This window comes from Coregonus clupeaformis, chromosome 17, assembly GCF_020615455.1.
Source record: "Coregonus clupeaformis isolate EN_2021a chromosome 17, ASM2061545v1, whole genome shotgun sequence".
Lineage (NCBI taxonomy): Eukaryota > Metazoa > Chordata > Actinopteri > Salmoniformes > Salmonidae > Coregonus > Coregonus clupeaformis.
The window spans coordinates 33,512,758-33,646,526 of NC_059208.1; the positions used below are offsets into that span (position 1 = coordinate 33,512,758).

At 44.5% G+C, this 133,769-nt stretch overlaps 1 protein-coding gene across 1 annotated transcript; it reads right to left on the reverse strand.

Annotated features, from left to right (window-relative positions):
* Positions 1 to 29,615: 29,615 nt before the first annotated feature.
* On the reverse strand, positions 29,616 to 97,994 carry LOC121585534 (sodium/hydrogen exchanger 3-like). The gene is made up of 18 exons (XM_041901858.2): positions 97,917 to 97,994; positions 97,745 to 97,868; positions 69,505 to 69,807; positions 69,123 to 69,283; positions 60,873 to 60,951; positions 60,118 to 60,295; positions 59,387 to 59,607; positions 46,613 to 46,815; positions 46,378 to 46,467; positions 42,201 to 42,271; positions 41,923 to 42,052; positions 41,494 to 41,642; positions 34,217 to 34,337; positions 33,941 to 34,114; positions 33,772 to 33,826; positions 31,651 to 31,731; positions 31,392 to 31,488; positions 29,616 to 31,216 (listed from the first exon to the last, which is right to left on the reverse strand). The coding sequence occupies exons 1-18, from the start codon at positions 97,992 to 97,994 to the stop codon at positions 31,153 to 31,155; spliced, it is 2,379 nt and encodes a 792-aa protein (XP_041757792.1). The 3' UTR covers positions 29,616 to 31,152.
* Between the last annotated feature and the right edge of the window lie 35,775 nt (positions 97,995 to 133,769).

Here is a 133,769-nt window from a genome sequence, read left to right on the forward strand (position 1 = left end):
TCGGCTGCTAATTTTAGAAAGAAATGGTCCAGATTGTCTAGCCCAGATGATTTGTAGGGGTCCAGATTTTGCAGCTCTTTCAGAACATCAGCTGTCTGAATTTGTGTGAAGGAGAAGCGGGGGGGCATGGGCAAGTTGCAGCGGAGGGTGCAGAGCTGGTGGCCGGGGTAGTGGTAGCCAGGTGGAAAGCATGGCCAGCCGTAGCAAAATGCTTGTTGAAATTCTCGATTATTGTAGATTTATCGGTGGTGATTGTGTTTCCTAGCCTCAGTGCAGTGGGCAGCTGGAAGGAGGTGCTCTTATTTACATTTACGTCATTTAGCAGACGCTCTTATCCAGAGCGACTTACAAATTGGTGCATTCACCTTATGATAGCCAGTGGGACAACCACTTTACAATATCACAAAAAAAATGTTTAATTTTTTGTTGGTGGGGGAGGGTAGAATGATTACTTTTATCCTATCCCAGGTATTCCTTAAAGAGGTGGGGTTTCAAGGGTCTCCGGAAGGTGGTGAGTGACTCCGCTGTCCTGGCGTCGTGAGGGAGCTTGTTCCACCATTGGGGTGCCAGAGCAGCGAACAGTTTTGACTGGGCTGAGCGGGAACTGTGCTTCCGCAGAGGTAGGGGGGCCAGCAGGCCAGAGGTGGATGAACGCAATGCCCTCGTTTGGGTGTAGGGCCTGATCAGAGCCTGAAGGTATGGAGGTGCCATTCCCCTCACAGCTCCGTAGGCAAGCACCATTGGGTTGTAGCAGATGCGGGCTTCAACTGGAAGCCAGTGGAGTGTGCGGAGGAGCGGGGTGACGTGAGAGAACTTGGGAAGGTTGAACACCAGACGGGCTGCAGCGTTCTGGATGAGTTGTAGGGGTTTAATGGCACAGGCAGGGAGCCCAGCCAACAGCGAGTTGCAGTAATCCAGATGGGAGATGACAAGTGCCTGGATTAGGACCTGTGCTGCTTCCTGTGTAAGGTAGGGTCGTACTCTGCGAATGTTGTAGAGCATGAACCTACAGGATCGGGTCACCGCTTTGATGTTAGCGGAGAACGACAGGGTGTTGTCCAGGGTCACGCCAAGGTTCTTTGCACTCTGGGAGGAGGACTCAACAGAGTTGTCAACCGTGATGGCGGGATCATGGAGCGGGCAGTCCTTCCCCGGGAGGAAGAGCAGCTCCGTCTTGCCGAGGTTAAGCTTGAGGTGGTGATCCGTCATCCACACTGATATGTCTGCCAGACATGCAGAGATGCGATTCGCCACCTGGTTATCAGAAGGGGGAAAGGAGAAGATGAATTGTGTGTCGTCTGCGTAGCAATGATAGGAGAGACCATGTGAGGATATGACAGAGCCAAGTGACTTGGTGTATAGAGAGAATAGGAGAGGGCCTAGAACTGAGCCCTGGGGGACACCAGTGGTGAGAGCACGTGGTGCGGAGACAGATTCTCGCCACGCCATCTGGTAGGAGCGACATGTGAGGTAGGACGCAATCCAAGAGTGAGCCGCGCCGGAGATGCCCAACTCTGAGAGGGTGGAGAGGAGGATCTGATGGTTCACAGTATCAAAGGCAGCAGATAGGTCTAGAAGGATGAGAGCAGAGGAGAGAGAGTTAGCTTTAGCAGTGCGGAGAGCCTCCGTGACACAGAGAAGAGCAGTCTCAGTTGAATGACCAGTCTTGAAACCTGACTGGTTTGGATCAAGAAGGTCAATCTGAGAGAGATAACAAGAGAGTTGGCTAAAGACGGCACGCTCAAGAGTTTTGGAGAGAAAAGAAAGAAGGGATACTGGTCTGTAGTTGTTGACATCGGAGGGATCGAGTGTAGGTTTTTTGAGAAGGGGTGCAACTCTCGCTCTCTTGAAGACGGAAGGGACATAGCCAGTGGTCAAGGATGAGCGAGGTGAGGTAATGGAGAAGGTCTCCGGAAATGGTCTGGAGAAGAGAGGAGGGGATAGGGTCAAGCGGGCAGGTTGTTGGGCGGCCGGCTGTCACAAGTCGCACGATTTCATCTGGAGAGAGAGGGGAGAAAGAAGTCAAAGCATAAGGTAGGGCAGTGTGAGCAGGACCAGCGGTGTCATTTGACTTAATAAATGAGGATCGGATGTCGTCAACCTTCTTTTCAAAATGGTTGACGAAGTCATCCACAGAGAGGGAGGAGGGAGGGGGAGGAGGAGGAGGATTCAGCAGGGAGGAGAAGGTGGCAAAGAGCTTCCTAGGGTTAGAGGCAGAGGCTTGAAATTTAGAGTGGTATAAAGTGGCTTTAGCAGCAGAAACAGAGGAAGAAAATGTAGAGAGGAGGGAGTGAAAAGATGACAGGTCGGCAGGGAGTCTAGTTTTCCTCCATTTCCTGCCCGGAGCCCTCTTCTGTGAGCTCGCAATGAGTCGTCAAGCCACGGAGCAGGAGTGGAGGACCGAGCCGGCCGGGAGGATAGGGGACATAGAGAGTCAAAAGATGCAGAAAGGGAGGAGAGGAGGGTTGAGGAGGCAGAATTAGGAGATCGGAGGGAGAAGGATTGAGCAGAGGGAAGAGATGATAGGATGGAAGAGGAGAGAGTAGCGGGAGAGAGAGAGCGAAGGTCGCGACGGCGCATTACCATCTGAGTAGGGGCAGAGTGAGTAGTGTTGGAGGAGAGCGAGAGAGAAAAGGATACAAAGTAGTGGTCGGAGACTTGGAGGGAAGTTGCAGTGAGATTAGTAGAAGAACAGCATCTAGTAAAGATGAGGTCAAGCGTATTGCCTGCCTTGTGAGTAGGGGGAGACGGTGAGAGGGTGAGGTCAAAAGAGGAGGAGTGGAAAGAATGAGGCAGAGAGAAATGAGTCAAAGGCAGACGTAGGGAGGTTAAAGTCACTCAGAACTGTGAGGGGTGAGCCATCCTCAGGAAAGGAACTTATCAAGGCGTCAAGCTCATTGATGAACTCTCCAAGGGAACCTGGAGGGCGATAAATGATAAGGATGTTAAGCTTGAATGGGCTAGTGACTGTGACAGCATGGAATTCAAATGAGGAGATAGACAGATGGGTCAGGGGAGAAAGAGCGAATGTCCACTTGGGAGAGATGAGGATTCCTGTGCCACCGCCCCACTGACCAGATGCTCTCGGGTATGCGAGAACACATGGTCAGACGAGGAGAGAGCAGTAGGAGTAGCAGTGTTTTCTGTGGTAATCCATGTTTCCGTCAGCGCCAAGAAGTCGAGGGACTGGAGGGTAGCATAGGCTGAGATGAACACTGCCTTGTTGGCCGCAGAACGGCAGTTCCAGAGGCTGCCGGAGACCTGGAACTCCACGTGGGTCGTGCGTGCAGGGACCACCAGGTTAGAGAGGCAGCAGCCACGCGGTGTGAGGCGTTTGTAATACGTGTGGGGAGAAGATAGAACAGGGATAGACAGACACATAGTTGACAGGCTACAGAAAAGGCTACACTAATGCAAAGAAGATCGGAATGAAATTAACTAAACATCTGGGGAAACGAGGCCTCCCTCACTAACCTTTCACTGAAACACTCAAATACAAATCAAATCAAATCAAATTTTATTGGTCACATGCGCCGAATACAACAGGTGCAGACATTACAGTGAAATGCTTACTTACAGCCCTTAACCAACAGTGCATTTATTTTAAACAAAAAAAGTAAGAATAAAACAACAACAAAAAAAGTGTTGAGAAAAAAAGAGCAGAAATAAAATAAAGTGACAGTAGGGAGGCTATATATACAGTAAAATAAAGTGACAGTAGGGAGGCTATATATACAGGGGGGTACCGTTGCAGAGTCAATGTGCGGGGGCACCGGCTAGTTGAGGTAGTTGAGGTAATATGTACATGTGGGTAGAGTTAAAGCGACTATGCATAAATACTTAACAGAGTAGCAGCAGCGTAAAAGGATGGGGTGGGGGGCAGTGCAAATAGTCCGGGTAGCCATGATTAGCTGTTCAGGAGTCTTATGGCTTGGGGGTAGAAGCTGTTGAGAAGTCTTTTGGACCTAGACTTGGCACTCCGGTACCGCTTACCGTGCGGTAGCAGAGAGAACAGTCTATGACTAGGGTGGCTGGAGTCTTTGACAATTTTGAGGGCCTTCCTCTGACACCGCCTGGTATAGAGGTCCTGAATGGCAGGGAGCTTTGCCCCAGTGATGTACTGGGCCGTACGCACTACCCTCTGTAGTGCCTTGCGGTCAGAGGCCAAGCAGTTGCCATACCAGGCGGTGATGCAACCAGTCAGGATGCTCTCGATGGTGCAGCTGTATAATTTTTTGAGGATCTGAGGACCCATGCCAAATCTTTTTAGTCTCCTGAGGGGGAATAGGCTTTGTCGTGCCCTCTTCACGACTGTCTTGGTGTGTTTGGACCATGATAGTTCGTTGGTGATGTGGACACCAAGGAACTTGAAGCTCTCAACCTGTTCCACTACAGCCCCGTCGATGAGAATGGGGGCGTGCTCAGTCCTCTTTTTTTTCCTGTAGTCCACAATCATCTCCTTTGTCTTGGTCACGTTGAGGGAGAGGTTGTTGTCCTGGCACCACACGGCCAGATCTCTGACCTCCTCCCTATAGGCTGTCTCATCGTTGTCGGTGATCAGGCCTACCACTGTTGTGTCGTCGGCAAACTTAATGATGGTGTTGGAGTCGTGCCTGGCCATGCAGTCATGGGTGAACAGAGAGTACAGGAGGGGACTGAGCACGCACCCCTGAGGGGCCCCCGTGTTGAGGATCAGTGTGGCAGATGTGTTGTTACCTACCCTTACCACCTGGGGGCGGCCCGTCAGGAAGTCCAGGATCCAGTTGCAGAGGGAGGTGTTTAGTCCCAGGATCCTTAGCTTAGTGATGAGCTTAGAGGGCACTATGGTGTTGAATGCTGAGCTGTAGTCAATGAATAGCATTCTCACGTAGGTGTTCCTCTTGTCCAGGTGGGAAAGGGCAGTGTGGAGTGCGATAGAGATTGCATCATCTGTGGATCTGTTGGGGCGGTATGCAAATTGGAGTGGGTCTAGGGTTTCTGGGATTATGCTGTTGATGTGAGCCATGACCAGTCTTTCAAAGCACTTCATGGCTACAGACGTCAGTGCTACGGGTCGGTAGTCATTTAGGCAGGTTATCTTAGAGTTCTTGGGCACGGGGACTATGGTGGTCTGCTTGAAACATGTTGGTATTACAGACTCAGTCAGGGACATGTTGAAAATGTCAGTGAAGACACTTGCCAGTTGGTCAGCACATGCTCGGAGTACACGTCCTGGTAATCCGTCTGGCCCTGCGGCCTTGTGAATGTTGACCTGCTTAAAAGTCTTACTCACATCGGCTACGGAGAGCGTGATCACATAGTCATCCGGAACAGCTGGTGCTCTCATGCATGCTTCAGTGTTGCTTGCCTCGAAGCGAGCATAGAAGTGGTTTAGCTCGTCTGGTAGGCTTGTGTCACTGGGCAGCTCGCGGCTGTGCTTCCCTTTGTAGTCTGTAATAGTTTTCAAGCCCTGCCACATCCGACGAGCATCAGAGCCAGTGTAGTATGATTCAATCTTAGACCTGTATTGACTCTTTGCCTGTTTGATGGTTCGTCGGAGGTCATAGCGGGATTTCTTATAAGCGTCCGGGTTAGAGTCCCGTTCCTTGAAAGCGGCAGCTCTACCCTTTAGCTCAGTGCGGATGTTTCCTGTAATCCATGGCTTCTGGTTGGGGTATGTACGTACGGTCACTGTGGGGACGACATCATCGATGCACTTATTGATGAAGCCAGTGACTGATGTGGTGTACTCCTCAATGCTGTCTGAAGAATCCCGGAACATGTTCCAGTCTGTGCTAGCAAAACAGTCCTGTAGCTTAGCATCTGCGTCATCTGACCACTTTTTTATTAACCGAATCACTGGTGCTTCCTGCTTCAGTTTTTGCTTATAAGCAGGAATCAGGAGGATAGAGTTATGGTCAGATTTGCCAAATGGAGGGCGAGGGAGAGCTTTGTATGCGTCTCTGTGTGTGGAGTAAAGGTGGTCTAGAGTTTTTTTCCCTCTGGTTGCACATTTAACATGTTGGTAGAAATTAGGTAGAACGGATTTAAGTTTCCCTGCATTAAAGTCCCCGGCCACTAGGAGCGCTGCATCTGGATGAGCGTTTTCCTGTTGATTAATGGCCTTGTACAACTCATTCAGAGCAATCTTAATGCCAGCATTGGTTTGTGGTGGTAAATAGACAGCTATGAAAAAATATAGATGAAAACTCTCTTGGTAAATAGTGTGGTCTACAGCTTATCATAAGATACTCTACCTCAGGCGAGCAAAACCTCGAGACTTCCTTAGTATTTGATTTTGTGCACCAGCTGTTGTTTACAAATATACACAGACCGCCGCCCCTTGTCTTACCAGAGTCAGACGTTCTGTCCTGCCGATGTAGCGTATAGCCTGCTAGCTGAATGTTATCATTGTTGTCGTTCAGCCACGACTCCGTGAAACATAAGATATTACAGTTTTTAATGTCCCGTTGGTAGGATAACGCGTAATCTTAACTCGTCCATTTTATTCTCAAAAGATTGAACGTTGGCTAGTAGGATTGATGGGAGAGGCAGTTTACTCGCTCGCCGTCGGATCCTTACAAGGCACCCGGATCTGCGTCCGCGATATCTCCGTCTCTTCCTCACGCGAATGACGGGGATCTGGGCCTTGTCGGTGTCTGTAGGATATCCTTCGCGACCGCCTCGTTGAAGAAAAAATCTTCGTCCAATGCGAGGTGAGTAATCGCTGTCCTGATATCCAGAAGCTCTTTTTGGTTATAAGAGACGATGGCAGAAACATTATGTACAAAATAAATTACAAATAATGCGGAAAAACACACATAATAGTACAATTGGTTAGAGGGCTGTAAAACGGCAGCCATCTTCCCGGCGCTGTTGTAGACAAATACAACTCTTCCAACTTCCACTTTAGAAATTATAATTGCTGTAATCTACAGTAGTTCAATGTTTCCAGGAATAGACTAACTTAGTTTATTCAGCTAGCTAACTTGGTACAGTATTCTTCTGTGAAAACCGCCCAGGGCACCGTATCCTATGACGCCATAGCTAACTAGCATGGTAGCATCAAATAACACACGGTTTAGCACCAATACTTGGTTATAACAAACTACCAATGGATCATTCATGTCCGTGTCTAGTTCCTTTCATAACGCAGATGTAATTAAACGTTGGCTAGCTAGCACAAAGTCAGACATGCTAGCTACACAAGTGGACTACACATTTCGAATGTTTAGAAAGTGAAGCTTACGTTGCAAAATTCTCATTGACTAAAATGATACAGTACTGCTAGCTGGTAATGTTGGCTAGCTAGCAGTGGCTGCGGTGTTGACTGTTTGAAAATGTAACTGGCTAGCTAACCTCGATAGTTTCTCTATACTACACCTTTGTCTTTGATACCAAGACAACTATGTAGCTAGCTAACTTCACACTAATCAAATCGTTCCGTTGAAATGTATTTAGTTGCTACAGTACTGCTAGCTGGTATAGTTTGCCAGCTAGCAGTGGCTGCGGTGTTGCTACCCGCTAGCTAGCTAGCTTTAATGGTCCAGGTAGTGGGTTAGCTAGCTAGCCTCGTGCTTCACCGGGCTCAGTCGAATACACTACAATACTTACCTACAATAACTACCTACAATAACTACCTGGATAAACTACCTACAATACCTAACTACAATACCTACCTACAATCTAAATGCATGGTTTAAGCTTTACTCGACACTTATAAAGAAGAAGCCAAGCTTACCTCCCTCTTAGAGAAACACAACCTCACCCCATCGCTCCTCAGTAACTATCCTGGCCTTATTCTCAACTAGTCTCAAGAAGGCCAGTTTTATTGCTTCTTTAATCAGCACAGTTTTCAGCTGTGCTAACATAATTGCAAAAGGATTTTCTAATGATCAATTAGCCTTTTTTAAATGATAAACATGGATTAGCAAACACAACGTGCCATTGGAACACAGGACTGATGGTTGCTGATAATGGGCCTCTGTATGCCTATGTAGATATTCCATTAAAAATCAGCCGTTTCCAGCTACAATAGCCATTTACAACATTAACAATGTCTACACTGTATTTCGGATCAATTTGATGTTATTTTAATGGACCAAAAAATGGCTTTTCTTTCGAAAACAAGGACATTTCTAAGTGACCCCAATTTTTTGAACGGTAGTGTACTTCTCAAAGCGTTCGCAAGCCCACACCCTCGCTAAACACTATTTTTCTTACCTTGTCTCTGCATCGCTCAGATGCCTTCTGCAGTAGGCGACTGGTTTCCAGTCCTCACCATGCTGTTGAAGTAGGACACCTCCTACTCCGTAGCTGCTGGCATCAGCTGACACTACTGTAGGCTTCCTGGAGTCATAATAAGTTAACACTGAAGCAGTGGTTAGTGAGTGTTGTCTCTGAAATGCTGCCTCCTGTGTGTGTCCCCAGGCCCACTCTACCCTTGTTTTGAGGAGCTCATAGAGCGGCTGCCCCACAGGTGATAGCTCCGGAATGTATTCGCCCAGATACTGTACCATCCCGAGGAAACGCTTCAGCTCGCTTATGTTCTGGTGCTGGGGGAAGTTGCTTATCCCCATTACCTTTTCCGGGTCTGGCCTGACGCCATTTACATCAATGATGTGCCCTAGGAAGCGGAGCTGGCTTTGTTTGAACTTATACTTGTCCTTGTTGAGCTTGAGGCCTGTCACTTCAATGACTTTGAGCATGTTTCTCAGGCGCTTGTCATGTTCCTGCTCAGAGTTTGCATAGATCAGTACATCGTCCATGTATATAGCCACACCCTCGAGCCCTTGCAGCGTTTCCGTCATTTTCCTTTGAAAATAGTCGGGGGCACTGGTTATCCCGAATGGGAGACGTTTGAAGCGGTATCTATATTATGTAAAGGTAGCATAATATATATAATATACTGTATGTAAAGAGTTTACAATGTTGTTTAGTGAATATTGTGAATATTGAGACTAATAAAACTTGAGTTGTAGACATGTTTTTCAAACGTTATAATACAAATATACTAGACAAAAATAAAACGAAGCAATTTCAAAGATTTTACTGAGTTACAATTCATATAAGGAAATCAGTCAATTGAAGTAAATTCATTAGGCCCAAATCTGGATTTCACATGACTGGGCAGGGGTGCAGCCATGGGTGGGCCTGGGAGGGCATAGGCCCATTCACTGGGGAGCCAGGCCCATTCACTGTGGAGCCAGGCCCAGCCAACCAGAATTAGTTTTTCCCCACAAAAGGGCTTTATTATAGACAGAAATACTCCTCAGTTTCATCAGCTGTCTGGGTGGCTGGTCTCAGACGATACAGCAGAGGAAGAAGCCAGATGTGGAGGTCCGGGGCTGGCATGGTTACACGTGGTCTGCGGTTGTGAGGCTGGTTGGACGTACTGCTAAATTCTCTAAAACGACGTTGGAGGCGGCTTATGGTAGAGAAATTAACATTACATTCTCTGGCAACAGCTCTGGTGGACATTCCTGCAGTCATCATGCCAATTGCACGCTCCCTCAAATCTTGAGACTGTGGCTTGTGTTGTGTGACAAAACTGCACATTTTAGAGTGGCCTTTTATTGTCCCCATCACAAGGTGCACCTGTGTAATGATCACGCTGTTTAATCAGATTCTTGATATGCAACACCTGCCAGGTGGATGAATTATCTTGGCAAAGGAGAAATGCTCATTAACAGGGGTGTAAACAAATTAATGGACCAAATTTGAGAGAAATAAGCTTTTTGTGCATATGGAACATTTCTGGGATATTTTATTTCAGCTCATGAAACATGGGACCAACACTTTACATTTCGCGTTTATATTTTGGTTCAGTGTACATAAGTTCATATTTTATGTTATTTTCTCAAACTAATAAACATATACAGTGAGGGGGAAAAAAGTATTTGATCCCCTGCTGATTTTGTATGTTTGTCCACTGACAAAGAAATTCAGTCTATAATTTTAATGGTAGGTTTATATGAACAGTGAGAGACAGAATAACAACAACAAAATCCAGAAAAACTCATGTCAAAAATGTTACAAATTGATTTGCATTTTAATGAGGGAAATAAGTATTTGACCCCCTCTCAATCAGAAAGATTTCTGGCTCCCAGGTGTCTTTTATACAGGTAACGAGCTGAGATTAGGAGCACACTCTTAAAGGGAGTGCTCCTAATCTCAGTTTGTTACCTGTATAAAATACACCTGTCCACACAAGCAATCAATCAATCAGATTCCAAACTCTCCACCATGGCCAAGACCAAAGATGTCAGGGACAAGATTGTAGACCTACACAAGGCTGGAATGGGCTACAAGACCATCGCCAAGCAGCTTGGTGAGAAGGTGACAACAGTTGGTGTGATTACTCGCAAATGGAAGAAACACTAAAGAACTGTCAATCTCCCTCGGCCTGGGGCTCCATGCAAGATCTCACCTCGTGGAGTTCCAATGATCATGAGAATGGTGAGGAATCAGCCCAGAACTACACGGGAGGATCTTGTCAATGATCTCAAGGCAGCTGGGACCATAGTCACCAAGAAAACAATTGGTAACACATTACGCCGAGAAGGACTGAAATCCTGCAGCGCCCGCAAGGTCCCCCTGCTCAAGAAAGCACATATACAGTGGGGAAAAAAAGTATTTAGTCAGCCACCAATTGTGCAAGTTCTCCCACTTAAAAAGATGAGAGAGGCCTGTAATTTTCATCATAGGTACACGTCAACTATGACAGACAAAATGACGGTGGAAAATAAGTATTTGGTCAATAACAAAAGTTTCTCAATACTTTGTTATATACCCTTTGTTGGCAATGACACAGGTCAAACGTTTTCTGTAAGACTTCACAAGGTTTTCACACACTGTTGCTGATATTTTGGCCCATTCCTCCATGCAGATCTCCTCTAGAGCAGTGATGTTTTAGGGCTGTCGCTGGGCAACACAGACTTTCAACTCCCTCCAAAGATTTTCTATGGGGTTGAGATCTGGAGACTGGCTAGGCCACTCCAGGACCTTGAAATGCTTCTTACGAAGCCACTCCTTCGTTGCCCGGGCGGTGTGTTTGGGATCATTGTCATGCTGAAAGACCCAGCCACGTTTCATCTTCAATGCCCTTGCTGATGGAAGGAGGTTTTCACTCAAAATCTCACGATACATGGCCCCATTCATTCTTTCCTTTACACGGATTAGTCGTCCTGGTCCCTTTGCAGAAAAACATCCCCAAAGCATGATGTTTCCAACCCCATGCTTCACAGTAGGTATGGTGTTCTTTGGATGCAACTCAGCATTCTTTGTCCTCCAAACACAACGAGTTGAGTTTTTACCCAAAAAGTTCTATTTTGGTTTCATCTGACATTCTCCCAATCCTCTTCTGGATCATCCAAATGCACTCTAGCAAACTTCAGATGGGCCTGGACATGTACTGGCTTAAGCAGGGGGACACGTCTGGCACTGCAGAATTTGAGTCCCTGGCGGCGTAGTGTGTTACTGATGGAAAGCTTTGTTACTTTGGTCCCAGCTCTCTGCAGGTCATTCACTAGGTCCCCCCGTGTGGTTCTGGGATTTTTGCTCACCGTTCTTGTGATCATTTTGACCCCACGGTGTGAGATCTTGCGTGGAGCCCCAGATCGAGGGAGATTATCAGTGGTCTTGTATGTCTTCCATTTCCTAATAATTGCTCCCACAGTTGATTTCTTCAAACCAAGCTGCTTACCTATTGCAGATTCAGTCTTCCCAGCCTGGTGCAGGTCTACAATTTTGTTTCTGGTGTCCTTTGAGAGCTCTTTGGTCTTGGCCATAGTGGAGTTTGGAGTGTGACTGTTTGAAGTTGTGGACAGGTGTATTTTATACTGATAACAAGTTCAAACAGGTGCCATTAATACAGGTAACGAGTGGAGGACAGAGGAGCCTCTTAATGAAGAAGTTACAGGTCTGTGAGAGCCAGAAAACTTGCTTGTTTGTAGGTGACCAAATACTTATTTTCCACCATAATTTGCAAATAAATTCATAAAAAATCTTACAATGTGATTTTCTGGAATTTATTTTCTCATTTTGTCTGGTCATAGTTGACGTGTACCTATGATGAAAATTACAGGTCTCTCTCATCTTTTTAAGTGGGAGAACTTGCACAATTGGTGGCTGACTAAATACTTTTTTTCCCCACTATACATGCCCGTCTGAAATTTGCCAATGAACATCTGAATGATTCAGAGGAGAACTGGATGAAAGTGTTGTGGTCAGATGAGACCAAAATCGAGCTCTTTGGCATCAACTCAACTCGCCATGTTTGGAGGAGGAGGAATGCTGCCTATGACCCCAAGAACACAATCCCCACCATCAAACATGGAGGTGGAAACATTATGCTTTGGGGGTGTTTTTCTGCTAAGGGGACAGGACAACTTCACCGCATCAAAGGGATGATGGACGGGGCCATGTACTGTCAAATCTTGGGTGAGAACCTCCTTCCCTCAGCCAGGGCATTGAAAATGGGTCGTGGATGGGTATTCCAGCATGACAATGACCCAAAACACATGGCCAAGGCAACAAAGGAGTGGCTCAAGAAGAAGCACATTAAGGTCCTAGAGTGGCCTAGCCAGTCTCCAGACCTTAATCCCATAGAAAATCTGTGGAGGGAGCTGAAGGTTCGAGTTGCCACGTCAGCCTCGAAACCTTAATGACTTGGAGAAGATCTGCAAAGAGGAGTGGGACAAAATCCCTCCTGAGATGTGTGCAAACCTAGTGGCCAACTACAAGAAACGTCTGACCTCTGTGATTGCCAACAAGGGTTTTGCCACCAAGTACTAAGTAATGTTTTGCAGAGGGGTCAAATACTTATTTCCCTCATTAAAATGCAAATCAATTTATAACATTTTTGACATGGGTTTTTCTGGATTTTTTTGTTGTTATTCTGTCTCTCACTGTTCAAATAAACCTACCATTAAAATTATAGACTGATCATTTCTTTGTCAGTGGGCAAACGTACAAAATCAGCAGGGGATCAAATACTTTTTTCCCTCACTGTACATTGAGATTATTGTCGCGATTAGAGTAGCAATTCTACTGGTGTTTTAACAAAGTTACTGGAATTTTCTGGAATTTTGTTTATTTAACAGTTCATCTATCGAAAATACTGCAATTCATAATTGAATAACTTTTTTAAAGAAAGATATCATGTTAAAGATATAAAATGATAAAATATGATGAATTGAATGTTTAAATAGAATGACAACTCAATGAAACATTATCCTAAATAATACAACCATCAACTTACTGAATACCTTTTGTGTTTAATATGAAGGTTTCAGCATGGAAGATCCTGTATTTTCTTTTTACACGCTTTTGTTTATTTTAAAGGTGCTACACAGGATTTGTTTGAATTTTTGCAGTGATAGTGGAATGATAGTGTTTCACAGTATTACTTACCCATAGGGGAGAAATTCTGAGAAATTCTATGTAGCACCTTTAATATGTCTTTGTTGTAAATGTTTTGGCACCAAACTGTTGGCAGTTGTAAAACAAAGTCAATAGTTGGATGAGTTGTAGAGTTAATTGCCGATGTCATTGTTGATTCTATTATTTTTCATTATTTTGGCTTTTTTCTCTTGAGCCATATGGTATATCCACTAGAAACTCATAGATAATATAGACACAGCTATAAAGATTAAGAAAAAAATATATTTTATATGAATACATTTTTTAAAGTTATTCAAGTAAAAATGACTATATTTTCTATAGATGAACTGTACCAAAATTACAGAAAACGTCAGTAACTTTGTTAAAATACTGGTAGCTTTGCAACTGTAATCATGACAATAATCTAAATGTGACTCATTTCAGGAAACTAGGCGTATGTCGCGCGTCACTACTTCACAGGAGTGCCATTTGAACGTGAACTTTAAAAAAAAATCTAAATGTGTTTTTTTGGGCAGAAATGCCTTCTGGAACATGTGAACTTTCTTGTGCCTTAATAACAAACTTGTATGCCATCTGTAAATATGAATACAATTGTTAAATTACGACCCTAGTTGGTTTATCCATGGAAAAAGACAGCAACCTTCCCGCTAGCCATGGTTGGCTGAGATAATGAGTGGGCTGGACATGCCGAGAGATGAGTTTGGATTGGTCTGCCATGTAGCACTCTTCTGTCTATAATATGAGCTGGTCAGTATGTGTAGATAATCCATTCTAATGTGGCTTTTTTGAAAGATATCACGTAGTAGAACTGCATAAGTGTTGCTCTCCACTTTCTGGAGGACAGAGTTTTGAAATCAGTGCAATTAGAGTATGATAGCTAAGGAGATGGAGAAAATTCTGGCGTTTGATTGCAAATATGCAGACGGAGTCAAAAAGAGAACACATAGAAGGCTCCGGATTACATCTTCAAACTAAGGGCGACCATGACATCCGTGATAGAGAGGGATAAGTGTCCATCCATGTATACGGGTAAGAGAGTCTAGCAAGCTACATATTCAGATATTACACTTTTCTAATTTTGTCAGAAAATCATTTTCATTTCACGTTAAAGTGTACCGTTGGCTAGCTAGCTAACGTTGCATGTATGATCTGTGTAGTAATATTATTCGTATCTCAGATCCATTTGCATTGCTAGTTATAGCCTAATGTTAGCTAGCTAACATTGAACCTGGTTGGTTAGCTACCTGCAGATTCATGCAGGGTAGTAACGTTATGAGTTGGGATTATGGTTAATTGTTTAGCTAGCTAGTTACATGTCTAAACAAAAGACTCCACTATGCAAGTAACTATTTCAATAGAATGTTTATGATGTCACTGCGACAACTGTCGATAGACTTAGCTGGTAAATTCGCTCTGGCTATCTGCTCCGATTTCAGAGCACTCTCGTCTAAGTGTGCCAGAGCGCAGAATAACTGACGAATTTACAAACGCTCAACACCCACCCATGGAATATGGCCGGTGTCAGTAAACGTTGGCAAAAAAACGTAATTAAATTGTTTTCCAGCAGCACAGTTGCAGTCACCAACGCTCTGGATAACATAAAAACAGCCTAACCAGTTTTACTAGGGCGAGTAAAATGGTCAGAGTGAGCTGTTCTCTCATTTGTGTCTGGAAGTGGCTAGCCAACGTTAGCCAGTTAGCTTGGGTGCTTGACTGCTGTTGTTAGGTCAGAACGCTTGGATCAACCCTACTTTTCGGCCAGAGCGTCCAGTGTGCGCTCCGAGAGCAAAACGCTCTGAATTTACGAACGGCCAGAGCACACATTGGCACTCCAGATTAAATTTACGAACACACCCATAGTATAAACCAGCCTTTAGTCTTGAAATCTTTGGTTATTTAGTACATAGCCTCACATGTGAATCCTTAAAGAGATGGGTAGGACTAAGGCTTAAAAGGGTGTTAACGATGCTGAATGGGTGTAGACAAAGAAGAGCTCTCCAGTAGGTACCAAAACATTCAAGGCCCATTTTCTCAAAAGTGAGGTTACAAGTTTATCAACTTTCAAAGCAGAATTACTTTCCCATTGTTCTTCAACTGTAGTGTATGATATACCATTTTCTAGTTCTGAGTCTCTACTTTTATCCAATGTAAAAAACACAATTTCAAATGTTGCTACATAAGACCGACTCAAGCAGGTCGGTCAAAAATTTACAGTACCTTCAGAAAGTATTCACACCCCTTGACTTTTTTTTCTCCATATTTTGTTGTGTTACAAAGTGGGAATAAAATGGATTTAATTGACTTTTTTTTGTCAACGATCTACACAAAATACTCGGTCAAAGTGGAAGAAAAATTCAGTATTTTTTATTCATGGTAAATAAAACAATAATATCTTGATTAGATAAGTAGTCAACTCCCGGAGTCAACACATGTTAGAATCACCTTCGGCAGCGATTACAGCTGTGAGTCTTTCTAAGAGCTTTGCACACCTGGATTGCACAATATTTGCCCATTATTCTTTTCAAAATTCTTCAAGCTCTGTCAAGTTGGTTGTTGATATATTTTCAAGCCCATTTAAGTCAAAACTGTAACTAGGCCACTCAGGAACATTCAATGTTGCCTTGGTAAGCAACTCCAGTGTATATTTGGCCTGTTTTAGGTTATTATCCTGCTGAAAGGTGATTTTGTCTCCTAGTGTCTGTTGGAAAGCAGACTGAACCAAGTTTTCCTCCAGGATTTTGCCTGTGCTCTTTTATCCTAAAAAACTCTCTAGTCCTTGCTGATGACAAGCATATCCATAACATGATGCAGCCACCACCTTGCTTGAAAATATGAAGAGTGGTTCTAAGTGATGTGTTGGATTTGCCCCAAACATAACACTTAGGACAGTTGGTGCCTTATTGCAAACAGGATGCATGTTTTGGAATATTTGTATTTTGTACAGGCTTCCTTTTCACTGTCATTTATCTGAGTATTGTGAAGTAACTACAATGTTGTTGATCCATCCTCAGTTATCTCCTATCACAGCCATTAAACTCTGTAACTGTTTTAAAATCACCATTGGCCTCATGGTGAAATCCCTGAGCGGTTTCCTTCCTCTCTGGCAACTGAGTTAGAAAGAGCGCCTGTATATTTTTATATTTTAGTCATTTAGCAGACGCTCTTATCCAGAGCAACTTACAGGAGAAAGTAGGGTTAAGTGCCTTGCTCAAGGGCATATTAACAGATTTTTTACCTAGTCGGTTCGGGGATTAGAACCAGTGACCTTTCAGTTACTGGCACAATGCTCTTAACCACTAAGCTACCTGCCGCCAGGTACCTTTGTAGTGACTGGGTGTATTGATACACCATTCAAAGTGTAATTAAAAACTGCACCATACTCAAAGGCATGTTCAATGTCTGCTTTTTACCCATCTACAGTGGCTTGCGAAAGTATTCACCCCCCCTTGGCATTTTTCCTATTTTGTTGCCTTACAACCTGGAATTAAAATTGATTTTTTGGGAGTTTGTATCATTTGATTTACACAACATGCCTACCACTTTGAAGATGCAAAATATTTTTTATTGTGAAACAAACAAGAAATAAGACAAAAAAACAGAGCGTGCATAACTATTCACCCCCCCAAAGTCAATACTTTGTAGAGCCACCTTTTGCAGCAATTACAGCTGCAAGTCTCTTGCGGTATGTCTCTATAAGCTTGGCACATCTAGGCACTGTGATTTTTGCCCATTCTTCAAGGCAAAACTGCTCCAGCTCCTTCAAGTTGAATGGGTTCTGCTGGTGTACAGCAATCTTTGCTGTGTACATACCACAGATTCTCAATTGGATTGAGGTCTGGGCTTTGATTAGACCATTCCAAGACATTTAAATGTTTCCTCTTAAACCACTCGAGTGTTGCTTTAGCAGTATGCTTAGGGTCATTGTCCTGCTGGAAGGTGAACCTCCATCCCAGTCTGAAATCTTTGGAAGAATGAAACAGGTTTCCCTCAAGAATTTCCCTGTATTTAGCGCCATCCATCATTCCTTCAATTCTGACCAGTTTCCCAGTCCCTGCCGATGAAAAACATCCCCACCGCATGATGCTGCCACCACCATGCTTCACTGTAGGGATGGTGTTCTCGGGGTGATGGGTTTGTGCCAGACATAGTGTTTTCCTTGATGGCCAAAAAGGTCAATTTTAGTCTCATCTGACCAGAGTACCTTCTTCCATATGTTTGGGGAGTCTCCCACATGGCTTTTGGCGAACACCAAACGTGTTTGCTCATGTTTTTCTTTAAGCATTGGCTTTTTTCTGGCCACTCTTCCGTAAAGCCAAGCTCTGTGGAGTGTACGGCTTAAAGTGGTGCTATGGACAGATACTCCGATCTACGCTGTGGAGCTTTGCAGCTCCTTCAGGGTTATCTTTGGTCTCTTTGTTGCCTCTCTGATTAATGCCCTCTTTGCCTGGTCCGTGAGTTTTGGTGGGCGGCCCTCTCTTTGCAGGTTTGTTGTGGTGCCATATTATTTCCATTTTTTAAATAATGGATTTAATGGTGCTCCGTGGGATGTTCAAAGTTTCAGATATTTTTTTATAACCCAACCCTGATCTGTACTTCTCCACAACTTTGTCCCTGATCTGTTTGGAGAGCTCCTTGGTCTTCATGGTGCCGCTTGCTTGGTGGTGTTGCAGACTCTGGGGCCTTTCAGAACAGGTGTACAGTTGAAGTTGGAAGTTTACATACACTTAGGTTGGTGTCATTAAAACTCGTTTTTCAACCACTCCACAAATTTATTGTTAACAAACTATAGTTTTGGCAAGTCGGTTAGGACATCTACTTTGTGCATGACCCAATGTAATTTCTCCAACAATTGCTTACAGACAGATTATTTAACTTATAATTCACTGTATCACAATTCCAGTGGGTCAGAAGTTTACATACACTAAGTTGACTGTGCCTTTAAACAGCTTGGAAAATTCCAGAACATGATGTCATGACTTTAAAAGCTTCTGATAGGCTAATTGACATCATTTGAGTCAATTGGAGGTGTACCTGTGGATGTATTTCAAGGCCTACCTTCAAACTATGTGCCTCTTTGCTTGACATCATGAGAAAATCAAAATAAATCAGCCAAAATTGGAGACCTCCACAAGTCTGGTTCATCCTTGCGAGCAATTTCCAAACGCCTGAAGGTACCACATTCATCTGTACAAACAATAATACGCAAGTATAAACACCATGGGACCACGCAGCCGTCATACCGCTCAGGAAGGAGACGCGTTCTGTCTCCTAGAGATGAACGTACTTTGGTGCGAAAAGTGCAAATCAATCCCAGAACAACAGCAAAGGACCTTGTGAAGATGCTGGAGGAAACAGATACAAAGTATCTATATCCACAGTAAAACGAGTCCTATTGTCACGATCGTTGACAGACGGGTCAGACCAAGGCGCAGCGTGATATGCATACATGTTTATTTAACGAATAAACACAATGACAAAACAATAAACCAACGATACGTGACGTCCTAAGGTACACACAACAAACCTCACACGGAACAAGATCCCACAACACCTAATTGCCAATAGGCTGCCCTAAGTATGCTCCCCAATCAGAGACAACGAGCGACAGCTGCCTCTGATTGGGAAACACCTCGACCAAACATAGAACTACAAAACCTAGATCACAAACATAGAAAATACAACATAGAAAATCACACCCTGACTCAACAAATAAGAGTCCCCAGAGTCAGGGCGTGACAGTACCCCCAAAGGTGCGGACTCCGACCGCACAACCTTTACTTAACAGGGTAGGGGCCGGGTGGGCATTCCGCCTCGGAGGCGGATCCGGCTCCGGGCGTGACAACCACCTATTCTCCGCCTCCCTGTTGTGCCCCTGGTCTGGTCTGGACCTCGGCGCGCTGCTTCCCCTCTCCTTCCTCCCACTATACTCCAAGCCCTGTCTGGACCCTGGTGTGGGAGACCCCGAACCTGGAGAGGGGCTGACGTCTGGGTCTGGACTGGAGCCGCTGACCGGAGCTGGACCGGGCACCGGTGGAGCGGACTGCTCAGGCTCCGGACTGGAGCCGCAGACCGGAGCTGGATCAGGCACCGGTGGAGCGGACTGCTCTGGCTCCGGAGTGGAGCCGCTGACCGGAGCTGGATCAGGCACCGGTGGGGCGGACTGCTCTGGCTCCGGACTGGAGCAGCTGACCGGAGCTGGATCAGGCACCGGTGGAGCGGACTGCTCTGGCTCCGGACTGGAGCTGCTGACTGGTGCCGGACCAGGCACCGGTGGAACGGGCACGGGCCGTGCCGGACTGGACACACTCACCACTGGTCTGGTGCGAGGAGCAGGCACGGGCCGAACCGGACCAGGAACATGCACCACTGGCTTGGTGCGAGGAGCGGGAACAGGCCGGGCCGGACTGGCGACGAGCACCACTGGCTTGGTGCGAGGAGCGGGAACAGGCCGGGCCGGACTGGCGACGCGCACCACTGGCTTGGTGCGAGGCGCAGGAACAGGCCGGGCCGGGCTGGCGACACGCACCACTGGCTTGGTGCGAGGAGCAGGAACAGGCCGGGCCGGGCTGGCGACGCGCACCACTGACTTGGTGCGAGGAGCAGGAACAGGCTGGGCCGGGCTGGCGACGCACACCACTGGTTTGGTGCGAGGAGCAGGAACAGGCCGGGCCGGGCTGGGAACACGCACCACTGGTTTGGTGCGAGGAGCAGGAACAGGCCGTACCGGACTGTGGAGGCGGACTGGAGGTCTGAAGCGGAGAACTGGCACAACCCGTCCTGGCTGGATGCCTACTTCCGCACAGTATGTGTGAGACATTAGCACAGGACGCACAGGGCTGTGCACGCGCACTGGCGATACAGTACGTAGAACCGGCGCAGGATATGCGGGACCGAGGAGGCGTACTGGAGACCAGGAGCGTTGAGCCGGCACACCCCGTCCTGGCTGGATGCCCATCTTCGCACGGCACGTGCTTGGTGCTAGCAAAGGACGTACAGGACTGTGCCGGCACACTGGCGACACAGTACGTAGCTCCGCATAACACGGAGCCTGCCCAGTCACACGCCTCCCCGCATGAGTACGGGGAGTTGGCTCTGCTCTAACACTAGGCTCCGCCAACCACCCATTTAGCCCCCCAATTTTTTTTTCTTGGGGCTGTCTCTCGGGCTTCTTCCTCGACCGGCGTCCTCTGTGTTGCCGTTGCTCCTCTCCTGCCTGGGCATCTACCTTCGCCCATGGCCCTTTCCCCGCAAATATCTCCTCCCATGACCACCAATTGCCCACCTGTGACATGGCTACTCTCTCCGCCTGGGCACGCTGCTTGGTCCTCGTTTGGTGGGATCTTCTGTCACGGTCGTTCATAGACGGGACGGACCAAGGCGCAGCGTGATATGCATACATGTTTATTTAACGAATAAACACAACGACAAAACAATAAACCAACGATACGTGACGTCCTAAGGTACACACAACAAACCTCACACGGAACAAGATCCCACAACACCTAATTGCCAATAGGCTGCCTAAGTATGCTCCCCAATCAGAGACAACGAGCGACAGCTGCCTCTGATTGGGAAACAGACCCGGCCAAACATAGAACTACAAAACCTAGATCACAAACATAGAAAATACAACATAGAGAAAAATCACACCTTGACTCAACAAATAAGAGTCCCCAGAGTCAGGGCGTGACACCTATATCGACATTACCTGAAAGGCCGCTCAGCAAGGAAGAAGCCACTGCTCCAAAACCGCCATAAAAAAGTCAGACTATGGTTTGCAACTGCACATGGGGACAAAGATCATACTTTTTGAAGAAATGTCCTCTGGTCTGATGAAACAAAAATAGAACTGTTTGGCCATAATGACCATCGTTATGTTTGGAGGAAAAAGAGGGTTGATTGCAAGCCAAAGAACACCATCCCAACCGTGAAGCACAGGGGTGGCAGCATCATGTTGTGGGGGTGCTTTGCTGCAGGAGGGACTGGTGCACTATACAAAATAGATGCCATCATGAGGAAGGAAAATTATGTGGATATATTGAAGCAACATCTCAAGACATCAGTCAGGAAGTTGAAGCTTGGTCGCAAATGGGTCTTCCAAATGGACAATATATATATTTTATATATATATATATATATATATATATATATATATATATATACACAGTGGGAAGAACAAGTATTTGATACACTGCAGATTTTGCAGGTTTTCCTACTTACAAAGCATGTAGAGGTCTGTAATTTTTATCATAGGTACACCAACTGTGAGAGACAGAATCTAAAACAAAAATCCAGAAAATCACATTGTATGATTTTTAAGGAATTAATTTGCATTTTATTGCATGACATAAGTATTTGATCACCTACCAACCAGTAAGAATTCCGGCTCTCACAGACCTGTTAGTTTTTCTTTAAGAAGCCCTCCTGTTCTCCACTCATTACCTGTATTAACTGCACCTGTTTGAACTCGTTACCTGCATAAAAGACACCTGTCCACTCACTCAATCAAACAGACTCCAACCTCTCCACAATGGCCAAGACCAGAGAGCTGTGTAAGGACATCAGGGATAAAATTGTAGACCTGCACAAGGCTACAGGACAATAGGCAAGCAGCTTGGTGAGAAGGCAACAACTGTTGGCGCAATTATTCGAAAATGGAAGAAGTTCAAGATGACGGTCAATCACCCTCGGTCTGGGGCTCCATGCAAGATCTCACCTCGTGGGGCATCAATGATCATGAGGAAGGTGAGGGATCAGCCCAGAACTACACGGCAGGACCTGGTCAATGACCTGAAGAGAGCTGAGACCACAGTCTCAAAGAAAACCATTAGTAACACACTACGCCGTCATGGATTAAAATCCTGCAGCGCACACAAGTTCACCCTGCTCAAGCCAGCGCATGTCCAGACCCGTCTGAAGTTTGCCAATGACCATCTGGATGATCCAGAGGAGGAATGGGAGAAGGTCATGTGGTCTGATGAGACAAAAATATAGCTTTTTGGTCTAAACTCCACTCGCCGTGTTTGGAGAAAGAAGAAGGATGAGTACAACCCCAAGAACACCATCCCAACCGTGAAGCATGGAGGTGGAAACATCATTCTTTGGGGATGCTTTTCTGCAAAGGGGACAAGACGACTGCACCATATTGAGGGGAGGATGGATGGGGCCATGTATCGCGAGATCTTGGCCAACAACCTCCTTCCCTCAGTAAGAGCATTGAAGATGGGTCGTGGCTGGGTCTTCCAGCATGACAACGACCCGAAACACACAGCCAGGGCAACTAAGGAGTTGCTCCGTAAGAAGCATCTCAAGGTCCTGGAGTGGCCTAGCCAGTCTCCAGACCTGAACCCAATAGAAAATCTTTGGAGGGAGCTGAAAGTCCGTATTGCCCAGCGACAGCCCCGAAACCTGAAGGATCTGGATAAGGTCTGTATGGAGGAGTGGGCCAAAATCCCTGCTGCAGTGTGTGCAATGCTGGTCAAGACCTACAGGAAACGTATGATCTCTGTAATTGCAAACAAAGGTTTCTGTACCAAATATTAAGTTCTGCTTTTCTGATGTATCAAATACTTATGTCATGCAATAAAATGCAAATTAATTCCTTAAAAATCATGCAATGTGATTTTCTGGATTTTTGTTTTAGATTCCGTCTCTCACAGTTGAAGTGTACCTATGATAAAAAATTACAGACCTCTACATGCTTTGTAAGTAGGAAAACCTGCAAAATCGGCAGTGTATCAAATACTTGTTCTCCCCACTGTATATATATATATATATATATATATATATATATATATATATATTTATTTAACTAGGCAAGTCAGTTAAGAACAAATTCTTATTAACAATGACGGCCTACACCGGCCAAACCCGGATGACGCTGCGCCAATTGTGCGCCGCCCTATGGGATTCCCAATCATGGCCGGTTGTGATACAGCCTTTAATCGAACCAGGGGGTCTGTAGTGACGCCTCAAGCACTGAGATGCAGTGCCTTAGACCACTGCGCCACTCGGGAGCCCAAGCATACTTCCAAAGTTGTGGCAAAATGGCTTAAGGACAACAAAGTCAAGGTATCGGAGTGGCCATCACAAAGCCCTGACCTCAATCCTAAAGAAAATGTTGGGGCAGAACTGAAAAAGTGTGTGCGAGCAAGGAGGCCTACAAACCTGACTCAGTTACACCAGCTCTGTCAGGAGGAATGGGCCAAAATTCACCCAACTTATTGTGGGAAGCTTGTGGAAGTCCACTCGTAAAGTTTGACCCAAGTTAAACAATTTAAAGGCAATGCTACCAAATACTAATTGAGTGCATGTAAACTTCTGACCCACTGGGAATGTGATGAAAGAAATAAAAGCTGAAATAAATCATTCTCTCTACTATTATTCTGACATTTCACATTCTTAAACTATACAGTTGAAGTCGGAAGTTTACATACACCTTAGCCAAATACATTTAAACTCAGTTTTTCACAATTCCTGACATTTAATCCTAGTAAAACATTCCCTGTCTTAGGTCAGTTAGGATCACCACTTTATTTTAAGAATGTGAAATGTCAGAATAATAGTAGAGAGAATGATTTATTTCAGCTTTTATGTCTTTTATCACATTCCCAGTGGGTCAGAAGTTAGCGGTGCGCGCTAGAGGCATTACTTAGATCAGGTGACAGATCATGTGACACTCAGATTGCACACAGTTGGACTTTATTTAACTCATTATGTGACTTCTGAAGGTAATTGGTTGCACCAGATCTTATTTAGGGGCTTCATTGCAAAGGGGGTGAATACATATGCACGCACCACTTTTCTGTTATTTATTTGTAATTTTTTTTTTAAACAAGTTATTTTTTTCATTTCACTTCACCAATTTGGACTATTTTGTGTATTTCCATTACATGAATTCCAAATAAAAATCCATTTAAATTCCAGCTTGTAAGGCAACAAAATAGGAAAAATGCCAAGGGGGGTGAATACTTTCGCAAGCCACTGTACCAATAGGTGCCCATCTTTGCGAACCATTGGAAAACCTCCCTGGTGTTTGTGGTTGAATCTGTGCTTGAAATTCACTGCTCGACTGAGGGACCTTACAGATAATTGTATGTGTGGGGTACAGAGATGGGGTAGTCATTTAAAAATCATGTTAAACACTATTATTGCACACTGAGTAAGTCCATGCAATTTGTGAGTTATTAAGTACATTCTTACTCCTGAATTTATTTAGGCTTGCTATGACAAAAGGGGTGAATACTTATTGACTCAAGACATTTCAGCTTTTCATTTTCTATTAATTTCTAAACATTTCTAAAAACATAATTCCACTTTGACATTACGGGGTATTGCGTGAAGGTCAGTGACACAATCTCAATCCGTATTAAAGTCTGGCTGTAACACACAAAATATGGGAAAAGTCAAGAGGTGTGAATACTTTCTGAAGGTACTGTATGTGTTGTGCAAATTGCTTTCACTCAGTCAGCAGAATGTTTCTTAGATCACAGAACCTTGATAACATGAGTAACCGTAGACATCCACTATTAGCGGTTGGGACATGCATACAGGTTTATATCGCTGCAAGGTCTCAAAGCGAGTGGTCAACAATTGAAATGCCTCTAGCGCACACCGCTAACTAGCTAACCATTTCACACCGGTTAAATTTAGACACATCAAATTATCAATGGAATCCTTAATTTTATAACATACTAAATGGTGTGATTAGCTAATAATTTTCTTTAATATAAACCCCTCCCTCGATAACAGTTTTCCACTGGAGGGAATGCTCAAGGTCCTTGTATATCTTTGGAGTAATTTCCAATGACATAAAACTTACTGACACATGCAGTATTATATTTGTAAAAAAAAATCATGTATTTTAATAGCCTTTGTTTTTATTGATCTATACAATATATTAAATACTTTTGTTTACTTAGCATTCAAAATAATAGATATCTCTAAATCCCCAAAACATGTCACTACAACTGTACTGGGTCACTACTGGGTCCAGCCAATTTGCTTATACTAAGTACTTAAAACATAAACATAACGTTTTGCAGTATAAAGGAGTTGCATTATGTTTTTTCATTGATAAACAGTTCAATATAAACATATTGATGAGTTAAAGAGCCATTAAACATGCCGATTGGCACATGTTTTTCTGTTGCTCATTAGAAAAACGACATTTCAGTCTTGGAGGTGTGTTTCCTGACTGATTCCGTGTGGTTAATTATGTTTGTCCCCCATGAGACACTGTAGACGCGGAAGCTTATTTCACTTCCTCAAAATCTCCAGACTAAATCTAAGACAACTCAAGAAATCTGTAATAAATGTTGACGTTTTTGCCGTGATGTTTAAGTTGCGCAATTTTGTATCTAACTAAAGGTGTTTGGTGCAGTATTTCTCAAGTAAAAAAATATGCGAGGTTATGTAAACAGTCGGAGCTGCTGAGCAGGTATGTCGCACTGTCTATGCTAATGGCTAGAGAGCAATCACGAAACTGACTTTATGACCAAAGTTATCCTATTTACACTTTGTAGTAAATTTCGATACTATAATAACTGTTTCTGATTCGTATCGATGCCACATAGGCCATTTTCGAAAGGATTTGTGTCTTTTTAAGAAGCTGAGTATAAAAAGGGGGTTCTTCTATAGAAATAGGTCAGGCCTCTCGCTTAATAGTAGAAAACAGGTAATTCAATCGATGTTCTTACTAGTCATAGACTATGGCGACATCATCTAAATGAATGCAGCTGCCACTTCATTAAAGCCATTAGATGTAGTTTACCATGGAGCACTTTGTTTTATTATGGGTACAGGTTGTGTACACATCACTGCATTCTCTATCAGAAAGTAGGTGGACCCTCTGTCACGTAGGTCAATTCATTGGTCTCTTTTCATTTATAAAGCTCTTTAACACAAACTCCCGCTGTACCTAACATCATTAATAACTTTAGACGTATGAGTTACCTATATCCGGTCTCAGGGATGGCTATCTCTGTAAATTCCTTTGGTGTGTACAGAGTTGGGTAAATCAGCTTTTTGCACCTTACTTGTGGAATAATCTACAAAATTCTCTGAAATGTTATGTTTTGATCCTTCTAGGGCAATTCAGACTGCTGATTGTGGACCTGTTTAATGAAGAATGTGTTCATTTTTTATGATTCTGTTTTGTATTCGTTTTTTTGCGTTTTGTATTTTTGTTATTACATTTGCAAAAGATACCTTGTTCTCAATAGGACTCCCTGTCAAAATAAAAGGTTAAATGAATTGTTACAACTTTCTTGAAACCTCCTAAAGGAGTTCATGAAACCATTCAGTCATGCTTGTTACAGAAGACTACTCTCATACATTGAATAGCTATGCATCACTGTTACATACTATGGAAGCATTTAGCTGCCAAAACTCAATTGGAAATGGAAATGGTCAAATGATAAATCAATATCATTTTTGCAATTCCTTTTCCTAAATCGGTATGTATTTTTTGTGACAAAATTCAAATTGATTGGGTATACATGCCTGCCATTTTGAAAAAGAAATAGCACAGTGTGTTTAATATTTCATTTCCATGGCACTATCCAGTACAACACTGACACATTTAAAAACTAAATGTGAATGCTTCAATGACAATTTCTCATGTTTGCCATTTCATTTCCTTGTTGTGACAGCATGAATTGTGACAAAAAGGAAAATAATTCTCAATTTATAATAATTTTCCATACTCTGTGTGCTTTAAGACTGTAAAAATGATAACGATCAATCAAATTTGATAAATAGCCTCAACAGCACTCTGTAGGGTAGCACCATGGTGTAGCCGGAGTACAGCTAGTTTCCGTCCTCCTCTGGGTACATTGACTTCCATACAAAACCTAGGAAGCTCATGGTTCTCACTCCCTTCCACAGACTTCCACAGCAATTATGGCGACTTCCGGAGGACGTTCTCCAACCAATGAGCTCTTGCAGCATGAAATGACATGTTGTCCACCCAATCAAAGGATCAGAGAATGAATCTAGTACTGAAAGCATAAGCTACAGCTAGCTAGCTAGCACTGCAGTGTGGTGAGTAGTTGAGAAAGACAATAGTTGAACAGTTTTGAACACATTTATTTATTAAAAAATGAAGGAGAAGCAAGAGAGCGATTTCGTATTTCTTTTTCACTTTCACTTAGCTGGCGAATGCAGCTAGCTAGTTTAGCCTACTCAAACAGAGAGGGATGCTATGTTAGCTAGCTGGCTATGGCTATCCAACACTGGAACTCTTCCAAGTCAAGGTAAGCTTTTGGTTTTATTAATTGGCACTGGGGCCAGCCGGTGTAACTGCTTGCTGACTGTACTGCACGATTGTAGTGGGTTTACTAACGCTAAATTCTAGTAGATATGTTGACTATAACGTTATCTAATATGGTGACAATGAGATGTAGGCTGTGTGTAGCGGTTATCATATGAATGTTTGGCTTGTAAAGGTTTTTTAATCTGGTCACAGACAACTGATGTGTTGTGCACTGAAGTCCACAAGCGAAGGGAAAAGGAGAGCGTGTTGATGCGTGAAGGAATTATACAATGAGCAAAATGATCATTCTGTTTGTATGTGGCTGCTATGAAAGTGAACTGTGTTTGCGCGTGATCAGGGGAATATTCATTCTACCAATTCTGGTGAAAAACTTTTCTTAAACGGAAGCATACGGAACAAAACGGGGATAAACATACCTGAATTTGTCCAACAAGAACTCTTGTTTGTAACTGTTGGACTAATGAATACACCCTAGATCAGCTAGATGCAGGCAAATGTGTGCAAGGCGGTATTGAATGTGTCACTGTCTGTCACCTTGATTACTCAATTTTTTATCTTGACCTGTGCACCTGATTGAAGTACTAGCACTAATTGCTAATTGCCTACAGAGGTGAAGAGCATGCATCCCTGTACTAATTGCTGATTGCCTAGGAAACCACTACCCCTCCAATACAGCCAATGATTACCAAAACAAGTCACAAATTACCCTGCCAGCAGTTCATACACCTAGTAGTAGGCTACTGGGAAGACAGGCAGCACTTAAAGTAGATGGCCCTAACTAGCAAAAAGACAGTACTAGACAACAGATAAATAGAGAAATTATACATATCACTCCTGGAGATATCAGGAGTCCTCCAGCTATAGAATGAAGCACCAAGCTAGTCATTGTGGTAAAACTCCTGGCTATTATGAATGACACCATTGTAAGTGAATGAGTGTTGCAGCCTCTCACCATCAGTGAATATGTCTCCCCTGAAAAATATTATGTTTAGATTATGTGGTGGACGTGTGAAGGCCGGTATATTCCTGCTCGTTGGCTACATCTGCTGGCCAGGAGAGAGGATGGCCCGGAAGAGTAAGAGCCTAATTACACACACCTGAATCTAATTAGCTTGGGCGGTGGCTGTTTTAACCTGGCTTTGGCCAGATTTTTTTGTTGTTGGTCTAGAGCAGCAAGAGCTGACATGCAGGGCCCTCCAACCCTGGGAGGAATATCGAACCCAACTGGACAGGAAACCTACCGGCTGTTACTTGGCCGTAGGCCTGACCCAAGTAAGGACAAACCTGTTGAATTTCTGTTTTCTTTTGTTGGATACGCTGGTAAACAGCTTAGCTGTCTGGTCGCAGAGAGGGACCGGAAGACCCGTGTAGAAAGGCTCAAAGGCAAGCTAGGTTTTGGTTTTATTGTTACCCAGCGCGGTGGCACATTCTGTTTCTTTCCCTGAATAAAAGTCCTGGGTCATATCCCTGGAGAAAGGTACATTTTTGTCTACGCTTGTGTTACTTCATACTGTTGTTGCCCCCCCCCCCCCGACAATTAGTTAATGCAAAGGCGAACAGGCTGATACAAGTGGCCAATAAACTTTGTCTACAATATAACTAGGTCATGTTATCACATTGAGGGGTGAGGTGGTCACAAAAAGATCAGGAGCCATCTTGTGTATCAAGTCATAGCGCACAAACAAGTGATAATGTTAGCTCCGTCACTGCCCATATCTCCACACAGCTGTGCCCTTGGAAGATAGTAAAAGACAGGATGAACTGTAAAACTGTGGTCACTAAGGCTCTTTGTTTTAACCGTGTGACCAGGTTACTCCGAAGCAACGAGAAACAATACAGGTCTATCTGTTCCTGAAGTTTATCTCCATCCCATGTCCTTGACTACACGCCCAGAGCAGCTGCAGGGAGCTAGAGGGAACCATCCTTTCTCAGAAGCACAGCATTTGCACTAAAGAAATGTCTCTACTATTGTTAAGCATATTAATGGTTAACTATTAATATTAAACAAAATCAGGTAAATATGTGTATACCCCATCATTCCCCTCTTTGAGACTACTAGTCTCAACAAAATCTAGGAATTTTAAAACCAACCAGTGAAAACATTATTTCATAGAAATATCAGTTGACTTTGCACTTACATCTTTCACAGTAAGATTCAAAAGTTTCTACTCGAAATAAACAATATAAGTGTATCCTAACACATAAAAAATAATGCAACTTCGTTTTAACCATAATATCTATTTAAGGCAGATATCTTGCGATTGTATAAGCAATAACAGGGCATGCTGAGAATAGTGTCAACATCTTTAGTTATTAACATACTAATAACTTACTCAAATCAATCAGTCAGTTTACAAATCATAATCAAAACCTAATTAATTATCCAAACCTAATTTAGAATGACAATTCTTAGTGATTCATTGGTCCTATCACTCAAAGTTAAAACCCTCAATTTAGCACACATCGACACTGGCGGAATGTACATTTATATTAACATACAGTATACTTATCCATAATTCTAGTATTAACTTCCTCATCAGGAGAGTAACCACAGATCCGTATCTCAATGCATTCGTAGTCTAAATTACTATAAATTTAGCAGTGTGTAGACCTCAATCAACCTGATACCACAAATAATGAATTACGGGCACAGTTGACCAACCCCTTCCTTCCCCGGCACTCAATCTTCTGGCGTCTCTTCATTATGTTCTTCAGATGGCTTCATAGTTCAAAATGGATGGCCCATGACAATGTCCCAATTTCAATGTCTCACCTGATCCGCCACCATCTCTACCCCCCCATTCTGTCTTGTCCATTTGCCAACCAGTATACCAGCAACATGAGAGATGTTTTGGAATGGATCACTCTCCATGCTCACTCCACGTTGACTCCTGTCACACTCCCGAGAGAAAGGCATGAGAGAGAAGCAGTTGATAGCTTCAATTGGATGCTGTACACCAGTTGCTGGCTCTGATTCAGGTCTCCCGGTAGAAGTGGTGCGGACAGGGCCTTATTGAATGCCTTTGTTGCTCCTCTTCAGCCGGTTAGAGGGGGTTTTGAGGATCACACCGTTCTTTACCAAATTATCCCTGCTATGCATTAAGACACCATCTGTAGTAACCTCGAGAGAGGAAAGATCAGAACAGTTGAGTTCATTTCTGATTCAGACAAATTATTTTTACAAATTATTCTTAATACCAATTTCTAATATACTCTTATCACACTGTCGACTTCACCGCAGAGTCACAGGATCAGCAAGTTAGACCTCAATTTCTGTTAGGGGGACTAGTCAAGGGTAGCGAAATCAATGGTGGGGAAGTCAGGTGAGTCTGGAAGATCTTGAAGTTACTGTGGTGCAGATGATACCAGGTCGAGCTACCCTCTATCAGTACAGCCGTTTGGTGTAGCCTGGGTGATGATGTATGGTCCCTTTTGGCTCTGGACCTTCTTCCGTCACTAGGGTCTCGGGCTCAGGCAGAATCTTTCTCAATGTATCAACATCGATCTGTGGAGTGTGTCCTTCCGGCAGAGTACCGTAAGGGAAGCTGAGAGTCACTGCTGCAAAAACACACACAGACACAAAATAAAACAATGCTATGCAGTGGCAGGGCCATCTTCCTCCTCTACACATAAAGTCTCCAGCCACAAATACATTTGCACATAAAACATTCCATCTAACCCATAACACATTAATTACAACTGCTCATATTCTTAATACAATTAGCATATTTACCAAAAGTCCACCTCTGCTTCAGCCAGCAATGGCGGAATCTGCTGCATTGGTGGCATGGGGTCCATCTCTGCCATGAAAGCTGGGTTCATGATCCCAGCTAGACCAGGAAGGAGATTTCAATTAATTGAAATGTATTTATTCAATTGAAAGGTCTCTAAGAGGTGAGGTTGTTGTTTAGTGACTGAAGTGTTTTAGTGTCTGACTTTGACATGTTTAACTTGGTTTACTTCATTAGTTTTGAGTTGATGTGAAGACTTACCACGTCTATAGGCTCTCATGGGGAATGAACCACCAGCAGCCTCGCAACTAGAGGCACTGTCTCCTTCAGAAAACTCCAAATCTGAAGGCAGAAAGAAACAGCCAACCAGAAAACAATAAAATTCTGTTTATGTCAGAAAGCAAATGTAATCAGCCTCATCCTCTTTTTTCCCCCCGGGTAGTTCTTGGATTGTGGTGGCATTTGCATCCCTTGCCTTTGCAAACATGAAAAACCCTTTTAAATTACAAATATATGGTTACATCATACATGTTTTTCAATATATTGAACTGTTTATCAATAATAAAACAATGCAAGTCCTTTATACAGCAAAACATTTTGTTTATGTTAGAAGTACTTAGGGTAAGCAAATTGGCTGGACCCAGTAGTGACCCAGTACAGTTGTAGTGACATGTTTTGGGGATTTAGAGATATCTATTATTTTGAATGCAATGTAAACAAAAGTATTTAATATATTGTATAGATCAATAAAAAAGGCTATTAAAATACATGTTTATTTTTTACAAATATAATACTGCATGTGTCAGTAAGTTTTATGTCATTGGTGTTACCACCTTGGAAATTACTCCAAAGATATACAAGGACCTTGAGCATTCCCTCCAGTGGAAAACTGTTATCGAGGGAGGGGTTTATATTAAAGAAAACTATTAGCTAAGGGGGGGGGGGGGGGTCAATATAAATAGTCCGGGTGGCCATTTGATTAATTGTTCAACAGTCTTATGGCTTGGGGGTAGAAGCTGTTAAGGTGCCTTTTGGACCTAGACTTGGCACTCCGGTACCGCTTGCCGTGCGGTAGCATAGAGAACAGTATGACTTGGGTCTTTGACCATTTTTTGGGCCTTACTCTGACACCGCCTAGTATATAGGTCCTGGATGGCAGGAAGCTTGGCCCCAGTGACGTACTGGGCCATACGCATTACCCTCTATAGCGCCTTACGGTCGGATGCCGAGCAATTGCCATACCAGGCGGTGATGCAACCGGTCAGGATGCTCTCGATGGTGCAGCTGTAGAACGTTTTGAGGATCTGGGGACCCATACCAAAACCTTTCAGTCTCCTGAGGGGGAAAAGGTGTTGTCATGCCCTCTTCACGACTGTCTTCTTGTGTTTGGACCATGATAGTTTGTTGGTGATGTGGACACCAAGGAACTTGAAACTCTCAACCCGCTCCACTACAGCCCCATCGATGTGAATGGGCGTGTTCGGCCCTCCTTTTCCTGTAGTCCACGATCAGCTCCTTTGTCTTGCTCACGCTGAGGAAGAGGTTGTTGTCCTGGCACCACACTGCCAGGTCTCTGACCTCCTCCCTATATGCTGTCTCATCATTGTCGGTGATTAGGCCTACTGTTGTGTCGTCAGCAAACTTAATGATGGTGTTGGAGTTGTGCTTGGCCACGCAGTCGTGGGTTAACAGGGAGTACAGGAGGGGACGAAGCACACACCCCTGAGGGGCCCCAGTGTTGAGGATCAGCGTGGCAGATGTGTTGTTGCCTACCCTTACCACCTGGGGGTGGCCCGTCAGGAAGTTCAAGATCCAGTTGCAGAGGGAGGTGTTTAGTCCCAGGGTCCTTAGCTTAGTGATTAGCTTTTTGGGCACTGTGGTGTTGAACACTGAGCTGTAGTCAATGAACAGCATTCTCACATAGGTGTTCCTTTTGTCCAGGTGGGAAAGGGCAGTGTGGAGTGCGATTGAGATTGCGTCATCTGTGGATCTGTTGGGGCGGTATGCGAATTGGAGTGGGTCTAGGATTTCCGGGATGATTGTGTTGATGTGAGCCATGACCAGCCTTTCAAAGCACTTCATGGCTCCCGACATGAGCGCTATGGGCGGTAGTCATTTAGACAGGTTACCTTCACTTTCTTGGGCACAGGGACTGTGGTGGTCTGCTTGAAACATGAGGTATTACAGACTCGGTCAGGGAGAGGTTGAAAATGTCAGTGAAGACACTTGCCAGTAATACAACAAAATGTGGAATAAGTCAAGGGATATGAATACTTTAAGGGCACTGTAGTTGATTTAGAAAAACGCAACCGTAATTCAAGAACGCCCCTACCCACAAGCCTCTTATATAATGCAAAAGAGAAGTGAAAAGCAAAGAAGTACCTTCATCCCCATAAGCATGGCTTTTACTGTTATCCGTGGATTTTCCGTTTGACATCTAAAAATGACACAAAATGAAATACACAACATACTGTACATATTATCACATTGCCTCCAAGAGGATGGATATGAAGACAAGGGGGAAGGAGAAAAAAGTGTAGTCATCCCTGACCTTTTGTGGCTGGTCTTTCTTTAGATGATTGGTTATATTCTTGGGTGGCGCGACACCCATTTTGGCTGACTTGAAGGACTCTAGACGGCTCCTCATGGTTCTCTTGAAGATCCCTTGCACCTCATTCTCATCCTTGTTGACGTCAAGGTGTTTCCGACTGTACCAGTGTCTGTGCTGTTAGGTCAAGGAATGAGAGGAAGAGGGTAAAAAACTGCTTTCTTTTTAGCGCCCTTGGCATTTTTTGGGGGGATCTAATTGTCTTCAACTAAGCAATACCTGTTTCTTGCCTCTGTACAAGTGCTGCTGCAGTAGATGGTGTGCATTAATGTCCTCTGACTCCCTCATCTTCAGGTCCTGCTCATGCATGTTCAGGCAGACAGAGGTTACACTGTCCCATCTAGAAGGGAAGAAACATTAAATGTTCACTGTTAGTAATTTGCTGGCGACTGGAGGGCAGACTCTGAAAACGTACTAGGGCCCGGTTTCCCAAAAGCATCTTAAGGCTAAGTTTCAACAGGACAATGACCCAATACACCTCCAGGCTGTGTAAGGGCTATTTTACCAAGAAGGAGAGTGATGGAGTGCTGCATCAGATGACCTGGCCACCACAATCCCCCGACCTCAACCCAATTGAGATGGTTTGGGATGAGTCGGATCGCAGAGTGAAGGAAAAGCATCCAACAAGTGCTCAGCATATGTGGGAACTCCTTCAAGACTGTTGGAAAATAATTCCAGGTGACGCTGGTTGAGAGAATGCCAAGAGTGTGCAAAGCTGTCATCAAGGCAAAGGGTGGCTATTTGAAGAATTGGTTTTACTACATGATTCCATATGTGTTATTTCATAGGTTGTCTTCACTATTATTCTACAATGTAAAAAATAATACAAAATAAAGAAAAACCCTTGAATGAGTAGGTGTCAAAACTTTTGACTTGTAGTGTACATTTACAAAAACACTGTGGCTCCATTGCATGATTTAGGATACAAGAGCGGTTTGGAAGCCGGGTTGTTAGTGTAGAGGAGAGTCGAATTAACACATCAACGCCAGACGTCAACCACAATGAGAATACACAAGGACCTCTCTTCAGTGGCCAGAGAACAAAGAAAGAGGGGGGCCACCCACAGCAATCTACCGGCAGGAGTCGTCCTTCCCCTCTTTTGCTCATCTCACACCTCTAGTCTACATCAAAGCTTCTCCTATCAGCAACAAGGACGACAGGTTTTAACCAAAGGGACTTGTACCAGAGAGAGACTCAGCTGGGACCCGATGAAGACTGAGGATGACTGTGGCTAACTACTGGACTTCTGAAATCCTTTGTTTTGGAGAGTTCTCTGAAGACCATTAGTTCCAGACAGTATATACATAAGAGTATCCAGCTCAATCTCACATATATTTTCCCTGATTTGAATGTGAGCGTGTATCTGTTACTTTATTATTACTATCTGTATTTCTCCTATAATTTTACATTTGAGTCATTTAGCAGACGCTCTTATCCAGAGCGACTTACAGTTAGTGCATTCCTCTTAAGATAGCTAGGTGGGACAACCAGATACTGTATCACAGGCATAGTAAGTACATTTTTCCTATAATCCCAATAATTAAATATTAAGAATAACTGTTTGATTTTAGGCCCTCTAATCCCCATTACCTGTTTGTGACTCTGATTCTGTAATGTATTAAATTCAAAACTGATATCACATTTACCTACATATTCAGAACCTTTACTCAGTACTTTGTTGAAGCACCTTTATTTGGGGAGCTTCTCCCATTCTTCTCTGCAGATCCTCTCAAGCTCTGTCAGGTTGGATGGGGAGCGTCGCTGCAGAGCTATTTTCAAGTCTCTCCAGATACAGTCATGGCCAAAATTGTTGGCACCCCTGAAATTTTTCCAGAAAATGAAGTATTTCTCACAGAAAAGTATTGAAATTACACATGTTTTGCTATGCACATGTTTATTTCCTTTGTGTGTATTGGAATAACACAAAAAAAACAGGAAAAAAGCAAATTTGACATAATTTCACACAAAACTCAAAAAATGGGCCGGACAAAATGATTGGCACCCTTAACTTAATATTTAGTTGCACACCCTTTGGAAAAAAATAACTGAAATCAGTCGCTTCCTATAACCATCAATAAGCTTCTTACACCTCTCACCCGGAATTTTGGACCACTCTTCTTTTGCAAACTGCTCCAGGTCTCTCATATTGGATGGGTGCCTTTTCCCAACAGCAATTTTAAGATCTCTCCACAGGTGTTCAATGGGATTAAGATCTGGACTCATTGCTGGCCACTTCAGAACTCTCCAGCGCTTTGTTGCCATCCATTTCTGGGTGCTTTTTGAAGTATGTTTGGGGTCATTGTCCTGCTGGAAGACCCATGATCTCGGGACGCAAACCCAGCTTTCTGACACTGGGCCCTACATTGCGACCCAAAATCCTTTGGTAATCCTCAGATTTCATGATGCCTTGCACACAGTCAAGGCACCCAGTGCCAGAGGCAGCAAAACAACCCCAAAACATCTTTGAACCTCCACCATATTTGACTGTAGGTACTGTGTTCTTTTCTTTGAAGGCTTCATTACATTTTCGGTAAACAGTAGAACGATGTGCTTTACCAAAAGCTCTATCTTGGTCTCATCTGTCCATAAGACGTTCTCCCAGAAGGAATTTGGCTTACTCATGTACATTTTGGCAAACTGTAGTCTTGCTTTTTTATGTCTCTGTGTCAGCAGTGGGGTCCTCCTGGGTCTCCTGCCATAGCGTTTCATTTCATTCAAATTTCGACGTATAGTTCGCGCTGACACTGATGCACCCTGAGCCTGCAGGACAGCTTGAATTTCTTTGGAACTTGTTTGGGGCTGCTTATCCACCATCCGGACTATCCTGCGTTGCAACCTTTCATCAATTTTTCTCTTCCGTCCACGTCCAGGGAGATTAGCTACAGTGCCATGGGTTGCAAACTTCTTGATCATGTTGCGCACTGTGGACAAAGGAACATCTAGATCTCTGGAGATGGACTTGTAACCTTGAGATTGTTGATATTTTTCCACAATTTTGGTTCTCAAGTCCTCAGACAGTTCTCTTTTCCTCTTTCTGTTCTCCATGCTTAGTGTGGCACACACAGAAACACAATGCAAAGACTGAGTCAACTTCTCTCCTTTTTATCTGCTTTCAGGTGTGATTTTTAGATTACCCACACCTGTTACTTGCCCCAGGTGAGTTTAAAGGAGCATCACATGCTTGGAACAAACTTATTTATCCACAATTTTGAAAGGGTGCCAATAACTTTGTCCGGCCCATTTTTTTAGTTTTGTGTGAAATTATGTCAAATTTGCTTTTTTCCTGTTTTTTTTTGTGTTATTCCAATACACACAAAGGAAATAAACATGTGCATAGCAAAACATGTGTAATTTCAATACTTTTCTGTGAGAAATACTTCATTTTCTGGAAAAATTTCAGGGGTGCCAACAATTTTGGCCATGACTGTATGTTAAATCGGGTTCAAGTCCGGGCTCTGGGTGGGCCACTCAAGGACATTCAGAGACTTGTCCCAAAGCCACTCCTGCATTGTCTTGGCTGTGTGCTTAGGGTCGTTGTCCTGTTGGAAGGTGAACCTTCGCCCCAGTCTGAGGTCCTGAGTGCTCTGGAGCAGGTTTTCATCAAGGATCTCTCTGTACTTTGCTCCGTTCATCTTTCCCTCGATCCTGACTAGTCACCCTGCCACTAAAAAACATCCCCACAGCATGATGTTGCCACCACCATGCTTCACTGTAGGGATGGTGCTAGGTTTCCTCCAGACGTGATGATTGGCATTCAGGCCAAAGAGTTCAATCTTGGTTTCATCAGAGGAGAGAATCTTGTTTCTCATGGTCTGAGAGTCCTTTAGGTGCCTTTTGGCAAACTCCAAGCGGGCTGTCATGTGCCTTTTTACTGAGGATTGGCTTCCGTCTGGCCACTGTACCATAAAGGCCTAATTGGTGGAGTGCTGCAGAGACGGTTGTTCTGGAAGGTTCTCCCATCTCCACAGAGGAACTCTGGAGCTCTGTCAGAGTGACCATCGGGTTCTTGGTCACCTCCCTGACCAAGGCCCTTCTCCCCCGATTGCTCCGTTTAGCCGGGCGGCCAGCTCTAGGAAGTCTTGGTGGTTCCAAACTTCTTCCATTTAAGAATGATGGAGGCCACTTTGTTCTTGGGGACCTTCAATGCTGCAGACATTTTTTGCTACCCTTCCCCAGATCTGTGCCTCGACACAATCCTGTCTCGGAGCTCTATAGACAATTCCTTCGACCTCACGGCATGGTTTTTGCTCTGACATGCACTGTCAACTGTGGGACCTTATAGAGACAGGTGTGTGCCTTTCCAAATCAACTCCAATCAAGTTATAGAAACATATCTCAAGGATGATCAATGGAAACAGGATGCACCTGAGCTCAATTTCGAGTCTCATAGCAAATGGTCTGAATACTAATGTAAATGCAATGTTTTTTTTATTTTTAATAAATGTGCAAACATTTCTAAAAACCTGTTTTTGCTTTGTCATTATGGGGTATTGTATGTAGATTGATCAGGGGAAAAAAACATTTAATCAATTTTAGAATAAGGCTGTAACGTAACAATTTCGAAAAAGAGAAGGGGTCTGAATACTTTCAGAATGCACTGTAAATACTACAGTAATGTTTGCAAAAACACTATAGTCCACAAAACACTGCAGTAATTATTATAGTATATGTTACAGTATTTATTTGCATATACCCTTCCCATTTTCCTCCCCCATATCCCAATTTGTGCCACTCAAATGTGAGAAACCTACATGCCAAGTATAGACCATATATTGTGTTCCCTACAGGTTATGAAAAGAGCAGTTCAGTCGAATAGTTTTCCTCAAGGAGAAAGCCCCCACTGCAATGGGAAAGATAATAATAAAAAAAAACACTGTAGTAAATACTACAGTAATGTCTGCAAAAACACTACAGTATAAAACAGTCCGCAAAAACATTAGTCATTACTATAGTCGTTTTCTTTTTACTACAGTATTTATACTATAGTAAACTTTAAATACTGCATTATACTATAGTCATGTCCGCAACACTACAGGAAATACTACAGTAAAGTCAGCAAAAACACCACAGTGAATACTATAGTATTTATGCCATAGTATACTATAGTATTTTTTGATGTGGGTGTGGAGCACATCCTAAAGGGTTCGAGCCAGGATCCACTAGGCTCATATACAATCTCCTCGGGCTGGTCACTAGTTTTACATCAAACTGTCCTGCAACATAATTTCCATCCTATCCTACAATAGAGGGATTTTACTACACTGACGATTCGCAACCGCTAGTGTGTGTTCGCTCTCTTCACCAAGCAGACTGGCTCCCAGACTGTTAGACACAGCAGGCACTTTTCACCTGTTCGGCTAGCTATAACTATAGCCACCATTGGGCGCCATGCGTAGGGTGTTTGTTTCCCACACCAGCGATCCGGCTTGGCCTCCCTGTCCCGCCGTTCGCTACATTGGTGCCAACTATGGGACGGTGACTATGGGACCATTGGAACACACCATGTGTGTGTTTTCCTAAGGTGATGCGGCTGTAACAGATCATCCGCTCAGTTCTTCTGTACTCTTGCACTGTTGCTAGACTAATACAGATGTCTAGCCTCCGTATTGGAACAATACGACAAGGGAAACCACCCTCTAGCAGGTTGCTCTAAGGAGGGATTGAGTTATACAGTGGGGAAAAAAGTATTTAGTCAGCCACCAATTGTGCAAGTTCTCCCACTTAAAAACATGAGAGAGGCCTGTAATTTTCATCATAGGTACACGTCAACTATGACAGACAAATTGAGAAAAAGAAATCCAGAAAATCACATTGTAGGATTTTTAATGAATCTATTTGCAAATTATGGTGGAAAATAAGTATTTGGTCACCTACAAACAAGCAAGATTTCTGGCTCTCACAGACCTGTAACTTCTTCTTTAAGAGGCTCCTCTATCCTCCACTCGTTACCTGTATTAATGGTACCTGTTTGAACTTGTTATCAGTATAAAAGACACCTGTCCACAACCTCAAACAGTCACACTCAAACTCCACTATGGCCAAGACCAAAGAGCTGTCAAAGGACACCAGAAACAAAATTGTAGACCTGCACCAGGCTGGGAAGACTGAATCTGCAATAGGTAAGCAGCTTGGTTTGAAGAAATCAACTGTGGGAGCAATTATTAGGAAATGGAAGACATACAAGACCACTGATAATCTCCCTCGATCTGGGGCTCCACGCAAGATCTCACCCCGTGGGGTCAAAATGATCACAAGAACGGTGAGCAAAAATCCCAGAACCACACGGGGGACCTAGTGAATGACCTGCAGAGAGCTGGGACCAAAGTAACAAAGCCTACCATCAGTAACACACTACGCCGCCAGGGACTCAAATCCTGCAGTGCCAGACGTGTCCCCCTGCTTAAGCCAGTACATGTCCAGGCCCATCTGAAGTTTGCTAGCGTGCATTTGGATGATCCAGAAGAGGATTGGGAGAATGTCATATGGTCAGATGAAACCAAAATAGAACTTTTTGGTAAAAACTCAACTCGTCGTGTTTGGAGGACAAAGAATGCTGAGTTGCATCCAAAGAACACCATACCTACTGTGAAGCATGGGGGTGGAAACATCATGCTTTGGGGCTGTTTTTCTGCAAAGGGACCAGGACGACTGATCCGTGTAAAGGAAAGAATGAATGGGGCCATGTATCGTGAGATTTTGAGTGAAAACCTCCTTCCATCAGAAAGGGCATTGAAGATGAAACATGGCTGGGTCTTTCAGCATGACAATGATCCCAAACACACTGCCCGGGCAACGAAGGAGTGGCTTCGTTAGAAGCATTTCAAGGTCCTGGAGTGGCCTAGCCAGTCTCCAGATCTCAACCCCATAGAAAATCTTTGGAGGGAGTTGAAAGTCTGTGTTGCCCAGCGACAGCCCCAAAACATCACTGCTCTAGAGGAGATCTGCATGGAAGAATGGGCCAAAATACCAGCAACAGTGTGTGAAAACCTTGTGAAGACTTACAGAAAACGTTTGACCTGTGTCATTGCCAACAAAGGGTATATAACAAAGTATTGAGAAACTTTTGTTATTGACCAAATACTTATTTTCCACCATAATTTGCAAATAAATTCATTAAAAATCCTACAATGTGATTTTCTGGATTTTTTTTTCTCATTTTGTCTGTCATAGTTGACGTGTACCTATGATGAAAATTACAGGCCTCTCTCATCTTTTTAAGTGGGAGAACTTGCACAATTGGTGGCTGACTAAATACTTGTTTTCCCCACTGTACCTGCAAAATGGGTAAGTAAACTGCACGCAATGTCAGTTTCACCATTCGTACCTGTACTTTGCCCCAGGGTTGTCCAACCCTATAGTGCATTACTTTTGACTTGAGCCATTGAGATGCGGACTGAGTCAGGCAATGTTGCTTACAAGATGGAGGAGACTGGAACATGATCCATTGGGATGCATGTGCCATTGGGATGCAAATTAAGTCAGGCAATGTTGCTTACAAGATGGAGACTGGAACATGATCCGGTCCCATATTTTCTGTCATGATGGAAGGCATCATCTCTGAGAAGTTGGCACCAAACTTCTTATTGAAATCCACATCAGCCTTGGATTCATGCCGAACGAACGCCAATGAGCCTCTGCTTTCTCCCTATAATGGGATAAAATTATTTCATCAAATCAAAGTTGTACACAGTCTCCATCAGATTAGAAGATGTAGCAGTGAAATGCTTGTGTTACTTGCTCTTAACAGTTCGAGTAACACAAGCATTTTGCTGCACCCGCTGTAACATCTGCTATAAAAAATAAACAAAAAAAGTATATTTGTAATGTTAATGTAAATCAGTGATCCTGGTGGTTAATTTATTGTGTAGCATTGTAACTACAGTATTAAGTTGTCATGGCTTTCCCAAACCTTGAGTCGCTCTTACCTCTTTCACATAGCTCATGGCATCCTTGAGGTTGAGCTTGTGGAAGATGTTGAATATGTGGTCACAAGACTTCCTGGCAGAGGGAGTCATCAAGAGCCAGTACAACCACCTCTCCTCAAATGTATTCCACCTTAGAAGAATACGAGAAGAGAATAAAAACAAAACAATTGTGTTAAATTTAATCTTTGAAAGGTATGGTATGTAATACATTAATTTAAATAATACTTATATGATGACAACTTATTGAAGTTGATAATATGATGTTAGTGTCCACATACTTGTCCCTCATGTAGTTATGTCCTATTTGTCCAGAAATGTCCTCTATGGCGACAAGCATGTGGTCAAAGGTCTGAAAAAATAAAATGGAATGATGATTCATGGATATATTTAATCAAGGTTAGATTTAGGTTGACCATTTTCAACACTGTTAGATTAACTGGTTGATGTTTTATAAAAAGAGGGGTTTAGCAACTGACACTCAGCCCTTGATAAACACCCTTCATCTTCCAGACCCCTCTCCCTCTATACACCTACCCCCTTTGGCACTAACTGCTGTTGAGTTCATGTTTGGGTTGAGGGCCGGTTGACATGTGCACTACTGGACACAGATTCCACAATGACCCTTATCCATCCTGACCTTCTGCCTCCTGGTGCTCAACCCCAAGCCACCGAAGTTCCCTTCATCACAGTAACTGGAGAAAGAGCTCCTATTCTGGGAAGGTGTGAAGTCTTGATACAGGTGGGTGACTACTCTGCACGTCACCCTGTCTGGGTTGCTGAAGTTAAAGTGCACTATTTACTAGGCATGGCTTTCCTGTGTAAGGCGGAGGCAAAGCTGGACTTCCAGACAAATACCATTATTTTCCAAGATGATAAACCCATCCCCCCTTTCAGTGAGGCTGCCTTTCCCATGATGCCCACTGTGGCGCAAACAAACCCTGCCAACCGACAAGCCCTAGCCTTCAGTGGGAAGCCCCCTTTGCAGAGTGCACGTTCCCCCTCTCCAATGATAGCCCCACCACCATGGAGCCACAGGAGTAACTACAGCCCCTGCCTACACCAGTTATACAGACGGCAAGTGTCACCACAGTCGCAGAATCGGCAGCAAAGCCATGTGGGAGTGACAAGTCTGGGACCTACTTTACACATTCTGGCACAGCTTTGCTGTCACTCCTAATGATGTAGGTCGAACCCACTTGGTGCAGCACATCATTGACACAGGCAACGTGCTCCATCCGACAACGCGCCAGATGGATGCCCTATGCCCACCAAGCCGCAGCGGATGAGCTCATAGAACAGATGGCATCTACTGACACCATCAAACAGTTTGATAGGCCTCCCCCGTGGTCATGGTCCTCAAAAAGAGATGGAACCTATAGGTTCTCTGCCGACTATCAGCAACTGAACGACAAGACGGTGAAAGATTCCTATCCACTGCATCGGATAAACGAGTGTCTCGATTATGTCGCTGGCTCAGCTTGGTTCTCTTCCCTGGATCTACGGAGCGGATAGCCAGGTACCTCTAGCACCCGAAGACAAAGCAAAGACTGCCTTCACCATAGGACGAGGCCTGTGGCAGTTTACCACTATGCCCTTTAGCTTGTATAATGCCCCTGCCACCTTCAATAGGCTTATAGAGAAGGTTCTCAAAGGTGTGCCCCCGGAACAATGTGTGGTGTATTTCGATGATCTACTGGTGCATGGGACAAGCTTCGAGATTGCGTAGGAAAACTTGGAGGAAGTTCTAGGCCGAATCCAAAGAGAAAAGTGCAGTTTCATGCAGAAAGATGTTACCTTCCTCGGACACAGAGTCAGCCAGGCAGGAGTCATGACAAAACCGAACAAAGTTGCCGCTGTCAGGGATTGGCTTACACCATACATACACCAGCTTCGGTCTTTCTTAGGGCTAGCCTCCTATTACAGATGCTTTATTGCTGGGTTCGCCACTATGGCAGCCCCCTTTTACTACCTTTTGCGGAAGTTCAAAGTTTTCCAATTTTCACTGATATCCACATGGCAGTCAATACCCTCTTTGAGTGGGGGATGGACCAACATACACCCTTTAACATCCTGAAGCAGGCTTTGTGTCAGGACCCTGTGTGCATCAGATCCCCAGATCCGGGAAATCCGTTCAACCTCGATACGGATGCCAGCAATGAAGGCCTCGGTGCAGTCTTGTCGCAGCTAACCCCGGAAGGAAAATGAGTTGCATATTACAATCGCACCTTTGACAAGCCAGAGAATAATTGTATAACCCGCCGGGAGCTTCTGGCGGTCGTCGACTCAGCTGAGCACTTCAAGCATCTCCTCTGTAGCCTTCCTTTCACCGTGTGCACCGATCATGCTGCCTTGAAGTGGCTCCTGTCCTTCAAAGAGCCGGAAGGAGTAGCTCGGTGGATCAAACAGCTCCAGGCATTCCAATTCACCATTCAGCACAGAGCCGGGGAAAGCCATACTAATGCAGATAGCATGTCTCGGCTGCCATGTGCACCAGAATGCCACATCTGCAACTGAGCAGAAGCACGTGAGGCTGTAAACCTGCATGTCGAAGAGGTGAAGTGCTGGGCACTGCTACCAGCAAATGAACAAAGTTGGCGAGAACTGCAGCTGGATGATCCTGACCTCAGGATGGTCATGGGTTGGCTGGAGGAAGGGTCCCGGCCACCCTGGGAAGAAGTAGTGGCACGGTCTGCCACTGTCAGAGGCCTATGATCTGAATGGCCTGGTGTACAGCTCCTGCCAGCCACCTGTGAACCCTGTTGGCAAGTGGTGGTGCCCAAGGATCTTTGAGAAAAGGTGTTGTAGGCACATCATGGATCCCCCGTCGTTGGCCACTTTGGAGTAACAAAGATCAGTGTAGCGACCCTCTAGCTCTATCATAAAATACCAAAAATCATGTGGGGGGGCTCATGGGGAAATTATGGGGGGAGGAGTTGCACCTAGTTCACATAGCTGATAGGCCACTAGTTTTTGGGGTTGAGGGGGGTCTGAGAGACTGAATGGGACACAATAACATCTCCTCTGAGTTATTTGACAGCCAGATGCTTTTATTGTTTTGGGCAACCCTTCTAACCCTCTGTTAGCCTTTATTTCGAGGGCATTAAAACCTGATTCGCCGGTTCAGCTACAGTCTCCTCGTTCTTCTAGTTAGTTAGCTAGCTAAGGAGTGGGTCCGCTAACGCCACAATATAGCCAATTTTGACTTTGTGGCTGTGTTATCTAGTGGAAAACATACCTGTGGGCTGTGGGTTGTGACAGCAGAGATGGTAGAGAAAGCAAGACAATCCACTCCCATTGCCAATTCCCTCATTTTTTTTGATGGGGAGAAGCGGCTTGGAAGCCGGTTGTGAGTGTATGAGCTGGGAGACCGGTATAGCTCATTCATTTTAAAGGTATTCGCTTTTAACATTGTAATGTGAATCAAGTCTATCTAATAACGCTGTTTATTTAACCTTTTGCTGCAGTGGGCTAAATCATGGTCACACAGAGTGTTTCTTGGTAGTCTTAAACAAATATACTTTGAAAAAAGGTATACACCTCACACATGGTTATGGGCCTAAAAAAAAGAAGACACCTGTACCATGTCAGATATAGAGTTGAAATGCATTCAATTTTGAGTTTGCATCCCAATATTACACTTGATAATATACATCACAAAATACTGAAATATAACAAAACAGTTTGACATAGAAACACCGGATTTTCAGCGTTTTAAAAATAAATGATGTTTATTAATTATGAAAAATATTAATCACATTCCACCCATGAGGCCACTAGGTCATTTGACTGCAGGAAAGGGCTACTAAAAAAATACTGCTATTGTGTAAATGACCCGGGGTTATAATTATGTTTTTTATTTTTCACAGAGCTTTTGGAGCGCTGTTCTTACTGTTGAGTTAGTTTGTGTCCCGATAGGTAGGTAGGTTTTTTCTCTGTAGTCTGCCCTGGTGAGCTGGTATCCAGGCAAAAGATTTGGGGTTGCCTTAGCGGGCGGATTAGTACAATTTTCTTTGTAATATACATGTTTGTTTGTATGTTGCGTCACCACTTCCCTAGAGACCTCCTTAGGAGGGAGCTATTTCATTCGAAAGCAGTGTGCATTCACATGCCAATTACCACCATTGTGTTGTTATACCAATTACCACCAGTGTGTTATTATCCTATAAGAATATTATACCATGAGTGTGCTATCTCACAAAGTTTTTCATCACGAGTGTACTAGCTTACAAAGAGTATTTCATCACGAGTGTGCTTTATTTAAAGTCTGCATGAATCTCGCCCTGCTACTAATTTATTTGTGTGTTCTCTTAATATACCTTGTCATTAACAAAGGTGGTGTAGTACAGTTTACAAAAAGTACAAACTTTACTTTGGGGATTAATTAGAGAGATGTAAGGTGTGTTGTCTGAGTCTTTGGGGTTGATGAACAACAAAGACTTCTGACCAGATAGTTACCCTATTCTGTATTTTTTCAGCTAGTGTGCGTTCTGTCACTGCTGCCCTCTTCACTTTCAGCCAGTTGACCAGTGGTTTCATGGTTATTCCCTGCAACAAATAAGAAAATATAGTAAACCGGTGGCCAATTAAAATATACCAGTCTGTTCAAGTGAACACATTACACTATGAAAGAAAACAACAAATATTTCACTATCTATGGACTGAAGTTTGACATTTAAATGAGCTATTTTACCTGCAGCACGACAGTGAAGTACACCACTAGGAGGGTGGTGCTGATCATCAGATTCTTCTCCTTGAACTTATTCTCATCCAGCGAGACCACAAGGCCATAGGCTACTGCCCCTCGTAGGCCACCGTAGCCCATCACTACCTGATCAATAAACTCCAAGGGAACCAGTCGGTACTGGTTGAGAATCCAGGTGAGTAAAAAGACCCCTGTGATATAGACATACACACAGAGAAAGGCAGTATTTCTGTTACATGTGCCTTGTAGTCTTCACATTTTGCTGCCATAAAATTACATCTAAAAAGGGATAAAATTAGATGTTTTTCCTACAGATACACAACCTACTTCACATTTTAAAAGTGACATACAATTATAGAAAATGTTCCTAATTAATACAATTTAAAAAAACGAAGATGTCTTGATTGTGTATGTTTTCACACCTCAGAGTTTTCACACCGCCGCGTTCACATGCTATCGGAGTTATCGGAAACAGTGGGAAATGAATGACCGTCCAAGTCGGAATTACAAGTGGGAAACTCAGAGAAAAATGTTGTTACCCGAGTTGTGACATTTCACAACTGACCTTTTACCTTTTCATCCAAAAAATGACAAATCAATTTTTGACAATGACAACCTTATCAATATGGATAATGTAGCTACTCTGACAGTCCTGTAGCTCAGCATCCGCTTCATCGGACCACTTCACTATTGAGCGCATCTCAATTGAGCGTATCACTGGTACTTCCGTATGGAGTTTTTGTTTGTAAGCAAGAATCAGAAGGATAGAGTTATGGTCAGATTTGCCGAATGGAGGGCAAGGGAGAGTTTTGTATGCATCTCTGTATGTGGAGTAAAGGTGATCTAGAGTTTTTTTCCCCCCTCTAGCTGCACAGGTGACATGCTGGTAGAAATTAGGTAAAATTGATTTGTTTTCCTGCATTAAAATCACCGGCCACTAGGAGCGCCGCCTCTGGCTGAGCATTTTCTTGTTTGCTTATGGCCCTATACAGCTCATTGAGTGCAGTCTTAGTGCCAGCATCAGTTTGTGGTGGTAAATAGACAGCTACGAAAAATATAGATGAAAACTCTCTTGGTAAATAGTATGGTCATGAGGTATTCTAACTTAGGCGAGCTCCTGCTCCTAGAGACTCCACTATGTTTAAGCTTTTTACCATTGTCCTCTTTCCCTTCTGCGATTGGTTCATGCAGTCGGGCTGGTGCCTGTTCTGCCTCCCGTCATACAGGAGCGAGTGGCTGAGCATTCACTTCTCTTGACACCCTCTCTCCTACACGGAGCAGGATCAAGACATACGGTCCTATTGCACTGGATTAAGAAATCTGGCCCACAGTTTTTTCTTATCGTTTCACTTCACAGCCTGACTTCATACGTCACGCATTTGTCTGCGCTCTCGTGAACGGTAGTCCTGCGGGTTGACATGGTTCACCTCCCTGCTGCCACGCACTATGGACTCTGTCTCGAAAAGGCTCAAATAGGCTCTTTTTTTTTTGTATGTGCCTACCCCAGACGGTTCCAAAAATGCCCCAGCTTCTGGAGTACTTTTGCAGCCACTACAGGATCTCTGCACCCTGCTGGGGTGTGTGCTTGATAAACAGTGACATTCTAGTCAGCCAGTTCTTTACCTGCTTATGTCCAGTCCTGGTGGGGTTGGCTTTTGCATATGACACCCTAGCATACAGAACCCTTTTGACATGTGTTTCTACCCCGGTCGCCAGTAGGCTACATGCCCTGCGCACGACCGGCATGTGGACTGTTTTCTGTCGGCCCGATGCTAACACAGTCTCTTTTCGTTGGGTTACCTTCACGTAGCCTGCCTAATCCCTCTCTGTGACTTAGGTCCAGTAGTTTATTCAAGATTGGACCTTGGGAGTCTTTGACTTCCTGTCCGCCACCTTCCCCAGAAGAGAGTCTCCTTTTGTTCCAGTGTGCGCTCTGCTCCTTTGCTGGAGGGGACAAGAGCCTATGCTGTTATGCTCTCCTTGGTAGCTGCCTTCGACAGAGGGTGGATACCTCTCTTTTCTCCTACACTATCCTGCTTAGGATTCGAACCCTATTCGCTGTTCTCTAGGTCTGTCTTCAACAGACATTTGTGATTGGTTACTTTGAGTTATGGGAGTTACAGAACAAAATCCTATTGTGAAATATTTCACTCATTATGTAAATAACCTTTAGTTTCACAATGTATTGGATTTCACCCAAACCTGTCGTTTTTAATTCAGGCCCCCAAATGTTTTTGCCGTATTGTCTTGCAGTATTAATTAACGGCCTTGTTGCAAACAGAATCAATGATTTAGAGTGGATTTTTTAACACAGGCTTTCTTCTTTTCACTATGTCATACAGGCCAGTAATGTGGAGTGAATGTAATGTTGTTGATCCTCTGTATTTTCAAGTATTGTGGTGGCAGCATCATGTTATGGATATGATTGTCACCGGCAGGGATTGGGGAGTTTGACAGGACCAAAATAAATATGAAAGGAGCAAAGCCCAAGTAAAAAGTTAAAGGAAAACCTGACGTAGTCTTCTGAAAACCTAACCCTGGGATAGAATTGTATTTTTCAGCGAGACAATTACACAAATGTTTATGCCATACACACCAGAATGGCTTTTCAATAGGTGTTTAGTGTTCCTGAATGGTCCCGTCTCAGTCCTGACTTACAGTGTGGAAAAAAAGTATTTAGTCAGCCACCAATTGTGCAAGTTCTCCCACTTAAAAAGATGAGAGAGGCCTGTAATTTTCATCATAGGTACATTCAACTATGACAGACAAAATGACACAAAAAAATCCAGAAAATCACATAGTAGGATTTTTTATGAATTTATTTGCAAATTATGGTGGAAAATAAGTATTTGGTCAATAACAAAAGTTTCTCAATACTTTGTTATATACCCTTTGTTGGCAATGACACAGGTTAAACGTTTTCTGTAAGTCTTCACAAGGTTTTCACACACTGTTGCTGGTATTTTGGCCCATTCCTCCATGCAGATCTCCTCTAGAGCAGTGATGTTTTGGGGCTGTCGCTGGGCAACACAGACTTTCAACTCCCTCCAAAGATTTTCTATGGGGTTGAGATCTGGAGACTGGCTAGGCCACTCCAGGACCTTGAAATGCTTCTTACGAAGCCACTCCTTCGTTGCCCGGGCGGTGTGTTTGGGATCATTGTCATGCTGAAAGACCCAGCCACGTTTCATCTTCAATGCCCTTGCTGATGGAAGGAGGTTTTTACTCAAAATCTCACGATACATGGCCCCATTCATTCTTTCCTTTACACGGATCAGTCGTCCTGGTCCCTTTGCAGAAAAACAGCCCCAAAGCATGATGTTTCCACCCCCATGCTTCACAGTAGGTAAGGTGTTCTTTGGATGCAATTTTGTTTCTGGTGTCCTTTGACAGCTCTTTGGTCTTGGCCATAGTGGAGTTTGGAGTGTGACTGTTTGAGGTTGTGGACAGGTGTCTTTTATACTGATAACAAGTTCAAACAGGTGTCATTAATACAGGTAACGAGTGGAGGACAGAGGAGCCTCTTAAAGAAGAAGTTACAGGTCTGTGAGAGCCAGAAATCTTGCTTGTTTGTAGGTGACCAAATACTTATTTTCCACCATATAATTTGCAAATAAATTCATAAAAAAATCCTACAATGTGATTTTCTGGATTTTTTTTCTCTATTTGTCTGTCATAGTTGACGTGTACCTATGATGAAAATTACAGGCCTCTCTCATCTTTTTAAGTGGGAGAACTTGCACAATTGGTGGCTGACTAAATACTTTCTTTCCCCGCTGTATATTTCTCCCATGGGCAAAGAAATTCAAAAGGGGTGGTCATATTAATTAACAGTCATTTTTATCAGAATGTGCAAATTGTCCAAACAGATCCTCAAGGTAGATGGATGATTTAAATGTTATTGGACCATAAACAGATATGGCTCATTAACCTAAATGGTCCAAATAATGATGATTCACGCTTCTTTGAAAATACAGTGGGGAGAACAAGTATTTGATACACTGCCGATTTTGCAGGTTTTCCTACTTACAAAGCATGTAGAGGTCTGTAATTTTTATCATAGGTACACTTCAACTGCGAGAGACGGAATCTAAAACAAAAATCCAGAAAATCAACACTCAATCAAACAGACTCCAACCTCTCCACAATGGCCAAGACCAGAGCGCTGTGTAAGGACATCAGGGTTAAAATTGTAGACCTGCACAAGGCTGGGATGGGCTACAGGACAATAGGCAAGCAGCTTGGTGAGAAGGCAACAACTGTTGGCGCAATTATTAGAAAATGGAAGAAGTTCAAGATGACGGTCAATCACCCTCGGTCTGGGGCTCCATGCAAGATCTCACCTCGTGGGGCATCAATGATCATGAGGAAGGTGAGGGATCAGCCCAGAACTACACGGCAGGACCTGGTCAATGACCTGAAGAGAGCTGAGACCACAGTCTCAAAGAAAACCATTAGTAACACACTACGCCGTCATGGATTAAAATCCTGCAGCGCACACAAGTTCACCCTGCTCAAGCCAGCGCATGTCCAGACCCGTCTGAAGTTTGCCAATGACCATCTGGATGATCCAGAGGACGAATGGGAGAAGGTCATGTGGTCTGATGAGACAAAAATAGAGCTTTTTGGTCTAAACTCCACTCGCCGTGTTTGGAGGAAGAAGAAGGATGAGTACAACCCCAAGAACACCATCCCAACCGTGAAGCATGGAGGTAGAAAAATCATTCTTTGGGGATGCTTTTCTGCAAAGGGACAGGACGACTGCACCGTATTGAGGGGAGGATGGAAGGGGCCATGTATCGCGAGATCTTGGCCAACAACCTCCTTCCCTCAGTAAGAGCATTGAAGATGGGTCGTGGCTGGGTCTTCCAGCATGACAACGACCCGAAACACACAGCCAGGGCAACTAAGGAGTTGCTCCGTAAGAAGCATCTCAAGGTCCTGGAGTGGCCTAGCCAGTCTCCAGACCTGAACCCAATAGAAAATCTTTGGAGGGAGCTGAAAGTCCGTATTGCCCAGCGACAGCCCCGAAACCTGAAGGATCTGGAGAAGGTCTGTATGGAGGAGTGGGCCAAAATCCCTGCTGCAGTGTGTGCAAACCTGGTCAAGACCTACAGGAAACGTATGATCTCTGTAATTGCAAACAAAGGTTTCTGTACCAAACATTAAGTTCTGTTTTTCTGATGTATCAAATACTTATGTCATGCAATAAAAAGCAAATTAATTACTTAAAAATCATACAATGTGATTTTCTGGATTTTTGTTTTAGATTCCGTCTCTCACAGTTGAAGTGTACCTATGATAAAAATTACAGACCTCTACATGCTTTGTAAGTAGGAAAACCTGCAAAATCGGCAGTGTATCAAATACTTGTTCTCCCCACTGTATATACACTACCAGTCAAAAGTTTGGACACGCCTACTCATTCATGGGTTTTTCTTTATTTTTACTATTTTTTTACTTTGTATAATAATAGTGAAGACATCAAAACTATGAAATAACACATATGGAATCATGTAGTAACCCAAAAAGTGTTAAACAAATCAAAATATATTTTATATTTGAGATTCTTCAAATAGCCAACCTTTGCCTTGATGACAGCTTTGCACACTCTTGGCATTCTCTCAACCAGCATCATGAGGTAGTCACCTGGAATGCATTTCAATTAACAGGTGTGCCTTCTTAAAAGTTAATTTGTGGAATTTCTTTCCTTCTTAATGCGTTTGAGCCAATCAGTTGTGTTTTGACATGGTAGGGGTAGTATACAGAAGATAGCCCTATTTAGTAAAAGACCAAGTCCATATTATGGCAAGAACAGCTCAAATAAGCAAAGAGAAACGACAGGCCATCATTACTTTAAGACATGAAGGTCAGTCAAAACGGAACATTTCATGATGAAACTGGCTCTCATGAGGACCGCAACAGGAATGGAAGACCCAGAGTTACCTCTGCTGCAGAGGATAAGTTCATTAGAGTTACCAGCCTCAGAAATTGCAGCCCAAATAAATGCTTCACAGAGTTCAAGTAACAGACACATTTCAACAACTGTTCAGAGGGGACTGTGTGAATCAGGCCTTCATGGTCGAATTGCTGCAAAGAAACTACTACTAAAGGACACCAATAATAAGAAGAGACTTCCTTGGGCCAAGAAACACGAGCAATGGACATTAGACTGGTGGAAACGTGTCCTTTGGTCTGGAATCCAAATTGGAGATTTTTGGTTCCAACCGCTGTGTCTTTGTGAGACGTGGTGTGGGTGAACGGTTGATCTCTGTTTGTGTGGTTTCCCACCATGAAGCATGGAGGAGGAGGTGTTATGGTGCTTTGCTGGTGACACTGTCTGTGATTTAGTTAGAATTCAAGGCACACTTAACCAGCATGGCTACCACAGAATTCTGCAGCGATACGCCATCCCATCTGGTTTGCGCTTATTGGGACTATCATTTGTTTTTCCACAGGACAATGACCCAAAACACACCTCAGGCTGTGTAATGGCTATTTGACCAAGAAGGAGAGTGATGAGTGCTGCATCAGATGACCTGGCCTCCACAATCACCCGACCTCAACACAATTGAGATGGTTTGGGATGAGTTGGACCACAGAGTGAAGGAAAAGCAGCCAACAAGTGCTCAGAATATGTGGGAACTCCTTCAAGACTGTTGGAAAAGCATTCTAGCTGGTTGAGAGAATACCAAGAGTGTGCAAAGCTGTCATCAAGGCAAAGGGTGGCTACTTTGAAGAATATAAAATATACACATTTTTTGGTTACTACATGATACCATATGTATTATTTCATAGTTTTGATGTCTTTGCTATTCTACAATGTAGACAATAGTCAAAATTAAGAAAAATCCTTGAATGAGTAGGCGTGTCCAAACTTTTGACTGGTACTGTGCGTGTGTGTGTATAGCTTCCATCAATGTAATTGTCTGCATCACTTCCAATCCCCCATATATATTTTTTTGTAAATGAATACATACATTTATTTACCAAGAAATATGGTGGATTGGAAGGGATGCAGACAATAACATTGATGGAAGCTACAATCTATCTGCAATATTAAAGCTGATCTACCCCCTAAAACAAATACAAAATAGAAATGTACTCAGTATGAGCAATTTGGACAAAAACAATGGATATGTTGTTGCCCTAAGAGTTGTGCAAGGTTAGTAGAATATTATTCAAAATAATTCACAGCTGTAATGGCTGCCAAAGGTGCTTCCACTCTGGGGTGTGAAGACAATCAATACCTCTTCATTCTTTATTTAAGTAATTTGGAACATTTCCTATAATTTGTCTTTCACTTAGAAAATATGGAGGAGGTTGTGTAGATCGTTAGGAAAAAATATATAATATACATTTTAAGGTAGCAAAATTTGAAGACTGTGCAAGGGGACCCACATGACAAAATACTACAGTTTACTATCGACTATTATTGTATTTACTATAGAATTCTGTAGTAAACTCTAGTATACTGTACAATACTATACTCCACACTGTAGTATCCTTTGCTCAAGTGTAGTACTTACTATAAATTTTGTAGTATATTGCCGAATACTGTACTACACACTGTAGTATCCCTCGATCATGTGTAGTACTTACTATAGATTTTTGTATGATACCGTAAAATACTATAGTAAATACTACAGTAACGTCTCCAAAAACACTACATTTATTTTTACTATAGTAATACTACAGTATTTAATGTGCATATACCCCACCCATTCCCATCCCACATATCCCAATTTGTGCCACCCATGAGTGAGAAACCTACATGCCAAGTATAGACCATATATTGTGTTCCCTACAGGTTATAGAAAAGAGCAGAAGCTCTGAACTATCCATTCAGACTCCAGTGCTACCTACCTACAGGTTATGGAACATTTGTGCTTTTAGTATTTGTTCAGTAGATTTCCACAAGGAGAAACCACCCATGTGTATGTCAAAGGTAATCAAACAAAAACACTATAGTAAATACTGCAATTGTCCTCAAAAACACTACAGTAATTACTACACTATATTACAGTAAAGTCAGCAAAAATGCTACATTGAATACTATAGTATATAAATATAGTAATACTACAGTATTTGTACCATAGTATACTATAGTATATTTTCATGTGCGGTGTGTAGACTTTCACTAGCGACTGTATTTAATAAGTATTCAATTAATTTTGAATTACTTTGTAACAAGATACTTGAGAGCTTTAATTTGTATTTTCAAAATACAAAATACTTTTCTATACCAGTTTTTATAGCAGTTCACAATTTTGTGGCCCCCTTTACCCTGCATTGGTATCAGAAGTCTGATGGCACTGGTGTGAGTTTCAGCTAAATGACCAAAATGTATATGTAAATGTTAAAATTAACATTTACAAAGCATACTGGGTATTCTTTTAATGAGTGCCGCCCCCAAAACAAGGCCAATAATAATAGCTAATGTGCTTTGCAATTGTTCATTTTTACATTTAGGTCATTTAGCAGACGCTCTTATCCAGAGCAACTTAGGTCTTAATCAAATAAGGTAGTTAAAAAAACACATCACAGTCAGTCATAGCAATATTTTTGTTACCATTACTGAGAATGTTGTTGTAGTTAAGGCGCTTACTTTCAAATGTATTTTATATTTTGAAAATACTAAAATACCTAAAATGCCTGTATTTATCTACACTGAGTGTACAAAACATTAGGAGCTATGATCCCTTACTGATGTCACTTGTTAAATCCTTTGAGTGCCTTTGAACTGGCCTTTGAACGTGCCTTTGAAGTGCCTTTGAGTGCCTTTGAACTGGGGTATGGTAGTTTGTGTCAGGCTTAGGGCTGCAGTGGTCATGAAATTTTGTTAGCCGGTTATTATCATGCAAAAGACTGCCGGTCTCACGGTAATTGTTAATTAACAAAATTTTAGCATTTCCAGGCCTCCACACATACAAGCCGCTGATGCGCGTGTGCCTTTGGAACATCTACATTTAAAAAAAGTCTAATAAATCAATTGAATATACACCATCAAAATAAATCCATTATTTATTTTAGGCAGGTCTAAAGAAACATTATGATATAAAAAAAATGTATTTCAGAAGAACAGAATGTGAGTTGGCCTACTGTATGTTATCTGGCTATGCACCATGCCATAGGCTGTAGGCTTGTTCATTTAGCAGACAAGATATGCTTATAAGTTCCATGCCATTATTTTATATTACATAATTTTATGGTAAGAACAATATAATTGAACTTAGCTGAATAAAATAGAAAGGATATTTTTCCCATTCAGGAGTGAGAGTACGTTCATATGTTGCTATGTTGAGTGTAAAAGTGATAATTTGAAACAGGTCCTAAATGCTAGATTTAGAGTTATTTGGCAACTTTAGTTGATACAAACCTTTGAAATCAAAAGATATATGGGCTGCATGATGAGACTATAGACTATTGATGATTTGAGAAAGTCCCCCCCCCAAAAAAGGTTGCGCTCTGTTCCTTGCCTCAGGCTGCACAGCTCTTCTCTCATCAAGTGATCATATTTTCACCCATCAGACTATTCTTAATTTAATCTTGTCTTTACTAATATGTAAAATTAGTTTAGATTTAGAATGGCCCATTATTAAATGGGCAAGAACAGGGGCAAGACAAAAAAGACATGTCATCTGTATGCACTGGAATAGTGAATAGAGGCCGTTTTTCACTCTAGTCAGGTAGGCTACTCCGGTAATTTCGCTAAGTAACAGGTGATATTCCGCCTAACAATGTATGCCATGGGCTCTCCAACCCTGTTCCTGCAACTACCCAGTGCTTAATTTGGGAAACCAAGTGAAGTATGTTCGGGAACATCCATAGTAACATGTTTTCACAAAAAAACATATTTAATTAAGCTGTTGACAGCCCCTCTCTCTGCACGATGGAGAGAGGGGAGGAGATGGAAACTCATGGTGGTGATATACAGTGAGGGAAAAAAGTATTTGATCCCCTGCTGATTTTGTATGTTTGCCCACTGACAAAGACATGATCAGTCTATAATTTTAATGGTAGGTTTATTTGAACAGTGAGAGACAGAATAACAACAAAAAAATTCAGAAAAACGCATGTCAAAAATGTTATAAATTGATTTGCATTTGCAACTCGAACCTTCAGCTCTCTCCACAGACTTTCTATGGGATTAAGGTCTGGAGACTGGCTAGGCTACTCCAGGACCTTAATGTGCTTCTTCTTGAGCCACTCATTTGTTGCCTTGGCCATGTGTTTTGGGTCATTGTCATGCTGGAATACCCATCCACGACCCATTTTCAATGCCCTGGCTGAGGGAAGGAGGTTCTCACCCAAGATTTGACGGTACATGGCCCCATCCATCGTCCCTTTGATGCGGTGAAGTTGTCCTGTCCCCTTAGCAGAAAAACACCCCCAAAGCATAATGTTTCCACCTCCATGTTTGACGGTGGGGATGGTGTTCTTGGGGTCTAAGGCAGCATTCCTCCTCCTCCAAACACGGCGAGTTGAGTTGATGCCAAAGAGCTTCATTTTGGTCTCATCTGACCACAACACTTTCACCCAGTTCTCTGAATTATTCAGATGTTCATTGGCAAACTTCAGACGGGCATGTATATGTGCTTTCTTGAGCAGGGGGACCTTGCGGACGCTGCAGGATTTCAGTCCTTCACGGCGTAGTGTGTTACCAATTGTTTTCTTGGTGACTATGGTCCCAGCTGCCTTGAGATCATTGACAAGATCCTCCCGTGTAGCTCTGGGCTGATTCCTCACCGTTCTCATGATCATTGCAAATCCACGAGGTGAGATCTTGCATGGAGCCCCAGGCCGAGGGAGATTGACAGTGCTTTTGTGTTTCTTCCATTTGCGAATAATCGCACCAACTGTTGTCACCTTCTCACCAAGCTGCTTGGCGATGGTCTTGTAGCCCATTCCAGCCATGTGTAGGTCTACAATCTTGTCCCTGACATCCTTGGAGAGCTCTTTGGTCTTGGCCATGGTGGAGAGTTTGGAATCTGATTGATTGATTGCTTCTGTGGACAGGTGTCTTTTATACAGGTAACAAACTGAGATTAGGGGCACTCCCTTTAAGAGTGTGCTCCTAATCTCAGCTCGTTACCTGTATAAAAGACAGCTGGGAGCCAGAAATCTTTCTGATTGAGAGGGGGTCAAATCCTTATTTCCCTCATTAAAACCTGGTGGCCAACTACAAGAAACGTCTGACCTCTGTGATTGCCAACAAGGGTTTTGCCACCAAGTACTAAGTCATGTTTTGCAGAGGGGTCAAATACTTATTTCCCTCATTAAAATGCTAATCAATTTATAACATATGTTTTTCTGGATTTATTTTGTTGTTATTCTGTCTCTCACTGTTCAAATAAACCTACCATTGAAATGATAGACTGATCATTTCTTTGTCAGTGGGCAAATGTACAAAATCAGCAGGGGATCAAATACTTTTTTTCCCTCACTGTATTTGGTAGCTAAAGGCAATGTGTCAGCCTATTAATTCTGAAAAAAAAACACTTACTAGGCTATTCAAAATCTAATACGAATTCACTATAATTGTAGGCTAAATGTGTTTAATTTAGGCTAGACCAATTATTTACCAAATATATCTTAAATCAGTATTTAAAAAAAATATGATTCTGCCATGTGCAATATGCAGTAGGCTATGTATTGTATAACTGCACAATTATTATTTTAATTTAGGTTTCTTTTCCCGCTTTGGCTCATATACAGGTCTATGCGTATGCTTAAGCTCTAATATGCATATGGTGTTTTTAATTAATCATCACCTTAGAAAGCGCTGTCCATTTAGTTGTGTTAGGCTTTGAAACAACATCCACAATGACCATGTTTTCCACTCAGTTTCAACAGGTTGTTGAACTTTTTTCTTCAAATTGATCCATCACAGTGATGTGAGTTTTAAAAGCACATACTGTTTTGATGATAAGTGTTTCATGTGATTTTCGATTGCATTTGGTTAGAGGGACAATAGAGCCCTGAGTACCAGGCCATTAGCGACCTGATGATCGTTAGCGAGTTGGGTACTACCAACACATTTCCAGAGTGCATAAGAGGAAATTACCGTGACTCAATGGTCACGTCGAATTTTATTGAGGTCATGACTCATGACTGCCGGTGTGGCAGTAATATGGTCACTGCAACAGCCCTAGCCAGGCGCATTGGTTTGAGTGTGTCAAGAACTGCAACGCTGCTGGGTGTTTCACGCTCAACAGTTTCCCGTGTGTATCAAGAATGGTCCACCACCCAAAGGACATCCAGCCAACTTGACACGACTGTGGGAAGCACTGGAGTCAACATGGGCAAGCATCCCTGTGGAACGCTTTCGACACCTTGTAGAGTCTGTGCCCCAACGAATTGAGGCTGTTCTGATGGAAAAGGGGTTGCAACTCAATATTAGGAAGGTGGTCCTAATGTTTTGTACACTAATTTATATTTATATTACACTCAGTGTAGATAAAATACCTTGCGAAAGTATATTTTACTACATTGGTCAGTCGGGTATTTTGTATTTGAAACAAGATACTTTTAGATGTATCTTTTGCCTATCTCTGCATACACACACATAGTGTCAGTGCTGGTAATGTGAAGCCTTCAATGAGAATCCTATTGAGCTACACACACAGGGATTGTATGTTGGTAATTGTCCCTACATTTCCAAACTACAATATTGTTCATCCTATAGAAATTGAGCGAAATAGAATCTCCATTGATTCCCCCTCTCACAAAATAATACTAAAGATTATGAACCAAACTCACCTATGAACCTGAACACAAAGATGAAGAGGAGTGTGAGGAGGATAAAGGCTGTGTTCCACACCCATATAGACGGATCTATGGCCGAGATGCCGAGGAAGACGAAGATGATGGTCTCTGAGCCATTTGCGAACACCTTCATTACGTATCGTACCGTGCTGACCGACCTCTCATCCATGTTGGCGTTAATATACTTCTGACAGCAGATGCCACAGAATGTACACCTATGGTAAAGCAAGAAAAGGGTCATGTCACTTAGAATATAGACTAAAACGCAGTAGGTACTGTATATAAATGGTATGTAGAGCGCTCTGCCATAGTTGACCAGAGTCAACCTCAAGGGTCATACATGGCTCAAAAGGGTTCTTCGGCTGTCCCCATAGTAGAAACCTTTTTGTTTCCATGTAGAACCCTTTTGGGTTCTATGTAGAACCCTCTGTGGAAAGGGTTCTACATGGAACCCAAAAAGGTTCTACTTGGAACCAAAAAGGGTTCTACCTGGAACCAAAAAGGGTTCGTCAAATGGTTTTCCTATGGGGACAGCTGAAGAACTCTTTTAGGTTCTAGGTAGTACACTCTTAGAAAAAAAGGAGTTATGTAACTGAAATACATACTGTATCTAAAAACTAAGCCAAGGTAAGTGGAAATATCATGTTAGGTTTTCAGTGGAATACCCCTTAATGGAAAGGTTGTAAAAGTCCTAATAAATCAACATAACACTCAGAAGGACTTACGACAGGATAGCGGATAGCGAGAGCATCTCGGCTGTGAGGTAAGAGAGGTAGCCTAGGACGAAGATGAAGCCTGGCTCGATAATCTGGATGTTTTTGGTGCATCTGGTCAGGAGCGAGATCAGCAGACCAAAGATAACACCAACCAGGGAGCCTCCGAGTGCCACCACGAAGAACGAGACTGCACAGGGCAGAGGAGGAAGAGAGAGGAGGGTGATAAGAGAGAGAAAAGGGAAGGAGGGTGAAAGAGAGAGGAAGAAAAAGCGAGACAGAATGACATATGGAGAGGCAAACAGGGAACAAAGATATTCATTATTTCATGAATAAATACAATACATACAACCTGTTCCTGGAGAGCCGCAGGATTTTGTCCCAACTAGGCACCCCACCTGACCAACTGAGCTAATTGATCAGTTCAGTGACTGCCTAAATTCAACATACCTGGTCTTTCAGGTTGGTTAAATCAAAAACAGCTCTCCAGGACCAGGGTTGCCTACCCCTGGGTTAGACAGATTACATACTATATTGCTTGTTGCATTACCCTAGCAGTTTGCTTCAAGAAGCTGTCCCTGTTGACTACGTGACAGGGCACTATTTGTTGGCCTGAGAATCAAACACTGCGTCCCAAATGGCACCCTATTCCCTACATAATGCAGTACTTTTTACGAGAGCCATATGGGCCATAGTCAAAAGAAGTGAACTATATAAGGAATAGGGTGCCATTTGGGACGTAGCCAAGGTGTGGTGCTCTTACGTACTTATGCCTTTGATGATCTCTACAGCGTCGATTTTTGCCCCTCCAAGCGACACAAATGCATTAAACACATTGAACAGCACCTGAGGGAACATGAAAATAAAGATGCCCGGTCACTGAGGAGGTGGGGAGGTTAAGCAACCAAATCCATTGAATATAACGTTATTTAATGTGTTACAATGCATTTAATCAATTGTGTAATGTAATCTATTAGATTACAATTTTATTCTTGGTCTATTTGTATGTGATTGATGTTGTTATGTAGACCTACAAACAGACAGCATTCCCAGAAGTAAATCATGTGACTGACTGGTGCAGTTCAGTCAAGGTGCCTTGTCTTGTGTATTGCCTTAGTACTTAATTTGTCGGGTTTAGGTTTCCAATGATGAATATCATAAAATTTGGAACTCAACTTACTTCTTATTTAACACATTACGAAAAGTGAAGTAAATGTTTCTGCCAAAAAATTGTCGTGTAAACATTAAGGCTGGCACCCTATTCCATACAAAGGGCGTATTCAGACTTACCCTATGCACGTGCGCAACAAGATTTGCGTGTGGGTCCGTGGCGCACAATTAATATAATTAATTAAATCCCAGAAAATACACCCACTGGGTGGCCTACCAATTTGATCAGGGTGTTTTATTTTTGGTTAATTTTTCTAAAGCAATCCCTTTAAATACAGAATTTGATCTGCACAACATTAGAATGTAGCCTATGAAGAAGGTGTTCATAATGGAGATCAATGAAAGATAGCCATCAAAACATATTTATCTTTAGTTTCAGAATCCATGCATAGATTTAAAGTTTTATGAACCCTAGGCTGCACATGGAAAAATATGGTTAGAGCGCATTTACACACAAAATAAAAAAACTTTTAATTCATTTGGAAAATTGCCACATTCAGGTATTCAACCAATGGTAATGTTGGAAGATTAGCGTACATATAATTATAATAGGGAGAATAGTGTACAATAGTATACCCTGGCCTATTGGTTGCCCTGACCATGGAACTGTGTGATCCCACTGGGCACAAAATGGTTGAATCAACATTGTTTCAATGTAATTTGCCACACGTATTGTGACGTAGAATCTACGTGTAAAACACATTTGGATTTGCAAAAAGTCAACCAGTACTGTTTCATCATTCAACATAGACAAACCATGTATAAAATGTTAAATTTGTACCTTTTTAACAACGTCAGATCTTCGACGTTATATCCACTATCAGAAAAAATATGCTGGGCAGCACCTCCAACTGGAGAGTTGATGTATCTACAGCTATTCCTATGGTCTACCACCCAGGGTTTTAACCTAGCCCTGCCCTGCTTAGCTTTGATATTTGTCATTGACTACTAACAATGTGCTATTGTGAGAATGATTATTGAGAGGTCTCCACTTAATAACTAAATAGATTCACTGTTGCTATCAAAGTCATTCCAAACGGGTGGGTTTAACAGAGCAAATAATAATAAATGTAACTTCTATAGCGCTTTTCATAATAGAAATCTCAAAGCGCATAAGCAAAGAAAAAACTTACAAGCATTATACAGTGGGCAAAAAAAGTATTTAGTCAGCCACCAATTGTGCAAGTTCTCCCACTTAAAAAGATGAGAGAGGCCTATAATTTTCATCATAGGTACACGTCAACTATGACAGACAAATTGAGAGAAAAAAATCCAGAAAATCACATTGTAGGATTTTTAATGAATTTATTTGCAAATTATGGTGGAAAATAAGTTTTTGGTCACCTACAAACAAGCAAGATTTCTGGCTCTCACAGACCTGTAACTTCTTCTTTAAGAGGCTCCTCTGTCCTCCACTCGTTACCTGTATTAATGGCACCTGTTTGAACTTGTTATCAGTATAAAAGACACCTGTCCACAACCTCAAACAGTCACACTCCAAACTCCACTATGGCCAAGACCAAAGAGCTGTCAAAGGACACCAGAAACAAAATTGTAGACCTGCACCAGGCTGGGAAGACTGAATCTGCAATAGGCAAGCAGCTTGGTTTGAAGAAATCAACTGTGGGAGCAATTATTAGGAAATGGAAGACATACAAGACCACTGATAATCTCCCTCGATCTGGGGCTCCATGCAAGATCTCACCCCGTGGGGTCAAAATGATCACAAGAACGGTGAGCAAAAATCCCAGAACCACACGGGGGGACCTAGTGAATGACCTGCAGAGAGCTGGGACCAAAGTAACAACGCCTACCATCAGTAACACACTACGCCGCCAGGGACTCAAATCCTGCAGTGCCAGACGTGTCCCCCTGCTTAAGCCAGTACATGTCCAGGCCCGTCTGAAGTTTGCTAGAGTGCATTTGGATGATCCAGAAGAGGATTGGGAGAATGTCATATGGTCAGATGAAACCAAAATAGAACTTTTTGGTAAAAACTCAACTTGTCGTGTTTGGAGGACAAAGAATGCTGAGTTGCATCCAAAGAACACCATACCTACTGTGAAGCATGGGGGTGGAAACATAATGCTTTGGGGCTGTTTTTCTGCAAAGGGACCAGGACGACTGATCCGTGTAAAGGAAATAATGAATGGGGCCATGTATCGTGAGATTTTGAGTGAAAACCTCCTTCCATCAGCAAGGGCATTGAAGATGAAACGTGGCTGGGTCTTTCAGCATGACAATGATCCCAAACACACCGCCCGGGCAACGAAGGACTGGCTTCGTAAGAAGCATTTCAAGGTCCTGGAGTGGCCTAGCCAGTCTCCAGATCTCAACCCCATAGAAAATCTTTGGAGGGAGTTGAAAGTCCGTGTTGCCCAGCGACAGCCCCCAAAACATCACTGCTCTAGAGGAGATCTGCATGGAGGAATGGGCCAAAATACCAGCAACAGTGTGTGAAAACCTTGTGAAGACTTACAGAAAACGTTTGACCTGTGTCATTGCCAACAAAGGGTATATAACAAAGTATTGAGAAACTTTTGTTATTGACCAAATACTTATTTTCCACCATAATTTGCAAATAAATTCATAAAAAATCCTACAATGTGATTTTCTGGATTTTTTTTCTCATTTTGTCTGTCATAGTTGACGTGTACCTATGATGAAAATTACAGGCCTCTCTCATCTTTTTAAGTGGGAGAACTTGCACAATTGGTGGCTGACTAAATACTTTTTTTACCCACTGTATCATGACAGGTCAGGTCAACCAATAGAGGCCAAGTATTTCAATGCTGCATCCTCTGCTGATGGAGAGGGTCAGTTCATGGCTTGAGCGGAGGGAGCTGGTGAGAGGATGGTAAATGATGGTGATGGAGTCTGCTGGTGAACTTGCATTGGGCAAGTCTGGGAACCAGCCTGAGTCATATAGCCACTGGACTTGACCTTTTCCACTCTGTGAAGCACCCACTTGGGTGATGCCTCGGCAGCTCTGGGCACCAGAAAGCTCACCACACAAAGTTCAGAATAGTAGAAAGTATCCTCTCTACGAGCCCTCTGCCTCAGCACTGTATTCCTCCATCTCCCATTTCTCTCACGATGTTCTCAAAAGATCAGAAACTGGCAGCCAAGTGAAATAAAAAAGCTGGTACTGTGTCCAGATGCATTTTTCAAACAAAAACATTAGCCAGCTAAGACAAAAAGAGTTGACCTGTCAGTCAATCTGCAAATCCGTAGCTCAAAACCACCATATACAGTATATGCTTATCAAAAATTAAAATGTTGGTTCCAAAACAATGGATAAAAACACTTTAAAATAACTAAATATGTACACATTACAAGAGCTCTGTCTAGGTTGCTACCAGGGCGCCATGGCAACTCCTTCAAATGAAATGTAACCATACTTTATACACTGAGTGTACAAAACATTAGGAACACTTGCTCTTTCCATTGTGGTCACTTGTTAAATCCACTTCAATCAGTGTAGATGAAGGGGAGACAGGTTAAAGAAGGATTTTTAAGCCTTTAGACAATTGAGACATGGATTGTGAATGTGTGCCATTCAGAGGCTGAATGGATAAGACAAAATATTTAAGTGCCTTTTAACAGGGTATGGTAGTACACTCTTATAAAAGGTAGAACCCTTTTGAGTTCCATGTAGAACCCTCTGTGAAACGGGTTCTACATGGAACCCAAAAGGGTTCTATATATGGGTTATACCTGGAACCAAAAATGGTTCTCCAAAGGGTTCTCCTATGGGGACAGCCAAATAACCCTTTTAGGTTCTAGATAGCACCTTTTTTCTAAGAGTGTAGGTGCCAGGCGCACCGGTTTGAGTGTGTCAAGAACTGCAACGCTGCTGTGTTTTTCATGCTCAACCGTTTCTGTGTGTATCAAGAATGGTCCACCACCCAAAGGGAACGCTTTTGACACATTGTAGAGTCCACCTTGTAGAATTGATGATAAAAAGATTGTGGGGGCTGTTTTGTTAGACATCAGTGAAGCTTTTGACATTATTGATCATATATGGTCTGCTGCTGGAAAAACAATGTGTTATGGCTTTACACCCCCTGCTATATTGTGGATAAAGAGTTACCTGTCAAACAGAACACAGAGGGTGTTCTTTAATGAAAGTCTCTCCAACATAATCCAGGTAGAATCAGGAATTCCCCAAGGCAGCAGTCTAGGCCCCTTACTTTTTTCAATATTTACTAATGACATGCCACTGGCTTTGAGTAAAGCCATTGTGTCTATGTATGCGGATGACTCAACACTTTACACATCAGCTACTACAGCGACTCAAATGACTGCAACACTTAATAAAGAACTGGAGTTAGTTTCAGAATGGGTGACAAGGAATAAGTTAGTCCTAAATATTTCTAAAACCAAAAGCATTGTATTTGGGACAAATCATTCACTAAACCCTAAACCTCAACTAAATATTGTAATAAATAATGTGGAAATTGAGCAAGTTGAGGTGACTAACCTGCTTGGAGTAACCTTGGATTTTAAACTGTCAAGGTCAAAACATATTGATACAACAGTAGCTAAGTTGGGGATTAGTCGGTCCATAATAAAGCGCTGCTCTATCTTCTTAACAGCACTATCAACAAGGCAGGTCCTACAGGCACCTGGACTACTGTTCTGTCATGTGGTCAGGTGCCACAAAGAGTGACTTAGGAAAATTGCAATTGGCTCAGAAGAGGGCAGCACGGCTGGCCCTTGGATCTACACAGAGAGCTAACATTAATAATATGCATGTCAATCTCTGCAGCTCAAAGTGGAGGAGAGATTGACTTCATCACTACGAGCTATCTGTTTGAACTACTGGCACACAGCTCGGACACCCATGCATACCCCACAAGACATGCCACCAGAGGTCTCTTCACAGTCCATGTCCAGAACAGACTATGGGAGGCGCACAGTACTACATAGAGCCATGACTATATGGAACTCTTCCACATCAAGTAACTGATGCAAGCAATAAAATTAGATTGAAAAAAAAAAGATAAAAATACACCTTATGGAACAGCGGGGACTGTGAAGCAACACAAACATATGCGCAGACACAAACATGATAACATACGCACTATACACATGGATTTTGTGTTGTAGATATGTGGTAGTGGAGTAGGGGCCTGAGGGCACACAGTGTATTGTGAAATCTGTTATGAATGTATTGTAATGTACTGTTTTTTTAATTGTATAACTGCCTTAATTTTGCTGGACCCCAAGAAATGGGGATCCATAATAAATAAAAATGATACTATTTCAACCCAGTATTCAACCAAAAATAGACAATACATACAAGCCTAGGGTTTCAAGCTTTGGTTGTTTTCAAGTTTAATCTACAGGTTAATCATTAATGTTGTATTCACGTCTCCATCTCAATAAAAATAAATCTAAGTTAAATAATAGGACTAATTTCATTTAAAGTTTGATTTGATTTAGTGCTATTCTTTAACTTCGATTTTTGGTTGAGATGGAGATGTGAATCCTACATATAATTTATTAATTTGTAGACAAACTGGATTATTGAATAGTTTTTGATTGTCAAAGCAACCAAATATCAACATTTGAAGGAGATGGCTTAATCCTATTCTTTAACTTTTATTTTTGGTTTAGTTGGAGTCGTAAATCCAACATATTCTTTGTTAACTTGTCGCCAACTTAATAGACTATTTACAGTATTGCAAAAGTGAAATTGAATTTTGTTTGGTTGTCCACACATTTGAAGGAGATGTATCTTCTGTGCCACTGACTTAGCCTGGCTTTAATTCCAGTTGGTCTACAAATTAATAATTGATATGTTGGATTCACGTCTCCATCTCAAATTATACAAGCATTAGAGACATCTCCTTTAGATTTTAATATTTGGTTGTGTTGTTAACCAAACACAATTCAATATTACTTTTGTAATACAGTAAATAGCCTATCTTACGAAGTAATGTAACAGTATTTATTCAACCTTAAAATGAGTAACATATCCATGGTCACATTGAAGTTACTTTAACTAAATGTCTTCTTATGTTATCATAGAAAGCATTCATGTTCAAGATAGCATGAAAAGGTTGCAGGTCTGTATTGATCTTCACAATTGCTATAATAATCTGAGCAGAATCTCAAACAGCATTGATCACTTGCACTATGTACTTCTAATGTACAGTGCATTCGGAAAGTATTCAGACCCCTTGACTTTTTCCCACATTTTGTTAGGTTACAGCCTTATTCTAAAATTGATCCACAATACCCCATAATGACAAAGCAAAAACAGGTTTATATAGACAGGTGTGTGCCTTTCCAAATCATGTCCAATCAATTGAATTGACTACAGGTGGACTCCAATCAATTTGTAGAAACATCTCAAGGATGATCAATAGAAACAGGATGCACCTGAGCTCAATTTCGAGTCTCATAGCAAAGGGTTTGAATAGTTTTTTATTTGTAAATCATTTGCACAAAACAATTAAACCTGTTCACTTTGTCATTATGGGGTATTGTGTGTTGATTGCTGAGGATTTTTATTTATTTAATACATTTTAGAATAAGGCTGTAACGTAACAAAATGTGGAAAAATACTTTCCGAATGCACTTTCCGAATGCACTGTAATCTCAACTGCAATCCAGGTCATTTGGTTGCATTTCTAGATGAAGCACAGTGATAACACATTCAGTTGTTGTATAAATAAAAACTATTCGGACATTGTATTCCCATTTAAACTTTGTTGTGCTTTTAAATGGTTGAAAGCGCAGTGATGACACATTTAGATGATAACTAAACCAAAAATCTGACAGTTTATCAATTGGAATTTGGTTGTGCACATTAGGAATTCAACAAATGTATTTTGGAGTGGGTGAATAAAGGTTTAAATCTCATTGATCAACATCTCAACCAAATATTACCCAAATGTCCACGTTGAAATGACGTGGTGTGCTCAGTGGGATTGCACGGCTAAGTATTGCGCCATGCTTCAGGTTCAAACTGTTACGGCTTGGTCTGCACTCGATAATGATTTAATTAGCCTACATGTAAAATATGTTTTACATGAAATATGATCAACTATTACTAGTGATCCTCAGCAACAACAACACGGATGTGACAGCGTTTACAGATTTAGCAAATGGAATGAAATTATATGAACTGTAGGCTACCAACTGAAGGGAACCTGATCAAAAGTGCCTATGGGCCCTGACCAAAAGTAGTGCACTATATACAGTAGGACAGGGGTATTCAAATACTATTTGAGAAGGTCCAATCACACAAATCTCCTAGGACGGCTAAGGTCCGGATGGATATTGTCATTATCAGCGTAGTAACAAACCCCAACTTCTAATTTTGCCATTGGGTGGAAGAAACATTTTGCAGTTTTAAAGCTCATTTCCTGCAATTCTATAAATTTTTCCATGGGGTGGAGAGAACATTTTGCAGTTCTAAAGCTAATTTCCTTCAATTGTACACATTTTGGCATGTCTTATGTGTGTTCATGTGATATCTGAGCGACTCAAACGTTACAACAAAATCAGTGGGCTGAAAAACCTAGCTAAAAAATGTTAGCTGATATGGGCTAGTTGATCAACTGTCATAAATAGCTCTTTAAGGTCAGCAATGACAGAGTAAAACTGCTGAAGCGCAGCGAAATTACAAAATTGCAGCTTGTGTATTCTACTATTACAACTTTCAAGAAGAGTAAGTTGAAAGCCCTACTGAGTTCAAAAAATATATATATATATATGTAGGCCCCCGTTCCATATTGACACCGTTCTTGGTCAGTATGCTGACATAGGGAAAAGGGTTCAATTTGGGACGCAGCCTAATAATGATAAATGATAATGAAGTTAGTCAGACTGACCACTGTGACGCCGTCGTTGAGAAGGGACTCCCCAAACACCAGAATGTACAGGACCTCGTTGACATGGACCTCCTCAAACACGGCAATCACAGCCACGGGGTCCACAGCAGCAATCAGACTCCCAAACAGCAGCAACTGCAGGAGGCCAATGTCGATATCGCCTACAGAGGCCCAGGGTAAAAGGTATTATGATCTCAGACCTTTCATCTACCTTACACATGTACTCTGATTGACGACCTCACAAATGCCAGTTTCAATCATCGGAAAACTATAGAAGAACCCATATTTTATGTTGATCTGCTCTACGGGCCCCCTGGTCAAAAGTAGTGCACTAGAATAGGAAATAGGGTGCTATTTGGGACACACACATTGGCCGCCTTACCCATTGCCCCGCCCAACCAGCACCCCCAAAGGGCGAGTCCCAAAGTGGCAGCGTTCCAGCAGGTGCCAATAACAGCGTAAACCAGGATGGTGCCCAAGTTGCTGAAAAACAGCTTGTTGGGCATGGAGTAGCCCGCGTCCAGGATGATCTGGGGCAGCAGGTAGAAGAAGAAGGTGAAGGGCTGCAGCCTGAAGGTCTGCGCCTTGTTTGCCCCATAGATGATGCCCCCCAGGACCCAACCGATGCAAATGAGGAGGCCGCTCTCCGGGATCACACCGGTCAGGCTGGGGTTCAGCTGGAAAACTGTTGGTGAACAGAGAGAGACAAGGACAAAAGAGACAAATTCAGAGATATGTAGATTGAATGAGAGATAAAGAGGGTCAGAGAGTAGAACGATAACAGGGATAATTTGGTAGATCAGGTGCAGCCAAGTCAAACAGACCTGGGCCCGGTTAAATAACAAGCAGTTTCAAGAGCAACTTTAGTAACAATGGTTTTGGGAAATAACTGAGTTAATGATGCTTCTAACGATGAACTTAGCCTTCTGATGCTTTTGGGAAACCGGGCCCTGGTCCATAAAATGTCTCAGGCACCAACCCAGCCACTCATACTTGGTTCATTACTCCAATGATTCCTCAGAGAGAAATCATGGCCCTTGTGCTCTGCTCTCATAAACCACTGAAGTAAAACATACATTTTTCACGGACAAGTTGCTGCCAACATTTGAGCATAATTAACTAATTAGTTCAGGCCTCCTTACACATTCTTGATCACTGGGGCTGTATTCATAATGTGTCTTAGAGTAGAAATGCTGATATACTGTAGGCTCAGTTGTACCTTAAAAATCATACTTAATATCACATGGACTGGGCTCCCTGGAGTATGATTAACCAGCAATGTGTCATTATACATGTTCTTGTCACACACTCTGGATTAGTGGAGAGAGGCAAGAGTTTTTAAAGTCTTTAATGTTTTTTTTCAGATTCCATGCTATCATTCAGGTTACTCCTTCTCTAACTTCTTTCACAGGCTCAATTGCTACCAAGCCAGTTGGTGGACAAGATTACTTATTTTCTATCTCAAAGTGAAAATGTTCACTGACTGAACAGTAACCTCTTGATTTGTCATCCAGACACAGGGCTCAGGGCTGTATCTTTTGATGAGGTGTTTTAAGTGTTGCCTCAGTTAAAAATTAAGTTGAAGATTCTACTTAAAGGTGATATACCTATTTTTCTCCCACATTGTGGAAGCTTGGCGAATTACAACAGTTAGGCTATTTTCAAACAACTCTTCCCCCCTCCCCCTTTCTCAACAAGCCTAGAGTCACTCCCCCTTTGCACGCTCTCTCCCTTTTGTTCTAAAACGTGTGGATTTGTTTACATAGGCATAGCTAACTAGCTAGCCAGCCAGCCATTTCATACGGCTACAGCAGCAGTCTACTAGCGAACCACTGGACACAAATAATGTTGAGTGATGAGGTGAAATAACGTTAAACTCCAATATGTATTTGTATTGTAATACCATATGGCGACGTTGTACTTCAATCTGTCAACTTTCTGTAATGTGTTCTGTCGGTTCCCTTGCTAGCCTTGCTAACGTTTGCTAAACCAAAATTAGTTTGACACTATTGCAGCTCTAGCTAGATGCAATAGTTTCAACCTTGTCAAATTGTTTTGTAATAGCCAATGTATGTAAGAAAGTATTTCACATAGCAGGACATCTAACATCTAGCTTACATCATTCATGGTATGCGCAGGTTGCGTTGGACAATGTTGATGGGAGTCAGACTAGCAGAGCAAGAGGCAGGGGTAGAGGGAGAGCCAGGGGCAGAGGACGGACAGGCAGAGCCAGGGGGAGGGAGAGCCAGGGGCAGAGGACGGACAGGCAGAGCCAGGGGCAGAGGGAGAGCCAGGGGCAGAGGGAGAGCAAGGGGCAGAGGACGGACAGGCAGAGGCAGGGGCAGAGGGAGAGCCAGGGGCAGAGGATGGACAGGCAGAGCCAGGGGCAGAGGGAGAGCCAGGGGCAGAATGAGAAATGAGGATGAGGAGAGGCTTTTTGCTCTCCGAGGTGATAGAATGGCTGCCACACAGGTTTGTATTATGTTGAAAAAATATTATATTAACAAAAAGTAAGTATTCTTTCTTGAATAGTTCATGTATGAACAGAATAATTGGTGGCTGAATATATTTTAGTTTTTGGTATTTCTCCACACATACTACGTTTAAAAGAAACATGATATAGTTTGATCAATTTGCAATAGAAATTAGTGTTTGAATTGGCTTTGAATGAATCGTAGACTTTGACCAGACATACAGTGGGGGAAAAAAGTATTTAGTCAGCCACCAATTGTGCAAGTTCTCCCACTTAAAAAGATGAGAGAGGCCTGTAATTTTCATCATAGGTACACGTCAACTATGACAGACAAATTGAGATTTTTTTGCCAGACGTGTCCCCCTGCTTAAGCCAGTACATGTCCAGGCCCGTCTGAAGTTTGCTAGAGTGCATTTGGATGATCCAGAAGAGGATTGGGAGAATGTCATATGGTCAGATGAAACCAAAATATAACTTTTTGGTAAAAACTCAACTCGTCGTGTTTGGAGGACAAAGAATGCTGAGTTGCATCCAAAGAACACCATACCTACTGTGAAGCATGGGGGTGGAAACATCATGCTTTGGGGCTGTTTTTCTGCAAAGGGACCAGGACGACTGATCCGTGTAAAGGAAAGAATGAATGGGGCCATGTATCGTGAGATTTTGAGTGAAAACCTCCTTCCATCAGCAAGGGCATTGAAGATGAAACGTGGCTGGGTCTTTCAGCATGACAATGATCCCAAACACACCGCCCGGGCAACGAAGGAGTGGCTTCGTAAGAAGCATTTCAAGGTCCTGGAGTGGCCAAGCCAGTCTCCAGATCTCAACCCCATAGAAAATCTTTGGAGGGAGTTGAAAGTCCGTGTTTCCCAGCGACAGCCCCAAAACATCACTGCTCTAGAGGAGATCTGCATGGAGGAATGGGCCAAAATACCAGCAACAGTGTGTGAAAACCTTGTGAAGACTTACAGAAAACGTTTGACCTGTGTCATTGCCAACAAAGGGTATATAACAAAGTATTGAGAAACTTTTGTTATTGACCAAATACTTATTTTCCACCATAATTTGCAAATAAATTCATTAAAAATCCTACAATGTGATTTTCTGGATTATTTTTTCTCATTTTGTCTGTCATAGTTGACGTGTACCTATGATGAAAATTACAGGCCTCTCTCATCTTTTTAAGTGGGAGAACTTGCACAATTGGTGGCAGACTCAGTCAGGGACATGTTGAAAATGTCAGTGAAGACACTTGCCATGTGCTGACCAACTGGCAAGTGTCTTCACTGACATTTTCAACATGTCCCTGACTGAGTCTGTAATACCAACATGTTTCAAGCAGACCACCATAGTCCCCGTGCCCAAGGACTCTAAGATAACCTGCCTAAATGACTACCGACCCGTAGCACTGACGTCTGTAGCCATGAAGTGCTTTGAAAGGCTGGTCATGGCTCACATCAACACCATTATCCCAGAAACTCTAGACCCACTCCAATTTGCATACCACCCCAACAGATCCACAGATGATGCAATCTATATTACACTCCACACTGCCCTTTCCCACCTGGACAAGAGGAACACCTACATGAGAATGCTATTCATTGACTACAGCTCAGCATTTAACACCATAGTGCCCTCTAAGCTCATCACTAAGCTAAGGATCCTGGGACTAAACACCTCCCTCTGCAACTGGATCCTGGACTTCCTGACGGGCCGCCCCCAGGTGGTAAGGGTAGGTAACAACACATCTGCCACACTGATCCTCAACACGGGGGCCCCTCAGGGGTGCGTGCTCAGTCCCCTCCTGTACTCTCTGTTCACCCATGACTGCATGGCCAGGCACGACTCCAACACCATCATTAAGTTTGCCGACGACACAACAGTGGTAGGCCTGATCACCGATAACGATGAGACAGCCTATAGGGAGGAGGTCAGAGACCTGGCCGTGTGGTGCCAGGACAACAACCTCTCCCTCAACGTGACCAAGACAAAGGAGATGATTGTGGACAACAGGAAAAAAAAAGAGGACTGAGCACGCCCCCATTCTCATCGACGGGGCTGTAGTGGAACAGGTTGAGAGCTTCAAGTTCCTTGGTGTCCACATCACCAACAAACTATCATGGTCCAAACACACCAAGACAGTCGTGAAGAGGGCACGACAAAGCCTATTCCCCCTCAGGAGACTGAAAAGATTTGGCATGGGTCCTCAGATCCTCAAAAAATTCTACAGCTGCACCATCGAGAGCATCCTGACTGGTTGCATCACCGCCTGGTATGCCAACTGCTTGGCCTCCGACCGCAAGGCACTACAGAGGGTAGTGCGTACGGCCCAGTACATCACTGGGGCCAAGCTTCCTGCCATCCAGGACCTCTATACCAGGCGGTGTCAGAGGAAGGCCCTCAAAATTGTCAAAGACTCCAGCCACTCTAGTCATAGACTGTTCTCTCTGCTACCGCACGGCAAGCGGTACCGGAGTGCCAAGTCTAGGTCCAAAAGACTTCTCAACAGCTTCTACCCCCAAGCCATAAGACTCCTGAACAGCTAATCATGGCTACCCGGACTATTTGCACTGCCCCCCACCCCATCCTTTTTACGCTGCTGCTACTCTGTTAATTATTTATGCATAGTCACTTTAACTCTACCCACATGTACATATTACCTCAACTACCTCAACTAGCCGGTGCCCCCGCACATTGACTCTGCAACGGTACCCCCCTGTATATATAGCCTCCCTACTGTTACTTTATTTTACTTCTGCTCTTTTTTTTCTCAACACTTTTTTTGTTGTTGTTTTATTTGTACTTTTTTTTGTTAAAAATAAATGCACTGTTGGTTAAGGGCTGTAAGTAAGCATTTCACTGTAATGTCTGCACCTGTTGTATTCGGCGCATGTGACCAATACAATTTTATTTTATTTGATTTTTGATTTTGACTAAATACCTTTTTTCCCAACTGTATGAGAAATACCTTTAGTGGGGTGTGGAGAGAAATATCACATTCTGTCTTACTGATAATAGGCTGTGTGTGCATCTGTTCATTCAGGAATTCCTCCTCAGGGATCTGGATGATGCAGACAACAGGGAGGTGGTGAGGCTGATGTTTCAGTGAGAGTCAGGGTTGGTTTTTGATGTCCTAGAGCAGGGGTGTCAAACTCATTTTAGCTCAGGGGCCACATGGAGGAAAATCTATTCCCAAGTGGGCCGGACCGGAAAAATCATGGTATATATAACTTAAAAACAACAACTTCAGATTCTTTTCTTTGTTTTAATACGATCAACATACAACATAAAGCTGGAGCCTGAGGACAGTGTGTCCAAAATAGTACAAGCACAACATCACTATTAATCATAAAACACGTCAAGTTTATTTGAAAATTCTAAAGAAAAATAACACACAAACACACAATGCCTCAGTGATTAACAGAACTGTTTCACAGATCACAGAACTACAGTGGGGAGAACAAGTATTTGATACACTGCCGATTTTGCAGGTTTTCCTACTTACAAAGCATGTAGAGGTCTGCAATTTTTATCATAGGTACACTTCAACTGTGAGAGACAGAATCTAAAACAAAAATCCAGAAAATCACATTGTATGATTTTTAAGTAATTCATTTGCATTTTATTGCATGACATAAGTATTTGATACATCAGAAAAGGAGAACTTAATATTTGGTACAGAAACCTTTGTTTGCAATTACAGAGATCATATTTTTCCTGTAGGTCTTGACCAGGTTTGCACACACTGCAGCAGGGATTTTGGCCCACTCCTCCATACAGACCTTCTCCAGATCCTTCAGGTTTCGGGGCTATCGCTGGGCAATACGGACTTTCAGCTCCCTCCAAAGATTTTCTATTGGGTTCAGGTCTGGAGACTGGCTAGGCCACTCCAGGACCTTGAGATGCTTTTTACGGAGCCACTCCTTAGTTGCCCTGGCTGTGTGTTTCGGGTCGTTGTCATGCTGGAAGACCTAGCCACGACCCATCTTCAATGCTCTTACTGAGGGAAGGAGGTTGTTGGCCAAGATCTCGCGATACATGGCCCCATCCATCCTCCCCTCAATATGGTGCAGTCGTCCTGTCCCCTTTGCAGAAAAGCATCCCCAAAGAATGATGTTTCCACCTCCATGCTTCACGGTTGGGATGGTGTTCTTGGGGTTGTACTCATCCTTCTTCTTCCTCCAAACACGGCGAGTGGAGTTTAGACCAAAAAGCTATATTTTTGTCTCATCAGACCACATGACCTTCTCCCATTCATCCTCTGGATCATCCAGATGGTCATTGGAAAACTTCAGATGGGCCTGGACATGCGCTGGCTTGAGCAGGGGGACCTTGCGTGCGCTGCAGGATTTTAATCCATGATGGCGTAGTGTGTTACTAATAGTTTTCTTTGAGACTGTGGTCCCAGCTCTCTTCAGGTCATTGACCAGGTCCTGCAGTGTAGTTCTTGGCTGATCCCTCACCTTCCTCATGATCATTGATGCCCCACGAGGTGAGATCTTGCATGGAGCCCCAGACCGAGGGTGTTTGACCGTCATCTTGAACTTCTTCCATTTTCTAATAATTGCGCCAACAGTTGTTGCCTTCTCACCAAGCTGCTTGCCTATTGTCCTGTAGCCCATCCCAGCCTTGTGCAGGTCTACAATTTTATCCCTGATGTCCTTACACAGCTCTCTGGTCTTGGCCATTGTGGAGAGGTTGGAGTCTGTTTGATTGAGCGTGTGGACAGGTGTCTTTTATACAGGTAACGAGTTCAAACAGGTGCAGTTAATACAGGTAATGAGTGGAGAACAGGAGGGCTTCTTAAAGAAAAACTAACAGGCCTGTGAGAGCCGGAATTCTTACTGGTTGGTAGGTGATCAAATACTTATGTCATGCAATAAAATGCAAATTAATTACTTAAAAATCATACAATGTGATTTTCTGGATTTTTGTTTTAGATTCCGTCTCTCACAGTTGAAGTGTACCTATGATAAAAATTACAGACCTCTACATGCTTTGTAAGTAGGAAAACCTGCAAAATCGGCAGTGTATCAAATACTTGTTCTCCCCACTGTATATCAGGGTGTCATTTCTCAGGCAGAAATGTAGATAAAAATAATGAAATCCTGTTCCCCAAACAAGTGCAAGAACCACAGAGTCAAGAATAGGTTAAATATACAAATAAAATAAAATCAATTAAAAACAATAGCACATCAACATAAAAACATATAAACATAAAGCTGGAGCCTGAGGACAGTGTCCAAAAGCACAACATCACTATTAATCATAAAACACCTCAAGTTATTTGAAAGTTCTGAGGACAAAGAACACACAAACACACAATGCCTCAGTGATTAACAGAACTGTTTCACAGATCACAGAACTATATCAGGGTGTCATTTCTCAGGCAGAAATGTAGATACAAATAATGAAATCCTGTTCCCCAAACAAGTGCAAGAACCACAGAGTCAAGAATAGGTTAAATATACAAATAAAATATAATCAATTAAAAACAATAGCACATCAACATAAAAACATATAAACATAAAGCTGGAGCCTGAGGACAGTGTCCAAAAGCACAACATCACTATTAATCATAAAACACCTCAAGTTATTTGAAAGTTCTGAGGACAAAGAACACACAAACACACAATGCCTCAGTGATTCACAGAAGTATATCACAGATCACAGAACTATATCAGGGTGTCATTTCTCAGGCAGAAATGTAGATACAAATAATGAAATCCTGTTCCCCAAACAAGTGCAAGAACCACAGAGTCAAGAATAGGTTAAATATACAAATAAAATAAAAACAATTAAAAACAATAGCACATCAACATAAAAACATATAAACATAAATCTGAAAGCGTTGCTCAAACTCCCGTAACAGTCCCGTTATTTTATCTTTGAACCGCTTCATGTCTGCCACATGTTGGGTCGCGCACACATTTTTCAGACAGGGGAAGTGAGCTGCATCACCACCCGGCAAGTTGCGTCTCCCACAATGACAGCTTCAACTTGAAAGAACGTATGCTGTCATAATACTGCGTGACAACTTTGTTGCGCCCTTGCAGCTGTTTGTTCAAGTTATTCAGGTGCTCTGTAACATCCACCATAAATGCAAGGTCCTGCATCCATTCTGCGGAATGAAATTCTAACACTGGTTTGCCCTTTTCTTCCATGAACTGTTCAATTTCTTCTCGTAAATCAAAGAAACGCCTCAGCACAGCACCTCGGCTTAACCATCTTACCTCAGTGTGGTATGGCAGGCCATAGATGTGGTCTTTCTCTCTGAGAAGGCTGTCAAACTGACGGTGATTCAGGCTTCTGGATCAGATGAAATTAACAGTTTGGATGACCACCTTCATGACGTTATCCATCTTTATTGACTTGCAACACAAAGCCTCCTGGTGCAAAATACAGTGAAAAGTCAAAAAATCACGTCCTCCATTTGCAGATTGCACTTTCTCTCTGAACTTTGTCACAACGCCTGCTTTTTTCCCGATCATTGAGGGCGCACCATCTGTAGCCAGGCTGATAGCGCGGGACCAGTCCACTCCGACCCTGTCCAGCGCGCCGACGAGTGCGGTAAAAATATCAGCTGCTGTCGTTGTATCTGTCATCGGCACCAACTCCACGAACTCCTCGGTGACGGTCAATGTGTCATCAACTCCGCAGATGAAAATGGCCAGTTGTGCAACATCTGTAATGTCCGTGCTTTCATCAATTGCAACCCGAAAACGCAGTAAATGACTTTACTTTTTGCTTCAACTGGCTGTCCAAATCCACTGAAAGATCGGAAATCCTGTCTGCAACTGTGTTTCTTGTCAGGCTGATATTTGCAAAAGCCTGCCGCTTTTCAGGGCACACAATCTCCGCTGCCTTCATCATGCATGTTTTTACAAATTCACCCTCACTAAATGGTTTTGAAGCCACTGCGATTTCATTAGCAATGAGGTAGCTAGCTTTCACTGCAGCGTCACTGATGTCTCGGCTGTGAGTAAACACAGACTGCTGTTTCTTCAGACCCGCCAACAGTTCATTCACCTTCTCTCATCTCCGCTGTCCTTGAAAGTTGTCATTATTTGTCGGCATGAAGACTCACATAGTGGCGACGAAGGTTATATTCTTTCAGCACTGCAACATGCTCTGAACACACCAAACATACAGCTTTCCCATTCAATTCCGTGAAGAAATAGGATGATCATTTTTCTTGGAACACTCTGCACTCTGCGTCCACTTTTCTCTTTTTTGACAGAGACATATTGGGGCAATGAGGGTGCCAAAGCACATAATGTTAAAAGTAGAAGCCGTAATAAATATCGCGGGCAAAACAAAGTAGCTCATTGGCTGCACGTGCTTGACCTACTTGCTCTGCCCCGGTATAAACAGTTTGCTTGCTTAACACAATTGCTATTGCGCCATCCAGTGGACGCAATTGGAACAGCAGTTTATTTTATTGAAAAATTGCAGCGCATTTTTATACTTTACAAAAATATATATATATATATATATTTTTTTTTTAATGATCTCGCGGGCCGGATTAAACCCGTTTGCGGGCCTGATCCGGCCCGTGGGCCGGACTTTTGACACCCCTGTCCTAGAGATTTACCGGAGGCGGAATGGTGAGCCACCACCTGCACATGTACCAGGTGCACCTGTGGCAACTGCAGGGAGATGCCTATAGACAGAAAGAGGAACTGTTGCGGTCAGGGACCAGACCTCTGTGTAAGCCAGCTGCCACATTTCGCCCATTACTGCCTAGACAACGGATATTTACGCTTGCACAGGTGGTATAGGCTTGAATTGTTGGCAGTGGCTGATGCAGCAGAGCCTGGAAATGATGCCCGGGAGTATCGGCATTCTGCCTACACACTGTCAGCTTCCTGCCTCCTGTTTGTCTCCGGGCCTCTAGAGGTCATCTGTGTTCCCCTCTGCCTTAGTTCTTCCTCGTGTGTCCTTATTAGCTTGATCCAGGTCACCTGTGCCTTGTTTCCCCTAGAGTATTTTAGCTGTGTGTTTTCCCCTTGTTTCTCACTTGGTTTTTGAGTCCTGGCTATGTGTCTCCTGCTTTGTCCCACCGTGTCTTTCCAAGTAAGCTTTTCTAAGTTATCTTTAGTTTGTTTTTCTCCCCTCGTGGAGTTATTTTGTTTTGCCTCCTGTTTTGTTACTCTACCTCTGTTAATATACCTCCTTCGGAGAAGAACTTTTGTTGGACTATTTTTGAAGTGCGAAGAACCTTTGTTTTTACATTAAATCTACTTGCCTGGAGTATTGCCTTGGGTGTTTCATTTGGGTCCAACTATACCTCCTCTGTGGCTAAGGGGTAGAACCCCCAGCTCTCCACATCTGAGACCGGAGTTCTAGCCCAGCTTGTGACAGAAAAAACCAAGTCAATCATGGACCCAGAAACACTCAGTTCCCAGGACCTGTTGGCGGTGATCACTCGACATGAGGCTTCTTTCCAGCGCCATGAAGCCGTTCTCAGCCGACAAGAAGAGCTGATGGCTAGTCATTCTCAACTCCTGGCCGAAATGATGAGTTCCCTCCGCCAGCTCTTTGAACGCCTCCCTGGTCCTCTCCCTTCCCCCAGGTCACCCCCCAGTGACGACAGGCCTTCTCTAGTGGCGGAGCCCCGACTACCACCTCCCAAGCCCTTTGCTGGGGATCCCAGCTCTTGCCAGGGTTTCCTCACCCAATGCTCCCTCACCTTCGAGCTCCAACCCTCAAGTTTTCCCACAGACCGCTCCAAGATTGCCTACATCATTACCCTTCTTTCAGACAAGGCGCTCGCCTGGGCCTCTGCGGTGTGGCAGTCCCAGGAGGCCTGTTGTGACTCCCACGCTGCATTTGTAGAAGAGTTCAAGCGGGTGTTCGATCATCCTGTCAGTGGGCGGGAGGCTTCCAAGCGCCTACTGTCTCTCCGTCAGGGCTCCCGAAGCACGGCAGATTTTGCCATTGATTTCCGGACCATAGCAGCAAGGAGCGGATGGAATGATGAAGCGCTGAGGGTCTGTTTTCAGGGAGGGTTATCTGAGCCCCTTCAAGATGAGTTAGCCACCCGAGAACCAGCTGGAGATCTCGAGTCCCTCATAGCCTTGGCCATCCGCCTGGACAATCGTCTAAGAGAGCGGAGAACGGCTCGCCGCCAGATGTCTCAGTCCCAAGTTCCTCTGAGCAGCTCTGTTTCTCCTGTTTGGACTCCGTCATTTAGAGCTTCCCCGGCTCCTGAACTGCTCCAGGATTCCCCGGAGAGCATGCAGTTAGGCCGTTCCAGGCTTTCTCCCAACGAAAGGGAACGTCGCATGAGGGAGCGTCGGTGCCTCTACTGCGGGGTTGCCGGCCACTTCCGCTCCACTTGCCCCGAGCTTTTGGGAAACGCCTGTCCCCGCCCAGCTACAGGAGGGCTGTGATGGGGAGAATTAGAGCTCCTCCTACTAACGCTGTCCTGGCTATTCCAGCCATTCTGTCCTGGGAGGGCCACCAGCATCGGGTCCAGGCTATGATCGATTCCGGTGCCGCAGGTGATTTCCTGGATGTTACCTTGGCTAAGGAACTTAAGATCCCTACCCAACTACTTCCTCAACCCCAGGCAGTTACAGCCTTAGATGGCAGACCTCTGGAACCAGGAAAGGTTACAGAGGCGACTCAGTCCCTGCGACTTACCATCTCTCAACACCAGCAGGAGGAGACCTTCTATCTCATTGACTCTCCCGAGTATCCTATTATCCTGGGTCACCCTTGGCTATGCAGACATAATCCCCAGATCGACTGGCCTACTGGCACCATTCTTAGCTGGGGTCCCACTTGCCAACTCACCTGCATGCTTCAGAGTCCCTCAGCCCCTAGTACCCAGTTTCAAGAGTCTGTTGACGTCTCCCGAGTCCCCAGTGTTTACCATCGGTTCAAGGCAGTGTTCAGCAAGGCCCGGGCTACTTCCTTACCGCCTCATCGCACGTATGACTGTGCCATTGAGCTACTCCCTGGGTGCTGCCCTCCTAGAGGTCGGATCTTTTCCTTGTCCTCCCCGAGCACGCAGCAATGGACACCTACATTAAGGAGTCCTTGGCAGCCGGCCTCATCTATGCCTCTACTTCCCCGGCTGGGGCGGGCTTTTTTTTGTTGAAAAGAAAGACGGGGGTCTTAGGCCTTGTATTGATTACCGGGGACTCAACAAGATCACGGTTCGGAATCGATACCCCCCTTCCTCTCATGGCCACTGCTTTTGAGCTGCTTCAAGGGGCTTCCATTTTTACTAAACTGGATCTCCGCAATGCTTACCATCTCGTGCGGATCCGGCAAGGAGACGAATGGAAGACGGCGTTCAACACGCCCACGGGGGCACTATGAATATCGGGTGATGCCGTTCGGGCTCACCAATGCTCCCGCAGTATTCCAAGCCCTGATTAATGATGTTCTCCGGGATATGCTTAATCTGTTCGTCTTCGTGTACCTGGACGATATCCTCATCTTCTCGAGGTCACTGAAGGAGCATGAGGGGCATGTTAGCAGGGTTCTCCAGAGGCTCCTTGACAATCACCTCTACGTTAAACCTGAGAAGTGTGAATTTCATGTTTCTCAGACTCAGTTTCTCGGGTTTATTGTCACTCCCGGGCACCTAGAGATGGATCCCAAGAAGGTCAAAGCGGTCCACTGCTGGCCCACACCTGCCACGGTCAAGGAGGTTCAACGGTTCATTGGCTTTTCTAACTTCTATCGGAAGTTCATCAAGAATTTCAGCTCGGTGGTAGCCCCCTTGACGACGCTTACCAAGGGAGGAGGGACCAAGATTCACTGGGGTCCGGAAGCAGCAGGGGCCTTCGAGGATCTCAAGCGCCGCTTCACTTCTGCTCCGATTCTGGTGATCCCTGACCCAGAAAGACCTTTCGTGGTGGAGGTGGACGCCTCAGAGGTGGGGGTGGGAGCCGTCCTGTCACAGAGGGGTGAGGATGGGAGATTACACCCGTGTGCCTTCATGTCTCGCCGCCTGTCTGAGGCCGAGCGCAACTACCACGTGGGGGATCGAGAGTTGCTTGCGGTAAAACTGGCCTTGGAAGAGTGGCGCCATTGGCTTGAGGGGGCTCAGCACCCTTTCCAGGTTCTCACAGACCACAAGAACCTGGAATATCTCCAACAGGCTAAGCGGATGAACCCTCGGCAAGCACGATGGTCCCTTTTCTTTAATCGATTCCAGTTCCTCCTGTCTTACCGACCTGGCACCAAGAACGTCAAGCCGGATGCCCTGTCTCGAGCCTATTCTCCCGAGGTACAAGAGAAGCCCTTGGCATCGATTATTCCGAGGTCTAGGATCGTCGCACCTCTTCAGTGGGAACTAGAAAGAGGGGTACGAGAAGCCCTAGTCCATGAGCCCGATCCAGGCGGTGGTCCTGCCGGTCGCCTGTACATTCCTCTCTCTGTTCGGGCCCGCGTCTTGCAGTGGGGTCATGAGTCGCCCTTGACATGCCATCCAGGCAGTGCTCGCACACTGGAATTCCTCCGACGGCGGTTTTGGTGGCCGTCCATCAAGAAGGACGTGCAGGTCTATGTTGAGGCCTGCCCTGTGTGCAACCAGGGAAAGTCGACACGCCAGCGACCCCAGGGACTGCTCCATCCCTTACCTATTCCTCGAAGGCCATGGTCACACCTTTCTCTGGACTTTGTTACGGGACTTCCTCCATCCCAGGGCAACACCGTCATCCTAGTGGTGGTAGACCGGTTCTCTAAGGCTGCTCGGTTTATTCCCCTGCCCAAGCTGCCCTCGGCTAAGGAGACTGCTGAGCTCCTCATGAACCATGTCTTCCGGATATTTGGTATTCCCCTGGACGTGGTCTCCGACCGAGGTCCCCAATTCGTCCCGGTTTTGGGGGCCTTCTGCAGGCTTATTGGGGCCACAGCCAGCCTATCGTCGGGGTTCCATCCAGAGTCTAATGGCCAAACGGAACGGATTAATCAGGATCTGGAGACCACCCTGCGGTGTATGGCGGCCAGTAATCCCACGTCTTGGGCCACCTATATCATTTGGGCTGAATATGCCCACAACACCCTCCAGTCCTCAGCCACCGGATTGTCCCCCTTCGAATGCCAGTTCGGTTACAACCCTCCATTATTTCCAGAGGAAGAGGCGCAAGTTGGTGTTCCCTCGGCCCAGCGCTTTGTCCAACGCTGTAGGCGGACCTGGAAGAAGGCCAGGCGTACCCTCCTTCGGACCTCCCAGAGATACCAAAGTCAGGCTAATCGCCACCGCCGGACGGCCCCTAGTTTCCGAGCTGGTCAGAGAGTTTGGTTGGCCACTAAGAACCTGCCCCTCCGGGTCGAATCCAAGAAGCTTTCCCAGAGATACATCGGCCCTTTCCGCATAGCTAGAAAAGTTAACCCTGTTTCTTATCGTTTGGTTCTCCCTCGCTCCCTTAGAATTAACCCCACTTTCCATGTTTCACTACTTAAACCTGTCTTGTCTTCTCCCTTTGCCCCCCCACGCAGACCCCCGCCACCTCCCAGGATCATTGACGGCCAGCCAGCCTACACAGTCCGCCGGATACTGGACTCCCGGAGGGTCCAGAACTCTCTGCAGTATCTGGTGGACTGGGAGGGCTACGGGCCAGAGGAGCGCTCCTGGGTTCCAGCCAGGGACATCCTGGACCCAGGTTTGATCCGAGATTTTCGCACCCTGAGGCCAGGGTGTTCTGGAAGGAACGTCAGGAGTCGTTCCTAGAGGAGGGGGTACTGTCAGCTTCCTGCCTCCTGTTTGTCTCCCGGGCCTCTAGAGGTCATCTGTGTTCCCCCTCTGCCTTAGTTCTTCCTCGTGTGTCCTTATTAGCTTGATCCAGGTCACCTGTGCCTTGTTTCCCCTAGAGTATTTTAGCTGTGTGTTTTCCCCTTGTTTCTCACTTGGTTTTTGAGTCCTGGCTATGTGTCTCCTGCTTTGTCCCACCGTGTCTTTCCAAGTAAGCTTTTCTAAGTTATCTTTAGTTTGTTTTTCTCCTCTCGTGGAGTTATTTTGTTTTGCCTCCTGTTTTGTTACTCTACCTCTGTTAATATACCTCCTTCGGAGAAGAACTTTTGTTGGACTATTTTTGAAGTGCGAAGAACCTTTGTTTTTACATTAAATCTACTTGCCTGGAGTATTGCCTTGGGTGTTTCATTTGGGTCCAACTATACCTCCTCTGTGGCTAAGGGGTAGAACCCCCCAGCTCTCCACATCTGAGACCGGAGTTCTAGCCCAGCTTGTGACACACACAGTTTGTGATGTGGCAGCATGGTGCCCTTGGTGCAGGAAACCGAGTTGTCATCCCCAGTTGCTGTGTTTGGAGAATCAGGGACACTTTCCCTGATCCCCATTCACAGTACACTGGGTTCCACCCTGGGCATAAGGATTCTCAAAGCATGTGGCATGATGCCATACTAGTGTTATGCCCAAAGTGTGTCCGTTGCCAGGTGCATCTTCAGGACATCAAAAACCTTACTGGGCACACCATGTCATATGAAAGATTCTAAAGGTTGTTAGTTTATTTCTCACCCAAAGGTGACATAACTGCACTTTCTCCCAGCACAGCAGTTTAAATGGGACAATGTCTGATTTAATTTATATAACTGAAAGTGTGCTTGAATAAACAATGTTACATTAGTTTGTTTGCATATTCGTTTTTTTCTGGATATAACGTTTCAAAGGTACAATGTTACACATTTTAGACAACGTTTGTTTATATTGAAAATTGGTTACCATTATGACATAATCCTACGGTTCAAATTTCACCCTCAAAACAATAGTTAATGCCAATGACTTGTGCCAGGTCTATGCAGGTAAATGAGAACTTACTCCAAGCCTTACTATTCAAGGAGACATGGGATGTCCAGTGAAATAAGATGTAAGACAGCGAAATAAGAAAGAGGCCTGAAATTGTTAGGTTATGGCACCGATATTCGAGAGGAGTTTTCAACTGGGCTATAAAACACATAACTACCCCTGGACAAATGAACTAAATTACATATTTAAAGTGGTAATCAGCGAGTCATCCATGACCCCAGGCTTCTCCCCGCTTCTTGTGTTGTTTATATATACAATCTATGGTTGTGTGAGCGAGAGAGAGCGCGCATGAGCGTTCGCGAGAGAGCTAGAATATAAACAGCAGAGTAGTCAGCTGCTAGCTAGTTGTAGATAAACAGTTGTGGTAGCAGGGACAACGTTTTCAGAAATCTTCTACTGAACAACCATCATCATAATCATTAGTATTGGATCTGTATAAACTCGACCCGAAAAGAGAAGTGATAAAAAGAGGTAAGTGTTGGGTTTCGTTCAAAATGAAATAACAAAAGAAGAGGTGCGTCCTGGGGGTCGCCGAAGACTCGCTGATTACAGCTTTAAGGAGTTAATTAAGATGCAATGTGAACATGATGCAAGTTGACCATTTGTCTTGGTAGCTAAGGGTTAACTGCTAAATGGCTAAAACAGAAACTCAGAATACAACCAGATCAAAAACACCTATGATCCAGAACCTTTTGTCACCTAACAAGAAATAAAATATTTGTGTGCCAGCCCAGACATAATATACATCCCTAGAGGCAGGTAGAGCCCCATGAACACAGGGATGGGAGGATTAGAGGAGGGTAAAGAGGCCAACAATATATTTTAATAGAGCTATGGCTGACAGGTAGTCCGGGTAAAACGTAGCAGCATACAGTAGGTGGATCAATGGATCTAGCTGTGTAAAGACCTCTATAGATTTAATCTGAACTAACTGTTTAAAGGCCCACTGTCGTCACTTGATCACCCAATTCGAATGAACTCATGTGTACACCACCGATCACAATCTAAATCAAAATAAGGTTCAGGTGTGCAGCAAGGGGTTTGGGAAGGGGGATGGTCTGCTCTGTGTTTCAATAGGCTAGAATCACGTTGTCACTCATTCTGTCTTATAAACCAATGATTTGTTTGCAAGTTGGAATGTGTGTCACTTTTTGTGAAGAGCCATTTAGGAGGAGCTGCTTGGCAAATTGAATGGGGGGATCATGTGATGACGGTGGGCCTTTAATGAAGTAAGGTACTCTCAAAAGTAAGGCCATGTTAACAGAGCAAAGTAAACCTACGAAAATGGTCTGGCACTGTATGCCCTCTGCACAGCATAAGGATACTTAAATCAATGCTAATTTCATCCCATTCCTTCACTATGCCAGCTAGCCATAGATCTTAAGCTGTCCATGTGTATGTTCCTTCAAAAAGAAAGGAAACGAAACATTGGTTATTAAGATATTAAATTATTGCATCTGAGCTCCTAGAGTGTGAGGCTTTCCTTTTCTTTTTGAAGTGTTTTACGCCGTCAGCCAGCACCTCGCCTAAATAGGTGTGCGTTTCTTTCGCCTTTATCTTCATGTGTATGTTCCTGTCATCAGTCTGTGTGTGTGGCCTGGTACATGGAGAAAGTGCTGCATCAGTTTTGGGGTTGGGACTGGGAGGCAGGCTGGGAGGTCTCCCCCTAGTTGCTTGATAGTGGAGGCTTCAGAGGGATCTTTAGAGAGGTCCAGCAGCAGGGGTCTTGGTCCATCAGGGCCTTTACTGTCAATCTTGAGATGTATTCCAACAGATGAGTCAGAAAAAATATAATTGTTAGTATGAGGGGAAAATAATTCTGTAGTGCAAAAATTAAGATGCACATTTAAAAATGTATACATGACTAAAGGCATGGAATGATAAACATACCACACACAAAGTGAAGGAGCTGCTGTCCCCAGAATCTTCAAACTCGTCAGACTCCTCTTCATCAGAATCTTAATTCACCTGTGATTCCTTTGAGGGAGTCTCATCAGCACCACTCTCATCAGCACCAATTTCATCATCCCAATCGATGCTATCACAAATAAGACAGAATAATAAATGTAATAAATGGTAAATTCTAAATACAAACAACAAAATTAAGCACACTAGTGCATCACAAATACTAAGAAAAATATTACACTCATTAGGTCAATGACCTCATCTTCATTTACTTCTATGGTCTCTTCGGAGATGCTCATATTCAGACTAAATAGAAGTGATAGAACATAACAAAAAAGTAAATTCACTAAATAAGATCTGTACAACAATGGCAATACACATATAGGGTGATAATGTCTGGGAATAGTTAATGAAAAAAAACCTTCTGTTGCCTCCATGGTACTCCCATCTAGATCAACCACTCCAGGCTCCTCCAGAAACTCATGCCCCCTTTTGAAAAAGACAGTTGGTAATACTCCAAGCATATAGTATCTTCATTACTGGCAAACATTTTGAATACTAGAGAGAGAGAGATAGAGAGAGAGACAGACACACACACACACGGCAGTACCAGAGAGATACACCCCCACATAGGCTACTTAAAGGCAGGCAGGCACAAAGAAAGGGATACAGAAACCAACCATAAATTATGCACACAAAAGAAAGTTCACACTACCCAATAGCCATCATTGAAAGGAAAAGGAAAAGGTATCTAGCTATTCTCCTATTGAAATTAAGTGTGTGTTCTCACCTATCTGACAGTGTGGTGCTGGATGCCACTCCAATGCTTGATAAAGCAGGCAAAGGTAACACTTTCCTTGGAGTGGATTGTGGTGGGGCCTTTTCATTACTACAAGATGAGAAATTACACGTTTATTTTGTGCATGTCCCATTATATCTAGCTAGCTAGCTTGCTAATGTACAGTATGTCACAAAACCTAGCTAGTGAGCTTGCTTGTCAACTCTCTACCAAGCTATATAATGTTAGCTAGCATTGTTTTAGTAATGTTGTGTAATAACGTTAGTCAGTCACTTGGAAGTCTCAAGAAGGCGAGGCAACTATACTGCCAAGCACCATTACAGTTGCTAACGGTACAGCCGAGCACCATTACAGTTCTATCACTCTCAAACAGAGAAAAGCATGTGAAACGTTAGCTAGCCGCCAATGCAAAATACAAGTAGTTTCTAAATGATCATGACTCTCAAAAACACACATGCTTATGTCAATATCCTGACTGGTTTTAGATCATAAATACCATGTACACCGTAGTTATTTATCAAGACAGCCATAAAATGTAGATAGCATAAAGCTAATTCTCCATTCACAAACATCACAGCTAACATTACTAGCTAGCTGGCGCCACGTCTTGGTAACCTTACCTGTCAAGCAGAAAACAGGCCATCTCTGCATCAGACTTCAGCCCTTTTAGGGCCATAATTTCTCTCCAGCAATTAAAATTGTTACCTATATTTACTCCGGTTTTTCCCAGAGCCTTATAATTTAGTCGCTTGGCTAAACTTTTTTTTCACCTGTATCCGCAACCGGTGGGGCTGGATGCTTGCCTAAGAAATCTACATAATGCTCCTTTAACTATTCTGTTTATTTTATCCTTTAAGACCTCTGCTCAGAAAATGTAATATTTAGCAAGTAGCAAAAGCTATTTAGAATGTTTGTATCTGTTTTATGAGTTACTTATACTCTAATGATTCATTACCAACAGTACGGATCTGGGATAAGTTAGTTAAATGATAAGGAAACAAATAGATAACCAGTCCCCACGCTGTTGTTCAAATGATTTTTCCCTTTATGACATTAATTGTTATTGGTTAGTTGTTTGGATTGGAGTCCATTCCAGATGACCTCTTAGAAAAGTATGTTTGAGTAAATTATTCTTTACACTTATTTGGAGAAACGTTCAACTTAATAAAACACATTTTTGTTCACCATTTGCTCCCTTCTGTCTGCTTTTTCTTCGCTTATTCTGTTTTCATTTTTTTTTGCATCGTTTTGGACATAGGCACTGTTCCTGTCTTAAGCACAATGATTGACCTTGAATATAAAACGTACTGTATGTATTTAAGAAAATGCCATATTCACACTTACCACCTACTCAAAAACTGTTGTATTTTTTTTTTTACATCTACGGAATATCTTAATATATCCCATGAACTTGAGTGAAAAGCACTTGGTCAGAAGAACAGCGTGTTGCCGCGACAATAGATGGGTCCCAATATGGTGACCGGAGTATGGGTGTGTGGAAAGGAGTGGGTGTGTCGAAAGGGGGTGGGTATTTCGAAAGCAAGCAGGTAATTGGTCAGATATTACTACTACGTCTAACCCTCTGCAAGCTCAGATTCAGAGATTATACTCTGTCCGACGTACAACAACTCGAGATGAAAGTATAATACAGTATGTTGAACAACTCGACCGAGCTGTGTGCAGTCAAACACTACAGTGTTGCAATGCTTGCAGAAATTCTCTAGGTTTTACTTATTACATGGTCAAACTCAATATGACCCCCTGAATAGGTAGAAACTCATCCGCTCCACAAAAGTAGTGTACTGAGCCTTTAACAGTCCTATATTAGCGGACCGATATAGCCGTTTACACCTGGTGTCTCATAGGTTGACGGCAGTCCTGCATAGAGGTTGGTATTGCAATGGCAGGGCTCTACGCTGACCTTTTTTATAAGGAGCAGGTGTGCGCCTTAGTTGAAAAATGTAGGCACCCACAAAGAAATGTAGGAGCATAATGAAAAATATTAGCGATTTTAAGCTAGAATCCTTAATTTTTCTAGGTGCAATGGTGCTCCTAAAGAGAAATTCCAGGCCGCACAGCAAAATATTTAGGCCCATATGTGAGTAAAATGGTCGCACTGTAGAGACCTGAATGGTACTGTACCACTATATAATACAGCATCTGCTTTTGTTGAATTGTTTCGCTACTACACATTAGTGATTGATATCATTCAGCTTTATTGCCAATTATGTTATGCTATATCTCCTAGCGTGAACACTAACAGTATGATATATGTTTTCCATTACAGAATTCATTATATTTATTTGCCGTTTGTGCAAAACCAGCCCTTCTCGCCACGGGACCAGCCCTTCCGGCCACAGGACCCCTGGAACCAGCTCATTCAACACTGGCACCTCTAGGCAAGCCAAAGATCAAATGTCCTAAATGGATTTTACAGGTAGGGGCCTGCACATGACTTTGAATAATTTTAAGAATGATTGTAATTACAAACATTTATGCATTGTCCATTGGTAATAGTAACAACTCTTACAATACACTGAATTTGCCAGTTGCCCTTCAGGAGTCACAACTTGTCATCTTGAAGGAGATCTGTCTGGAGGTCGTCCTCTCATACAGGGATTCTGCCTACCTGACCCTCTCCTTGATATGTAAGGGTTTAATGGATGTGAGCAGTGGAGAATTTAGAAAGCGGGCCCACTTTGCCTGGTAAGTAGCCAATGCAATTAGTCTGAAATGTAATTTGATAGGTACCAATCAACACGTCTCTTGCTATATTGTTAAGTATTATTCAATGTTTTAGACAATATCAATAATGATAGTAAGAAAATGTAAAACCTTTACTTGTGTCTCAGGCAGCAGAGCAACAGTGGTATGAAAATGTTACAGCACAGTTGATTGATTCAAGAGTTGAATTAGTGTTTCATCCGTTTCATGTATCATGTCGTCTTAAACAGTATTCTCATAAGCATGTTCATTTTAATAATGTTATGTTCTCCCTGATTCTCCGTCTGTTTCTTGATAGAGGTGTGGTGAACATAGAGAGCATGCTACAGACGTTTGAAGTTGATGGGCATTAACTGCAATGAGTACTTCAAAGACTGTGTGGGGTACACAGGGAAAGGGAAGGTAAAGGGGGATACCTAGTCAGTTGTACAACTGAATGCATTCAACTGAAATGTGTCTTCCGCATTTAACCCAACCCCTCTGAATCAGAGAGGTGCGGGGGCTGCCTTAATCGACATCCACGTCTTCGACGCCCGGGACACAGTGGGTTAACTGCCTTGCTCAGGGGCAGAACGACCGATTTTTACCTTGTCAGGTCTGGGATTCGATCCAGCAACCTTTCGGTTACTGGCCCAATGCTCCTACTAACGAATGGGAAGTGTGGAATTCTGCGGGGGTATTTCACAGACCCATCCTTTCCTGGACAGTGCTCAGACTGCCAGTTTTAGGTACTGGGGAAGGAGAGAGCAGGGGGATGGGGGTCTGTCATATCTGTGACAGAGGGGTGGAAGAGAAGGAGAGCAGGGGATATATCTGTTAACAGTAGTTGATGGGGGGGTCATGGTGGGTACTGTGGAGGAGAGGCAGGGTGGATACTGTGGAAAGAGAGAGGTGGGGTTCTGGTACATGTTGCACTATCAATGAATACATATATATTCTGTATCTGTTGCACTATAAGACCTCATGTTGGTGAACTGAGGGTGGATGGGGTAGGAAGGTTGGGGGGTTACATCTGTATCAAAGGCTCTAGTTGTATATTTTGCACTATAAGACTCCATTTAGGTGTGGGGGGGGTGCATGATGGATACTGGAGAGGAGAGGGGTGTGGTGGCTGGTATATACTGTATCCATTGCACTATAAGACTCCATGTGGGTAAAGGAGAAGACTCCATGTGGGTGAAAAGGGTGGATGAGGTAGGAAGGTTGGGGGGTTACATCTGTATCAAAGGCTTTAGTTATGTATTTTGCACTATAAGACTCCATTTAGGTGAACTAGGGAGAAGGGTCATGGTGGGTACTGGGGAAGGAGAGAGCAGGGGGATGGCCACCGCAGTAAGGCCCCGGTCTTTGTACCGGGTGATCGGGTCTGGCTCTCGACCTGGAATCTGCCCCTCCGCCTACCCTGCCGGAAATTGAGCCCGCGGTTTGTGGGGCCGTTCAAAGTCCTGAGGAGAATAAACAAGGTTACCTATAGGTTACTACTCCCTCCAGTACTGCATTAACCCCTTGTTCCATGTGTCTCTCCTCAGGCCGGTGGTGGTTGGTCCGCTCCAGGAGTCTGAGGTGCGGGAGGTCCCTCTGCCCCCTCTGGACATCGAGGTGTCCCCGGCGTACTCCGTCCGTTCCATCCTGGATTCGAGGCGTCGGGTGGGGGGCCTTCAGTACCTCGTGGAGTGGGAGGGGTAAGGTCCGAAGGAGCGGTGCTGGATCCCGGTGAGGGATATCCTCGATCCCTCCCTGTTGCGGGATTTCCACCGTTGCCATCCGGCTCGCCCTGCTCCGCGTCCTCCTGGTCGTCCCAGAGGCCGGTGTCGGTGCGCTGCTGGAGCTGCGCGTCAAGGGGGTACTGTCACGACTTCCTCCGAGGCTGCCTCCTCTCCTTGTTCGGGCAGGCTTCGGCGTTCGTCGTCACCGGCCTTCTAGCCACTGCCGCTCCTCATCTCATCATTCCATTTGTTTTGTCTTGTTTATTACACACACCTGGTTCATATCCCCTCATCAGTACCTGTATAAGTGTTCCCTCTGCCCCCCCTTGTCTTTGTGTGTGATTGTTCATTGTAGAGGAAATATACAGTGGGGGAAAAAAGTATTTAGTCAGCCACCAATTGTGCAAGTTCTCCCACTTAAAAATATGAGAGAGGCCTGTCATTTTCATCATAGGTACACGTCAACTATGACAGACAAATTGAGAAAAACAAATCCAGGAAATCACATTGTAGGATTTTTTATGAATTTATTTGCAAATTATGGTGGAAAATAAGTATTTGGTCACCTACAAACAAGCAAGATTTCTGGCTCTCACAGACCTGTAACTTCTTCTTTAAGAGGCTCCTCTGTCCTCCACTCGTTACCTGTATTAATGGCAACTGTTTGAACTTGTTATCAGTATAAAAGACACCTGTCCACAACCTCAAACAGTCACACTCCAAACTCCACTATGGCCAAGACCAAAGAGCTGTCAAAGGACACCAGAAACAAAATTGTAGACCTGCACCAGGCTGGGAAGACTGAATCTGCAATAGGTAAGCAGCTTGGTTTGAAGAAATCAACTGTGGGAGCAATTATTAGGAAATGGAAGACATACAAGACCACTGATAATCTCCCTCGATCTGGGGCTCCACGCAAGATCTCACCCTGTGGGGTCAAAATGATCACAAGAACGGTGAGCAAAAATCCCAGAACCACACGGGGGGACCTAGTGAATGACCTGCAGAGAGCTGGGACCAAAGTAACAAAGCCTACCATCAGTAACACACTACGCCGCCAGGGACTCAAATCCTGCAGTGCCAGACGTGTCCCCCTGCTTAAGGCAGTACATGTCCAGGCCCGTCTGAAGTTTGCTAGAGTGCATTTGGATGATCCAGAAGAGGATTGGGAGAATGTCATATGGTCAGATGAAACCAAAATATAACTTTTTGGTAAAAACTCAACTTGTCGTGTTTGGAGGACAAAGAATGCTGAGTTGCATCCAAAGAACACCATACCTACTGTGAAGCATGGGGGTGGAAACATCATGCTTTGGGGCTGTTTTTCTGCAAAGGGACCAGGACGACTGATCCGTGTAAAGGAAAGAATGAATGGGGTCATGTATCGTGAGATTTTGAGTGAAAACCTCCTTCCATCAGCAAGGGCATTGAAGATGAAACGTGGCTGGGTCTTTCAGCATGACAATGATCCCAAACACACCGCCCGGGCAACGAAGGAGTGGCTTCGTAAGAAGCATTTCAAGGTCCTGGAGTGGCCTAGCCAGTCTCCAGATCTCAACCCCATAGAAAATCTTTGGAGGGGAGTTGAAAGTCCGTGTTGCCCAGCGACAGCCCCAAAACATCACTGCTCTAGAGGAGATATGCATGGAGGAATGGGCTAAAATACCAGCAACAGTGTGTGAAAACCTTGTGAAGACTTACAGAAAACATTTGACCTGTGTCATTGCCAACAAAGGGTATATAACAAAGTATTGAGAAACTTTTGTTATTGACCAAATACTTATTTTCCACCATCATTTGCAAATAAATTCATTAAAAATCCTACAATGTGATTTTCTGGAGAAAAAAAATCTCATTTTGTCTGTCATAGTTGATGTGTACCTATGATGAAAATTACAGGCCTCTCTCATCTTTTTAAGTGGGAGAACTTGCACAATTGGTGGCTGACTAAATACTTTTTTCCCCCACTGTAGCTCGGTGGAGCTAGATTTATATTTTGTATCGCCGGGATATTCACCCGTGTGCCTTGTCTTCCCCAGTGCGCCGTTTACCGCACTGGTGGATATTACACATTGCTGCGTACCTCTGTTTATTTGAATAAACCATTTATTCCGTGATTTCCTCTCCTGCGCCTGACTCCGTCCAACATCCCTCATTACAGCGTGCGTGCTATATTTAGTCATCCACTGTAGGCAACCTACTTGGTACAAAGCTATCGTTACAGTGTTACCCATTGTTTATACTAATCTGGTGATGCAGTTGCTCTGGATAGTAAGTGACTTTGAAATCGGCAAAAGCAAACAAAGGAAGTATATTAGCTACAAAACAGCGCAGCATGTCAGAAGTCTCCGCAACATCAGGTAGAGAACGGTCTGGAATTGACCAATGGGAACACTTTTAATGGCACAGGCAACACCGTTCAATTAAGAGCGTCTAACCTATAGCACTTTGGACACACCCACTCCTTTCGATACACCCACTATTCCGAGACCAGTCCAGGATGCAGCTACCTATACTTGTTGAGAACACTGACAAGGGCTACAGTTGCCAGACAGTAGTAGCATTAAGTTGAGCCTAGTTATGGCACAAATGCTACACAAAACACAGCTTTCGTTCTCACTGGATGATATTGCCTGCTCCCTTCGATCTGTCTGATGTTTACAATTTACTTCAAATCCTGTTCTTCCCCTCTTTGTCCTGCACTCAAAAGTGGACCCTGGATTTGGTCTGAGTATTATTTTCTCTCCTCTTTTTAAGCTTTTATTTGATCACAACTGCTCTCCCCAAAAGTTCAAAACACTCAATTAAAACAATTTATCAATCATAATCTTCGTTAGGACTGAAATCAAAGCAGGCCCCACTGTCTAACAGTGAATCTGCAGCTGTGTCATGTAATCGGTCAAGACCCGTAAAGCTGACCGCACCCCGCTGTATACGAACCCATTTTGGATATGGCTGTGGTTCGATCCCACCACCCCTGACTCTGGATGCGACCCATGGGGTGCTCCCACCTCCATACCCTCAACCACCAGACCCATGGTGCAAGTCAGCAACACTGCCCCCAGCAGCCAGACGCAAGTTCTGCATGGCCTTTCACCAAATAAATAATGCCGCAAAACTTGTTCTCTGAGAGTGTTTGGCCTCTCCTGATGCCCTCTTTACGCCCCCCAGAGAAAACTGGAGCCAATCAGTACAACACACTTTTTTCTCTCACTCTCAGGCATTTATATGTCCTCTCAAGGTGGGAGGGTGTGGAGGGAGGAAATACAGTATCTCTTTAGGACCACTGCTCCTGGTTACTCAGTCACGTTGAGCAGTGTTTTCAATGCTTGGCTTCGGTTCCTTAGTCTCTACTGTACTCAATCAAGGGCAGAGATTACTATGCCTCTCAAGGAGGAAACTTCATACTAATGTGTGCTTTCAAGCCGAATGAAAAGTTGTTACATTTGATTTGTGGGTGTATAATTTCAGTTCATTGTTTGCCTGGCCACAGATGGCTGTTTCATAACCACATTCTCACGCAGGTGTGTGTACATGGGAGAAATCTGTGGGTACGTATTTGTATGTATTCGTTAAGGTTATTGATATACTGTAAAACAGAAACTTGTCAAGTAGGAAACAATGGCATCATGTATTTGTGATGTGAACACTGTTCCCATTCTGGTGAACTCCATAGTGACAATGTTGTTTTCGGTCAGGAGCTGGATCCGGAGGCATCATGACTTCACAAATTATTTAGGATATGTGTTTTATTTCCTTAAAAACGACACTAACGACTGTCACTTATTGGTTATTTACTGTACTTAATCAGCATAATAAATATTACTCGTTACACAGTTGGCACAGGTAATCCAACTGAATTTTTTTAAAACTTGGATTTGTTTGTGTTTGTTATTATCATAGCTTGTAATATGTATATAAGTGAATAAGTCAGTATACAGTATGTGTCAGTATATGTATATACTGACATTCAGCAGTCAATGTCACACAGTGCTCACATAAGCCTTTTGGATTTAGTAAGACCTAACAGGTGGACATTTTCACATTGGCTGGAAGTGTTTAGAAACTGAAGCCATTAACTTGAGGTGCATTTGCATAACAGACCCTATGAGTAATCTATTTTCACACATTATAAATAAATCAAATGTTATTTTAACATAAAATAGAGGTGGGTTTATTATTATCTAATTGATTTAAGGAATACCTGGAATAGTATAAAAGTAATCCTTCTACCCCCATTAAAAAATATATAAAAAAATATATATATATATATATATACAGTGAGGGAAAAAAGTATTTGATCCCCTGCTGATTTTGTACGTTTGCCCACTGACAAAGACATGATCAGTCTATAATTTTAATGGAGGTTTATTTGAACAGTGAGAGACAGAATAACAACAAAATCTGATTGATTGACTGATTGAGGTTTTAAGGCAACAAAATAGGAAAAATGCCAAGAGGGGTGAATACTTTTGCAAGCCACTGCAAACAGGTGGACTTTATTTAACTAATTATGTGACTTCTGAAGGTAATTGGTTGCACCAGATCTTATTTATGGGCTTCATAGCAAAGGGGATGAATACATATGCACGCACCACTTTTCCATTATTCATTTTTTAGAATGTTTTGAAACAAGTTATTTTTTTCATTTCACTTCACCAATTTGGACTATTTTGTGTATGTCCATTACATGAAATCCAAATAAAAATCAATTTAAATGACAGGTTGTAATGCAACAAAATAGGAAGAACGCCAAGGGGAATACTTTTGCAAGGCACTGTATCTACTGTATATGTACCTATACACAGAGTGTAACTAACGTCACATCTCAATTGTGTCCGTTGTGTACACTGACAACGCTAATGACAACACAACATTGTGGATACTCCATTACCTTTAACCATTCACCTTCAAAAGCTGAAACTCCATAACTAACATCTGTACCTACATACACATTTGCACAAATTACATTATCACTTGCCAGACTCTACCAACGTTTTCCTCAGCTTTCCTGTCGAAACACATAAATCCTGTACAATTTTACACTAACACACAGTTAAATTGGCTGTGTTATGACAGTGTTAAGTCAGTTGTCTTAAGCTGACACCAACTTGGTTTAACATCTTTTAAAACTCTCAGAGGGTGACTAGGGGATGGCGATCTATGGTACGATGAAGTGCTATAAAGATAAGTAGCCTGGGGAAGGGGATGTACATGTATGGTACTCACAGAGTTTGCAGAGCCAGCTGACCAGGATCCAGAGTGCCACCAAGTACGGGAATTGAATTTCTTGCCAGTTCCAGGTGACGATGGGCAGGGTGGTGATAAGATTCTGTGTTCCATTTTCTGTGCCCTTGTCTGTCCTGTGCTCTGTGCCCATCTGAAGGTCATCATTCCCTGCCTGAGATGCCAGGCTGGGCCTACTGATGGCAAGCAGCACCATCACCAGGAAGAACGTGGAGTGCCATAGAGCTGGCATCTTGGAGCTGGATGCTTCTCAAATCTTTTGCTCTTTGATCGATCTTGGTGTCTGTCTCTCATTCCCTCCCTCTCTCACGGTCTCTGGATTTTCAGTGCTGGCCCTAAGTATGTTTGCTCCTCTCTGTCCTCGCTCAGGCTAGAGTACACCTTTTCACTACAGGTGAAAGCCCCTCCCATTCTTTAGCCAGACCAGCTAGTTGGGCCACTTCTTCAATGGGCAGGGGCGGAAGTTCTGCCCAACCTTACCACCCTCTTGGTACTCACTGGCTCAGGACACCAGAGGCTTTTCTAAAGTCTACCAGCCTTGCCAGCAGGCATACCAGCTTAGTTAGACAAGCTAGCTACTCTAACTTGAATGATAGCCTGAAATGGCTTCTTGGTAGCTAGTTATGAGGTTGGGAGATAGGTTCCCTATCTGGGCTAGCTAAAGCCAACTTCATAAAATTGCTAGGTGGCCAGAAGTGTTACAGAGATACAACAAAAATCTGAGGGGGCACATGTCCCTGTGCCCCCATCTGAGGGGGCACAGGGACATGTGCCCCCTCAGATTTGTTGTTGCTTTAGAAAAGTAAGCAATTACTAAATGTACTGAATAAGACTCATATTCCTTTAAATATTTTGCTCAAATTTTTGCAGATACATTTAGTTTCTAAGAATAACCACCAGTCAGGAGGAGACAGACAGCTCAAGAGGTATGCAAGGAATTAAGCGTAATGATTATGGCTCTAGATTGCAGGAAAAAGCTGTGACAGGTGTTTGAAAAATTCCAAATTCTCCAACTTATGCATGCAATGCCAAGCCCCCCTCTGGACATTTACATTTACATTTTAGTCATTTAGCAGACGCTCTTATCCAGAGCGACTTACAGTTAGTGAATAATTTTTTTTTTTATATACTGGCCCCCCGTGGGAATCAAACCCACAACCCTGGCGTTGCAAACGCCATGCTCTATCAACTGAGCTACATCCCTGCCGGCCATTCCCTCCCCTACCCTGGACGACGCTGGGCCAATTGTGCGCCGCCCATGAGTCTCCCGGTCGCGGCCGGCTGCGACAGAGCCGGCTGCGACAGAGCCGTAAATGTAAATTTACAGCCAAATGTTTAACTCCATGGCTAAATAGGGTGGGAAAAGATGGCATGCATCAATTCACATTATTAGCCATATAAATTAACTAATGTCCCAATGTATCATTTTAACCAGCGCCCAGCTTGCTGTTTAGCCTTTAAAATGTTAAACATGATTATGGCCTTGAGACCCATGTTCCATCAAGCATGTATAAGTATGCAATTTTTAACACCTGATTAGAAAGGTTCAATCTTGGCAAGATGGAAAGGTCAGACAAAGGGCATTTTGGGGCCTGAAGTTGTAGACAGTACATATTCTTGTGGAATACAAAATTGTGTCTTTGTAGTGTATATTTAAACATTTGTGAAGTTCATACCGGTTACAATTGAGTCACTATGAGCTATAGCATTCAGGTTTGCTTTTAACCCTTCTGCTTTTCTTCTACTAATGCCCTGAGGGCGACCTACAGCAACCTCTAGGAAGACGTTTTCAGAACACTTATGTGCTTTGTAATTTTCTTTAAACTTTCATCATTGTACAAAATGACATTACGCTTGCAGTGAAATGCTTTTATAGCACATTTCCATAAGTAACCACTGCCAACTATGTTTTTGATGTTCTACCCATGACAAAACCCTCTTTGTAAGGTCTCTTTACAGATTACTAATCAGGACTGCCAACCTTCCAGTTTGGACTGGATTTACCAGAAATTGGCTTTTACCTCCTGTCAAACAGTGAAGCCAGTCCAGGAGATTTTTTTGATGACTGAATTACATGAATAGAAGAAATCAATAAACAATGTTTAAGGATTGTCTGAGTCCATTCCAAGTTGTCAACCCTAGGTTAGGCTAATTAGCCATTCATCTTCTATCCATTCCTACCAGAACTAGGCCTATAGGTTGGGAATTAATTTCAGAAGCCCTGTTTATACATGCCCCTAGTGTCACGGTCGTCTATGTCGTCCAAGTATGACCAAGGCGCAACGTGTCCAAGAAACATGACTTATTTAATCAAAGTAACCAAATACAAAACAAAAGACGACTCAAATGAAGTCCACGGTACAACAGACCGAAAACGGAACAAAAACCCACAAAAACACAGTGCAACCACAACAGTTTAAATATGGCTCCCAATCAGAGATAACGAGCCGACAGCTGTCACTCGTTACCTCCGATTGGGAGTCACATGAATAATCAAGAACCACCACAACATAGAAATGAACACCTAGAAACCAACATAGAAATACACCCAAAAGAAAATGAACAACCCTGGCTCAATAATCAAAGTCCATGGAGCCAGAGTGTCACAGTACCCCCCTAAAGGTGCGAACTCCGGGCGCACCAGCATACAGTCTAGGGGAGGGTCTGGGTGGGCGTCTGTCCATGGTGGCGGCTCTGGCACTGGTCGTGGTCCCCACCCCACCATAGTCACTACCCGCTTACGTAGCCTCCTCCAAATGACCACCCCCCAACTAAACCCCACAGGATTAAGGGGCAGCACTGGACTAAGAGGCATCACCGGACTCAGGGGCAGCACCGGACTAAGGGGCAGCACCGGGCTAAGGGGCAGCACCGGGCTAAGGGGCAGCACCGGACTAAGGGGCAGCACCGGACTAAGGGGCAGCTCCGGACTGAATGGCGGATCCTGGCTGGTTGGCTCTGGCTGATCCTGGCTGGCTGGCGGATCCGGGCTGGACGGCTCTGGCGGATCCCGGCTGGACGGCTCTGGCGGATCCTTGCTGGACGGCTCTGGCGGATCCTGGCTGGACGGCTCTGGCGGATCCTGGCTGGATGGCTCTGGCGGATCCTGGCTAGACGGCTCTGGCGGATCCTGGCTAGACGGCTCTGGCGGATCCTGGCTGGACGGCTCTGGCGGATCCTGGCTGGACGGCTCTGGCGGATCCTGGCTGGACGGCTCTGGCGGATCCTGGCTGGACGGCTCATGGCTGGCTGACGGATCTGGCTGCTCATGGCTGGCTGACGGATCTGGCTGCTCATGGCTGGCTGACGGATCTGGCTGCTCATGGCTGGCTGACGGATCTGGCTGCTCGTGGCTGGTTGACGGATCTGGCTGCTCATGGCTGGCTGACGGATCTGGCTGCTCATGGCTGGTTGTACGGATCTGGCTGCTCATGGCTGGCTGATGGTGCTGGCTGGGCGGCTGGCGGTGGAGGCGGACCCCAGCCTCGGATTGCGGTCATCACCTCCAGCAGGGCGGCTCCCATCTGCAGGAGCTGCTCTTGCTGGCCCCGAACCTGGGCTTCCAGTCTAGTATGGGCTGCGTCGGCTCCTGCTGATTCCATAGCTGGTGTATGATTCTGTCTGGCGGAAGGCTCTGGCTGATCCTGTCTGGCGGAAGGCTCTGGCTGATCCTGTCTGGCGGAAGGCTCTGGCTGATCCTGTCTGGCGGAAGGCTCTGGCTGATCCTGTCTGGCGGAAGGCTCTGGCTGATCCTGTCTGGCGGAGAGCTCTAGCGGCTCCCGGTCTGGCGGACGGCTCTGAAGGCTCATGGCAGACGGGCGGCTTTGCAGGCTCAGTACAGACGGGCAGTTCCTGCGGCGCTTGGCAGACGGACAGTTCAGACGGCGTTGGGCAGACGGGCAGTTCAGGCGCCGTTGGGCAGACGGGCAGTTCAGACGGCGTTGGGCAGACGGACAGTTCAGGCCCCGTTGGGCAGACAGGCAGTTCAGGCGCCGTTGGGCAGACGGGCAGTTCAAGCGCCGTTGGGCAGACGGGCAGTTCAGGCGCCGTTGGGCAGACGGCAGACTCTGGCCGTCTGAGGCGCACCGTAGGCCTGGTGCGTGGTGCCGGAACTGGAGGTACCGGGCTGAGGACACGCATCTCAGGGCTAGTGCGGGGAGAAGGAACAGGCCGGACCGGGCTGGCGACGCGCACCGTAGGTTTGGTGCGAGTGGCAGGAACAGGCCGGGTCGGGCTGGCGACGCGCACCGTAGACTTGGTGCGGGTGGCAGGAACAGGCCGGACCGGGCTGGCGACGCGCACCGTAGGTTTGGTGCGAGTGGCAGGAACAGGCCGGGTCGGGCTGGCGACGCGCACCGTAGGTTTGGTGCGAGTGGCAGGAACAGGCCGGGCTGGGCTGGCGACGCACACCGTAGGTTCTGTGCGTGGAGCAGGAACAGGCCGGGCTGGGCTGGCGACGCACACCGTAGGTTCTGTGCGTGGAGCAGGAACAGGCCGGGCTGGGCTGGCGACGCACACCGTAGGTTCTGTGCGTGGAGCAGGAACAGGCCGGGCTGGGCTGGCGACGCGCACCGTAGGTTCTGTGCGTGGAGCAGGAACAGGCCGGGCTGGGCTGGCGACGCACACCGTAGGTTCTGTGCGTGGAGCAGGACCAGGCCGGGCTGGGCTGGCGACGCACACCGTAGGTTCTGTGCGTGGAGCAGGAACAGGCCGGGCTGGACTGGCGACGCACACCGTGGGCTTGATGCGTGGAGTAGGAACAGGCCGGTCCGTACTGGGAACACACACCACTGGCTTTAACTGGGGATCAGGAACGGGCCGGACCGGACTGGTAACACACATCAGTCTCTCACGCCGTGCCGCAACAACTTCCCTTCCTCTACTCGCCAATGGCTCCCGTAATCCGATAGCCTTCTCTCCACGTCTCCCTGTGGCAGCCTCCTGCTGCCCAGCCGCCAAGCCATGTGCCCCCCCCAAAAATTTTTTGGGGTTGCCTCTCGTCCTTCCGACGATGGCCCTGCTGATGCCGTTGCTCCTCTCCTGCCAGGTTCTCCCCCTTCATCGCCCTCCGGTACCGGACGGCCTCCTCCTGCGTAATATGTCCCCAGCCGAGGAGGACATCCACCAGCGTTCTCTCCATACCTGGCGCTTCCTCCCCAAGAAATTCTTGGGTAGTACTCTCGGGCTTCCAGCCTTGCCTCCGTGCTGCCTCCTCATATCGCCGCCTCTCGGCTCTGGCTGCCTCCCGCTCTTCACGAGGACGGCGATATTCTCCCGGTTGATCCCAAGGCCCCTTACCATCCAGAATCTCCTCCCATGTCCATGAATCCTTTATGGGAGTCCATAAATCCTGTGTAGGTAGGTCCTGTTGCCGCTTGACACGCTGCTTGGTCTTTTTGTGGTGGGTTTTTCTGTCACGGTCGTCTATGTCGTCCAAGTATGACCAAGGCGCAACGTGTCCAAGAAACATGACTTATTTAATCAAAGTAACCAAATACAAAACAAAAGACGACTCAAATGAAGTCCACGGTACAACAGACCGAAAACGGAACAAAAACCCACAAAAACACAGTGCAACCACAACAGTTTAAATATGGCTCCCAATCAGAGATAACGAGCCGACAGCTGTCACTCGTTACCTCCGATTGGGAGTCACATGAATAATCAAGAACCACCACAACATAGAAATGAACACCTAGAAACCAACATAGAAATACACCCAAAAGAAAATGAACAACCCTGGCTCAATAATCAAAGTCCATGGAGCCAGAGTGTCACACCTAGCATGCGTCCTACGTCCTGAGCTTGTCTTGATCTTGACCTAATCTTGTCTGCTTACACTTATAGGATCTGATCACAATGAGTATTTTAATCATCTACACCAATCCTGTCTAGAAATGTAGGCACAATCAGATCAGGACAAAGGTTGCATGTTAGAACCAGGTATAAATGTGGCTATAGCCTGGTTGTGTTTTGGTTAGACTGGTGACAGAGGATGAGTGCACAATACAGTCTACAGTTTATTAGTACTCAATTTGAGTAGTTGATCATGTTCTTGCATGTAGATCCTAAGGGAAGGGAGCACTGCTACATTGCTCTCCAACCAAAGTGCATGAATTGAGGAAAAAATGAAGTACAGTGCCTTGCAAAAGTATTCATCCCCCTTGGCGTTTTTCCTATTTTGTGGCATTACAACCTGTAATTTAAATGGATTTTTATTGGGATTTCATGTAATGGACATACACACAATAGTCCAAATTGGTGAAGTGAAATGAAAAAAAGAACTTGTTTCAAAACATTCAAAAAAATAAATAACGGAAAAGTGGTGCGTGCATAGGTATTCACCCCCTTTACTATGAAGCCCCTAAATAAGATCTGGTGCAACCAATTACCTTCAGAAGTCACATAATTAGTTAAATAAAGTCCACCTGTGTGCAATCTACGTGTCACATGATCTGTCACATGATCTCAGTATGTATATATATAATTCCAGGTTTTAAGGCAACAAAATAGGAAAAATGCCAAGAGGGGTGAATACTTTTGCAAGCCACTGCAAACAGGTGGACTTTATTTAACTAATTACGTGACTTCTGAAGATAATTGGTTGCACCTGTGGGAAATTATTCTCTTATATTTTAGATGTGCTGTTAGCTTAATAACAAAGCGTTAATGATTAAACATAATAGGTTTGTGCTGTACTGATATAGACTGTTTAACATAACAAGCTGTGATTAATGTGGGGAACTGTTATGGGGGTAGGCTGAGACAGGCTTGTGACTCACACAAACACAGCCTCTTTGTTAGAACGCTCAAGGACATGTGTTCTGCTACAGTGGAGAGGAACAGACTATGTCTGAAGTTGCAAAACAACTAAACACCTGGCAACAGTGAAGCGCCAAGGGGCTGGGACCAGCCTGTGCGCCAACGATAGGCTGAGTAAGTCTAAACCACGCTCAGTCTCTACTCTGATAGGCCAGCAGGGAGCGTTCTGCACAAAGTTCTGCACATTGGCTTTATCCAAATAAATTTTGTGAAACACCTTTCTGATGTAAGTGAACTAAATTATGAAACTATTATGAGTAGATAAGCACCATATTGTGACATGCAAACCTGTGGTGAATGTGATGTTAAACCATGGCACCATAGAGTATTGTTCTACCGGCAAGGTCCGTAACTGCGGGGGTACGGCTAGGATCGGAGAAAATACTGAAATCCCCAGGCTAGGACCACCGGGGGTGGGAACTGTGGGATATAGGGAATTATTGGTCTAAAAGTGTTGCGCTACTGGCAAGGATCGTAACTACGAGGGTACGGCTAGGATCAGAGGGACACTTACAATTTTAGATAGTGTTGCGCTATCGGCAAGGTCCGTAACTAGTACGGCTAGAATCGTAGGAGCACTTTAAAGTACACTATAGTGTTGCGCTTCGGCAGGGAGTTGTACTTGGGGGTACGGCCCAGATCGGAGGAGCACTTTAAAGTATAGGGTGTCGTATGCTGTCACGCCCTGACTCTGAGGACTTGTATTTGTTGAGTCAGGGTGTGTATTTTCTGTGTTGTGTTTGCTATGTCGATGTTCTATGTTTAAGATCTAGAATGTGTAGATCTATGTTGGCCTGTGTGGTTCCCAATCAGAGGCAGCTGTTGCTCGTTGTCTCTGATTGGGGTCCATACTTAGGCAGCATTTTGGCACCTGTTAGATGTGGGATCTTGTTCCGTGTAAGGTATGTTGTTTGTATGCTACCTTGGACTTCACGTTTCGTTTGTTGTTTTGTCGTGTGTTTAGCCGTAAATAAATATGAATGCATATCACGCTGCGCCTTGGTCCTTCTCGTCTGTAAGCGATCGTGACAGAAGATCCCACCAAAATAGGACCAAGCAGCGTGTTCAGGAGCAAACGCCGGGAATTAAACAGGAGGTTACGTTAGTTGATGTCCTCCTCGGTTGGGGGAGAATCACGGAGGAGGAGGCCATCCGTTACCGGAGGGCGATGAAGGAGGATGCTCAGGTAGGAGAGGAGAAACGGCGCCAACAGTGCCGACGACGGAGACCCGAGAGGCAACCCCAAGAAAATGTTTGGGGGGGGGGGGGCACACGGTGTGGACGACGAGGCAGCAGGAGGCAGCGACAGGGCGGATCAGCAGGTTAGGAGGCCACCAGGTTAAGGGGGCTATTGGTTCAGAGGGAGCAGAAGTTATTAGGTCAGAGGGAGGCGCTACAGGAGGCGATAAGGGAGAAGGAGAGTGTAGAGGCACGGCGAGAGGAGCTGGTTAGGCAGCAGAAGGAGCGGGGGTTTATAAAGGAACCCAGTCCCGCTCCTCGCACCAAGCAAGTGGTGCGTGTTGCCAGTCCGGTCCGGCCCGTTCCTGCTCCCCGCATTAAGCCAGTGGTGCGTGTTCCCAGTACGGCCCGACCCGTTCCTGCTCCCCGCACCAGGCCAGTGGTGCGCATCGCCAGTCTGGTACGGCCCGTTCCTGCTCCCCGCACCAAGCCAGTTGGGCGCGTCGCCAGTCCGGTACGGCCCGTTCCTGCTCCCCGCACCAAGGCTGTGGTGCGCGTCGTCAGCCCGGTCCGGCCCGTTCCTGCTCCCCGCACCAAGCCAGTGGTGCGCGTCGTCAGCCCGGTCCGGCTCGTTCCTGCTCCCCGCACCAAGCCAGTGGTGCGTGTGTCCAGTCCGGCACGGCCCGTGCCTGTTCCACCGGTGCCTGGTCCGGCACCGGTCAGCTGCTCCACTCCGGAGCTAGAGCAATCCACTCCACCGGGGTCTAGTCCAGCTCCGGTCAGCGGTTCCACTCCGAAGCCAGAGCAATCCACTCCCCGGGGTCCGGTCCAACTCCGGCAGCGGATCCACTCCGGAGCCAGAGCAATCCGCTCCACTGGGGTCCAGTCCAGCTCCGGTCAGCCGCTCCACTCCGGAGCTAGAGCAGTCCGCTCCACCTGTGCCTGATCCAGCTCCGGTCAGCGGTTCCACTCTGGAGCCAGAGCAGTTCGATCCACCGTCGTCGGGTCCAGCTCCAGTCAGCGGTTCCAGTCCAGACCCAGACGTCAGCCCCTCTCCAGGTTCGGGGTCTCCCACACCAGGGTCCAGACAGGGCTTGGTACGTCGTGGGAGGAGGGAGAGGGGAAGCAGCGCGCCGAGGTCCAGACCAGACCAGGGGCGCAACAGGGAGGTGGAGAGTAAGTGGTGGTCACGCCCGGAGCCGGATCCGCCTCCGAGGCGGAATGCCCACCCGGCCCCTATCCTGTTATGTTTATGTGGCGCGGTCGGAGTCCGCACCTTTGGGGGGGGGGTACTGTCACGCCCTGACTCTGAGGACTTGTATTTTTTTGAGTCAGGGTGTGTATTTTCTGTGTTGTGTTTGCTATGTCGATGTTCTATGTTTAAGATCTAGAATGTGTAGATCTATGTTGGCCTGTGTGGTTCCCAATCAGAGGCAGCTGTTGCTCGTTGTCTCTGATTGGGGTCCATACTTAGGCAGCCTTTTGGCACCTGTTAGTTGTGGGATCTTGTTCCGTGTAAGGTATGTTGTTTGTATGCTACCTTGGACTTCACGTTTCGTTTGTTGTTTTGTCGTGTGTTTAGCCGTAAATAAATATGAATGCATATCACGCTGCGCCTTGGTCCTTCTCGTCTGTAAGCGATCGTGACATATGCATGAGAGTGTGAATGATCCCAGTGTAATAAAATAGTGTTTGCAGACAAAATAAAAGAGTGAATGCAGGTTACTAAAATTAATAAACCTGTATACCTTGATAGAAAACTAATTAGGAATTAAAGACGTCTGTGGCTGTCCAAATTGTATAATTTGTGAATAACTATTGGGTTTGTGGTTGTTTAAACCGTATAATTTGTGAATGATAATTGGGAATAGATATACTAAGGTAGAGAAATTAAAATAAAACGTATTAAAAGTGAGAAATAGAAACTTGAACCTAAAATTTTAAAAACACTTAGAATAGAAATAAAAAGAAGGAAGCATTGTGTACATTAATATGGCAGGACACACAGAGGCGGAACGAGTGCTGAAAGTACTGAAGTCCACCCTTGAAACAAAAGGAGGGAGGGGCTAGAGACAGCGAGAGTATGGCTTTTGGAGAGTCAGGAAAGACTAAGAAGTGATTTGTGTCGATTAAGAATTGGCTAAAAACACCACGAAGCGATTATTTGAGAGGTACATATAAATTTCTAACGATATATACGTATGAACTTGCTCACCCGAACGTAGACGTACGTAATGGGTGAGAAAGTAGAGAATATGAGTTTAAGGTTGTACCGTTGTTTGATCATGTGATTGTCAGCTTCCTGCTTCCCCTGTTTGTCTCCTGGCCTCTAGAGGTCAGCTGTGTTCCCCTTTGCCTTAGTTTTTCCTCATGTGTCCTAATTAGCTTATCTATGTCACCTGTGCCTTGTTTCCCCTTGAGTATTTTAGCTGTGTGTTTTCCCCTTGTTTCTCACTTGGTTATTGCGTCCTGTCTATGTGTCTCCTGCTTTGTCCCACCGTATCAGTCCTAGTAAGTTATTCAAAGTTATCTTTAGTTTGTTTTTCTCCCCTCGGGGAGTTGTTTTGTTTTGCCTCCTGTTTTGGAACATTAAATCTACTTACCTGGAGTATTGCCTGGGGTGTTTCATTTGGGTCCTACAACATCTCCTCTGTGGCTAAGGGGTAGTACCCCCAGCTCTACACATTTGAGACCGGAGTTCTAGCCCGGCTTGTGACAGAATAACCAAGTCAATCATGGACCCAGAAACACTCAGTTCCCAGGACCTGTTGGCGGTGATCATTCGACATGAGGCTTCTTTCCAGCGCCATGAAGCCGTTCTCAGCCGACAAGAGGAGCTGATGGCTAGACATTCTCAACTCCTGGCCGAAATGATGAGTTCCCTTCACCAGCTCTTTGAACGCCTCCTTGGTTCTCCCCCTTCCCCCGGTCACCTCCCAGTGACGACAGGCCTTCTCGGTTGGCGGAGCCCCGACTACCACCTCCCAACCCCTTTTCTGGGGATCCAAGCTCTTGTCAGGGTTTCCTCACCCAATGCTCCCTCACCTTCGAGCTCCAACCCTCAAGTTTTCCCACAGACCGTTCCAAGATTGCCTACCTCATTACCCTTCTTTCAGACAAGGCGCTCGCCTGGGCCTCTGCGGTGTGGCAGTCCCAGGAGGCCTGTTGTGACTCCCACGCTGCATTTGTAGAAGAGTTCAAGCGGGTGTTCGATCATCCTGTCAGTGGGCGGGAGGCTTCCAAGCGCCTACTGTCTCTCCGTCAGGGCCCCCGAAGCACGGCAGATTTTGCCATTGAGTTCCGAACCATAGCAGCAAGGAGCGGATGGAATGATGAAGCGCTGAGGGTCTGCTTTCAGGGAGGGTTATCTGAGCCCCTTCAAGATGAGTTAGCCACCCGTGAACCAGCTGAAGATCTCGAGTCCCTCATAGCCTTGGCCATCCGCCTGGACAATCGTCTAAGAGAGCGGAGAACGGCTCGCCGTCAGGTGTCTCAGTCCCAAGTTCCTCTGAGCAGCTCTGTTTCTCCTGTTTGGACTCCGTCATTCAGAGCTGCCCCGGCTCCTGAACTGCCCCAGGATTCCCCGGAGAGCATGCAGTTAGGCCGTTCCAGGCTTTCTTCCAACGAAAGGGAACGTCGCATGAGGGAGCGTCGGTGCCTCTACTGCGGGGTTGCCGGCCACTTCCGCTCCACTTGCCCCGAGCTTTCGGGAAACGCCTGTCCCCGCCCAGCTACAGGAGGGTTGTGATGGGGAAAATTAGAGCCTCCTCCTACTAACGCGGTCCTAGCTATTCCAGCCACTCTGTCCTGGGAGGGCCACCAGCATCGGGTCCAGGCTATGATCGATTCCGGTGCCGCAGGTGATTTTATGGATGTAACCTTGGCTAAGGAACTTAAGATCCCTACCCAACTACTTCCTCAACCCCAGGCAGTTACAGCCTTAGATGGCAGACCTCTGGAACCAGGAAAAGTTACTGAGGCGACTCAGTCCCTGCGACTTACCATCTCTCAACACCAGCAGGAGGAGACCTTCTATCTCATTGACTCTCCCGAGTATCCTATTATCCTGGGTCACCCTTGGCTATGCAGACATAATCCCCAGATCGACTGGCCTACTGGCACCATTCTTAGCTGGGCACTTGCCAACTCACCTGCATGCTTCAGAGTTCCTCAGCCCCTAGTACCCAGTTTCAAGAGTCTGTTGACGTCTCCCGAGTCCCCAGTGTTTACCATCGGTTCAAAGCAGTGTTCAGCAAGGCCCGGGCTACTGCCTTACCGCCTCATCGCACTTATGACTGTGCCATTGATCTACTCCCTGGGTGCTGCCCTCCTAGAGGTCGGATCTTTTCCTTGTCCTCCCCCGAGCACGCAGCTATGGACACCTACATTAAGGAGTCCTTGGCAGCCGGCCTCATCTATGCCTCTACTTCCCCGGCTGGGGCGGGCTTCTTTTTGTTGAAAAGAAAGACGGGGGTCTGAGGCCTTGTATTGATTACCGGGGACTCAACAAGATCACGGTTCGGAATCGATACCCTCTTCCTCTCATGGCCACTGCTTTTGAGCTGCTTCAAGGGGCTTCCATTTTTACTAAGCTGGATCTCCGCAATGCTTACCATCTCGTGCGGATCCGGCCAGGAGACGAATGGAAGACGGCGTTCAACACGCCCACGGGACACTATGAATATCGGGTGATGCCGTTCGGGCTCACCAATGCCCCCGCAGTATTCCAAGCCCTGATTAATGATGTTCTCCGGGATATGCTTAATCTGTTCGTCTTCGTGTACCTGGACGATATCCTCATCTTCTCGAGGTCACTGAAGGAGCATGAGGGGCATGTTAGCCGGGTTCTCCAGAGGCTCCTTGACAATCACCTCTACGTTAAGCCTGAGAAGTGTGAATTTCATGTTTCTCAGACTCAGTTTCTCGGGTTTATTGTCACTCCCGGGCACCTAGAGATGGATCCCAAGAAGGTCAAGGCGGTCCACGATTGGCCCACACCTGCCACGGTCAAGGAGGTTCAACGGTTCATTGGCTTTTCTAACTTCTATCGGAAGTTCATCAAGAATTTCAGCTCGGTGGTAGCCCCCTTGACGACGCTTACCAAGGGAGGAGGGACCAAGATTCACTGGGGTCCGGAAGCAGCAGGGGCCTTCGAGGATCTCAAGCGCCGCTTCACTTCTGCTCCGATTCTGGTGACCCCTGACCCAGAGAGACCTTTCGTGGTGGAGGTGGACGCCTCAGAGGTGGGGGTGGGAGCCGTCCTGTCACAGAGGGGTGCGGATGGGAGATTACACCCTTGTGCCTTCATGTCTCGCCGCCTGTCTGAGGCCGAGCGCAACTACCACGTGGGGGATCTAGAGTTGCTTGCGGTTAAACTGGCCTTGGAAGAGTGGCGCCATTGGCTTGAGGGGGCTCAGCACCCTTTCCAGGTTCTCACAGACCACAAGAACCTGGAATATCTCCAACAGGCTAAGCGGATGAACCCTCGGCAAGCACGATGGTCCCTTTTCTTTAATCGATTCCAGTTCATCCTGACTTACCGACCTGGCACCAAGAACGTCAAGCCGGATGCTCTGTCTCGAGTCTATTCTCCCGAGGTACAAGAGAAGCCCTTGGCATCGATTATTCCGAGGTCTAGGATCGTCGCACCTCTTCAGTGGGAACTAGAAAGAGGGGTACGAGAAGCTCTTGCCCATGAGCCCGATCCAGGCGGTGGTCCTGCCGGTCGCCTGTTCGTTCCTCTCTCGGTTCGGGGCCCGCGTCTTGCAGTGGGGTCATGAGTCGCCCTTGACATGCCATCCTGGCAGTGCTCGCACACTGGAGTTCCTCCGACGGCGGTTTTGGTGGCCGTCCATCAAGAAGGACGTGCAGGTCTTTGTTGAGGCCTGCCCTGTGTGCAACCAGGGAAAGTCGACACGCCAGCGACCCCAGGGACTGCTCCATCCCTTACCTGTTCCTCGAAGGCCATGGTCACACCTTTCTCTGGACTTTGTTACGGGACTTCCTCTATCCCAGGGCAACACCGTCATCCTGGTGGTGGTAGACCGTTTCTCTAAGGCTGCCCGGTTTATTCCCCTGCCCAAGCTGCCCTCGGCTAAGGAGACTGCGGAGCTCCTCATGAACCATGTCTTCCGGATATTTGGCATTCCCCTGGACGTGGTCTCTGACCGAGGTCCCCAATTCTCGTCCCGGTTTTGGGGGGCCTTCTGCAGGCTTATTGGGGCCACAGCCAGCCTATCGTCAGGATTCCATCCAGAGTCTAATGGCCAAACGGAACGGATTAATCAGGATCTGGAGACCACCCTGCGGTGTATGGCGGCCAGTAATCCCACGTCTTGGGCCACCTATATTATTTGGGCTGAATATGCCCACAACACCCTCCAGTCCTCAGCCACCGGATTGTCCCCCTTCGAATGCCAGTTCGGTTACAACCCTCCTTTGTTTCCAGAGGAAGAGGCGCAAGTTGGTGTTCCCTCGGCCCAGCGCTTTGTCCAACGCTGTAGGCGGACCTGGAAGAAGGCCAGGTGTACCCTCCTTCGGACCTCCCAGAGATACCAAAGTCAGGCTAATCGCCACCGCCGGACGGCCCCTAGTTTCCGAGCTGGTCAGAGAGTTTGGTTGGCCACTAAGAACTTGCCCCTCCGGGTCGAATCCAAGAAGCTTTCCCAGAGATACATCGGCCCTTTCCGCATTTCTAGAAAGGTTAACCCTGTGTCGTATCGTTTAGTTCTGCCTCGCTCCCTTAGAGTTAACCCCACTTTCCATGTTTCACTCCTTAAACCTGTCTTGTCTTCTCCTTTTGCCCCCCACACAGACCCCCGCCACCTCCCAGGATCATAGACGGCCAGCCAGCCTACACAGTCCGCCGGATACTGGACTCCCGGAGGGTCCAGAACTCTCTGCAGTATCTGGTGGACTGGGAGGGCTACGGGCCAGAGGAGCGCTCCTGGGTTCCGGCCAGGGACATCCTGGTCCCAGGGTTGATCCGAGATTTTCGCACCCTGGGGCCAGGGTGTTCTGGAAGGAACGTCAGGAGTCGTTCCTAGAGGAGGGGGTCCTGTCAGCTTCCTGCTTCCCCTGTTTGTCTCCTGGCCTCTAGAGGTCAGCTGTGTTCCCTTTGCCTTAGTTTTTCCTCATGTGTCCTAATTAGCTTATCTATGTCACCTGTGCCTTGTTTCCCCTTGAGTATTTTAGCTGTGTGTTTTCCCCTTGTTTCTCACTTGGTTATTGCGTCCTGTCTATGTGTCTCCTGCTTTGTCCCACCGTATCAGTCCTAGTAAGTTATTCAAAGTTATCTTTAGTTTGTTTTTCTCCCCTCGGGGAGTTGTTTTGTTTTGCCTCCTGTTTTGGAACATTAAATCTACTTACCTGGAGTATTGCCTGGGGTGTTTCATTTGGGTCCTACAACATCTCCTCTGTGGCTAAGGGGTAGTACCCCCAGCTCTACACATTTGAGACCGGAGTTCTAGCCCGGCTTGTGACAGTGATAAGGTTTAATGGGTAATCGGACCATAACTAATGTGGGTATAGAAGTAATGTATAATATAGTAGAGAGCCAACAGAGGGTTCCATTGAACTATTATGGTTTATTTGGCATTTCAATGGCATAAGGTGAAATCTGTATGTATGAGTGGAATTCGACGGCTGGTATGGGTGGTGACCGGATACTACTGAGTATTTAGTTTGGTGATGTTGAATGGACGATTTGTAGCGTGTTTTGGGTTAAATAGAAAGGCTCACTTATTCAACCGAAATAGGTGCGGGGAGAGAATTTTTGTGTTACTGAATGAGGTGAGAGTTAAACTACTGAGAATAGAGAAGTATTATGGACACTCCGTAATAAATAAACTGAACCAAACAAGACGTTACTACAGCAATAGAGGATGGTTAATGTTGTTACGTTAGTTTTTAAACCCGATGATAGAGGTAAATGCAGAACGCTGTTTGAGAGTGTGTTTTATTTTTGCTACTAGGGGATTTAGTGTTTGAGATGAAAGGGCTGGCTAGTCGGGAGTGATGACGTGGCTGGTTGTGCGACATGGAAGTGGTTGTTTGGCGTACTTTGAAAGCATTGCGGATTGTGTGGGGTGACTGGCAATGTATGTAGAGGGTCCCTGGTTCGAACACAGGTAGGGACAGTGGGTAAAGCTTTCGCATTGGGGCTATAGACCTAGATTACTACGTGGATTGAGAAATGTGAAAGGTTGAATTAGATAGCTTAAGTAGAAGTATTCTAGAAAGGTCTATGAAAATATGTTACAAGGTCCCCGCGCCTTCCCCGTTGTGTAGGAAGGAGCAAGGGGAGGGGTGAGAGATAGTTCAAATGATAGGAATATCATTAAATGTATGCTTATCAACGATAGCAAGTATTTGTTTAATTAATAAGGGCCTAATCAGAGAGAACAGTTAAAGAAATTGAATAGCGAACTGAAATGGCGATAGAGCTGTGAAAATTGAGTTGAGGACAAAGGAGAATAACTTATGGCTCTGGTTAGCGGGAGAAAAAAAAGTAGAGACAGTCAAGCGAGTTAGATTGAGCTGTAAGATTTCAAGTGGAGGTCTGAATACTTGACTGAAAGGCAGTGCTTTGATAAATTCTAATTGTTATTACTTTATTCGATAGGTTGCTTAACACCAGTGGTGTATGCAAATAGTTGGTGAATTCTAGAACGATTATAATTTATTTTCGTTACGGGGACCAGGGGATGCAAGTAGCTTTAGCTATTATGCTGAGGGAATAGCACCAACCTATAGTGGGTTCTAGATTTGTTAAATAAACACACTTATATTTTAAACTAAAGTAATGCAATAGGCTACAATTATAACATTATCAGAAAAAGGCACAATTTAATGTTAAAGTAGTTATTACAATTATTATTAATAGTTATTACAGTTATTATCATTGATCCAGTAATAGTAGAGGAAAGGCAAGGGATTAAATCTCATTTAGGGAAAGGAGAAGAGTATGAAGATATATTAGGGAGAAAATACCATTAACTGAGGGATATAAAACGTTTAGCTGAAAAAGACAACAGGAATAATTTACCTTACACCCTATTATAGACATTGCATTACTTTTGATGTAACCGTGATTGTATTGGCTAAAAAATGAAATATGACATTTACAGGGGGGACAGGAACAATAGAAGGGGAGACAGATTTTCTTAGGGGGTTGATCAAATAATTGATAATGGATCATTTGAGATGAGATCACATGTTAGGGTAATCAATTAAATAATAATTGTATACTCAAGGAATTTTGAGTGGTTTTATGGATTAGTTATGAGGAATTAGATTGATACAAACAATTATTGATGGGTTAGGACTGGGGATATCTGTATCATGTTTTGTGTGTACTACCATCTTTAGATTACTGATGGTAATTGAAGGTTAACAAAATTATAACCAGGAGAAAGAGATTAGCTTATCTCATTGGAATGTTGCCCAGGGCGAGGGGGAGCAGTAGTGAAGTTAGGCAGTGAGCTACCAAATCAAGTGGGGCCTGGCTATTTGTGGTTGTTGTTTTTCAAATTGGGTTTTTCAAACAAAAAACAACACACCTAGTGTGATGTTTATAAAGCCTTGTTGTTTCAATTTTGGGGGGTTTTCAGCAGGTCAAGGGTGATAGGTCTTGGAGGAGCACGCACAGTGAATTTTATGGAGTTTTTCGGTTTTGGCTGAGTTTGGGGTATATATGATTTCTTATGAGAATGAATGTCATGAGGACTTAATGAACACTTGGGATAAGTAACATTTATTAAATATTTAGAATAATGGTAATGTTTGGTATACTATGGGATGGAACAGTTCGTTGAATAATTTCAATTGCCTCTGAACTCTGCTTTAACTTTCTGGTGTTAATTAATCATCCACACTAGTACATTCTAAAGGCATGAGAGGAGGACTTTAAGATAGTAAAATAAACTAAGTTGAGGGTAATTTATAATACTGTGAAAAGTGTGAAGAAGATTATAATTTGGTAATAATATATATGATTTGAACCATAAAATAACAGAAGAGAGAGAGAGCTTTCCCTGAATGAGGGATACCTGTTGCTAGTCAATTGTACTAATCTTGGATTACTTTTACGGGATAGAAGTAAATTGAGGTATTATCAAATGTTGTCATTTAAATTTCATTTTTAGTATGCTTTAATAAAAAACAAGTTGGTATATGAAACTAAATTAATGCAATGAGCTGCAGTAATCAGAGGAAGGCACAATCTAATGCGAAACAGCTATTACCTAGATCATTTATTTAGTAATGAGATCAGGAAGATTGGAGCAATAAAGAAGCAAGGGACAGTCTCAAAAATAAATAAGGGATGGCAATTTGATGATAAATTACCAATATTACCTAAGTGATTGTTTAGGTAGGTGGTAATATTGACACATGGGCAAAACATGTGTCAAAAGGGGGATGATAAGTAGATGGTAGGATTAAATAATAAATATATACGAAGGAGAGGACAAAATACTTTTTTTAAAGTGACCCGATCCTGCAGGTTCATGCTCTACAACATTCGGAGAGTACGACCCTGCCTTACACAGGAAGCGGCACAGGTCCTAATCCAGGCACTTGTCATCTCCCGTCTGGATTACTGCAACTCGCTGTTGGCTGGGCTCCCTGCCTGTGCCATTAAACCCCTACAACTCATCCAGAATGCCGCAGCCCGTCTGGTGTTCAACCTTCCCAAGTTCTCTCACGTCACCCCCCTCCTCCGCACACTCCACTGGCTTCCAGTTGAAGCTCGCATCCGTTACAAGACCATGGTGCTTGCCTATGGAGCAGTGAGGGGAACGGCACCTCCGTACCTTCAGGCTCTGATCAGTCCCTACACCCAAACGAGGGCATTGCGTTCATCCACCTCTGGCCTGCTGGCTCCACTTCCTCTGCGGAAGCATAGTTCCCGCTCACCCCAGTCAAAACTGTTCGCTGCTCTGGCACCCCAATGGTGGAACAAGCTCCCTCACGACGCCAGGACAGCGGAGTCACTCACCACCTTCCGGAGACATTTGAAACCCCACCTCTTTAAGGAATACCTGGGATAGGATAAAGTAATCCTTCTACCCCCCCAAAAAAAATAAAAAATAAAAAATGTATTGTAAAGTGGTTAACCCACTGGCTATAGGGTGAATGCACCAATTTGTAAGTCGCTCTGGATAAGAGCATCTGCTAAATGACGTAAATGTAAATGTAATGTAAATGTAAAAAAGTCAGAAATAGAGAGCTGAACATGTGTGAAGATAGTTTATTAACCACACCCGTATGTCAGAGGTTTTGTGCCCCACAGGTGAACTAAAGGAGAAGGTGACCCACTCTATCTAACCAGGTGACTGGTGAGCATCCAGTCCCTAAAGAAGAAAAACTGGAAGCAGGCCTGTTGAGAAGGGCCCTATCAGGTTATATTGGTCACTGCCTTTGCCATTAGAATAGCAGAAAGAGCAACCTGGGTCCACGTTACCCACTGCAAAGAGGTAAGAACACATACAAGCACCATTGAACACATGCAGAGTTAGAGAGAAGAACTGACATGCAGAGTTAGAGAGAAGAACTAGACCAATAGGGTCTGGGGATCACCTCTGTTAACGAAGATCTCCTACCCCGACCTATTATCACTGTAGTGTGTTCTCAGGGTGTGAGTATGGGGTAGTACCAAGCAGAAAGACTGAGGACAGGAGAGGGTTGGCGGTTTTTGGGAATATGGATAACTTGGGTTGCATCATAGTCTCGGTAATGGTCTTGATATGTCAAGATCCACCACCAATTATGCTATGCCCTTACCATTGTTAAGAAGTAAAAGAGAAGAGAAGCGACCCGACATACTGACCGTCAAGGACGAGTGGCCTACAAAATAGGAGTCAGAGAAGGGCAGACTGTCAGATTCAAAATAAGGGTTGGGGATGTAGCCAATGAGTGGGGTACATGTTAATAAACAAATTGGGATTATAAAATCCTATTATATTCGTGTTCGGCCCCCACGGCGGATTGTTCCTAGACTCAAGTGTTTAAACACACTTGGGGATGGGGATATGAGACCGGGTGGGACTGAACATTCAGATGGGGGGTAAAGAGAAACAAAGACATCACCAATTATCAATTGGAGATAGTAGTAATGTGACAGACTTAAGTTCGGAAGCACAGGAGAGAATTCTGAACCTTACAGCCCCTGTAACTGATGTGTGGTGGGCATGTGCCAGTAAGGGCAGTGTAAGGCAGAGAATTCCAAAGGGGTGGCTAGATACGTGCGCCCTGGTTCTACTGATTCAGCTAGTTAGAATTAGTCACCAGGAACCAAGGATTAAACAGATGTTGGAGGAGTTTTAACAAGAAGGAGAATAGCCCTATTTAGATGGATGCGATTGGGCTACCAAAGGGGGTATCGGATGGATACCGAGCTATGAAACAATTAGGGGAAGGGTTTACTACCACGTTCTTTTGGTGGGTGACAATAAACAAAATTGTGAATTGGATTAATTATATCTATTACGACCAACAACGATTTATTGGCTGGACTAGGGATGCAACAGAAGGGATCTTTTGAACAATTATCCGCCATCTCACTCTTATGACTTAGTAAAAAGAGGTTGGCTCTAGATCAGGCAGAAAGTGGTGGTGTCTATAGAATGGTAAGCCATTGTTGTACGTTTATCCCTAACAATACCAGTCCTGACGGGAGTATCTGCTGCAACCAATTACCTTCAGAAGTCACATTAATAATAATTAGTTAAATAAAGTCCACCTGTGTGCAATCTAAGTGTCACATGATCTGTCACATGATCTCAGTATATATATATACATAAATAATTCCAGGTTTTAAGGCAACAAAATAGGAAAAATGCCAAGAGGGGTGAATACTTTTGCAAGCCACTGCAAACAGGTGGACTTTATTTAACTAATTATGTGACTTCTGAAGGTAATTGGTTGCACCAGATCTTATTTATGGGCTTCATAGCAAAGGGGATGAATACATATGCACGCACCACTTTTCCATTATTCATTTTTTAGAATGTTTTGAAACAAGTTATTTTTTTCATTTCACTTCACCAATTTGGACTATTTGTGTATGTCCATTACATGAAATCCAAATAAAAATCAATTTAAATGACAGGTTGTAATGCAACAAAATAGGAAGAACGCCAAGGGGAATACTTTTGCAAGGCACTGTATCTACTGTATATGTACCTATACACAGAGTGTAACTAACGTCACATCTCAATTGTGTCCGTTGTGTACACTGACAACGCTAATGACAACACAACACTGTGGATACTCCATTACCTTTAACCATTCACCTTCAAAAGCTGAAACTCCATAACTAACATCTGTACCTACATACACATTTGCACAAATTACATTATCACTTGCCAGACTCTACCAAAGTTTTCCTCAGCTTTCCTGTCAAAACACATAAATCCTGTACAATTCTACACTAACACACAGTTAAATTGGCTGTGTTATGACAGTGTAAAGTCAGTTGTCTTAAGCTGACACCAACTTGGTTTAACATATTTTAAAACTCTCAGAGGGTGACTAGGGGATGGCGATCTATGGTACGATGAAGTGCTATAAAGATAAGTAGCCTGGGGAAGGGGATGTACATGTATGGTACTCACAGAGTTTGCAGAGCCAGCTGACCAGGATCCAGAGTGCCACCAAGTACGGGAATTGAATTTCTTGCCAGTTCCAGGTGACGATGGGCAGGGTGGTGATAAGATTCTGTGTTCCATTTTCTGTGCCCTTGTCTGTCCTGTGCTCTGTGCCCATCTGAAGGTCATCATTCCCTGCCTGAGATGCTAGGCTGGGCCTACTGATGGCAAGCAGCACCATCACCAGGAAGAACGTGGAGTGCCATAAAGCTGGCATCTTGGAGCTGGATGCTTCTCAAATCTTTTGCTCTTTGATCGATCTTGGTGTCTGTCTCTCATTCCCTCCCTCTCTGTCCTCTCTCACGGTCTCTGGATTTTCAGTGCTGGCCCTAAGTATGTTTGCTCCTCTCTGTCCTCGCTCAGGCTAGAGTACACCTTTTCACTACAGGTGAAAGCCCCTCCCATTCTTTAGCCAGACCAGCTAGTTGGGCCACTTCTTCAATGGGCAGGGGCGGAAGTTCTGCCCAACCTTACCACCCTCTTGGTACTCACTGGCTCAGGACACCAGAGGCTTTTCTAAAGTCTACCAACCTTGCCAGCAGGCATGCCAGCTTAGTTAGACAAGCTAGCTACTCTAACTTGAATGATAGCCTGAAATGACTTCTTGGTAGCTAGTTATGAGGTTGGGAGATAGGGAACCTATCTGGGCTAGCTAAAGCCAACTTCATAAAATTGCTAGGTGGCTAGAAGTGTTACAGAGATACAACAAAAATCAGATTTGTTGTTGCTTTAGAAAAGCAAGCAATTACTAAATGTACAAAATAAGACTCATATTCCTTTAAATATTTTGCTCAAATTTTAGAAGATACATTTAGTTTCTAAGAATAACCACCAGTCAGGAGGATACAGACAGCTCAAGAGGTATGCATAGAATTAAGCGTAAAGATTATGGCTCTAGATTGCAGGAAAAAGCTGTTACAGGTGTTTGAAAAATTCCAAATTCTCCAATTTATGCATTCAGGGCCAAGCCCACCTCTGGACCCCCCATGCGGGGCCATGCCCCCATCTGGCTGTCTGATGTATTCATTAATTCAATTTAATCCATTAAAGGGGCAATATGGGTTTGGTACGTCCATTTTTGTAGTTTAATTATTCATATGTAGCCATTGATTCTTGAAGAATGTAAAGTAGAAATACCTCATGGGCAACAGTCTTACCCAGTCAGAAACCCACAAAAGCTTGTTTTCTTTAACTGTTTGTAAACAATGTAATTGTAAACCAACACTGTATACTGTAGCTTTAAAACATGGTTAAAACTGTCATTTTTATCTCATGGATGGTCAGTCCTTGCATCCATACAGTGGGGGAAAAAAGTATTTAGTCAGCCACCAATTGTGCAAGTTCTCCCACTTAAAAAGATGAGAGAGGCCTGTAATTTTCATCATAGGTACACGTCAACTATGACAGACAAAATGAGAATTTTTTTCCCAGAAAATCACATTGTAGGATTTTTAATGAATTTATTTGCAAATAATGGTGGAAAATAAGTATTTGGTCAATAACAAAAGTTTCTCAATACTTTGTTATATACCCTTTGTTGGCAATGACACAGGTCAAACGTTTTCTGTAAGTCTTCACAAGGTTTTCACACACTGTTGCTGGTATTTTGGCCCATTCCTCCATGCAGATCTCCTCTAGAGCAGTGATGTTTTGGGGCTGTCGCTGGGCAACACAGACTTTCAACTCCCTCCAAATATTTTATATGGGGTTGAGATCTGGAGACTGGCTAGGCCACTCCAGGACCTTGAAATGCTTCTTACGAAGCCATTCCTTCGTTGCCCGGGCGGTGTGTTTGGGATCATTGTCATGCTGAAAGACCCAGCCACGTTTCATCTTCAATGCCCTTGCTGATGGAAGGAGGTTTTCACTCAAAATCTCACGATACATGGCCCCATTCATTCTTTCCTTTACACGGATCAGTCGTCCTGGTCCCTTTGCAGAAAAACAGCCCCAAAGCATGATGTTTCCACCCCCATGCTTCACAGTAGGTATGGTGTTCTTTGAATGCAACTCAGCATTCTTTGTCCTCCAAACACGACGAGTTGAGTTTTTACCAAAAAGTTATATTTTGGTTTCATCTGACCATATGACATTCTCCCAATCATTTTACATTTACATTTTAGTCATTTAGCAGACGCTCTTATCCAGAGCGACTTACAGTTAGTGAATACATATATATTTTTTTATACTGGCCCCCCGTGGGAATCAAACCCACAACCCTGGCGTTGCAAACGCCATGCTCTATCAACTGAGCTACATCCCTGCCGGCCATTCCCTCCCCTACCCTGGACGACGCTGGACCAATTGTGCACCGCCCATGAGTCTCCCGGTCGCGGCCGGCTGCGACAGAGCCTGGATTCGAACCAGGATCTCTAGTGGCACAGTTAGCACTGCGATGCAGTGCCTTAGACCACTGCGCCACTCAGGATCCTCTTCTGGATCATCCAAATGCACTCTAGCAAACTTCAGACGGGCCTGGACATGTACTGGCTTAAGCAGGGGGACACGTCTTGCACTGCAGGATTTGAGTCCCTGGCGGCGTAGTGTGTTACTGATGGTAGGCTTCGTTACTTTGGTCCCAGCTCTCTGCAGTTCAGTGTCCTTTGACAGCTCTTTGGTCTTGGCCATAGTGGAGTTTGGAGTGTGACTGTTTGAGGTTGTGGACAGGTGTCTTTTATACTGATAACAAGTTCAAACAGGTGCCATTAATACAGGTAAAGAGTGGAGGACAGAGGAGCCTCTTAAAGAAGAAGTTACAGGTCTGTGAGAGCCAGAAATATTGCTTGTTTGTAGGTGACCAAATACTTATTTTCCACCATAATTTGCAAATAAATTCATAAAAAATCCTACAATGTGATTTTCTGGATTTATTTTTCTCAATTTGTCTGTCATAGTTGACGTGTACCTATGATGAAAATGACAGGCCTCTCTCATCTTTTTAAGTGGGAGAACTTGCACAATTGGTGGCTGACTAAATACTTTTTTTCCCCACTGTACATGTTCGTGAGAGTCTCACCTTTGCACAGAGGGGTCATATTAGTGTGTAGCCTAAACGGTATGGATGCTACAGACAGAAGTTGGCAGTTTGGTTGTACCGATGAGTCTCCTGACACTTGTTTAGTCATAGAGGAAACATGATTTTGTGAGAAGACCGATTTTCGACATTTCTCATTGTCTGACAAACATCGCTCTAGCTCTGTCACCTTTCACCGCAGATGCGGAAGTGCGACATAGGCGGATGCGGTGGATTGAGACACATCCAATACTAAACAGATATCTCTAGCTTAAACGGACAGATTTATGTTTAATATTTTATTATGCTAATTAGATTCAGGCGTGCACAGACATCGATCCAGACTTACTATCTCTTAACAACGACTTACTATCTCATAATAACGACTTACTATTTCAGGGATAATCAACGAGGGGCTATGCGTTCTTTGGAAAATAATGAACGACGTGGAAGGTGTGTTCCACGACATGCTAGAGGAGTGGAACTAACCTTGCATTACTTTCCAGAGAAAGCATAGAGCCCCGAGTTGATTATTCCTTTTATACCATGGCTATAATTTAACACGATGTGTTCATGTGCCAGTAGAAATGTGTTCAACATCCACTGAAGTAGCCAAGTTTACTAGATAGCTACAGTAGTTGCCTTGGTAACCAAAAAAACAGACTTGCTAGTTTAGCTAACACATTTTCAGTCCTAGCTCGCTATTATGAAAATTGAATTCAACAATGCCAATAATATTTTGAATTCAACTTTTACTTTCAAATGCAGCTCAAACATAGAATGTAAGAATTAACTATAGCCATTCAATTCTACCGTGCTAATATACCGTCTTTATAGGGAAATAATGCATGCTCTAGAATGCCCTTCAAGCCAATCAGAAACAAGTATTCAACAATGCCTTGGTATAACTCATAATAATGACTTACTATCTCTTAATAATGACTTACTATCTCATAACTCGTAGTCAGATGTTATTATTTTGGTGGCGGGAACGAGCTTCCATAGAATTGGGATTTAAAATAATTAAAAATGAGATTCTGATCCTCTGGATAGGGATTCGGATTTGACAATCCAATCTGACCATTAAAGAAAGGCTGTACAACTAAGAAATATCAATGTAACTAAGGTGACAATGTTTAAAAAAGTTCTTACATCTGAAAACCACCTATGGCTGCAAATACTGCAAATACTGCAAATGCTTATTATGCTTACCCAAGAATGAACTAAATCACAGACTGGGCACGTCATGAAATTACAGACAGCAGCCTAGCGGTAAAATAGAACTCAATTGATCTAAGATGGCGCTGCAGTGGAAAGCAGCCATTTTACGACCAATTATGCTCTTTTTTTCACACGTAACTTTTTGTGTACATAATGCCTATAACCAAAAACAGAGATCACTAACCTCAATTTGGATGGCAATTTCCACTTCAACGAGTCGGAAGCTCTGGGCGTTCTACTTAATTCGGACCAGGCACTAATCCCCGGGACTCGAAAGAGGAAGCAACGGCGCAAAAGAGGCAGACGAGCCAGCATCCTGACTAGACAACGTTGGAAGTCTCAAGTTTTTTCTCGCCAGAGTTAGAATACCTCATGATAAGCTGCAGACCATAATAGTTACCAAGAGATTTTTAATCTATATTTTTCGTAGATGTCTATTTACCACCACAAACCGATGCTGGCACTAAGACTGCACTCAACGAGCTGTATAGGGCCATAAGCAAATATGAAAATGCACACCCAGAGGTGGCACTTTTCGTGGCCGGTGATTTTCATGTAGGGAAACTGAAATCCGTTTGACCTCATTTTTACCAGCATGTCAGCTGTGCAACTAGAGGCGACAAAATTCTAGATCACCTTTACGCCACACACAGAAACGCATTCAAGGCTCTCCTTCACACTCCCTTTGTCAAATCTGACCATAACTTTATCCTCCTGATTCCTGCTTACAAGCAAAAACTCCAACAGGAAGTTCCAGTGACGCACTCAATAGGAAAGTTGTCCGATGAAGTGGATGCTAAGCTACAGGACTGTTTTGCTAGCACAGACCGGAATATGTTCCGGAATTCATCCGATAGTACATATACCAAGATTAACAATCCCGCTACGTACATAGAAAATCTCGCTACGACCTCCGACGAGCCATCAAACAGGCAAAACGTCAATACAGGACTAAGATCGACGGATGTGGCAGGGCTTGCAAACTATCACAGATTACAAAGGGAAACCCAGCCGCGACCGCCCAGTGACGCGATACTACCAGACACTGAACCATGCATGAGAGCACCAGCTGTTCCAGATGACTGTGTGAACTCGCTCTCCGTAGCCAATGTGAGTAAGACCTTTAAACAAGTTAACATTCACAAGGCCGCGGGGCCAGACGGATTACCAGGACACGTACTCAGAGCATGCGCGGACCAGCTGGCAAGTGTCTTCACTGACATTTTCAACCTCTCCCTGAGCCAGTCTGTAATACCTACGTTTCAAACAGACCACCATAGTCCCTGTGCCCAAGAACATCAAGGTAACCTGCCTAAATGACTATCACCCCGTAGCACTCACATCTGTAGCCATGAAATGCTTTGAAAGGCTGGTCATGGCTCACATCAACACCATCATTCCAGACTCTCTTGACCCACTCCAATTGGCACACTGTCCCAACAGACCACACAATCTATATTGCTGTCCACACCGCCCTTTTCCACCTGGACAAGAACAATACCTATGTGAGAATGCTGTTCATATGTTCAACACCATCCAAGCTCATTACTAAGATCAGGACCCCGGGACTGAACACCTACCTCTACAACTGGTTCCTGGACTTCCTGATGGGTCGCCCCCAGGTGGCGAGGGTAGGCAACAACATATCCACCACACTGACCCTCAACACTGAGGCCCCTCAGGGGTGCATGCTTAGTCCCTTCCTGTACTCCCTGTTCACCCACATGGCTCCAACACCATCATTGAGTTTGCTGATGACACAACAGTGGTAGGACTTATCACCGAGACAGCCTATAGGGTGCCAGGACAACAACCTCTCCCTCAACGTCAGCAAGACAAAGGAGCTGATCGTGGACTACACGAAACGGTGGGCCAAGCACGCCCCCATCCACATCAACAGGGCTGTAGTGGTGCGGGTCGAGAGCGTCAAGTTCCTTCGGTGTCCACATCACTAAGGAAATAACATGGTCCACACACACCAACACAGTCGTGTAGAAGGCACGACAATGCCTCTTCCCCCTCACGACAAGCGGTACCGATGCACCAAGTCTGGAACCAACAGGACAGAACAGCTTCTACCCCCAAGCCATAAGACTGCTAAATAGCATTGACCCTTTTTGCTCTTCACATACGCTGCTGCTACTGATTATTATCTATCCTGTTGCCTAGTCACTTTACCCCTACCTATATGTAAATATCTACCTCAATTACCTCGTACCCCTGCACATCGACTCGGTACTGGTACCCTGTGTATATAGCCAAGTTATCTTTACTCATTGTGCATTTATTCCATGTGTTATAATTTTTCTGTAGTTTTTCTGTAGTCTACACCTACTGTTAGTCTACACCTATTGTTTATAAAGTATGTGACAAATAAAATTTGATTTGACATTAAACTAGATTTCAGTATGATAGAAATAGCCCATGAAGGCCCATGTAGCCTATTTATATTTCAAGTCATCTCGGTTTTCATTTGATGCGTTGTTTTATCCTTCACTTGTTTGTAACAATTGCAAATACTTTTGCAACTTTGTATTTGTAGTCGACTTCGTTTGGAAGTTATCGGTGGTCACAATCAATCAGACAGTCTAAACATCTTAATTGTATGTTTAGCGGAGATCTTCTGTGGGGAAAAAAAGCATCTAACGATCCACTTTGGCTGCTCCATGATTTGTCTGTCCTCTCTCGACTCCTTTTGAAAAATATCAAAGGTAATCGAGGAGAGGCGGCGAGGAGAAGGAACGTGCTTGTATGAAATGAGACTCAGGCAAATTATGTGTAAAGTGATCAAGAGATTTTATAGATAAAATGATAAGTATTGTTAATACATTTCACCCCCTTTTTGTATTATCCAATTACAATCTTGTCTCATCGCTGCAACTCCCCAACGGGCTCGGGAGAGGTGAAGGTCAAGTCATGCGTCGGAGGAAACACCATTCAACTGACGACCGAAGTCAGCCTGCAGGCGCCCGGACCGCCACATGGAGTCACTAGAGCGCGATGAGCCAAGTAAAGCACCCCTGGCCAAACCCTCCCCTAACCCAGACGATGCTGGGCAAATCATGTGCTGCCATATGGGACTCCCGGTCACGGCCGTTTGTGACACAGCCTGGGATCGAACCCGGGGCTGTAGTGACGCCTCAAGCACCACTCGGGAGGTTTTTAAACGTGTGCATTCTTTTCTCCTCCGACAAACAAAAGCTGATTCTAAGGGGGTGTGGCAGATTTCAAAACTCTTCCGCGAAGGACACACATGACTATCTTCGATGAAAGGTGGCTATCGAGGACCTTCCGTTCACCTACTAACGAATTTACATCTCCTCGAGAAACTTATCGATTTCCGGAGCGAGGGTGGAGGACGGACTTTTGCCCAAATGAGAAAAGCCCCAAGGTAAAAGAGGTCTTCTGACCTCAATTGGACTTCCTGGATAAATAAAAGGTTAAACAAAAAAAATCTGCTTTCTGCTTTTGTGGAAAGCATTTCTCAACAGGCAAACTAATTTTTGCCCATGATTCAGCTTAAACCTACTGTACATGTTGTACAATTTCATTATCTACTGGCACTGAAAACACTCAGATGTTTGCCAATTGATATCAGTTTGAAGGGTTACTTGGAAGGGATTCTGAAACTCTACATTTACATTTACGTCATTTAGCAGACGCTCTTATCCAGAGCGACTTACATTATTATTATTTTTCATACCCCCTGTGGGAATCGAACCCACAACCCTGGCGTTGCAAACGCCATGCTCTATCAACTGAGCTACATCCCTGCCGGCCATTCCCTCCCCTACCCTGGACGACGCTGGGCCAATTGCGCGCTGCCCCATGGGTCTCCCGGTCACGGCCGGCTACGACAGAGCCTGGATTCGAACCAGGATCTCTAGTGGCACAGCTAGCACTGCGATGCAGTGCCTTAGACCACTGCGCCACTCAGGAGACACTCTACATTCTACATCCTAATTTAACTACAATACATTAAGCTTTCATTGTAATTATTTACATTTTACAGGTGGCATGAACCTCACAAGTTGGAACTAGTGAGGTGAAGTCCATGCCGGCAAGAATACTTTTTCGAGGACACCAGCATGGACTAATGAGCAGCTGCTTGCACAACAACTCTTTTACAGTTTGTGTGTAAGCTGGCGCCTATTGTTATACTGGCTTGTGTTTAAGACACCATGATTCTTCTGTCAAAAGTGGCCAAGGATCGAGCGGTTGCTGAGGGCAAGGGTATAGTGGTCAGTTAGAGGGGTCAGGTGAGTCTGTGGCTCTGACATCCTTGGCCACGGTAAGTAGCAGAGGTTTTGCTGCAAGTGCCAGAAACTGGATCAGACCAGAACTAAGCAGAGTTAGATTACATAAGGTGGATAGCTGATGACATCATAAAATGCTTATAGAGATCAGCATGTATTGATTCTCAGTCCTGCATTGCCATTGGAATGTACTGTATGCACTGACGTGGATACAATGGAGAGGTAGGGAACAGGTTGGAGAGAGCTGAAAACCTTCCTGTTAAGATTGCATCCAGGGGGTCATGCACCCCAAAAATCGGAGGGGGCACAAAGTACGTGAGGATGGCTTCCAGAGATTTGACACTGGGACGGAGGTTCACCTTCCAGCAGGACAATGACCCTAAGCATACTGCTAAAGCAACACTTGAGTGGTTTAAGGGGAAACATTGAAATGTCTTGGAATGGCCTAGTCAAAGCCCAGACCTCAATCCAATTGAGAATATGTGGTATGACTTAAAGATTGCTGTACACCAGCGGAACCCATCCAACTTGAAGGAGCTGGAGCAGTTTTGCCTTGAAGAATGGGCAAAAATCCCAGTGGCTAGATGTGCCAAGCTTATAGAGACATACCCCAAGAGAGTTGCAGCTGTATTTTCTGCAAAGGGTGGCTCTACAAAGTATTGACTTTGGGGGGGTGAATAGTTACGCACGCTCAAGTTCTGTTTTTTGTCTTATTTCTTGCTTGTTTCACCCCAAAAAATATTTTGCATCTTCAAAGTGGTAGGCATGTTGTGTAAATCAAATGATACAAACCCCCAAAAAATCAATTTTAATTCCAGGTTGTAAGGCAACAAAATGGGAAAATTCCAAGGGGGGTGAATACCTTCGCAAGCCACTGTACAGTCCGAAATTATTGGCAACCTTGATAATGACAAGCAAATAAGACTGTATTAAATAAATAATACAAATACTGAGATATATTGTGTGGGGAAAAAATGGAAAATGTTATTATTTTATACTAATACTATTGCTCAGAGAAAAGTATTTTGCTAAACAAGTAATAAAAAAAGTAGCAAATTGATAGATGATTGGCACCCATGTTTTCAATACTTTGTACAGCCTCCCCTTGAGAGGATAACAGCACTTAGCCTTTATCTACAGTATATTGTTTTATGAGAGTGGGAGGGACCTTAGACCATTCCTCCATTCACAATATTTCCAGATTCTTGATATCCTTCGGTCTGTGCTTATAGACTACCCTCTTCAATTCAAAGCACAGGTCTGGAGAATGAGATGGCCATTGAATTTTTTTATTTTGAAGTCACTTAACCATTTCCTTGTGTGTGCTTGGGGTCTTCGTCTTGCTGGAAGATACACTTGCGGCCAAGTTTCAGCCTCCTGGCAGAGGTAGGTTTTTTGAAACCAGGTTTGCTGTTTATTTGAGCAATATGAGATGACTTCTTCCTCATTTTGTTATTACAGCCTGAATTTTAAATGGATTAAATTGAAATTTTGGGTCACTGGCCTACACAATACACCATAATGTCAAAGTGGAATTATGTTTTTAGAAAATGTAACAAATTAATTAAAAAGGAAAAGCTGAAATGTCTTGAGTCAATAAGTATTCAACCCCTTTGTTATGGCAAGCCTAAATAAGTTCAGGAGTAAACATTTGCTTAACAAGTCACATAATAATTTGCATGGACTTACTCTGTGTGCAATAATAGTGTTTAACATGATTTTTGAATGACTACCTCATCTCTGTACCCCATACATACAATTATCTGTAAGGTCCTTCAGTCGAGGAGTGAATTTCAAACACAGATTCAACCACAAAGACCAGGGAGGTTTTCCAATGCCTCACAAAGAAGGGCACCTACAGTATTAGTAGATTGGTAAAAAAAAAAAAAAAGCAGACATTGAATATCCCTTTGAGCATGGTGAAGTTATTCATTACACTTTGGATGGTGTATGAATACACCCAGTCACTACAAAGCTACAGGCAAATATTGTACAATCCAGGTGTGTAAAGCTCTTAGAGACTTACCCAGAAAGTGTTAAACAAATCAAAATATATTTTATATATGAGATCCTTCAAATAGCCACCTTTTGCCTTGATGACAGCTTTGCACAATCTTGGCATTCTCTCAACCAGCTTCATGAGGTAGTCACCTGGAATGCATTACAATTAACAGGTGTGCCTTCTTAAAAGTTAATTTGTGGAATTTCTTTCCTTCTTAATGCGTTTGAGCCAATCAGTTGAGTTGTGACAAGGTATGGGGGGTATACAGAAGATAGCCCTATATGGTAAAAGACCAAGTCCATATTATGGCAAGAACAGCTCAAATAAGCAATGAGAAACAACAGTCCATCATTACTTTAAGACATGAAGGTCAGTCAATACGGAACATTTCAAGAACTTTGAACGTTTCTTCAAGTGCAGTCGCAAAAACCATCAAGCGCTATGATGAAACTGGCTCTCATGAGGACTGCCACAGGAATGGAAGACCCAGAGTTACCTCTACTGCAGAGGATAAGTTCATTAGAGTTACCACCCTCAGAAATTGCAGCCCAAATAAATGCTTCACAGAGTTCAAGTAACAGACACATCTCAACATCAACTGTTCAGAGGAGTCTGTGTGAATCAGGCCTTCATGGTCGAATTGCTGCAAAGAAACCACTACTAAAGGACACCAATAAGAAGAAGAGACTTGCTTGGGCCAAGAAACACAAGTAATGGACATTAGACCGGTGGAAATTTGTCCTTTGGTCTGGAGTCCAAAATTTTGGTTCCAACCGCGTGGCTTTGTGAGACACGGTGTGGGTGAACAGATGATGTCTGCATGTGTATTTCCCACACTATATACATATGAGATGAGTAATGCAAGATATGTAAATATTTTTAAAGTGACTAGTGTTTTATTTCTTAAAGTGGCCAGGGATTTCTAGTCTATGTCTATAGGCAGCAGCCTCTAATGTGCTAGTGAAGGCTATTTAACGGTCTGATGGCCTTGAGAAGCTGTTTTTCAGTCTCTCTGTCCCAAATTTAATGCACCTGTACTGACCTCACCTTCTGGATGATAGCAGGTTGAACAGGCAGTGGCTCGGATGGTTAATGTCCTTGTGGATCTTTTTGGCCTTCCTGTGACATCGGGTGCTGTAGGTGTCCTGGAGGACCGGCTAGTTTGCCCCCGGTAATATGTTGGGCAGACCGCACCACCTTCCGGAGAGCCTTGCGGTTGCGGGTGGTGCAGTTGCCGTACCAGGCGGTGATACAGCCCGACAGGATGCTCTTAATTGTGCATCTGTAAAAGTTTGTGAGGGTTTTAGGTGCCAAGCCAAATTTCTTCAGCCTCCTGAGGTTGAAGAGGCTCTGTTGCACTTTCTTCACCACACTGTCTGTGTGGGTGGTCCATTTCAGTTTGTCAGTGATGTGTACGCCAAGGAACTTGAAGCTTTCTACCTTCTCCACTGCGGTCCTGTCGATGTGGTAGGAGGGTGCACCCTCTGCTGTTTCCTGAAGTCCACGATCATCTCCTTTGTTTTGTTGACGTTGAGTGAGAGGTTATTGGCACAACACTCACAGAGCCCTCACCTCCTCCCTGTAGGCGGTCTCGTCATTGTTGGTAATCAAGCCTACTAATGTTGTGTCGTCTGCAAACTTGATGATTGAGTTGGAGGCGTGCTTGGCCATGCAGTCATGGGTGAACAGAGAGTACAGGAGTGGGCTGAGCACACACCCTTGTGTTGAGGATCAGCGAAGTGGAGGTGTTGTTTCCTACCTTCACCACCTGGGGGCGGCCCGTCAGGAAGTCCAGGACCCAGTTGCACAGGGCGGGGTTCAGACCCAGGTCCTAGAGCTTAATGATGAGCTTGGAGGGTAATAGGGTGTTGAATGCTGGGCTATAGTCAATGAACAGCATTCTTACATAGGTATTCCTCTTGTCCAAATGGGATAGGGCAGTGTGCAGAGTGATGGTAATTGCATCGTCTGTGGATCTATTGGGGCGGTAAGCAAATTGAAGTGGGTCTAGGGTGGCAGGTAAGGTAGAGGTTATATGATCCTTGACTAGTCTCTCAAAGCACTTCATGATAACAGGAGGTGAGTACAACGTGGCGATAGTCATTTAGTTCAGTTACCTTTGCTTTCTTGGGTACAGGAACAATGGTGGCCATCTTGAAGCATGTGGGGACAGCAGACTGGGCTAGGGAGAGATTGAATATGCCCGTAAACACAACAGCCAGCTGGTCTGCGCATGCTCTGAGGATGCGACTAGGGATGCCGTCTGGGCCGGCAGCCTTGTGAGTAAACATTTAAACGTATTAATCCTCGCGTCGGCCACGGAGAAGGAGAGCCCACAGTCCTTGGTAGCGGCCGCATTGGTGGCACTGTGTTATCCTCAAAGCGGATGAAGAAGGTGTTTAGCTTGTCCAGAAGCAAGACGTCGGTGTCGGCGACGTGGCTGGTTTTCCTTTTGTAGTCTGTGATTGTCTGTAGACCCTGCCACATACATCTCGTGTCTGAGCCGTTGAATTGTGACTCCACTTTATCTCTATACTGACATTTTGCCTGTTTGATTGCCTTGCAGAGTGATTAACTACACTGTTTGTATTCTGCCATATTCCCAGTCACCTTGCCATGGTTAAATGCGGTGGTTCGCGCTTTCAGTTTTGCGTTAATGCTGCCATCTATCCACGGTTTCTGGTTAGGGTTAGGGTAGGCTGTCATGGTATCAGCTTGAGGGGGGGATATAAACGGCCGTGGCTATAACCAAGGAAAATTATATTTGGAGATAATACGGTCTGCATTTGATTGTGAGGTATTCTAGGTCGGGTGAACAAAAGGACTTAAGTTAATGTATGTGTCACGATCGTTGAGAGACGGGTCGGACCAAGGTGCAGCGTGAAAAGCGTACATGTTTATTTAACTTAATAAACATAAAACAAAACAATAAACAACGTAACATGAAGTCCAAAAGGCTATACACATACCAGCCTAACCGGAACAAGATCCCACAATACACAGTAGGCAATGGGCTACTTAAGTATGATCCCCAATCAGAGACAACGAGCGACAGCGGTCTCTGATTGGGAATCACACCTGGCCAAAACTAGAAACACCACCTAGCACTGCAACATAGAAATAGACTAACTAGATCATAAACATAGAATATATAACATAGAAACTCACACCCTGACCAAGACAACAGGCCTCTCAAGGCCAGGGCGTGACAGTACCCCCCCCAAAGGTGTGTACTACACCAACCTGACTCATTAGGGGAGGGTCCGGGTGGGCTTTGATGACCTCTTCCTCTCTGCCTCCACGTTGCGCCCCTGGTCTGGACCCTGGTGTAGGAGACCCCGAACCTGGAGAGGGGCTGACGTCTGGGCCTGGATCGGCAATACTCCTGCGATGCACCAAGCCCTGTCTGGACCCTGGTGTGGGAGACCCCGAACCTGGAGAGGGGCTGACGGCTGGGCCTGGAGTGGAGCCGCTGACCGGAGCTGAACTGGACCCCGGTGGAGCGGACTGCTCTGGCTCCGGAGTGGAGCCGCTGACCGGAGCTGGACTAGGCACCGGTGGAGCGGACTTCTCTGGCTCCGGAGTGGAGCCGCTGACCGGAGCTGAACCCCAGTGGAGCGGACTGCTCTGACTCCGGAGTGGAGCTGCTGACCGGAGCTGGACTGGGCACCGGTGGAGCGGACTGCTCTGGCTCCGGAGTAGAGCCGCTGACCGGAGCTGGACTGGACCCCGGTGGAGCGGAATGCTCTGGCTCCGGAGTGGAGCCGCTGACCGGAGCTGGACTGGACCCCGGTGGAGCGGAATGCTCTGACTCCGGAATGGAGCCGCTGACCAGAGCTGGATCAGGCACCGGTGGAGCGGATTG

What these genes read in the sequence shown, in the direction of transcription:
- LOC121585534 (XM_041901858.2), bottom strand. Translation starts at nt 97,994, where the DNA reads ATGCCAGCTCTATGGCACTCCACGTTCTTCCTGGTGATGGTGCTGCTT. An exon ending in CAGCTGGCTCTGCAAACTCT is followed by an intron (nt 69,808 to 97,744) that starts GTGAGTACCATA and finishes GTTCACCAACAG; the next exon opens with TTTTCCAGCTGAACCCCAGC. An exon ending in CATGTTCCAGTCTCCATCTT is followed by an intron (nt 34,338 to 41,493) that starts GTAAGCAACATT and finishes CTTCCCTTCTAG; the next exon opens with ATGGGACAGTGTAACCTCTG.